Source organism: Lagenorhynchus albirostris, chromosome 5 (genome assembly GCF_949774975.1).
Source record: "Lagenorhynchus albirostris chromosome 5, mLagAlb1.1, whole genome shotgun sequence".
Classification (NCBI taxonomy): Eukaryota; Metazoa; Chordata; class Mammalia; order Artiodactyla; family Delphinidae; genus Lagenorhynchus; species Lagenorhynchus albirostris.
Genome location: NC_083099.1, coordinates 17,234,373 through 17,376,464, shown reverse-complemented (window position 1 = coordinate 17,376,464; position 142,092 = coordinate 17,234,373). Strand labels below are relative to the sequence as shown.

General features: G+C 42.8%; 2 long non-coding RNA genes across 4 annotated transcripts; one reads left to right on the top strand and one right to left on the bottom strand.

The window, feature by feature from the left end:
- Positions 1 to 32,219: 32,219 nt before the first annotated feature.
- Positions 32,220 to 70,563, bottom strand: LOC132520378 (uncharacterized). 2 transcript variants are annotated; one of them, XR_009540540.1, is made up of 5 exons: positions 70,093 to 70,563; positions 69,828 to 69,983; positions 39,063 to 39,171; positions 33,622 to 33,837; positions 32,220 to 32,665 (listed from the first exon to the last, which is right to left on the bottom strand). It is a non-coding gene; the product is annotated as an uncharacterized LOC132520378 (long non-coding RNA). The 2 variants fall into 2 exon arrangements; XR_009540539.1 differs by having other exon boundaries at positions 69,828 to 70,563.
- LOC132520377 (uncharacterized) lies at positions 69,807 to 111,246 on the top strand. Of its 2 annotated transcripts, XR_009540537.1 has the most exons (5): positions 69,807 to 70,116; positions 71,009 to 71,145; positions 84,611 to 84,665; positions 86,930 to 87,112; positions 90,511 to 91,634. It is a non-coding gene; the product is annotated as an uncharacterized LOC132520377 (long non-coding RNA). The 2 variants fall into 2 exon arrangements; XR_009540538.1 differs by lacking the exons at positions 86,930 to 87,112; positions 90,511 to 91,634 and adding an exon at positions 110,174 to 111,246.
- The last annotated feature ends 30,846 nt before the right edge of the window (positions 111,247 to 142,092 follow it).

Below are 142,092 nucleotides of genomic sequence, written 5' to 3'. Positions count from 1 at the left end.
GACCACCAGGGAATTCCCCCCTTTTCTCACTATATTTGTTTTCATCCAAATATCTCCTTCGGAAAATCCCTGCATTGATGCTCACCTATAATAACACGGGTGTGTACAAAGATTACCCAAGGACTCAATGCAAAGGAAGGAAATTTATTTTTTAGGCCCTTCTAAAGTCTCGAACATCTTTTGTGCAAAGTAGAACCATGGGGATCAGATCACGAGCCAGCCTTATACTCTCTAGTGCCGGGCACCACAGAGCAATGAGATGCAGTGAAAAATATAAAGCCGGATTTTCAAACATGTTAATGATCAGAGGAAAGAATAGTACTTGCACATTAAACATTAAAAGGGAGGGGCGAAATATTTTTCTTCAGCAATTTTGGGATGGGAATATAGGAGAAGACAGTAGAGTGTGAAATTTTAATGAAATATTCTGGCTTTTAGGAGGAAAAGCAAATGAGGAGGGCTGGAAGGAAAGCAGGATATACTGAACGGAGCTAGAGGTCAATCTAAGAGGAGTGGTTTTAGGATTAGAATAGACAGGAGGCTGGTTTAGGGAATTTCATGGGCCAGAATCCTGGGGTACCACTGTGCCTGGGGAAGCTGCATACGCTTCAAAGTCAAGGAGTGGGGCTTCCCTGGTGGCGCAGTGGTTAAGAATCCTCCTGCCAATGAACACGGGTTCAAGCCCTGGTCCGGGAAGATCCCACGTGCCGCAGAGCAACTAAGCCTGTGTGCCACAACTACTGAGCCTGTGCCCTAGAGCCTGAGAGCTACAACTACTGAGCCCACGTGCCACAACTACTGAAGCCTGAGCGCCTAGAGCCCGTGCTCCGCAACAAGAGAAGCCACCACAATGAGAAGCCCGCGCACCGCAACGAAGAGTAGCCCCTGCTCACCGCAACTAGAGAAAGCCCGCGGGCAGCAACGAAGACCCAACACAGCCAAAAAAATAAATAAATAAAATAAATTTTTAAAAAAGTCAAGGAGTGGACTCATGTGTGCCGATTGAGATTTTCCAGCGACAGAGCTGGGGAGGACGGGCAGATTTTCAGGCAGGTACGTGGAGCACCTGCACCTTGATTGACCCATCAGTCATGCAGCTCACAGAAGTAGCACAAACATGGGAGCTGTTCCCAGGGTTGGCTGAGCTGTTACTGAGGGTCAGAGGAAGCCTTAGTTGTGGGCTTGTCAGGCTGAGCTCTGATGTGGCCTACGAGTGAAGTGGGGTGAGATGGTGCCCAGACTAGGGTACATCACACAGGGATGGGCAGTGGGCCCCAAGGGGACATGAAGAGGCTCATGAATCCAGATGCCTACAAAGAAGGAAGGGAGTCCACATGAGCGTCTGGGGAACTTGAACAGGAAAACAGGTCTTTGCCCTGCTTTCAGGGGCTTATTCTCATCCTATCCTGGTTAGAGCTCGTCTCTGCATGGGCTGCCTAGAGAGAAATGCAAAGAGGTGACTTGCTTGGAGAAGCCCTCAGTGGAAAAGCAGATATCACGTTCATTACCAGTGTTTCCCTTCGTTACGGGCTGGAGCTGGAAGCCAGGCAGCTAACTGGAAGGGACCAAAGGGGGATGGTCTGGAACAGACTGGGATGGTTTATGTTTATGCTAAGTTATTAGAGTAACTGAGGCTGTGCACCCATTCCTCGCCTTGGCTGTATCCATGGGGTGGAGGGTATGGGACCAGGTGGGCTGCAGCTCGTGTCATGTGGAGCCCATGTTGTGAGAAGGCAAGAGTGATGACTTTAGTGGCATTGTCTTAGCAGCTGGATCAAACCTGACCTGCAACACCAATTACTACTGGATTTCAGATACATGAAAAATACATTTATTATTATTATTGTTATTATTGCCAAACTGAATGGGATTTTCTGCTTTTATTTTTTGACATGGTTTTAATTGATGCCTTAGGGAAGGGTGAAGGGAGCAAAGCCTACAGGAGGAGTTATGATGGGCTACACAGGCCTCTCATTTCAGGAACTGGGTCTTCTAGAAAATAAATCCTACTGGCTTCTCTAGGGATGGTGGTTTTGAATATTACTTAAGAGCAGTCCCCTGGAGTGAGGGCTTCCCTTTGGAAGCAGCAGCTCATACCAAAAACCGAACATAAGTTATGCAAGGCCAGTAACCATGTCCGGAAGGTGAATGGTAAGAATGCCATTACTTTATGTTTGATTTGTTTTTTGAGCTTCCCTAAAAAAGATGGGAGGTGGGTCAGAATTTCTTGTACTCTGCTAAAGGTTTTGTTGAATTCATCTGTGAGGTTGGAGAAAACTCACAAAATTGGCCCTTCCAGATTGTTCTCTAGCTTCTGAGAAAGTAAGACAGCTGGCTAAGCGTGGGTGGTGCCAGGAGAAGGCACAGAAGTGTTCCTGGTAGAAGGCCCCCCAGCGTGATCTTTCGGAAGAAATGTGCTCCTGGGACCAGGACCCACCCTGCAGCCTCAGGCTCTCAGTCCCCGGGGGCACTGAGGCTGCTCTTCCAAAGAACTCTTTGGTTAGGGTTCAAAAAAGCACTCACTCATCCCAGGGAAAAAGTCACCTGCAAAGGAAAACTGCACAGGTAAGCAGTCTCCTTCAGTGGCCTGACGTTACCAAGAGACGGAAGCTCCCCAGTATTTCTATTCCTCTTTCATGGCTTGTATTTTCTCCAATGTTAAAATGCAAATGCTGCCAGGGTAAAGGTATTTTACCTGGGAAAGGAATGTCTTTGTGACCTGCCCTGATTTGAAGCCACACCCCCTTGTAGGACTGACCTTGGGAAGATCCTAAGGGAGTTCATTGTTTCTTGGGCGGAGATTGCTCCCTGGAAAAGGAAGTAGTCTGGGCAGCTGCAAAATGCTGAAGGGTGTTCAGCAGGCCCTCATCCTGGAGGTCCTTTACAAAGGCCTTCATTACATTGTTAACCTCCGCAAAAATGGAAAGAACTATATTCATTTTTCGAAGAATGGTAGATAGGGGTCACATCGTAAAAGCCTGGAGATGTCACGCTAGGGAATTCAGACCGGATACTGCAGAGAACTGTTCCAGAAGGGGAGTGATTGGCTCAAATATACCTTAAGAGAGTCCCTTCAGACATCAGGATGAATGGGAGGAAGGTGGGAGGATTTTACAATAGTCTAGGAGGGAGCTGAGGGGGACCTGATGTTAAGCTGGGACTGCAGGGGAGGGAAAGGAGAGGGTGGGCTCAAAAGAGAGGAGCTAAGGCTGACTTGTATTGCTATTTAAATTGGAGGTTGAAGTAAACATATTGAAAATCAGCAAAGTTGATTTGAGAGTATAATGCTAACACCGAACAAGGCTTTCCTTGCGGGGAGTGGGATAAGATTGGGGATCCTGATGCAATGAAGGATTAAGCTAAGCAGGACGGCTGGGGGGATGGGGATCGTAGTTAGGACTAAAGTCTCCACTCGCTCTTTGATACGGACAACTGAGGTTTGCTCGGTACTGTGAAAGGAGCCATGAAGATGCAGCTTCCGGACTCCAAACGTACTGGCCCCCTGGCCCCCTTCTGTCTGGAAATTCTGGAGTCGCCTTAGCACTAAGCATTCTGTAAACTGCTGCACGGTTTTTGCAACCATGCAAACAAGCATGCAACAAACATGCAACAAGCATGAAGATTAATGGCCCTGGCTTCTTGCTTACCTATACATTAAATACGTATATTCTGCTTTACAATCATTACCATGGAGTCATATCCAGGTGGGTGACTTCTTGAGGCAAAGAACAGAAAAGTGTCTTTTACGACGTAGAGTGTCAACTACAGAGGAACATCATCAAGAAGCACTCACAGCTTAGCTGTGTCATAGGTCGGTGCCACCCACCGCCCAGGGGCTGAGGGCTGCTGGTAATTGTTGCAACTTCACCCATTGTCTCCCAGGCGTATCAGGCCTTGGCAGGAGGTGGTGGGCGCCACTCTCTGCTTTCTTTGAACGCTCTCTCTTTCCGCTCCGGCCAGTTCATTAGCTGGCAGCAGGCTGCGGCCTCCTCTCCCACTGCAGCCACCTGACACCGCTTTGGGCTTTGTTCCCGCCCTACTGGAACTCGGTGGCAAAATCAGATCCAAGTCAGCGTTATCATGGGGACTGCAGAAGCAGCCTGTTCTCGGGGTTTAGATGTTCCTCCGCATTTGGCTTTTTTTTCTCTGCTGCCATCCTAGCAATCTCCCCGACCTCTCTCTCGGGCTCTGACTCTAACCTATCCATTGGAGGTCTACCATAAACTGCACTCTATTTGGGGGGTCTCAAAAGGGGCCGGCACGTAGGGACGAGGCAAATCAGCTGGAGAGAGAGGAATATGCACTTAACCCCCTCTTAAGGCACACAATTCTCTGTCCCCTAGTCTCACTGAGAGGCCTTCTCCTCTTGCCTGTGTGGACGTAAGTGCCAATTCAGAGGTACGATTCAGGAAAATAAAATATCGCTTCTTGTGGGGCTCATAGAGAGCCTTCTGTTCACATTTTTGGGAAAAGTGTAGACCAATGTAGGTAATGTACACATGACCTGGGTGTATAGGGTATAGGAAAGCCTCATCTACTGGGACAGAGTACCTTTCATTATGGTTGGTCTGATTCATTTTTATGTCATACAAATGTTAGCCGAGTTTTTTGTTTTTAATTTTCAAATTTTGGGGTAGCTAGATCCTAGGATTATAAATGGAACCTTCAGGAAACTAGATAAATGCAGGTGAGGGGTGGAACAGATGTCTAATTTCAACGTAAACCTGAACAATGTGGTCCCAACAAAACCTATTGATTTTTAGTTTCTCGTCCCTCCTCTGCAGCACAGGAGAGAAACCAGCAGAAAAGATGAACAAAATTCCCAAGGGAGTTTCTAGTTCTTTTGTTTTTCTTCATCCACTCATCTCTCCACCTTGAAGAAATTATATTTAGGACCCTGGTGAAATTCCGCCGCAAAGCATTCCTTTCAGACCTTTTGTCCTGTAAGAGAGACAAAAAGCCGTTCCAAAGAGCTGATCTCACCTTTTTGTTGGAGGCTTCCGTGCTCTGTCAGTCCAAAGAATATTCTGCTAATTAGTCAGACAGCCGGTGAGTTAGGGCTGCTTGGTTTTTAAGGGAATAGGAATCGTACAAAGTGTAAGCATCTCTGACAGCTGGGATTTCTGCTTTCAGTTCCTTTGAAAGCAGAAATCCCAACTGAGTTCCTCTCCGGTGTGATCAAAAAAGTCCAGCCCTTCTGTGGTTCTGCGTAGCACTGAGGATTTGAACACAGGCCTGTGTGTGGGATGGAAGAGGAAACTTGCTAGGAGACAGGTCTGGGCTAAACTGCAGGGCTGGGTCGTGGGAGAACGGGGCTTACCCTTTTAGGCACTGAAGAGTGAATCGGAATTTCTTGGCTCATTTACTCCCATCATCTGGACTGGGTTGGCTTATTGCCCTTGGTCGTCTTTAACTTTTTCCTCTGTTCTCGTGTGACTTGTCATATACCAGTGAATCACAGCATAGGGCTTTAGAATCAGACAGACGTGAGCTCCAATCCTAAATCTCCCTGCCTACTTTGGGTGAGATTCCTAATCTCTATAAGCCTCAGTGTTTTCATCTGTAAAATGGGATAATAATAGCAACCAGGGTTACTGTGAAGATTAACCACAATAAAGCATAATGAGTAGCTGGCCTATCGCCTAATCCATTGTAGGTGCTCAAGAGATTATTTCCCTTCCTGGTCCTGGCTTTACAGTTGAATAGCTGGGAGACTTTTAGCAAGTCATTTAAATGTTTCTGGCATCAGTCTTCCTTATCTTTAAATTGGGTAGAAGGAGAACACAACAATAATGCTTGCTCACTGAGATGGTCTGAGGTGTCCGGACACATGTACCTGTGGTTATGGGCGATGGCCACCCCGTGAGACCTGACCAGGGGCTCAGGGGCTGACCTCACAGCCATTGCCCTTATGGGATGCAAGAGTGTCTGGCTTATGTTTGAAAGGGGTCAGAGCGTGCGTCTCCCCAGAGGTGGGACAAGCCTGAGGGCATACTCCTTGCAGGCGGACCTCCTAAAGGCAAATAGTAAATTGCTTTTCCTTTGTAAAGCGTGATGGTTAATTTTTATGTGTCAACTTGGTTGAACCACAGGATGCCCAGACATTATTCTAAGATGTCTGTCAGGTTGTTTCTACATGAGATTAACATTTGAATGGGGGTAGGTAGAGTGAGTAAAGCAGATCGCCCCGCCCAAGTGTGATGGGCTGCGTTCCATCCAAGGAAGGTCTGAACAGAAATAAAAGGCCAAACCTCAAGGGAGTAAGAGGGGATTCCTCCTGCCTGAGTGTCTCTGAGCTGGGACATTGGTCTTTTCCTGCCTTTGGACTTGAGCGGACACATCAGTTCTTTCTGGGTCTTGATTCCTACCGGCCTTCAGGCTGGAACGTACTCCATCTGCTCTCCTGGGTCTCCAGTTTGCCTCCATAACCACATGAGCCAATTCTTTATAATAAGTCCTTCACCTCTCTCTCTCTCTCTCTCTCTCTCTCTCTCTTTCTCTCTCCTACTGGCTCTGTTTCTCTGGAGAACCCTGACTAGTACAGAAAGTCTCTCATTTGTCACTCTTTCCTCTCTCACTGCTTCTGTCTTAATCCAGAGGCTTCTCATCCCAGAATATGAACAGTAGCAAAACTGATCTTTCTGCTTTCAGCCCTCAGATGAGTCTTCCTAAAATTCCAATTACCTCTTGTCTTTTTGCTACTCAAAAACTCAATGGCCCCATCACCTAGATAAACTGAAGACCCCTCGGTCTGATATACAAGACCCTCCTATCTGGCCCACTTTATCTTACTTCCCATCATTCCCCTCACAAACTCTTCACTCATCCACCAAGTTCTCACCACTATTTTCCAAAGACGATGTGCATATTCTCAACTCCTAGCCTTGGTCCATGTCCTTCCTCCTGCCCAGCACACCTTTCCCTTCAGCCCATCCTAAACACACTCTCATTTTTGCCATGCGGTTGTTACAGCCGTTGCATCTCATTGGTCTGGGAAACAAGTGCCTGAATTTCTGAGCTTAAGAATGGTTACAATAAGTGAAGCTGGGAGGGGAAGCAGGTTTGATGGGGGAATGATTTGGTAAACCTTGGAGATGTCAAATCTGTGGCAATGGCATTTTGGGGGTATTCTTTCAAAATCACATTGGATTTCAATGAGAGAAATGTTGTTCAGGGGAAATGTTTCTTAAAACTGACAATCTTCTTTTACTCTAATTTTAAAAGTAGAAATAGTTTGATTGTTTTTTTTCTAGTTAGAAAAGAATAAAAGGATAAAGTTTAAAAAGACTAGAAAAAAAGAGGAACTTTCCTGGCGGTCCAGTGGTTAAGACCCCAAGCTTCTACTGCAAGGGGCACGGGTTCGATCCCTGGTCTGGGAACTAAGATTCCACCTGCTGCACAGGCGCAGCCCCCCCCAAAAAAAAAATTAAAAGAGCATTTTAAATGTTTTAAAAAGAAATGATGTCACACATACTCTTTTCAGACATTTTTATACATTATATTCAACAATATATTGTGAATGTCTTCCACAGCAATGAACATAGCTCTAAATAATAATTTTTAATGACCACGTAAGGGTAAACTAAAATGTATGTAATCAATCCTATACTGATGAATATTTAGCTTATTTCAACTTTTCAGTTCTGTAAACGACCTCATCATATACCTCTAATTATTCTCTTCAAAGAAATTCCTCAATGTGGGACATAATAGTTTGTATAGTTGAGTTTGGAAAATTGTATTGATTTTTAGAGACAAAATTTGCAGGTGTTCATTGTGAAAATAGAAGAAAATAGAGAGATTAGCAAAACAAAGATAAAATAACTCACAATTCCATCCGCTAGCGATAAACTATAGCTAGGTTTCCATAGCACTCCATCCTGGAGATGATGGAACACTTACTGTATTATTCTGATCATTTCCTTCTATTTTCCTGTTTGCCCAAGTGGTTGAAATTTTATCTGGATAGTCATTGATGTCTTTACACTTTACACATTATTACTGTTTTTCTTTCGAGCTTATACGTTAGGTGTCTCAGCAAAATCAAGATTAATTCTGGGGGCTTCCCTGGTGGTGCAGTGGTTGAGAATCTGCCTGCCAATGCAGGGGACACGGGTTCGAGCCCTGGTCTGGGAAGATCCCACGTGCCGCAGAGCAACTAAGCCCGTGCGCCACAACTAATGAGCGTGCGCGTCTGGAGCCTGTGCTCCGCAACAAGAGAGGCCGCGACAGTGAGAGGCCCGCGTACCGCGATGAAGAGTGGCCCCCGCTCGCCGCAACTAGAGAAAGCCCTCGCACAGAAACGAAGACCCAACACAGCCAAAAATAAAAAATAAATAAATTTATTAAAAAAAAAGATTAATTCTGACATGATACGTTACAAATGTATCAAGAGGGAAAGTTATACCTCTACTGCTGTGTCTTATCAACTATATATTTAAATTTTTTTTTTTTTTTTTTTTTTTAGTTTCTGGCTCCTGCCTTGGAAACTGGATACGGTGCCACAATGCTGTGTCACCTTCCTCCAGACACACAGAGTTCAGCCTGCTCGGATCATGTGGTAGGAACTTCCCACTCATCCACATCATCAGCTTTTTGAGGAAACAGTACTTCTCTCTGGGTTATTCCATCGTTTTATTCTTCTCCTCCTATGCCTCTCCGTCACCCAGGACTGTGCCTGGTGAGAACCTTGAGTTCAAAGAGCCTCTCTCCCTCTTCTTTAGACTTCACTCTGCATAACACTGTATCTGCCTTATAGTAGCTGCTTAAATAATCAAGTTTTGAAGCAAATTATCCACCGGATTAGTAAGAGTAGGATGACGAGAGAAATAGGAACAGATGACTTTCCTGGCCATTAGGCATTTTTGCCTTCCTGGGGCCTTCCTCCACTTTAAAGAAAAGACTTAAAACTATATTTTACAAACTGCATTGATATAAAAATTAATTTAATCCAGGCTGGATTTATTATTACATATTCATCATTATTTTATTACTTTCCCCTCTGATTTTAAAAGAAATAAAATCTTTTTGTAGGAACTGTGCCTGACGGATAAGGTGCCCATCTGAGTTTTGAAAGTTAAAAGAAATGTGATGCTAGAGGGAAATTCCCCTTCTGGAATTGGCCAGGTTTTTACTTTTGTGCTATTCATTGAGAGTTTGCTATAGTCCGAGGAATCCGCTTATGTGAATTACTCTTATGTAATCACCACACCAGCCCTCTGTGTTAATTACTACAATTATTTCTCATTTTACAGAAAAAGTAACCCAGGCATCCTGGGACAAAATTAAAGCCAAACTCATACGGTTAATAAATGGTGGGACTGGGATTTCATTCATTGCACAAATACTTCTTGAGCATCTGCTGTGTGCCAGGCGCTGTCCTGGACACTAGGAAACGGCAATGAGCAAACCAAAGTCCCTGCCCTTGTGAAGCTTCATACTCAGCCTGATTCCAAAGCCTGTGCACTTGACTCCTGTGCCCCAAGTCAAGCTTGTAGGCTTCTCCTATTCTGTGGGCTGAGGTTTTACAAGCGGTGAGGGGCTCTATGTTTTATGAATGGACGGTCAAGACCCTGGCCAGAATTTCACCTACCTCTCTGCCTCTGCATATGAAATTAAGGCACAGCTACTCATTCCCATGGACTCAAAGGCTCTTCCATTGGGGATCCCTCTTCCATTCACCCTACCCTGTCTCGGCAAAGACCGGCATGCCTCCTGTCCCCAGTGTTGTCATCTTAGTCTTCCACGATTGTCTAACTCACGGGTGCTGCCGGAGATGCCCATCTGGTCTGGTCTTCACCCCTGTTTAAGACCCTCCATGGCTCCCAATTGCCCTCAGGATAAAGCCCATATTCTCCAACCTGGCCTGTCAGGCCTGTTCTCATGTGGCTCTGGCTTGCCTCCATCCTCACCTCATTTACCTTCTCTTTTCGCTCCCTTGTTCACCACTTTCCATTCCTAGTGAATGAACTAACTGTCATTCTTCATTAGTCAACAAGCATTAATTGAGCACCTACTATATGCCGTGCTCTGTGTAACATGCCAGAGTATGAAGAAGATGACCCAGTCCCTGATCTTTAGATGCCTACAGCTTGAGACAGAAGAGCAAAAGGAACATTGTGCATTCTGTGAGTAGGACGAAAATACAGAAAAGCATGCAGTACTATGGGAGCCCAGGACACGGCAATGATACCTAACCCCACAGGGAGGAGAGCTCGTCCCTGAGGGCAGGTGGGTAAAGCCAGAGGCTTCCCTTGGGATAAGGACAGTGAGCCTAGAGAACAAATGGGGGGAGGTGGAGTGGTGAAGGCAGAGGGTGCTCCGCCCCGGGGGCCAAGGCAGCAGGATCAGTCTGGCTGGGGCAGGTGACAGGTAGGCAGGGACCAGATCCTCGAGGAGGGGCCGGGGTCCCTGTCCAGGGGTTTGCCTTTACCCAGAAGGCTGTGAGGAGGGTTGTTAGCAGGCATATGAGAATGATGCCAAAGCTGGTATAGTAATGGAGGTCGTGGAGATGGAGAGAAGCGGGCAGGTTGGAGAGATGGTGAGGAAGTAGAAAGTGCAGGACTTGGTGTCCAAGTGGATGTCAGCATGAAGGGAGAAGAGTGCAGTGATCATTCCCTGGCTTCTGGAACACTGTGATCTCACTTCCTTCCGTGTCTTTGCACTGGTTGCTTGTTGCTTCTGATTGGACCTTTTCTCCCTTTTCACCCAAATGATTCTGCTCACCATTGCCACTGAACTCAGGCATCACCTCTTTCTGGAAACCCTCCATATCTGTCAGGATCTAGCTGGAAGGAGAGAGCACGTTATCACTAGCACTTAGGGAGATTAGTAAAGGGCCTAGTTATAAAGGTGTGAGGGGGGTTTAAGGAAAACAGAAATTGATGGTGCAGTACCCCGTGGCTAGTAGTACTGTTACCATCCCAGAGGCTAGAAAGGACCAGGGAAGAGATGGTTTCTAGAACCCCAAGGAAAGAGTTGTGTGGCAAGGGCTACCTGTCAGGAGCTGCATCTTTCAGGAACAGAGGCAGCCAGTCTGCAATGATCCTGAGAGGAGAAATCCCAGAGAGAATTGGCACCCCAGACTTTCCTCCTTTCCACTCATCTTTTGCTTTATCTCTTCATTGGCTGAAGCCAAGCGGACACAGCAGGCGTGGGGGCCTACTGACGCAGTCCCGACGAGCCAGCCCCCGGGCACAGAGCAGGGTGGAGCGTGGGCCCGGAAGACACCCTGACCAGCCCCAGCCCCAGTCTCTAGCAGCAGCCTCTCCCATTAGGTCCCGCAACACCCTGTGAGTCTCACCGTCACAGCATTGCTCAGGCTCCCACATCCCCACACACACTAGCCTGTGAGCTCCTTGGGGGGCATCGGCCACGTCTTATGCGTCTTGGTATCTTCCATGCCTAGCACGTGCTAAGGGCTCCATCAATATTGAGCGAATGAGGAGCCCCCTGATCAAATGCCGATTTCACATAGAGAGTAATTTCTCAATCTATTATCAGCTGATGCCTCAGGGTGGCTAATGGCAAGAAAGAACAAGTTTCAGCATTATGAGTTTGAAGTTACTGTCTCCAGAGGACACGTACTTCCTTGCTCTATTCTTTTCTTGCTGGATCAGTGTGTCATCAGTCAACAAGCCTGCTGCAGCTTCCCCTGTGGGGCGGGGTGGGGGAGGGAGGTGCAGAATTCCCACTCGAAATTAACACGCGTCTGCAATTGGTTTCCTTTTGTCACAAAGCTAATGCAAAGCGACCGAAGGCAATGATGCGTTATTTCATGCAAGTGGTATAGGACGGATCAAACAGAAAGGTGTGTTGGGAAATTGAAAGTACCAGATAAAGGCAGCAGCACAGAGCTCACAGCTGTTTTGCCACTCGTTGTGTTCACACAACAGTGCAACCCTCAGGCATAAGCAGGATGACCGAGTCGCAGTCTTTCCTGTTTGCCCCTGCTTCTCTATTTTTGCAACCATCCCAGGTCACCTCCTCTTTCCATCTGTCCTACACTGAGGAAACGGGGAAATCTATTTCGGCAGCAGTTTTCATCCCATCATACCATTCTCTAGCTTAATGTTTAAACCCTTTGGACAAGCATCTCCCACTCCACCCTTAGTGATGGAATATGTCCTCTTGTAATTGGGTCTCAATCATGTACCTACAGCTCCTCTTGCTGTTTGTTGTTAAAGGCAAACTCTCTTTCTTCACTTCGTTGCAAATTCTTGCCCTGTCCCATACCTAGTAGGCACTCGAGGGGGATTTCTGATTAAAACCCACTTAGATATACCTACTCCCCACATGTCACAGCAGTGGCTCCCCACCTTGCCAAAAGTTGATGGCAGCAGTGTGTAGTGACTTGGCTTTGTCCCCATTCAGCCACTAATCCTGTAGATGGATGATTTTGTTCCTACCCCCCACCAAGCCTGTGAAAAATCAGAAATGTTGCCAGCTTGCTACCTGATTCCTCTCTGCCTCCAAACGCAATACAAAAGAAGCTCCCGTTTCCATGCTGCACATAAATAGATATTGTTCTCCAACTTCAGAAATGTTGTTGGCACGGAATGTCCGAGCCTACCAGTCACAGGAATTCTCTCTCTCCGTCTTACAGGGCCATGGCTGAGAACTTGGTAATTGTGCTCAGGAAGCCCAAGACGCACTGATTCTTTCCCTGTCCTGATGGCCCTGTGTGATGGAGGGATTAAACATTCCCTGTTCAGTCCCCCGGAACCTAGAGCCAAACCCATGGGAATTCATGGATGCATTCCATGTCTCCTGCTCAGAGATGCTACCGCCAGGCAGGGCTGCCACATTGCACCAGGTAAACGGTGCTCCCTGGGGCCGTGAAATGTGGTAGGCCTGATACCAAGCCCTGTCTTGCACCCAGCAAGGCCACTGGCTGTGCTGCACGTCTTTGCTCCTTCAGAGGCCCTCTCTGAGCTTCCCACCCTGCTCTGTGACCCAGGAAACAGACCCGCATGCATGGCTTCAACACCTCTGCCCTCCAGCTTCCCACTGGCAGGAGATTGGGAGGAGGGAAGTACCAGCAAACCCGCTTCGCTGCCAGGTTGCTGTGGGTTTGCAACCAAGGGCTGCAGCTCCTGTCAGGCAGCCCAGCCCTCTCCACTCAGTCACCTTCCTTCTCAGAGTTCTGGCGAGCACTCTGATTACCCCGGTGTCACAAGCCCCAGGGGATTGCGCTATCCCTTGTCACCCTCATCTTTCTAAATGGTTCCTCTACGAAACTCTCTTAATGGTGACTCAGTTCGAGTGTGTCATCATTGATTTCTCGCTGGAATCCTGACCGACGCAGCGGTAAATAAGGCAGAACTAACACTAGCATGGAGAAGAGACAGGCGGCAAGCACATCTGCAAATATACGTTATATGATTTTAGATAGCGATAAAGCTAAAAAAATAAAATGGGGTAACGGGATGGAGTCATCACCTGACTCTGTGCCACTCCCTGCGCTTAACAGCTGTATTCAGCAGAGCACCTCCTTCCTCCTGTCTTTTGTTTTTTTTTTAGATCATGTATCCATATTGTTACTTTCATGTCAATTCCCTGGTTTTAAAATGAATAAATTATTTTCTTCAAAAAACAAAAAGGAGCACGACCTGACCGACATCTAGGGGAGAAAGGCTGTATCCTAGAGAGGTCTGGAAAGGCCTTTCTGAAGAGGGGAACCTGATGAACCCCATAATGATGAGAATGAGGCAGCCACACCAACATATGGAGGAAGAACATTCCAGAACTGCAGATGCAAAGGGCCCCAAATGGAGAAGTGTTTGAATAGCATGGAACCTAGCGGACCAGAGGAGAGTAGTAGTAGAAGGGGTCAGGGAGAGAGGGCACGAGGGGGTTTGGGTTTTATCCTAAGGCCACTGAGAAGTCATCATGGAATTTGGGACAGGGAGTTGTAAGCGCCACAGTCCTAATAGAAATCAGATTAAACCACGAAAGGGTTTAGCTGAAGAGAACGTGATGAAAGGACTATTCACGTAGGTGTGGTCAGGGCTAGGGAACTAATAAAGGGGTGAAGCTTGTGGGAACTGGCATTAGAGAGAAGCTGTTAGCAGCCCTACACCTTGAGGGGACAAGGAAGGGGAGCCGTCACTGGCATGGCATCTGGGGAGAGAAGGAGCCGTGAAAGAGGGGCCGCTGATGGGAGCTGCCTCAGCTGGTGACTCCCCCAGGCTGTTAGGAAGGTTTGGAGGGTGGAGATGAAGTCGGATTAGGGCACATCCTGAGCCCTGGGGGCTGAGTCCTGGGGAGGGTGGGTGACACAGGAGGTCTGGACTTCAAAGACCACTGGGCACCCAGCCGCCTGCACCTGTGACGTGAAGTAGAGAGGCTGGGAAGAAGGAATTTCATCTTCCGATGATTACCCTTAGTCCCAGAATGTCTCAGAAAATCCTAACAGTTTACTTAAACATGAACACCTTCAGGGCTGGGTCAGGGAACTGGGAGTTTCGGGGGAAGCCAAGAACAAGATGTGGGGACTGAGGTAAGGGGGGATGCCAGCCCACGGAAGGGCTTTCCCACTGAGGAGTTATGGAGGTGAACGCACGAGAGCCGTCTGGTACCTGGAGCCAAACCCCAGCTTCAGGGATGGTTTGTTCAGCCAGCTTCCCAGGCTCGACAAACTTTCCAAAGTCCTTTTACTGCTGTGTTCCCATCACCCGATGAAAGCCCGTCGGGTGCTGATTTGGGCTGAACAGAGGCCTCACTCCCTTGCACCTGCTCACACCAAGGGGCACTTGTCAACTGGCTGGTCCAGGCTGGCAAAGACAGATGGCTTCCAACCCTCTACTCCTTAATGCAGAGAAGCACAGAGTTCTTAGTGAGACTCGATTCCAGGGAAAGAAAACACTCTGGGGGTTTTGTCGGAGAAAGTAAGTATATATAGCCTTTTCTCCCCCCTCTCCTGGTTTCTGTCTTGTAGTAAGATACATCTGAAAAAAACAACAGGGCATTGCTTTCTTAGGAAGCCTCAGCCGCCCCCACTGACATTAATCTCATCCAGTGGTTTCTAAATGTTCTTAGCAGCACCACTCTTTTTATGAACAAAATCTGCCACAACATCATAATGTATAACACAGGCGACATCCCAGTGGCCACTTCCTAGACACCCCGGTAGCCCTGATTCTAGCCAGCTGATCGGAGTCTTCCTGTGTGTGCATATGTGTAAGTGAGGCTTACTGGGGTTTAATTTGCATTCAAATTGTTTGAATTTGCATTCAAAAATTCACCCTTTTTAGGTATACAGTTAGATGAGTTTTGACACAGTCTTGTAATAACACCACAGTCCAGACCCAGAACAGCTCCATCGCTCCCCAGATTCCCTCCCGTTCTTTCGGAGTCAGTCCCTTCCCCCCACCTCCATTCCCAGAAACCACTGATCTGATTTCTGGCCCTGAAGTTCTGCCTCTTCCAGAACATCATATGAATGGAGTCATGCTGTATGTAACCTTTGGTGTCTGGCTTCTCCCATTCAGCCTGATGCTTTGGAGAGTCAGCCATGGTTTTGCACACATCAGTAACTTGTTCCTTTTTATTGCTGAGTAGAAGTCTCTTGTTCTTGTGTGGTTTTCAGAGTTGCCCTTCAGCTTCTGATTCTTTTCTGCATAGCACATGAAGCCTTCCATTCAGATAATTTTCCTTCTTCCTTGAAATACTGAGATTGAAACCCTGGTAATGCCAGTGAAGGAGCACACGTGGAGGGAGGCTGTTTGACCCCAGAAGTGTTATCAGTGTGCCACACTGCTACATCGGAGCTGTCACTCACTGAACTGGCTCCCCTCACCTCAAAGTACCTCCGACTCATCCCAGGACTAGAATTCCTTGGAATTTTTTTTTTTTTTTTTGCGGTACGCGGGCCTCTCACTGTTGTGGCCTCTCCCGTTGCGGAGCACAGGCTCCGGACGCGCAGGCTCAGAGGCCATGGCTCACGCGCCCAGCCGCTCTGTGGCATGTGGGATCTTACCGGACCGGGGCACAAACCCGCATCCCCTGCATCGGCAGGCGGACTCTCAACCACTGCGCCACCAGGAAAGCCCCCTTGGAATTTTTTAATCAAAGCAAGGGAATACTGCTTGCTTTTTCTTTTAAATTATAATTAGCAGACACATTCTTAAGCTGGGGGAAGAATACAAGGGAATGTACCGTGTTCAGAAAGAAACCTTGGCTGCTAAAGGTCTTCGAAGGACAATGATATGTAGTCCAAACACAAATCCGTACAAAAACTGCAACCCCAAACTTCAGCTTTGGCCAGTGCTCATTGGACCACACAGTTGCAAGAATCTTTTGGATTCTCGATCCTGCCATCTGACAAATAGATTTTGTTCCTCTCTCAAAGGCCATGCTACCTGCCAATCATCTCACTAAGTTGGAACCTGTGTGCAGAGAATGAGGTGAGGGAGGAGGCAGAATAGGGGGAGCCACACAGCCAGATCTCGGGGACTTGGGCGCTCTGCTCTGGAGTCTGGACCTTACGCTACAGCCAACAGGAACGAGCAAAGGACGGTCAGTATGCATTCTGGAGATCTCTCTATTGTCCAAGGTAGGGAAACCTGTTAGGGGACCCTGCCATGGTTCAGGAGAGAGAGAATGCGTCAGTAAGATGATGGAGAGGAGAGAATCCATCTCAGAGGCACGTGGGATGCAGAGTGAATAGTCTGGAAGGTGAGAGAAAGGAAGGGGCAAACAACTTCTTCTGGCTATACCCCAATAACACAGCGATGTATGTGCTGTGGTGTCCATTTCACAGATGGCAAAACTGAGCCTAATGAGGTTAAATTAACTCACACGAGCTTCCTAGTTAATATGCTGGAAATCATACCATGGTAGTGAGGCACCACGCTCGGCGATTACTCAGACATGTAAGATAGTGAGAAACACATTTAAGGGATTATCGGAAACTACCTTTAAAAAGTCGAAAAGTTGCTTTGGGAAGAGAGTATCCCTGAGTCCTCGGAGAGCAGTATTTGCGCAGTTACCGCCAGTGACCTAAATGGAATGAGCAGATTTTAAGAGGGTTTGCCCTGGTCTCATCTTCCTCACTTATCCTCTTTTACTTTGTCCTTCCTCTTGCAGCTGGGAAAGAGAGATTTGTATAATAACGTGTTAGCATTTGAGAGCATTTCAGCAAAGCCGGCTGCCAGCTGCCTCTTCTGACAGAGACACATCCCCCAACATCATTTTATTCCTTTTGGGTAAGTGGCCTCCTCCCCATTTCCCAACTGCTTTGGAGATAAAAGAAGGCAGTGAGGGATTTATCCTTTTTCCCATAATATTGTGGCTGTAATTTAAAGCTGCCATAACTCATGTGAAGAACTGTGACCATAATACCATGGAAAAAGTCATCATTCAAACCCCGAGGGAAGAAATGTGGAGTCCTGTTTCTTCCAGCTGTAAATTGCCTCAAAACCTGCAGACAGCTGTGGGCATAGCCAGACAATGGAAACTAAGGTTTGGAAAGTTACCCGTGATGAACTGTGTTTTCTTTCTCCCCTTTTCCACATCTTCACTAGAGTCAAAATAGTTTTCTGTATTGGAAGGTGACCAGGACTAGATCATTGATCTGTACTCAGCTAGTACCTGACTCTGCAAATTTGGGGGATGCCCCCAAAGATTCTTAGAACCGGATTAAATTTGCAGATCATAGAGCCTGGTCAAGTTGGGTTGGATCCGTTAGACTCGTTCTGTGAGGATACCAGCCATGAGTCTTCTGGGGAGTGTGGCGTCTATTTTTCTTTTGTTTCTGGGCTGGGATGTTCAGACCTGTAATTTCTCCCACTCTGTTTTGGTCCATGCCTCCCAGCTGTGGGTGAGCGTAACAGCCTATGCTATGGTTAAAACTCACCGCCCTAATTACTCTCCAGTGAGCCCATGTAGGAGAGCATGAATCCCCTAAAATCTGCTCCCCATGTGTCCCATCACACTTAGCTCTGTCCAGTATGCGTACTTATACATAGGTATGAACACCTTCTATACATCAAGAACATTCTAGGTACTTTGTGCTCACTATATTATCTCATTTAATCCTCACCACAACTCTGCAAGTTAGAGATTAGCATTCCCAATTAATAGCTGAAGAAATTAAGTCATCAAGTGACTCAGTGAATAAGGAGAAGAAAATTTCTAACCCAGGTCAATGGAACTCATCAAGCCAGTGCTCTTACCTCTCCTGGTTCACAGTTCTTTTAGGAGATAAGATGCATATGACCTCTGTTAGAAAAAGGAGGACAGGGCTTCCCTGGTGGCGCAGTGGTTGAGAGTCCACCTGCTGATGCAGGGGACACGGGTTCGTGCCCCGGTCCGGGAAGATCCCACGTGCCGCGGAGCGGCTGGGCCCGTGAGCCATGGCCGCTGAGCCTGCGCGTCCGGAGCCTGTGCTCCGCAACGGAAGAGGCCACAACAGTGAGAGACCTGCGTACCGCAAAAAAAAAAAAAAAGGAGGACAAAATTCTCATACATGCTACTGAATGTATAAACTTCTAAATCAAATATTACCTAAATATTTCTGAGATATTATTTACTTTTGGAAGTTAATAATTTCCTATTCTTGTGCTTCTGCTTTAAGACTTGTGAGTTCAGGTTTTGGGGTTAGATGGCTTGAATTCAATGCCAGCTCTGTCAGTTCTCACCAGTGTGACTTTGGGTAATGAAGTCAATAACCTCTGTGTGCCTTTGTTTTCTCATCTTAGAATGAAGATTATAAGTAGTATCCACTTTATAGGGTATTTTATTTTTTAAAGAGGATAAATTAATGTAAAATGTCCAACACAGGTATGGCACGTGGGTTGTGTGGTTGACTTACACTGGTGGCCTCAAGTGAACCACGCCTCCCAGTACTAAGCCTGTGTGTAATGCCCTCCCACACTGACTCTGGACGTGGCTGGATAACTTGCTTTGTCCAATGGGTTACTAGCAAGTGGTATGGAAGCAGAGTCTTAATTAGTGCTTGCACATAGGGGTTTGTCCCCTTGAGACATTTGCTCTTGGAGCCCTGAGCCACCATATGAAGAAGTTAGGCGATCCTGTTGGAGAGACCCCCCCCCCCCCACCCCCGGAGAGAAAGATAAATGCCCACTGAAACCCTAGCTGTTCCATTCCAGCCATCCCGGCCAAGGCTCCAGATAGCCATCTTGGACATTCCAGCCCCAAAAGACACCGTGTGGAGCAGAAGTACACCCAGCTGAGCCCAATCAACCCATAGACTCCTAAGAAATAATAAAATAGTCTTTTAAGCCACTACATTTCGTAGCGGTTTTTAACACAACAATAGGTAACTGAGATAAAGTGCATTCGATAAATGTCAGCTAATTTTTTAAAGTTGTCATCATTATCCATTGACTTTATTTCCTCCAAAATAATAAACATTAAGACATGAAAAGCTGTGCTCCTTAATAGCTCATTCACGCAACAAAAATGTGTTTTGTTCCTACTATGGGGGGGATCAACAATGACTTGTCTCCCCCCTTTAAAAAATGGCATTTCCCCCCTCAGGTATTCCTTCATAGGAATTTTGAACTCTTAGATTTGCAAAACAGACACATTTAAATTTCTCATCTTGTTGAAATTATGATTTATCAACGGACTCTAATATTTATCCATTTATAAAACCTTTTAAAAATGCATGAGGGAATGAGTGTAGAGCCCGACATTATTTTTCATATGATCTCTGACTCTTCTTGATAGGAAGTTGAAATATACTCAGCACCACATCAAAAGCAGGCGCTCAAGGATAAAAGGGCCTTTGAAAGGTCAGCCAGTCTGCTCCAGTCTAGGTAGGCTTTCATCTCAGCTGCCCAGAGAGCTGCCAAGGCTCCTGTTTTTAAAGATCTGCAAGCAACATTCCCTGGGTAGCAGCCGCAAAGCCCTTCACGCACTGGTGTTTCCAGGGGAAACCGTGGGGCGGGGTTCACTTTGCGTCCCCCTCAGGCTCCTACTTTGTGGGCTGCTGTAATTTAGAGTCATGTTGTAGCCCTGAAGTACCGTTTGGTTGAAAATCGTCCACTCCTCGCTAGTCTTACACACAGCTTCTGCTGGGCACACAAACAAGATGAGTTATAACAAAATTGTGCGGTCGAGAGAGCTTGCCTTTCCTCCCACAGTTCTCTTGTGGCCGGGACCTGTGGGCCTTCACCTCCTCAAAGACTGGTCTGACTTCAGTTGTTTATAGGACATATGAGTTTTAGCCTTGCATAATTTCTCCCTCTACGTTTGCATCTTAAGATATATATATATATCTCCCAATTATAGAATATAATAGAATATATCTCTTCGTACCCTGTTAATCTAATTTTGAAATCAGAGAGCTAGGAAGTGGAGTCTAATCCAACTCCCACACTTATCTGCTGTAGTCATTTTAAGATATGAATGGGAGTGGCAATGGGGGTCACAGAGGGACAAGGAAAAGCGTTTGGCCTGGAGACAAACATTCACAAAGGATCTCAAATTTAGATTTATGACATTATCTCCAGATGAGGCTTACTATAGAGTCAAGGACACAGATGTTTCTCATTCACCTCTAATCTGTGTCCCATGATGTGCCCACACCACCTCTCAGGTGCTGCGAATTAATTAAAGAAAAACAAACGAAATTGTAATTACCTGAGAATAGCACAGTTATATACCATTGTGGTTTTTGAGTTAAAATCATAACTTGTTAGTGTAAACATTAATATATGCCACAATTTTGTGATCCTGTTTCGACAATACTTTAAAGTAACAATAACGAAGCACTTGTGGAGTCCTTATATGCTAGGCACTTTGCAGGTGACATCACGACAAGCTGGTGAAGTGGGAAGTATTCCCGTTCCATTTATCCCATTTACAACTGAGGAAACTGAGGCCTGATGAGAAGTAGGCCCAGGGCCCATGTAACCGAGCAGGACCCTACGAGGCCTTCTCAGAATAGATCCCCACCCATGTCCTCTGCCTGCCTTTTGTCTGTAGAAAAACTTTAGTCAGAGAATAAATTTAATCAGAGAAGTGAGAAAATGCAGAAAGAAAGGAAAACAGTCAAGCAAGGCAAAATAATAATACTTTAGCCATTAAACAAAGTCATGGACCTTTAGTTCATCCTCAAGGACTATAGATAATATTCTGAGCCATGTCTCTTGAGCTGTTTTGCAGATACTGAAACCCCCCGGGTGGAAGAAGGTAACTGTACGCTGCCCACAAGCACGTAGACCCCAGACAGGCTTGATGATGCCAACTTCCAATGACCTCACCACCAGCCAGTCAGAAGAATGCCCACGAGATGATCACACCCTGCTCCTTGGACACTGTAAGTCTCCCCACTACCCCCTTCAGGGGGGACACACAGTTCTGAGGGCATGAGCCTGCTGTGGCCCCCTTCGCCTGGCAAAGCAATAAAAGCTACTCTTTTCTACTTCGCCCCAAACTCTGGCTCCGTGTTTCTATTCAGCCCTGGGGAACAGAGGCCGAGTTTCGGCAACACCCACAGGTGATCGAGCACAGAGTCGGGGTTTGAGCCCAGGCAGTCTGGCTCCAGAGCTAACACGTTCAGCCCCCAAATCTGCTGTGATTTTCATGTCTGAAAGTCTCCACACGTGGGGAGGACACCTCTTGTACCTCCGAGAGGAGCTGGACAAAGAAGTTGGGGAGGACAGGCGTGCGAATGATGCCGGGAAGGGTGGGCCCAGGTGAGCTGTGTGAGTGCTGAAACACAAACTGCAGTGCCTACTGGAGCCGAGGAGATGAGGCTGCCTTCTAGAATCCACCAGGAGCCGGCCTGTCCTCCCCGCAACTTCCCAGCCTCGGCCCTGCACTGTGGTCCTGCCCCCTCCACTCTCTCCCTCTCCTCCCGGCTTTGTCTCCAAGACTCCTTGCCCCAAGACTCCTGCACCTGGGGGGGCCCTGAATCCTTTTCCTCTCTCTTCCCAGCCTGCGCTCCACCCTCAGCTCCCGTCTCTGGCCTCAGGGCCTTTGAGTGGAGGCCATGCTGTCACCCCTAGTGAGCCATGGAAAATTCAAGGCCCAGAATTTCTACTACCTCAAGCTCTGAGTTGACCTTTCTACGCCCAAAGTCCAGGGAGTGGAAGAGTGTGGAGTGGAGACGAACCTGTGAGTAAGAGGAAGGTGGATGGCTCAGGAAGTCCTGTTGTAACAGGTGTGTGGGGAAACGTGTGTTGACGTCACGGGCGGGGTCCCGGAAGCCGGCTGACGCTGCAGTCTGTACTTCCGTGTGCGTGTGCAGTCACGAGGAGATAGTCACTCACCACACTGCCGGTGAGCCTGGCCAGCCAGACAGGTCAGGTCACGGCCGTTTGAATCATGAAGCTCCACGGGCACAGAGGACGTGAGCTTTGTAATGGCCCACAGAATGTTCAAGGCCTGAAAAGAAAATCGATTACGGAAAAATAAAACCAGAAATTAAAAATAAATGTCTAATGAAATGCTTACAAACCGTAAGAGCATATCACCTAGTCAGCCACAAATCAACTCACATGTAACTAATATTTAATGTGGACTGTGGGTGGATTTCCATCTGATTTAATACGTTTGCAAGGATCTTCGACCAGCACTGAGGCAAAGGGGCTTGCTCCCTCTGTGGCAGCTGGCAGTGGGGATAGGATTACAAGTGCCAGAGAGTTTGCATAGAGAGGAGGGCTCATGGGTGGGCACCACAGACCCTTAAAGGGGGGCAGAGTGAGACAAAGGGGGCCCTATCAAAGATGCCCCTACGTTCCCCAAAGTGAGGCCTTCCCTCTGGCTCCTTGAATCTTAAGTAAAATTCCCAAAGTTACAGTTTTGGTGCAATTGAATTTCTTGCAGAAGTCAGCAAGGGGAGTGGGTGGGGGATTGAGGAGGGAGGTTTGCCTCTCTCTCAGCATCTCTAAAACTGAATCCACCTCCATCTACAGTTGACAGTACCTAGGTTAGGGACACCCACCCTCCACGCAGCGGAAAATTCACATATAATTTGTAGTCAGCCCTCTGTATACGAGATTCTTCCACATCCATGCTTCTGCATCCACGGATTCAACTAACCGCAGATCACGTAGTACTGCAGTATTTACTTCTGAAAATAATCCACACACGAGTGAACCTGCACAGTTCAAGCCCCTGTTGTTCAAGAATCCACTGTACTTCTATCTTGGCGCCCAGTACCTCGTAGTTCCAGGGCCACTCTCTGTCCCCTGGACAATTGCAAGGGCCCCCTAATGGGTCTCCTGCTTCTCTGCAATCTTCTTTCCACAAAACAGAAACAGTGGTCTTTAAAAACCATAAAGCAGATGCCTTCCGACCCCGACTAAGAATAAACGCTCGTCTCCCTTTGTCTTTCACAAAGCCTGTCGTGACCTGGCCCCAGCTGGCCACGCATCTTCATCACCAGCCCCTCTCCCGAGTGCAGCGAACCTAAGCTACACAGCCTCCCTGCATCTGCCTCAACACGTCCAGCTCGGCCCGACCTCAGAGCCTTGGGCTTGGTGGTTGTCTTTGCCCGCAATTCCTCCCCAAGATCTGCAGGCCATCCAGCTAGCCATTTGGGTCCCAGTCAGAGGTCACCTTTCAGGGAGGACTTACCTGACCTCCCAGGGGAAATTCACTGCCTCACAGGGCCTCACAATGCCCTGTCTCATTTTCTTCATCAAACTTTTTCACTCCCTGAAACTATCTTTTCTTGCACGTTATTCTTTTATTTTTGTTTACTTCTTTGGCTGCCTCTCACCTACTAGGATGTAAGTTCCTCTGGGACAGGGGCTTGCCTGTGGCTGTGATGCTATTGCCTGCAATAATGCCTGGGATGTAGTAGATGGTCAGTAAAATGCTTGTTGAAAGAATGAGTAGAAAAGTGAATAAGTGGGCCTGAATTGATGTGGGCCACAAGAGTGTGGAAATCATGGGAATTCTTTGAGGTCCTCCAATCGGGGATAAACTAATTTTAACTAACCCTCCAAGGGGTCTTCAAGTAACATCTGGTTTATGTATGTATTTAATTATACCTTACCTCATTGCAAAAGAATTTGTGGGCATTTTCAAAGATACATAGAGTGCAGTAAAATTGTTTAAAGGGAAATAGTGAATATGGAGAGGAAATTAGCATTGAAAAACTACGATAAAATGATGGCAAGATTAGCAATTAGAATACATATCACAAAGTTCTTTCTTCCTCGACAGAAGTAGACTGCAAATTTGAACTTCTTATTAGCTAGTGACAGCTTATCTACACTAACGTTCTTAAAAGTGAGAAAAAGGGTAAAACTTTACTTGTTGAATTTTCACCTGTTAGCCATGAGTCATAACAACTATGGTAACATTAAAAGTGTTTCCAATTAATCTTACTAACCTTAGTTGTAGCGTTAACTATGATTTGTTACCAATATTTATCGAACATCTGTACTCAAAGGGCTCACGCATTCCAATAAACTCATGTACCCTCCTCATGTGCTGCCCTAATAACCTGGCAGGATTCTAACTACTCAAGACATTTATGGGGAGCAGAACCTGCAGGAAGGTTCGTTGACAAGCCCCCTACGTGATGCAGGTCTGATGTGGCTTAGAAAATTCTTACTTGAATTTAATTTGTAGGCTCCTTAATAATACTGAGTTTCATTTTCTTCATCTGCCTTCTCGGCTCACTTTTCCAGAATAAAACCCCTCTATTGGTTTAATTTTTTTCTAAAATTTATAAATTTTCCAAAAATTTTCTCATCTCTGTTTGTCTGGAAGCTTCCTGTGTTCTCCCTCTCCCTCTCCCTTTCCCCCTCTCTCTGCTATATGCCCACCTTTTTGAAAGGCAGTATAGCACAGTGTTGAAAGCATGGGCCATGGACTATCGGCCAGGTTGCTTAATATTTTTTGATTCAGTTGTCTGTTTGCAAAACTGGGGATGACACATTCACATACCTCCCAGGGTGGGTGTGAGGATTAAATGTGTTTGTACATGTAAAGCGCGTAGAAGCCTGGCACGTGGCAAGCACAATGCGAACTTTATGATTACATGCTATTCTGCTTTAAAGTGCCCCTGTGTCTGTCAGCAGAAACTGTATTTACTCCTGTTGTCTTCTATGTCTCTGAACATTACTGGAATGCCTTTCCCCTCTTTTCTGCTTGGAGAACTCCTATTCATCCTTCAAAACTAATCTTAGATGTTTCCTTCTGCAGAAAATCTTTCTTAATTGACACACCCAACCCCTCCCCTAGCTGCCTGTGTGTACCTCTCTATCACAGCATTCAGAGTACTGTGGGGTATTACCTGTTTGTTTGTCTGTCTCCACAAAGGACTATCGAGACAAAGGCTGGAATTTAACCCTTTGTGTCTTCAATGTCTAGCACATTGCTTGCTACATAGCGGTTGCCCAGTTCTAGGTTGGTTGAACTAAAATGAGTACAGGACTGATCCCATGGGAAAAAAATCAGTCAACAAAATGACAGCATCACATTTCTTATATGTTCCATACTTAAGCATTCCAGTATTATGCTTGCTTTTCTGACTGGGACTTAAAGAAACTATGTATTCTTACTCTTTATCATTTACATAAATTCAGATTTAACTCATCATAATAGGAGACAAAGTCCTATTTCCCTTGCAAAACACATTTCAGGAAAGTGGCATAAGTGTTGGACCCTTTACTGAGCCCTGGATTCAAACCCTACTTCTGCCCCTCCTAGTAGCTGGGAAATGTGGGGCAAAGTAGTTCACTTTCCTGGACTTTGGTGTTTGTATCTGTAAAATGGGCATTGTGATGCCTGTCTCCCTCTCACACTTCTTGTGCAGATCAGTCGTGACGGTAGATGTGAATGTGCTTTTAGAACAGAATCTCATCCCTCTGCGGATGTTAAATCGTATGTTATTTGGGGAGAAATCTTGGTGTCTAGATTTAGGCACCTATCTAAGCAAGGGGTGGGAAACTATTCTGGTTGAAAGGTTAACTGGAGATAATATTCCTTTTGAATCAAGGTTCAGCTGTGAAGCAATTTGCACATTTATATTTTCAGTCACACCATTTCATTAGCTGTTAAGAGAGGCAGGGTGTTAGTGCGACCCAAACCCTTAGTAGCTCTTCAGGGCATGCTGAGTATTCCTAAGGCAGAGGATGACTGCATAAAGGAAGGTGGGGACAGGGCCGAACAGTCAGGACAAAGACCAGTTTGCACACTCCAGACACAGGGCTGTGTGAATTATGACTATTTTTACATGGCAACTGAACCATGAAAACTTACGCATAGCGGTTTGTCGGCTAGAAGATGTCTACATGCCAGTCCTTTAATTTTTCTTTGCTGCTTTCTAATTTTACTGTGATGATAACAAACGAAACCACAGCACTTCCATCAGAAACCAGAGCATGTCCATGAATAACTAACAGGCTGCATACAGTTTTCCCAGTGAATCTGCAAAGCCAAACGTGGGTTGGCTTTTGTGTATAAATTGCCAATGCTTCTTTTCCATTCTGGCGGGAGCTTTCTGAAGGGAACATTACAGCTGTGATGAATAACAGTCCTTCTAAAGAAGCTGGCGTGAGGCACACATTTCATCCCGCTGAGTGGAACACCATGCCTGTCGCCAAATGTGCCGGGTCTCCCACCATTAAATAAATATATACATATGTCACTTGGCTTTGTTTCCAAGTCCTGGGTTCTATAGAAGCCAAGCACTTTATTACTATTAATAATACTACAGTTAACAATAGATGCAAAACCAAAGAATGGCGCTTTGTCCTTAGATGGTGACTTTGATTACGTTTCCCATTGTTCATTACTTAATTGTTACTTACAACATCCTTTAACTCTTCGTTTACCACCACAATAAATGACGATATTCTTTCTAATATAAATTAGCTCTAATCAGCCAATATGCTAATGAGTCTATAAACATAACACTTACCTCACAGGATAATAACAGTTAACATTGATTATGCGACAGATATTTTTCTAATCATCATTATCCCCATTTTACAGATAAAGAAACTGAGGTTTAGGAAGGTTAAATGACTTCTCTAACATGGCATAGGTAGAATTTGAACCCAGACTACTATGTTCTAATGCTTCTCTATGTAAGTAAAGCATAAAAGTGCTGTTTAAATTTTTTCCCAAACAGTGGCAGAATCATAACCATTCCTGTGTAGAGAGGAGTTTTTTCTAGAGACAACACTCATCAGTGATCTCGCAATAATTATTGTCATGATGCTTTTTTTTTGAAATGCTATTTAAAAAATTAACTCAGGGGCTTCCCTGGTGGCGCAGTGGTTGCGAGTCCGCCTGCCCATGCAGGGGACACGGGTTCGCGCCTCGGTCCGGGAAGATCCCACATGCCGCGGAGCGGCTGGGCCCGTGAGCCATGGCCGCTGAGCCTGCGTGTCTGGAGCCTGTGCTCCTCAACGGGAGAGGCCGCAACAGTGAGAGGCCCACGTACCAGAAAAAAAAAAGAAAAAAAAAATTAACTCAGGGTATTAGTGAGAATCAAACAAGAGACTATGGAGGCAAATACCCAGTTTTCTGTTTCTTTTAAGAATTGTATTAGATGTAAATTTTTATTTTAAGATAACATCACTTAGCTTTTGGATGTTTCCTATAAACTTTAAGCTATCTTTCTGACTTCTCTCTCTCTACCCCCTCACTAAACTGAAGAAGCCTATGGAAGCTGCATTTCGATAGCCCAGCTCCCAACCTCACATCCACCCCATCTCCTCACTCCCAGCTACAGTGTACCTATTGCCTATGGAACCAAATCCAAAATCCCCATGTCAAAGCCCTCATCAGTGTGGCTTCATCTTACTTATCCATTCTTATTTCCCACAACTGGTCGACATTTATCTTTACTCTCAGTCTAATCTCAGAGTGACTTTTCTGTCCTTGAGACACACCGCTTATTCCTGATTCCACACCTTTGATTATACAGTCCCTGCACTATGGAATGCTCACCCCTAACATGTAAAGAAGCTTTAAGACCCATTTCTTCCTCGAAGCCAACCATTCTAGCCCATGTTTCTTTCCCCTGGTCTTCTTCCTTTTTTCCAGGTTTGATTTTTTTTTTTTTTATGTGTGCAATAGCTCCTCTCTTCTCCTAGAGGCTGTGAATTCTAATTGTTTCAACATTTTCTTCTGCTCTCTTCATCATCTCTCATTGATCTACATTCCTTTAGGCTGTATATTTGTTTTGGGGTCACTTTCCTTCATACTGGATGATTTGTTCAATGTTGGTTATCCTTGGCCTCTGTTTATCTTTTAGAGGGAAGAATTAAGACGTGTGAAGGTTCTGTGTGTATGAGCAGTGTGTGTCACCTAGTGGCCTTCTCTGTAGAAGAAAAATGGCAAATTTTAATAAAAACAATGTCCTGAAATGATTTCCAAGGAAAAAGTAACCCATTCAATACCAAAAATTCATGAATAATGAAAATTTTGCTCATGAAAAAAATAACTGGGTAGATGCAGAAGGAAATTATTTAATTCTAGAGCCTAGTTTAACTGTATATTGCAGAGACAAAGTTGAAGTAATAAATCCCCAGTAAATCAGCTCCACAGTTTATAAAATGTATAACGGCTCTCTTAGTTCTGAACAGATAAACAGAGTTCCCTTTAAAGCAACTGTTAAGAAAATTCATCTGACAGGATATTTAAAAACTTATTGATGCCTGATGGAAATTTTTGAAAAACATAACTTAGAGACAGTTCCGTTAATATAGTGTACACTGCCTCACAGTTTCCGTTTTTTCTTTTTTTTAACCATCTTACAAAAATATTCATTTTAAATCACGTTGGCCCCTTAAGAGTTCTGTGGATTATACCTTTGTTTTCTTTTCACCTCATTGTTTCATTTTACCAGTAATTAAAACTGCAGTAAACCAGGAAGAAGTGAATGAGCAAAATATTTCTCTGGGCTGTTTTTCCTGTCTTGTTAGCAGAAAGTCTTCAAAATAGAATATTCTTTTTTTTTTTTTTTTTTTTTTTGCGGTACACGGACCTCTCACTGTTGTGGCCTTTCCCGTTGTGGAGCACAGGCTCTGGACGCGCAGGCTCAGCGGCCATGGCTCACGGGCCCAGCCGCTCCGCGGCATGTGGGATCTTCCCGGACCGGAGCACGAACCCGTGTCCCCTGCATCGGCAGGCGGACTCTCAACCACTGCGCCACCAGGGAAACCCAAAATAGAATATTCTTAAAAGTTTTTCAGGAGGTATTGAATTCACTGAGATACTCAAGGGAAATGAAACTTGTAAATGCCATCAAAGCCTCATTAATTCACTTTCACGTATTTGCCAGTAAATCATTTTGTCATAATAGCCTCATTAATTCATCATTCTTGTTTTTTCCCTCTTTACCTATTCTTTTATCACTACTTATTGGTGACCCCCCCAATAGGTAAAAGTACCTTCGGTCTTTGTTGATTGCTAGCTCTCCTGTCTGGTTTGTTTGGGGGAAGGAAGCAGAATGTTACAAATGGTGACCTCCTGGCTTCACACAGGTGCTTGGAGGACAGCTCACTGATTAATGAAAGTCTCAGTTTGAAGAAATTACTCGGCTGGATTTTTACAGCTTGACTCTCTGCCCAATGAGGTAATGGCAGAAAGTTTTCACTTGCCTTAAAGATGACTCCTTGTATATTATATCAAAAAGGAGCTGAGGGTTGCAATTTAACTTGTAAGATATAATTTGAAATATTAAAACGGAGAAAGTGCAGCCAGCAGACAAATTGAAGTGGCAGGGGAAGTAAGTACAGCTGAGGACAAACTCATCCTTGTTCACACAGTGCTCTGAGCTGCACCTTAGTTAAACTCACTGGGGGAGGGTTTTTCTTTCTTTCTTTCTTTCTTTTTTTTTTTTTTTTTTGGCTGCACTGTGTCTTTGTTGCTGCGGGAGGGCTTTCTCTAGTTGTGGCGAGCGGGGGCTACTCTTCGTTGCGGTGCGCGGTCTTCTCACTGCGGTGGCTTCTCTTGTTGCGGAGTACAAGCTCTAGGCGTGTGGGCTTCAGTAGTTGTAGCACGTGGGCTCAGTAGTTGTGGCTCGAGGGCTCTAGAGCGCAGGATCAGTAGTTGTGGCGCACGGGCTTAGTTGCTCCACGGCATGTGGGATCTTCCCGGACAAGAGCTCGAACCCGTGTCCCCTGCATTGGCAGGCGGATTCTTAACCACTGCGCCACCAGGGAAGCCCACTGGGGGAGGTTTTAAACATACATCCAAAGCTGGCTCCTTTCTAGACCTAGTGAAATGAGCCTGAGAATCTGCGTATCTTAAAGTTTCCCGGGTGATTCTAGTGCATTGTGAGGGTTGAGAACTACTGAAATAATAGGGCAAGATGCATTACACAGTGAGTAGAAATAATTAAACCCGCTCTGTCCTCTCAAATCTGGGTCAGACACACCATGCGAGAAGGTGTAAAGACACAGAAGACATGGCTCTCCAGAGTTTTCTATCCTATCTGAGAGACAAGCACAAGTGAAGATAACTGAGTGCCGCATAAGGCAAAGCATAGTTAGGTGGATGCTACGCCTATAAGGATTCTGGAAATCCCTGTGGGTGTGGATAGTAAAGAGGCTTTCTACAGGGGGTGCGTTGAGTTGGAGTCACCCTGTGGTGAGCAAGGGGAGGGTGTTCATTGCAGGTGAGACAGAAAGTAAGGGAAGGAGTGTGCTTGGGGTATGAAAATAGTGAGCAGACTGCACCAGGGCTGTGGTTGCAGGTTGCCCTGCTCTGCCCTCATCACCACCCTCCACCGATGCTTTACATCAGTCTTCACTGGAACCCCTCGGTGAAGTATCATTACAGGTGAAGAAACTGCACCTCAGAGATTTTAGGAAGCTGCTCAGTGTGTAGTCCCCCCTCCCGCCAGAGCATTCAGGCTGGGCATCCAGGTGACCTGGTCTTGAGGGCCCGAGGAGGAAGGAGGGAACCCCTGTTAATCTGCAGCTGTGACACCGGTGGGGAGAGTTTGCAGGGTCGAGGTGGAGAAGCAGAGGCTAACTGACCTCTAATGCAAGAGCACCTGATGCCCTTGTCAGGAAGTCAGGTCAAGGTGAAGAGGCTCACAAGCCAAGGTCACCAGAACCAGAGCAGAAGGTCAGGAGTGACCCAGTGCAACACTGGAGACAGGCAGCCCTGCCTACAGCCAGGCATGTCCGTGCTCCTAGAGGCATGCTTGTGTGTGAGGCAGGAAGTTCTGACATGGTCTTCTGGATGCGACAGATAGTCTGTAACCTAAAATAAATTAGCATTCAAGGTTTTCTTAATATGGTTATATAAAAATGTTATACAGTATTATTTTCAGCAACATGCACCTCAACCTGCCTCACCCCATACCTGACCCCCAGAGCTATAAGGAGACATTTTGTCACCTGGGACAAACAGATGGGCATTATTAACAGTGCACACCATCTGGCGGCTTTCCACTTTAAACCATTACTCTTGCTAACTAGATGTTACGCTTTCAAAATCATTATTTACGATTGTTGTGCCCTCTAAGTCGCAGTGCCTTAGGTCCAAGCCTTTTCGCATGCTTGACCCCTGGGCCACCCCTCCTCCAGCCAGTAGGGCTGTGACTTGGGCATGGGGTAAGGGTACGCTGTGTACATGTATGGGAATGAAGACAGCTAAGGGTTTAATGTTCAGCTTCTCAGGTTCATGAGAGAATGTAAAAGTATTAATGTTTATGGCATCCAGGAGGCCATGTCCAAACAGTACAGACCCTTTGAGTGATGTGATGAGTCCCCTTTAGGGACCTAGGAGGGACAGGAGACTCATGGAATCAAAACAACCAAGTAGCATAGATGTGATATGAATTTAGCGCATGTGATTCCCAAGCTAAAAGTTTCTTGCAACCGTATTATACCCTGGCTACTCAGATACCATGCGCATTGCAACGAGACGTCAGCTGCAGTCCCTGTCCAGTATAGCTTTCAGCTTAGCTATACTGACAGGGCTGGAATGTATAAGAATATAAAAAATAGGGCTTCCCTGGTGGCACAGTGGTTGAGAGTCCGCCTGCCGATGCAGGGGACGTGGGTTCATGCCCCGGTCCGGGAAGATCCCACATGCCGTGGAGCGGCTGGGCCCGTGAGCCATGGCCGCTGAGCCTGTGCGTCCGGAGCCTGTGCTCCGCAACGGGAGAGGCCACAATGGTGAGAGGCCTGCGTACCGCAAAAAAACAAAAGAAAAAAAAGATGAGAGAACATTAGGCACTGAGGTAGACCAATTCTTCTGTGGTTCTCTTTGGAACCTACTGATCTAGGTTATTCAAGATTGAATTTTCATTTCTATGATTTATTCTTTTAATATTTGTATTTTTTGAACAGATATTATAGGCACGTGGCAAAATATTTAAAGGATAGAAAAAGATACCCAGTAACTAGTAAGTTTCCCATTTTTCGGAGTCAGGAAACAAAATTTACCTTCAGAAGACTCAAATTCAGAGACGTTAATAAAGGGGCCGCTCACAGAGGTGTGGGTAGGGTTAAGGGGATTCAAAAAGGGACGTGCAGACTAGCCACAGCCTAAGAAGGAAACGTAGTTAGTGGAGCCCAGTGAGAGCTCGACCAGTTGTGTTCCAGACACCGCAACAAAGTGGGGAGAGAGCATGGAGGAAATCGCTCTGTCTTTCTCTCTTCCCGGCCTCAGATCTCCTGCTGGTGCCTCCCACTGGCCAAATCCAAGAGGAAGTCAACCATCAAGGGGAACTGGATGATGGCGGCTGTGGAGGACAGGCTCTCTGAAAGGAACAGAGTAGAGAAAGGAAAATGAGCTGAGGTGTTCTTGGGGTTGGGGACAGACCCAGAGAACAATCAACATAACACCCCTGACCCTCAGTGCCCTGCCCCCCGACCCCTGGCAACAATTGTTCGTGGCATTTTATAACCATCCAGAAATAGTCTATGTACATGCCAGCTCATTTTCTACATAACTAGTAGTGAACCCTTCCCCTGCTTCCCCTTGCCTTTTAGTCTTAGATTGGACCCCTTCTAGCATCCATGGAACTATCTTGTTCTCGGAGACCAGAAGTTCTAAAAGTGCGGTCCCCTGACAGGCAGCGCAAGCATCACCTGGGAACTTGTTAGAAATGCAAATAAGTTACAAACTCTGGGAATGAGGCCCAGCAATATGCGTCTTAACAAGCTCTCTGGAGCATTCCGATGCACACTACAGTTGGAGAACCAGCGTTCTAGCCTTTCTGAATGAGGCTGGCCTCACCCAATCAAGGCTGCTGGCTGCCCCCAGGTCCATGTACCTGAGAAATCAGTGAACAGAGAACCACCTTATCAGCCTCTCAAGGCTGTGTCTTTCCACTGTACCTACCAGTAAGAAAAACAAAAAGCATGAAGTACTGATTCAGTACCTGATCTCAACTCTCAGTACAAACCAGAGCTCCAAACCAGCATGGAAAGAAGAGACTCACTCTTCCTCCCGACACATTCCCTTTTCTCTCTGTCTTTTTGTGTATTTAGTTCTTTGGATGCAGGTAGTGTTTTCATATGTTTGGTTGAGTATGTGACGCAATACAAGCTAAATATAATCATGGAGACGTACAGTCACCACATGCTTAGGGTTGGCGTCCGCTCGGAATCCACAATGAGACTCACTACCTGTCCTAGTCCCTCAGGGCACTGACTCTGTCAGGTGGGCCCTGCCAGGCATTGCTCAGCTGTTTAATGTGGCTCAAACACTTACAGCATATAAGGCAATGGCCCGCACAGAAGATGGACACCTTGTCCTTTGGAAGCTTGCAAACCAGCCTGAGGCTTGGGAGGCACTTCTTAGCACTGCGATTCTAAGACCCTCAGTGTGCCTTGGTTCCCTATCTGTAGAATGGCAGTGATAGAAGCCGCTGGCTTGCACAACTCCCAGGAGCATCATTCAGGCAGAGTACGATGTGAGTAGCACCACCTGGAGGGTGAGGGATGAATGAATGAATAAATAAGAACCCCTCTGGTACCTGCTACTGGGCTGAGAAATTCCACTGTGTGGCAAAGAGCTGTAGTGGAAAGTGCACTTTGAGTCAGGCAGTCTGGGGTTAAGTCCGGGCTTCCTTTCTTTCTTAAAATGTTGTGACTCAGGCAAGCTCATTCAACTAGAGGTATCCCTTTGATGTATCACCTAGAGGCAGTGGCTGACACATAATTACGGCATGCAATAAATATTTGTTGAAGAAAATGAATGTACATTCATGACTCAGTTTCTTACTCTGTATAATGGGGACAATAATATAACTTATAGAGATAAATTAAGATTAGTTGAAATTTAAATATGTTAACAAATGTTTTAAAATGTTAGACACACTGGAAGGAATGCAACATGTGCAGTTATAGTAACCATGTACCAGGGAATAATTTAAATACGTCACAAAGACTGTGAACCTGGGGTACCATGTCCTGAGTCAGACTCCAGAAATAGAACTGTTCTAGATTATTCATGATTAAATTTTCACTTCTATAAGGAACTGAAGAAGCAAGGAAGAGAGAGAGAAACATTTATAATAGTGGGTGCATGAGCCTGGCTGTATATTAGATTCACATGGGGAGCTTCTAAAAATTGACAATTAAGTCAAATCCTGGGTCATGGGTCTTGAGCATGGGTATTTTTAAAAACTGCTCCCTGTGATTCCAAAGTGTAACCAAGAGGGAGAACTCTGACTTATGGACACCTATTACATGCCAAGTATTGTGTTCGACGTTAGACAAATACCATCTCCTTCAGTCCTCACAACAACTCTACATATTAGGTATTTTACCCCTATTTCACAGGTAAGGAAATCAAGGATCAGAGGCTAAAGAAACATCTCCAAGGTCACCAACCAGTGTGATGGATCCTAGCGTGGAAACCTAACCTGGGACCATCTGACTTCGAGGCCAGCGCTCTTTTCGCTGCTTTGCACTACATCTGGAAGTATCCTGTAAGAAGGGCATCAGAAGAGGGCATTGGGCCAAGAAGAAGGAGACAAGGGAAGGCGCCAGGGACCATCTGAAGTTTGGTCACTGGGGCAAGGCATAGCAGTATTACCAGAACAGAAAGGTGAAGTCCAGAATGCCCCACCTTATCTCCAACTGGTCCCCCATTGGGCTGAGCCTGGGCTTGCAGTGGGCTCACTGGCCCCCGTGGTACACACGGAGCCCAACAGCATTGGACAGCGTAGGCATGTGCTTCCTCGTGTGGCAAAGGGTCATTTATAATGGAAAATATGCGAGTTGTTTTCCTTTCCAAGTAAGTGATATTTCTTGGCAAAATGCCAAGAAAATTCCTGAAAGTGTCAGACATGGAGTTTCTAAGTGTATTTCTAGTTAAGAAAGATTGGTTTTATGGCAGTAATTGACAGCTTCTCATGTGAACCAAATCCAAAATGCTTACAAAATGTCAGAGTGTGCGTCCAAGACAAACTAGCCCTCTTGAACATCTGTAATTGTGACATGGATGCAATTCTCTTTGGGTCTAGAAAATAAATTTTCATTGTGTATACCACCATCCCATAACTAACTATAAAATGTGAAACCCAAAGCTTGGATGGAGACAAACCCAATGTTTCTGTTCTTCTATGAAAGAATTATATGTGTCCCCTTTAAAACTATCTCCCAAAGCAATTGGGCAGGAGTGGGGGGAATAGCACATTTTTGGGTTATAAATTCAGTTTGTTTGTTTCTCCTGGGCTCAAGCCACACATTTGAGTTGGTCATCCAGGGCATATTTCAACAACTGGATAGTCAAATAAGAGACCTTGGGGAAGAAAATCTCTGCACAGTTAACTTCGTAATCATATAAGCAGTAGGGACTACCCATAGTTTTTTACAAATTGCCCTTAAACTATTGGGAAGTGATCTAATCTTTCTGAGAGTTTCCTCATCTGTAAATGAAGGGGTATGGGGGTAGGACTTGATGATACCCAGAGACCTTTCCAGTCCAGAAATTCCATGCTTCTCTGAAACTCTACTGATTGAATTGACTCTTTAGGTCAGAATTTAAAATAATATTTCTTTTTTTTTTCAGAAAAATAAGTTATTTTTATTTATTAAAAGACTGGTTCAATAGAACCATTTCCCCCAATTTTTTTGGCTTTTTATATGACAGTGATTTTGTAATGTAACTTTCTATATGGGGAACATAAAGATATTTAGTCTCCACTCTAGCATGGGTGATAGAAATTTTTTTTTTTTTAAAGAAGCAAGTAGCAGCAAAAAAGTTTTTAGATTATACCAAGAGCAGTAAATGATTAAGAGAAAGACATAAATTTCAGATAAAAGTAGAAATGGATTCTTGGACAGCTTGAACATGAAATTAATAAAAACTAAAATATCTGACCACGTTGAAAAAGATTTAAATTTCTTGCCAGTTTCATACAAAATACTGACATCAACTAAGATAACAAAAACTAATAATATGCCACTACATCCTGGGCATCAGTAACAAACTAGTTAATAGGGGTCATTAATTTAAAGAGTATTTAAGACTAGTCACTACCCAAGAAAACTTGAAATGTTCTGAAATTTTATAGCTTATATATGAAAGAAACTTGGGAGAGAACTTCCCAAATTTGATAACGATCCTAAAAATGTACTTCACCTTACCATTAACAAGGTATAAAACTTAAAGAAAAATTTCCAAGCCATCTAAAATAATGCTTCTTAAATTAAGGACTGGGCTCCAAAGCAGGGCTTACAATGTAATATTGTATATTAGAGACAACAGAGACTTGAGAGCCAGCCAGACATGCACACAAACCATAGGATGTTCTGCCACTTCCCATGTGAACCATCGCTTTGAGCCTCAGGTTCCTCCTCAATAAAATGAAAATAAGTGATAGTTATATCCGAGAGTTACTGTGAGGATTAAAGGAGAGACTCTAAATATAAATAGTACGGTAGTGCTAGTAGGTGTCATTATCGTTATTATGATTAATGAGATGGTCTGACTTCCTCAGCCACCTAGATTCTCCCTCTACTGTGCACTACTTAGATTTTGAAGATAAGGAATTATGTTGAGAAAGTGAGACCAGAATTAGGAGGTACCACCGGTTTCTTATATAGGTGATGGCATGGGGAAGTGATAGCTCGGAAGATGTTGAGGACGACTGAGGAAGAAAAACTAATTTAGAATAACATAGCGATGTTGAGTGTATGCTTCGTGCTGAGGTTTCGGAGGCTGATAACACCCCTTCCTTCCTGTTCCAAATTTGGAACCCACTGAGAGGTAGACACAAAGTCACATACATGGAGATCAAAGTGAGACTTTGCTACTCATAAAGCTGGCTTGGAGGGCAGAGATTAAGCACACGGCACATGGCACCTAACATGGCACCTAATTTAAGACTCCGCACAGCTCCCTCAGAAGGGCTGCACCACCGTGGGCCATCCCCACAAGGACCCGCTTTTCTAAGCTCACTTGTGGAGTTGCAGAGTCAGCCTCTTCCCCTGTAGTGGGGGCACTGGGCTGAGTTCCTTCTCCCAAATGTACCATTCAGGTAAGTCTGGTAGCCCAGGGAAGAGAGAGTGAGGGACAAAAGAAGCTCCTGGAAGGGAAACTCTCAAACTTTTTTTCCCCTCCTCTCTCCTCCTGGGAAATGGAGTGGTTAATCCTTTCCTTCTATGGAAACCTAAGGGGAGGTGGGGAGGAAGTGGGCCCCCCAGCTAACATTTCTTATCTTGGATCTTCATGCTTTATGCTTGCCTGGAACTGTTGGAATGTTTTACCAAATGAGGGTGAAAGAGAATTTTATTCTCTGCTTTTTATTCCTTTCAATTGATCTTAGATATGAGAAATTTGTAGGTAAAGCCTATACACACAGAAAGATATATAGATAGATGACAGATAGGTAGATATAGATGTATAGATACTTGACTACTACAGTGGATGTATTTTTTTTAACAGGCTTTTTTTTCTCCCAAATTTTTATTTTAAATAATTTATAGGATCTCAATACTGAAGAAAATTGCTTTGAAATGCTGACCTAAAATAAATAGATGGCCAGGTAGTTTTCCAGCAAAAATGGGTTTATTTGGGATCGGCAGAGAATTTTAATTTGGGGCCTGTAACCATGGTGAGTCACATGCAAGTGCCGGCACAGAGAAGAAAGGAGAACTCTTAGCAAGGGGAAAGGGAGTGGGGGGGCTGGAGTAAATAAAGAGCCATGGGTTTTCACTGGTTGAGTTATTGCCAAGGACGAAGAGGGGTTTTTTTCCTGTTGGGCTCTACTATCATGGCAGGATATGAGGGTCTCTCTTCCCGTCTCTCAATTCAATTTTTTTTCTTTTTTTATTAGTTATCTATTTTATACATATTAGTGTATATATGTCAATCCCAATCTCCCAATTCATCCCCCCTGCCCCCGCTTTGCCCCCTTGGTGTCCATTCATTTGTTCTCTACATCTGTGTCTCTATTTCTGCCCTGCAAACCAGTTCATCTGTACCATTTTTCTAGATTCCACATATATGCGTTAATATACGATATTTGTTTTTCTCTTTCTGACTTACTTCACTCTGTATGAGAGTCTCTAGATCCATCCACATCTCTACAAATGACCCAATTTCGTTCCTTTTTATGGCTGAGTAATGTTCCATTGCATATATATATATACCACACATTCTTTATCCATTCGTCATCAGAAAATCTACAAACAACAAATGCTGGAGAGGGTGTGGAGAAAAGGGAACCCTCTTGCATTTTTGGTGGGAAGGTAAATTGATACAGCCACTATGGTGAAACAGTATGGAGGTTCCTTAAAAAACTAAAAATAGAATTACTATACGACCCAGCAATTCCACTACTGGGCATATACCCAGAGAAAACCATAATTCAAAAAGACACATGCACCCCAATGTTCACTGCAGCACTATTTACAATAGCCAGGTCATGGAAGCAACCTAAATGCCCATCGACAGACATATAGTGGATGTATTGGTTATCTATTCTTGCATAACACGTTACTCTGAATGCAGTGACTTAAAACAGCAATAAATATTATCTCACATAGTTTCTGCAGGTCAAGAATTTGGGAGTAGCCTAGGTCGGTGGTTCTGGCTCAGGATCTCTCATGAGATTGTCATTAAAATGCTGCCTGGGGCTGCAGGGCTGTAGTCTTTTGAAGCCTGACTAGAGCTGGAAATCCACTTCTGAGATGACTCACTCAAGTGGCTGCAGGGAGGAGGCCTCAGTTCCTTGCCACGTGGGTCTCTCCTTAGGGCTGCTTGAGTATCCGCATGACATGGCAGCTGGCTTACTCCAGGATGAGTGATCTAGCAGAAAGCAAAGCAGAAGCTGCAATGTCTTTTATGACCTACCTTTGGAAGCTGCACTTTGTCATTTCTGCAATGTCTTATTAGTTAAACAGTCAGGCCTTTTCAAGTGCGAGGAGACATACAGGTGCATGAAGACTGGGAGATAATTAGGGGCTAATTAGGGCCATCTTAGAGGCTGACTACCAAAGTGGTTGACTCGCCAAAGACTGAATTTTGTTTTCTTCACTTCTGGAGAGAAAATGGTCAGTGAATCCCATTGGTGGTCTTTGAGATGTACCAAAGCTACCGCTTGCTCTCACCCCCAGATAAAGTATTATATTATTAATCAGCCTTTTGTGAATTTAGGCTGAAAACAGAAGATGCCAGGAAGGTTGGGACCACCTTTAGTACACAAATGTGGCAGTGCAGGCTATCTGTGGGGGGAATGCCACATGACTCTCAGACATTTTCTGAGCACTTACTTTGTGCTAGGTATTATGGCTTATGTACAGGACCACACTGCCTCCTTGACTGTGAGGTGGGACCTACTTTTCTGTTTTACAGAGCAACAACTCAGGCTCAGAAGAGTGAAGTAACTTGCCTGTAAGTGGTGGAGCTGGGTTGTGATCTCGGATCTGTTGAACTTTAGATCAGTGCTTCCCAAACTAAGACACACACAAATCACCCGGCAGGCGGTGGGATCGGCGGGGGTGGGGGGTTGTCCAATTAAAGTGCAGAGTTGGTTTCAGTAGACTTTGACCAGGGCTGGGGTTCTGCCTATCTGAGAAGCCCCCAGGCGATGCTGACACGGCTGAGGCAGGGACCTCTGTCTGGTAAGGAGGCTGCAGAGTTGTCTCTGAATGACTACACCAAGGGTGAGGACTTCCAAGCAGCACGGTACCCGGCACAACTAGCTGTCAAACAAAAGGCAAAACTCTGCAGAGGAGAGCTGAAACCCACCACACTCAGTCCACTATGGAAGCACCTTGCGACTGTGAAATCAGCAGGTGGGCTTATGCCACTCACCTGAGGAAAGGATGAGGGTTGGTTTGAGGGGCTCCCCTGGGAGGCGAGGATTTCCAACCATGCCCTTTGTGAGGCCTCTTCCTTTTTCTGGGGCTACATGCTCCCAGGTAGCCATTACCTGGAGGTCCCTGAAGGCCATCTGCTTTGCGGAGTGCATTTGGCACCGGGCAGGAAGCTGTGTTTCCCAACCTCACCACGCTGGGCATTCTCAGTGAAACTTCCAAGCTGAGGAAGAGAGCTGGGGTGACGAGCTCTATGTGTGTGTGTGTGTGGGGTGTGTGTGTGTGTGTGTGTGTGTGTGTGTGTGTGTGTGTGTGTGTGTGTGTGTGAGTGGGGCGGTAGGGGGGACTGAAGTGGCACCCTCAGCTGGGCTGGGGAGCTCTAGCTCTCCGCTCTTTTTTTTGTCCCCTACAATTGTGGCAAGAAGATCAATCCTCTAAGAATGTGTAGTATTTCCCTGAGAGACAAGACAATGAGTATTTTTCTTAGCTCATCCAGGAAGTTAACATACAATACATTCTTAATTGCATTTAGGAGCATTTATTCAATTGTAACTAGTGTAACTAGTAATTCAGAAAGTGCCCAGTAATACTAATGTTATAGCACACTTGGAGCGCTTCCCTCCGAAAGCTCCAAGCGTTTCCTCAGTTAGGCTTTGAGGATGATGCTGGCATTTGGCTCCAGAAGCAAATCTGAACTCTTGTGGACTCTGTGTCCAGCGTTCATTACCCTTTGGTTTTCTAGGGCGAGGACCCAGTGGTTCACTTTCTTTCATCTTCAGATCATTTCAGTCACCCTCCAGCGTGATTCCTATAAGCCCTGGTAGGAACTTCAGAATCAGGAGGGAGTCACTCTCCATTTCATGGCAAACCTCCCTTCCCTCCACCCTCACCAAGCCCAGAGCCAGGGAGACACTCCTGTTTGGCATTTAGACTGGTCAGAGAAACCCTGTCTGGCTTTGCCACTTTATCAGCCATATAACCGTGGGTAAATGACATGACTTTCTACACTTTAGATTGCTCATAGTTTGCAGTCGATCCTTCTCAAACTCTTCCAAATAATTGCAGAGGGAGAAACACTCCCAAATTCACTCTATGAAGCCACCATCACCCTGATACCAAAACCAGAAAAAGATATCACAGAAAAAGAAAATCATACTGAGGGCTTCCCTGGTGGCGCAGTGGTTGACAGTCCGCCTGTCGATGCAGGGGACACGGGTTCGTGCCCCGGTTCGGGAAGATCCCACAAGCCGCAGAGCGGCTGGGCCCGTGAGCCATGGTCACTGAGCCTGCGCGTCCGGAGCCTGTGCTCCGCAACGGGAGAGACCACATCAGTGAGAGGCCTGCGTACCGCCAAAAAAAAAAAAACAAAAACAAAATTATAGACCAATATCACTGATGAACATAGAAGCAAAAATCCTGAACGAAATACTAGCAAACAGAATCCAACAACACATTAATAAGATCATACACCATGGTCAAGTGGGATTTATCCCAGAGATGCAAGGATTCTTCAATATATGCAAATCAATCAATGTGATACACCACATTAACAAATTAAGGAATAAAAACCATACGATTATCTCAATAGATGCAGGAAAGGCTTTTGACAAAATTCAACACCACAAAAACTCTCCAGAAAGTGGGCATAGAGGGAACCTACCTCAACATAATAAAGGTCATATATGACAAACCCACAGCAAACATCGTTACTCAATGGTGAAAAACTGAAAGCATTTCCTCTAAGATCAGGAAAAAGATAAGGATGTCCATACTCTTCACTCTTATTCAATGTAGTTTTGGAAGTCCTAGCCACAGCAATCAGAGAAGAAAAAGAAATAAAAGGAATACAAATTGGAAAAGAAGAAGTAAAACTGTCACTGTTTGCAGATGACATGACACTATACATAGAAAATCCTAAGGATGCCACCAGAAAACTACTAGAACTAATCAGTGAATTTGGTAAGATTGCAGAATAGAAAATTAATGCACAGAAATCTCTTGCATTCCTGTACACTAATGATGAAAAATCTGAAAGAGAAATTAAGGAAACAATCCCACTTACCATTGTAATGAAAAGAATAAAATACCTAGGAATAAACCTGCCTAAGGAGGGGAAACACCTGTACTCAGAAAACTATAAAACACTGATGAAAGAAATCAAAGATGCCATAAACAGATGGAGAAATATACCATGTCCTTGGATTGGAAGAATCAATATTGTGAAAATGACTGTACTATCCAAAGCAATTTACAGATTCAATGCAATTCCTATCAAACTACCAATGGCATTCTTCACAGAATTAGAACAAAAAGTTTTACAGTTCGTTGGAAACACAAAAGACCCCAAATAGCCAAAGCAATCTTGAGAAAGAAAAACAGAGCTGGAGGAATCAGGCTCCCCGACTTCAAACTAAATCTAAGCTTTTAAAAACATGTGTATCTACTATATTCCTAGCAGTGGGTAGAACTCAGCAGGGAACCCAGTGTTCAACAATTCATTGCTCCTGTCTTTGACAGTACGAAGGTATAAACGTAGCTATGAAACAGGACAGAAGACAAGTGCAGATTGAGAAAGAACACATTGTACCTATGGAGAAAAGGCTGAAAAGGGGGTGGTACAGAAAGAACCATGTTGGAGAACTTGCATTTGATAACCCCATTAATAGCTAATAGCTAGTATTTAATGTGCATTTGTTACATGCCAAGCACCCTCACAAATCCTTCATATGCATCTCATTTAACTCTCTTCATTTTTTTATTGTGTTAAAAAAATAAGACTTACCATCTTAACCTTTTTTTTTTTTTTTTGCGGTACACGGGCCTCTCACTGTTGTGGCCTCTCCCGTTGCGGAGCACAGACTCCGGATGCGCAGGCTCAGCGGCCATGGCTCACGGGCCTAGCCGCTCCACGGCTTGTGGGATCTTCCCGAACCGGGGCACGAACCTGCGTCCCCTGCATCGGCAGGTGGACTCTCAACCACTGTGCTACCAGGGAAGCCCCACCTTAATCATTTTTAAGTGTATAGTTCAGCAATGTATTTTCATTGTTGTGAAACAGATATCCAGAACTTTTTCATCTTGCAAATCTGAAACTATACCCAATTATATAACAACTCCTTTTTTCCCACTTCCCCCAGGCAGTAATAACCAGCATTTTACTTTGTTTCTATTAATTTCACTATTTTAAGATACCTTATATAAGTGGAATTATGTTTGTGACTGGCTTGTTTCACTTAGCATAATGTCCTCAAGCTTCATCCATTTTGCAGCATATGACAGGATTTTCTTCCTTTTTAAGGTTTAATAATATGCCATTATGTGTATATAGTACATTTTGTTTATGTATTTATCTGTCGATGGACCTTTGGTTTGCTTCCACCTCTTGGTTATTATGAATAGTGCTTCTATGAACATGGGTGTGAAAATATTTCTTCAAGACCCCATTTTCTGTTCTTTTTGATGTATAACCAGAAGTAGGATTGCTAGATCATATGGTAGTTTTATTTTTAATTTTTTGAAGCCTCTAAACTGTTTTCCATAGTGGTTGCACCATTTTACAATCCTCCCAACAGCGCACAAGGGTTCCAATTTGTCCACATGAAGATCAAAACTTCTTTTCTTTTTTCCTTTCTTTCTTTCTTTCTTTTCTTTCTCTCTCTCTCTCTCTCTCTCTGTCTCTCTTTCTTTCTTTCTCTCTCTCTTTCTCTCTTTCTCTCTTTCTCTCTTTCTTTCTTTCTTTCTTTTTCTTTCTTTCTTTCTTTCTTTCTTTCTTTCTTTCTTTCTGTACCCATCCTAATGGGCTTGAGGTAATATCTCATTGTGGCTTTGATTTGTGTTTCTCTGATGATTAGTCATCATTATGCATCATTCCATATGCTTGCTGACCATTTACATTTCATCTTTGGAGAAACAACTATTCAAGTTCTTTGCACATTTAAAATCAGGTTATCTGATGTTTTGTTGCTGAGCTGTAGGAGGTCTTTATATATTCTGGATACTAACTCCTTATCAGATATATGACTTGCAAATATTTTCTTCTGTTCTGCTGGTTGCCGTTTCACTCTGTTGACTGTGTCTTTTGATACATAAACGTTTTAAAATTTGATGTAGCCCCATTTGTCTATTTTTGCTTTTGTTACCTGTGCTTTTTGTGTCATATTCAAGAAATCACTGCCAACCCAATGTCATGAAAATTTCCCCCTTTGGTTTTTCCTCAGTTTTATTGTTTTAGGTCTTATATTAGGTCTTATATTTTGAGTTAATTTTTGTGTATAGTGTAAGATAAGGATCCAACTTCATTGTTTTACATGTAGTTTTCCAGTTTTTCCAACACCATTTGCTGAAGAGGCTGTCTTTTCCCCATTGGGAAGAGGACACCTCTTGGCACTATTGTCAAAGGTCATTTGACCATTTACGCAAAGGTTTATATCTTGGCTCTCTGTTCTATTCCATTCGTCTATTTGTCTGTCTTTATGACTGTACAAAACTGTTTGATTACTGTAGCTCCATAATATATTTTGAAATCAGGAAGTGTGAGTCCTTCAACTTTGTTCTTCTTCCTCACAATTGTTTTGACTATCCAGGATCCCTTGAGATTACATATGAATTTTAGGATGAATTTATCTATTTCTGCAAAATACACTGTTAGAATTTTGACAGGGATTGTGTTGAATCTGTAGATTGCTTTGGGTGGTGTGGCCATCTTAAAATATTAAGTTTTCTAATCAATGAACATGGGATGTCTTTCCATTTGTTTGTGTCTTCTTTAATTTTTTCAGAAATATTTTGTGGTTTTCAGTGTACAAGTCTTTCACCTTCTTGGTTAGGTTTATTCCTAAGTATTTTATTCTTCCTGATGCTATTATAAACAGAATTGTTTCTTTACTTCCTCTTTATGTTGTTCATTGTTAGTGTACAGACACACAACTGATTTTTGTGTCTTGATTTCGTGTCCTTCAACTTTGACAAATTTGCTTATTAGTTCTAACAGGGGGTTTTTTTGTGTGGAATTTTTAGGGCTTTGTACATATAAGATCATGTCATCTGTGAAGAGATTCTTTTTTTCTTCCTTTTCAATTTAGATGTGTTTTCTTTCTTTCCCTTGCCTTAGTGCTCTGGCTTTAATGCTCTTCAGTTTGTGGATTAAAACATTAAGGTGTTAGGAAATGTCTTACTACTGCAAACATTTAAGACCTTCATTTCCCAAGATTCTTGTTTTTCATGTTTTATGCACACACTTAATCTCGATGGAATCAGCAGGAAAGCTGTCTTTTACCCAGGGGTCAGAGTCCTCCCTGGTCCTAAGTCCTCTTTGGTGGAGGACTTAGGGCAAGAAAATAGTAAAGCTCTGCAGAGAACCAAGTTTGTTCATTCTGAAAAACAAATTATTTCTACCATTTTCTGAGGACTTATGTCCTTACCTCCTCTAAAAAGAGCTGCTCTTTTAAAATAATCTCTAAAATTAGACTCTCCCATATTTCTGCACATATCCCCCCTCACCAGTTATGATACTTTAAAAATTGTCTTAAATATTTCATAATTGTTAGAATGCACAGCCAATGCTAAGAATTTTTTATGGATTCCAATACAGTCATTTCAACCATATATATGATATATGACGTTATACAGCACTGTATGCTGTCATTATTTTTCAGATGAGGAAATGGAGGCCCAGAAAATTTTTATATCTTATCCAAAGTCATAGAGCTTGTGAGTAATGGTGTCAGATTTAGAACCCCGGCAGCCCAAGTCCTGAGTGCCTGCTTATCGCAAATGGCCCAATATCTAGCCTAAGCCTTACTTTTGTGTTTTAAGTGATCCTAAAAATGAATTCTCAGAGAACGTACCGTCAGGATGTGGACGTGGATGTTTAAGTTGCTGGAATTTCCTTCTATCTGGTGGTTCCTCAGAGAGGCATGTTCAGATGTCTGGGAGTCAATTGGTTTTTGAAACAAGAACAAACCCCTTGATATCCATATGGAGACTTGCAATCCTGCCTACACTTTAAATTAACCTTATTGACGGATTTCCTGCCAAGCTTAGTTTCATTTATTATGCATGTTCCTTTTAGTAGGTGGAAGAAAAAAATACATGAGAATTATCCTCTAAATAAAGCAATATATAAACCAGGCTCATAAATTTTCTAAAGTTTATTTTTATTTGCCAAGCTTTTCTGTATTTTGGGGGGGATAAGTGTTTATTTAATAAAAAGAAAAGTGATATCTTGAAATAAGGATATCTTAGTAGTAAGCAGCCAGGAGTGGATCTTTTTTCTCTTTCATTCATCACTGTCAGCTGAAGACATTCTCAGCCTGCAGCTAGGGGTGAAATTGATGGCGTCTAGATGGGTGAGCCACTTCACTGTTTCTTCTTGAGCTTAAAGAAATTTCAGCCTGAAATTCCACCCTTTCTGGATTCTAAAATGTGACACCAGATACATGTATTACAATAGTTGGGCCTAAGACTTACTGCAGGGCTGCAAGTCAGAATCAGAATTCCCTGGAGGTGATGTGGGGAAAGCACTCATGGGGTGTTCCCATTTTGGGATGAAAAAATACAAATCAAGGAAGGGTGAATAAGGGAAAGTGCCTTTATTTAATATTTTTTGATATTACCTAAGATAGCCAGACAATGCAGTTTGTCGGGAATACTCTTGGTTTTTCATGATCTGGGGAAAAATATTGAAAAAAGAAACTTCGGTCATTGGTACCCATAAATGGCTACTTTATAACTGTTCTATCTCTCCAAACCAAGCTGGAGTTTGGGGGAAGGAGAGTGGTTCCCAAAACAATTTACAGCTTACTGCTTTCTCTAAATAGCTTGGAGCTCTAGAACTTTCTGTCTGACTGGGAAAAATAATGACCCAGTTGATCAGTTACATATGGGCTTGTTCAGAGAATTTCTGATGGAATCTGTGACTGCAATCCTTTCAGACCCCATGCTCCCTTTTATAACACATATTTGAATGCTCTTTTTATTATCCTGAAATGAAATTTAAATATTACACATTAAAAAATAAAACACTTTGTTATAAAAGGAGAACTAAGGAAAGTAATTTTCAATAAGAGATGTTTCTCAATTCACAAATACTCAGACAAGGCAACTGTTAAAAGATAATTTAAAAAACCAAACAGATAAAATCATGACCCTCACCCAGATAAAAAATGTATTTATGGTAATTAACTCATAAAGAGGAACCAGGCAAATGTTATAACCCATTCAAGAGAGAAAGAATGGATATATTTATAAATTTATAAATTGGGAATATTGAAATGATGTATAAATGGAGGAAAAACTAGTTTCGTCAGCAGTGGGGAAGAGAGGTTAACTGAACCTCTACCAGACAGGGCAGAACACAGATGTCTACAGACAAAAATTATCTTGCATTGTTATCACTTATCTACATTTTACAGAGTTGTAGAATTGTTCCCATGGAATCAGATAACTCAGAGCGATGTGCTATAAATAGCACACAGTTTTTCATCAAAGTACAAATTTTTGCCTACACTATCCTTAATGAAGTAATCAGACATTCACCACTATAGGTAAAAACACCCTGAATAAAGCATCTATACCCACAGAGTGACTCAGTTGGTTGAATTGTCACCTCAAACACATTGAACAGTGATGCTTTCAGATAGTTTCTGAAATGGAGACCAATACTTGGTAAATTTCTGAACAAAGAAAGTACACTGTTCCCTCAATTTGTATGGTACCTGAACTCCTAGAAAAGGAGGTGCTTATTAAAATCATTTGAGAACACTTTGTATTAGTGTGTATAATGGAGGTGGGTTCTAGGTTAAGATCATTATGTTTTTCACCTATACGAATATCTGGCAGAACACTCCAAAGCTGTGGGAGATATAGCAAATCCTTTACTGTGGGGCATTTTCCTGTACATTACAGGGCATCTACTACCCTCGCCCTGTCCTCTGAAGGCAAGTGGTACCCTCCAATCATGTGACAACCAAAATAAAAAGTCTCACAAGTTACCAACACACTCCCTAAGGATGGAGTTGCCCTGTTGGAGAAGCAGTGTCAGAGCTGAAATATGCCCAGGGACCCATCGCTTCATCCCCATCTCCAGCAACACCATTTGCTCAGCCGGGCAGCTATGGAGAAAAGCAGAGGGCCTGCTTGAACAGGGTTAGGCCAAAGGTAACTTTTTAATTTTTTTTTTGCGGCACGCGGGCCTCTCACTGCTGTGGCCTCTCCCGTTGCGGAGCACAGGCTCCGGACGCGCAGGATCAGCGTCCATGGCTCACGGGCCCAGCCGCTCCGCAGCATGTGGGATCTTCCCGGACCGGGGCACGAACCCGTATCCCCTGCATCGGCAGGCGGACTCTCAACCACTGCGCCACCAGGGAAGCCCCAGAGGTAACTTTTAACTTAAAGAATTGACTCATCTCCTCCGAATCCCTCTCTTCTAAGTTTAACTAACGAAGTTGAGAGCCCAAGGAGGTCCATCACTGAAAGTAAATACCCATCCCCGCTCTATTTAAGCTGGAGTCTGCTTCTGCCTTTCTGAAGAATTCTTGCCCCAGGACCTGTGGTAGGGGGCGGGGGGGTGGCAGGCACCGATAGAAAATGGCACCGTCAAATGACCAAAGAGCTGGTGACAGAGGAAGGGGCGTGGCCCAGGAAGTGGGGGGACTGTGTGTACTTGCCACGGCTCAGGGAGTCGTTCCCACTTACCCAATGTTGCCGGATTTTCTGATTTTACTTTCAAAAGAAACAGGAAATCTGCACTTTTTGTATGCAATTTTTCAGTTCTTAAACGTTGGCTCATGTATATGTATAGATAAACAGATGAGAGATAGAGAGATAGATAGATAATGTACTTAACAAATGTATACACATATAGAAACACAGATAACTCCATTCATACATACGGCTCCTTCGAGTTAGACTCATAAATAATAGTCACTTAGGTACTGACTAGGACCCTCCTTTGAATCAGAATGAAAACTATGAGCTGGGTATTTTACTCCCATTGCAGAGATGAGGGAAAGTGGCTTTGAGAAGGTGAGTGATTTGCCTAGAGTCACAAAATAAGTAGCTGGGCTGTTCTGATCCTGATACCAGGTTGCTGCCCAGTTTATGAAGAGACCACAAGATGAATGAACATTGTTCTGACCAAAACAAGCCACAGGAATAATTTCTGTTGAAAACTGCATTTATGCACTTATTTAAGTGAAATCAACATTTCTTAAAGCTTCTTGACCTATGTCCCTAGCAGAAGCGTGGGGAGATTTCTAGAGAAGTCAGAGTATCCGAGTTTGATGGTATTTGCAAGTGACCTGGGTGAGCCATTTGCTGTGTTAGCCTGCCATCCATCAAAGCTGGTGATGAGAGTGACTGAATCCCCAGAGGTTGCTTGTGAAAAATGTTAAAAGCTTTAATTGAAAGGATCTCAAACACAGACCCCAAGTAACTTTCTCATTGTGAATTCCTGTCTTGCCCCCAGATACCCTGAGGCCCTGCCAAATACCAGGGCCAGGTCATTCTCATGTACTTAAGGCATAAACCCCTGGCAGGACCTTTGATGGTGCTCAGCTTGGAGTCCTGTGCAACTCCAACTGGGAGGGACGCACTTGGAGCAATGTCATCTGTCAGGGTCTAACCTCTTTTCTGTGAATGTCTGCAAATTAAACCAGCCTTATTGAAAATGGGGATGTTTCATATTTAAAATGTCTTGATTGGAATGTACATATGATGAAAAAGATAAGCTTGGCTTCCTAAAAAAACATTTGTTGTAACAAAGCAGCAGGGATTCCATCAGAAGCTTTTCATGAGCTTCAGGAAAATCCTTTACCAGCTTCCTTTCTCTTGTTTGTGATTCATTCATTCATTCATTGCCTGACTTGGCTTAGGGTATGATCCCAGGCTTACATTCTATTCAAATCAGTAAACATTTCTTCTTCCAGTTCTAACTCTGGGAAGGTGTCCATAACCTTCCCCAGACTGCCTAGGGGCAGCATGGAGCAAAAGTTGTTAAGAATTCCTGAGTGAAATCTCTCATTCATAAGCTCTTCAAACAAACAAATAAAAATTCTGCCCCTTTAAAAATGTTTTTATTACATCCTTAATGCATGCTCATCAGAGACAAAGTAATGAGAGAAAAGATAAACAAAAACAAAAGTCTTGGTGATCTCACTTAAAAACGTGTGTGTTATTCAGGGTAAATCATCAGACCTAATGAAATGTTCTCTGAATCTAAGGGAAAATTAGGCAAGAGCTGGCCCCCAAGTTCGCTGCATTCTTTTATTTTTGCAAAGTCTGACACAAGATGATCATTCAGTTGCCTAATCTCCCTGTGGATAAAATTTCTTTGTTGATAGATAAGACTGGTAAAACAGTTATCATCTGTATTTAGAATAATATATAATAGTTTAACAATTACCCACCAATATATACTCTGAGCTGACTATCCAAAGCAATTTAGGACCATTCTCTAAATGTATATTTCAAATCACGTCCCATTATGTGGAGCCCTTATGCTTATGAAGAGAGGCAGAGAATACAAATGTGGGAATGAGATGCAGGGAAGCACAAATTGTGTAAATGAAATCTGGACTGTTTCTGGGAACATAATTTCATGAATAAAGATGATCTAGCATCTCTGAACTATGTATTTTAAGATTAATATTTCTCAATAGTACTTGTCAAAGTGAGTGGCAGTAGAATCCATAATAAGTACTTTATTGAATTATATTTAGTTTAAATATAAATGTAAAAAGGCACCATGAATTCTCATGTCAAATTATGTCACCCAGAAGTTAATTAGTTGTACCATGATTCAAAAAAAGAATTCTTTTTAATTTGGTGGAATACAGGTTTGTATTTCTAACAATTCAATCATTTTTTAATTAATAAAATTTAATTTTTAGGTTCACAGCAAAATTGAGCAGAAGGTACAGAGAGTTCCCATATACTCCGTATCCCCACACATGCACAACCTCCCCACGATCAACATCCCAAACCACCATGGTACATTTGTTGCAATCAGTGAACCTACACTAAAACATCATTTCACCTAATGTCCATAGCTTGCATTAGGGTTCGCTCATGGTGCTGTATGTTCTACGGGTTTTGACAAATTTATAAGGACATGTATCTAATTCCGCCACTGTAGTATCATACAGAATAGTTTTACTGCCCTAAAAGTCCTCTGTGCTCTTCCTATTCATCTCTCCCTCCCTTACAACCCCTGGAAACCAGTGGTTTTTTTTTTTTTTTTTTTTTTTTACTGTCTCCATAGTTTTACCTTTTCCAGAAAATCATTTAGTTCAAATCATACAGTATAAAGCTTTTTCAGATCAGCTTCTTTCACTTAGCAATATGCATTTGTTTCCTCTGTGTCGTTTTATTGACTTGATAGCTTATTTTATTTTAGCCTGAATAATATTCCATCATCTGGACGTACCACAGTTCTGTATCCATTCACCTACTGAAAGACATCTTGGCTGCTTCTAAGTTTGGGCAGTTATGAATAAAACTGCTATAAATATCTGTGCACAGGTTTCTGTGTGGACATAAGTTTTCATTTCATCTGGGTAAACACCAAGGCCCTTACATACCAGGCTGGAAACTGGAAGTCCTCAAAGGCATTATTTTTTAAATTTCTAGAAAACTACAATACTATGGTCAAAAGTTCTGTTGGTTATATTGTTCAGCCTCCTCATCTCAAATTGAAATCAGAACAGATAAGCCCACTTTGGGGGACACTTTTTCCTTCCTTTTCTGAGCTTCTTTTCAGCATTCACTGAGTATTATTTATCAGGCAAGGCAAGAAAATAACCTTTTTCTTCTGGTTTCTTGAATCAAGAATCTACTTTGCTATTTTAACAGATCACTTTTCAAGTAAAAAATGGAAAGGAATCAGGAATTTGTATTTCTACATTTCCATTTATCATGTCCTTTTATGTCTATTTCAAATCCAAGTCCAAGTCCATCAACCCAGAATGTGGAATCACATCGAAAAAGCTCTATCAAAATTAGTCTCTGTTCCTACTCTCTATCTGAAAAATAAACTTAGAAGATAAAAATCTAATCTGCTGAGACTCAAATGATAGGCTTTGTACCAATGGGTGATAGAGGGGGTACCAAGGAGTGATAAGTACACTGATGATGTCAGTCAATATACTCATCACCCTCACGGTAACTATTTGTTGCCTGTCTTTTCTGTGAGAGTGTCAGCTCCCCAAAGGCAGGGACAAGGCCTGACTGATTACTCTCTGGCACATGGTCAGTATTTCAATATATATTGGTTGAATGTATCATTGGTTCATCAGATATGTTAAATATTAATTAACTTCATTTGTTTAACAGTGATTAAGCACCTACTAGGTACAAGGCTGCATATTGGGTATTTGGGGTGTATGAAGATGAGTGTAGTTCATTCCCTGCCTTCCAAGAGCTTACACAACTGTCAGTCATTGTAGCAGCCTGTCTTTGTCAAGTCCATATCCCCTCGGGCTCCCCCTCCTCCCACTCTGGATAGTTCCACCAGGAATTATGGCTTCCAGCATCACTTCACATGAAGGCATTCTTTAGCCTTGGAGTAGCTCAGCACCTAGAGGCAGGCTGGAATGATCAGAGAAATAACATCTCCAGAACAACTCACATCAAATGAAGGTGGCAGTTCCTTGCCCTTCAGTAGAACACTTTTGAGCACATGCCACTCAGACTCTCAGGGGGTCCCCAATGGAGCTGAGCCCAGATGCTCACAGTAGTAACCTGCTCATTAAGATACTCTTTATTAGCTTTTCTCCTTTCTTGGTCTCACTTCCTACTCTGTCACAGTGCTTCCTGGGATCTCTTCCCAAATAAATTATTCTCCCCAAATCCATCACTCTGGGTCTGATTTTAGAAGAAGCATGGACACTGGAGTGTGGTAAGTACGAGAGGTATGAACAGAGAGCTATGAGAATGCAGAGGGGGAGGGGATTAATTCTAGCTGGAGAAGACTTGGCATCGTTTGAATGCGGTCTAGGTGGGGGCAATGAGTGCACCTGTGGGAAGAGATGCTTCAGGCAGAGCAAACAAGGGCACGATGGTGTTGAAGAACACAATGCGCTCAGGGAATTGTAGGCAATTGGGTCCAGAGGGAATGTGGGTAGAAGAGTATCTCAGACTTTCCCGGAAAGTACTCCAGAGCCCCACACATTCCAGCAAGGAGGCAGTTCTCTCTGGCCACTTTCATCCTAAACTTCAGCTCCAGTTCCTGACCCTTCGTACACTGGTACTTTGAAATGGCCAGACATTCTTCTTCTCGTAGGAATCCGAATATAGAAACAGACATAGCCACACATTATCTATAAAAGCAGCCATATGGTAACCACTGACCAACCCACTGTCTTTTTCAAGCATGGTACTTTCTTTCTGCCTGTAGATTTGAATTCATATTTTCTGAGTTCCCATGACATGCTGAGCATTAATATTTTGCTCCTTCTGAGAGCTCACAGTCTAAACATCGTGTCCATGCCACAACCCAGACAGGGAAATTTTCCTCCCTTCTGTTAGAGGGTAATCTTAAATTTTAAAACAAACCAACAAAAAAAGGAAGTGTGTCATGGAGTCAAAGAACATGACCCTGACATGTACACACTGCTCTAGTTAAGATGGATACAACAAGGACCTAATGTATAGCACAGGGAGCTCTGCTCAGTGTTACGTGGCAGCCTGATGGGAGGGGAGTTTGGGGGAGAATGGATACCTGTATATGTATGGTTGAGTCTCTTTGCTGTGCACCTGAAACTATCACAACATCTTTAATTGGCTATACCCCAATATAAAATTAAAAGTTTAAAAAAAACCCAAAAAACAAAGAACATGACCCAAGCTAACTTTACTTTGCAATCTACTCTGTTACTTCCTAAGCAAGTACAATGCATATGGATGGTCCTGACAAGTTATTCAATCTCCAGTGCTGACTCAATTATAGCCTCTTACCATGATCAACAACTGCTAAATTGATTATAAACCCAGAATGAGAGCTGAAAACCAAAAAATAGAGACGTGGCAGCAGGACGGGAGCAGAATAATTTGGTCGTTTTCCCAGCAGGGGAAAGCCAGTTTAGGAAAGCCAAAATGAGTACTTCTGGAACAGGTATACACTATTGGAAAATAACAGAGAAATTAAAGAAGTTATTAAAGCTCGCAAGAGAATCTGGGGAGAGAACACTACTCATTTCAGCTCAGCAGGAACCACTCTGCATTATTATGTCTTGCTCTATACTTAGCTTTGAAGAAAGCCACAAATTACGATGGTTAAATAGAGCTTTAGAAAATGGAAAATAGCAACATTGCAAGTACAGAAGAGTACTGGGGTAGAACACCCTCCATACCATTCCCAAACTGGGCTGGATCTAGAGAATTCCTGAAATTCCTCCTTCCCTCGAGAAGTTTAGCCATGTGTCCTTTATGAATCCCCATTATTATAATATTGCTTATGTAATAAGTACAGCTTTGTTTTGTTTTTAAACCAAAGGATCAAACAAAGGTTGGGAGAGAAAGAAAGCTGCTGGAGTACTTCGACCAGGCTGAGTACTTGGGGAAGATACTAACTTAGTACATACCTGGATTGAGAAGGGAATGACAGTGATCACATTTTTGAGCTCTTTGTACATTTGAGACATTGCTCTATATCATATCACATGTGTTAGCTAAGTTATCCTCATAACAATCTTATGAAATTGATACGGTACCTAATCCATTTTATAGATGAGGAGACTGGAGCACAGAAATGCTAACTGACTTGCTCAAGGACATATAGCTGGTATAAGCGGCAGAACCAGGATTCAGTCTGACCCCAAAGCTTGTGTTCTTGATGACCACACTCAGAGACCATGTTAGGAACTGAATGTTTGTTTCCCCCCAATATTCATATGTGGAAGTCCTAACTCCCCTATGTGATGGTATTTGAAGGTGGGATTTTTAGGAGGTATAGATGAGGTCATGAGGGTGGAGCCCCACGCTGAAATTACTGCCCTTATCAAAAGAGAAAGGGACACCACACCTCCCTCTCTCCACCATGTGAGGACACAGTGAGGGGCGGAATGGTGAGAAAATAAATTTTCTTTTTTAATTCTTTTCTCTTGAGTTGCGGGATCTTTGTTCCCCGACCAGGGATCGAACCCACAGCCTTGCAGTGAAAGCACAGAGTCCTAATCACTGAGCCACCAGGGAATTCCTTAAATTTCTATTGTTTAAGTCAGCCAGTCTCTGGTATCGTGTTACAGCAGCCCAAGAAGAGTAAGTCCGCAAAGCTATTACAACCAAGCTGTTACCCACGGAGTCAAGGAATTGTAGGAAGGAGAGTTTCAGCTGAGACCCAGGGATTTATTTCAGGGGCTTCGCTGTGAGTACCTTGCTTCCTGCAGGATAGGTCACAGAGAATCGCTTGGCCCAAGGGTGATGTAAGGTTGATCCAAGACCAGAAGTTAGACTTTTGTGGGGAGCTGCGTAAACTAAAGCTCGGTACCTTCCCAGCTCTCAGTGGTCACTTCATTCCTGAGTGCAGCTGCTGTTATGAGAAAAATATTCAGTGATTTGGAGCTGGACAGGGCTGTTGAAGAAAAACGGGCGAGTCAGTGGAACTAAGAAAAAACCTTCCTCCTCTCCTTCCTCGGAAGATGGTATGAATCAAGAGTTGTGTGAAATACGAGGAGGTTACTATTTGAGGTGCCCTAGCGTGTCCCTCTCAGCCTTTCATAGAATCCCAGTCCCAGGGGGTTTAGCTCTAACTCACTTTGTTACAAAATTTTTGCCACTAAGAATAGCAAAACATTTTGTTCCTATAATATCCTTATGCATATATTCGCTATGTATGGGGAATTTTACTTCTATGGAATAGATTCTCAGAAGTGGGGTTTGTAAGAGGAAGACTATTTTTAATTTGAAAGATATTTTCAGGTTTGCTTTTAAATAGGCTCTAACAAATCCCTTTCCACTGGTACTGTAGGGCATATTTGTCTTTCTTTCTTAAACATCCTTCTTAAGTTAATGGCTTTCTCCTCAGGGAGAAGCCAGATACTCACTTTCCCAGCATCCCTTGTAGTTTGAATGCAGACATGTGATCTAGGCTCTGCCAATCAGACACCACAAAGACTTCACATTAGTGAGACAAAGATACAGGTCCTCATAGAGTCCAATCGATATTTCCAGCTTCTAGACATAGCACTGGCAGGCATGCCTCATTCTGGAAGCTTTGCTGCTCCATGACAGAGGTATCCTGTCAACCCCTCAGTAGCGGGAACTGGTTTATCTTCTCTTAAATGCACTCGCAGCTGTCAATCCCATTGCCTCTACACCAGTTGAGGCCACCATGATTTCTTGCTGGGACAGCAGCAGCAAACTTCCACCTACTCTCCCAGTCCCTAGCATGATTAGAATCCATTTTCCACTCTGCAGCCTGAATGATCTTCCTAAAACTCAAATGTAATCATGTCATCCCCTTGCATTTAAAACCTTTCATTTTCTCCCCTCTGCCCCAGGCTGAAGTTGCTATTCCTTAGCCTGGCCCACAGAATCCTCCAAGAGCTGACCAGGGGTTCCCTCCCCAGGCATGCCTCTTTCTTCCCATCGAATTCTATACTCTAGTCATACTGAACATTTCTCAGGTTTTTGATGGTCCCATGCATTTTCTCACTTCTGGGCTTTTGCAAACACTGTACCCACTACTTTCTTCCCTTCTCTTTTGCCTACCTAACTTCTTCTTCTCCAGTTGTCAGCTTACATGTCACATCTCTGATTGCCCAGGACTAGATTATGTGTCCCTTCTCTAGATTACCAGAGCACCTCATAATTCTTATCTCTGTTTTCCACTAAGTTATATAAAGGTAGGGACAGTGACCATTTTGTGCCTTTCTGCATATTCAGTGTCTAATACAGTGCCTGGCACATAGTGGGTAATAAATTCAAGTTTGTTGGATTAATAAATAAATAAACAGATGAGACAGATACTATTATCATCATTCAGTCATAGGGTAACTGAGGTTTACAGAGTCTATTTTCATAAAGTTAGGCTAGTTAACAGTGGACCTGGGACCAGAACACAGATCTTCTGACGCTTAGTGTATTTTCAACTATCCCTCATTGCCCCCTTTAAATGCAATTTATCACTCTTTTAAGCTTAATAAACATCATTGTGATGCACAAAACCCCTGTAAGGCAGGTATCTCAACCTTAGCACTATTGGCATTTGGGGCCAGATAATTCTTTGTCGTGGGGCTGTCCTACACATTGGAAGATGTTCAGCAGTGTCCCACCCACTAGATGCTAGTAGTATCCCCCTCCTGCTTGTCTCCAGACATTGCCAAATGTCCCGTGGGGGCCAAAATAGCCTTCAGATAAAAAACAGTGTTCTAAGGATACCAGGCACAATCTGTTAAATCTCTACAGCTTTGGGTTGAGAATATAAGTCGCAGCACAGACATACCCCCGCCCCGGTGGAAAGATGCAAGTCAAGTGCAGATTCATGTCCAAACCTCGATCTTGCATCTTTTAAGCCACAGGTCACTGAGCCTCATTTTTCTCCTGTGCAAAACTGAGACCATAACGCTCAAAATTGCAGGGAGGATTAGGGAGAAGGTACATAAAGAACTCAATAAGTTACATTAATTTAACTAAACCACTGCTTTCTTTGGGCCAATAGCTAGTGCGTCAATTCACCCAAACATGCATAAAAAAACATGACGAAAGAGAGGAGTTAGAAATTCAGGGTGAACTGGGATGGGTTTGATGGCAGAAGGCTTTTGCATTCTGGGAGGCCAAGAAAAAACCCAAGTTTCAGGAATGAAAACAAGAATGACATTTGAACAAGCTTATGGGCCTGCTGCCTGTTACTTATTCTCTCATAATTTCATGGTTTTATGGAGAAAACAAATTAAAAAATCATACTTAATGGTATGTTACCATTTTTTAATATGATTACACACCCCAGATTGGATTGGTGTTGGACTTGGGGAGGCTGCAAGTTTCAAGATCTATCAGAAGGGGAATGAGGTGCTCAGCAGCTGCTCACATTCTCCCTCTCCTTTATGAATTTTAACGCATTTTTATTTAGTATTTGACATACTGTGTTTGTTTACAGATTCCTTCCATTTTGAATAGCAAGTCTAGAAAAAATATTTTTCTTCTAAGCATCTACCGTTTTTTTGCTGACTTCCTACTTTGACACAACAATGCTGCTCCGGAAAATGCTTTTTAGGGAATTCCACATGGTGTCACTGCCTGAGGGTTCAAAGGATTAAACTAAAGGGATCTAGCATTCCTGCTGGGAACAGCAGAACTCAATCTTCTAACTCCACAGAACTTCCACCCCCTCCCTCTCTCCCTTCTCCTACCTGGGACTCCAGAATTGCTTACTCCCCTCTATTCCTAGTGAGATGCTCCAAAATGCAGTCTTCTGCAACAGAGCTAGACCCTCTTACTTAGGTCTAAGGATGTCTACCTCCTGAACCCTAAGCTTGAAGATATAAGGAAATAATATCCACCAAAAGCCACGCATTAGAATGTCCACTATTAATACCTAGAGTCTGTCATACAGAATGAAGTAAGTCAGAAAGAGAAAGACAAATACCGTATGCTAACACATATATATGGAATCTAAGAAAAAAAAATGTCATGAAGAACCTAGGGGCAAGATGGGAATAAAGACACAGACCTGCTACAGAATGGACTTGAGGATATGGGGAGGGGGAAGGGTAAGCTGTGACAAAGTGAGAGAGTGGCATGGACATATATACACTACCAAACGTAAGGTAGATAGCTAGTGGGAAGCAGCCGCATAGCACAGGGAGATCAGCTCGGTGCTTTGTGACCACCTAGAGGGGTGGGATAGGGAGGGTGGGAGGGAGGGAGATGCAAGCGGGAAGAGATATGGGAACATATGTATATGTATAACTGATTCACTTTGTTATAAAGCAGAAACTAACACACCATTGTAAAGCAATTATACTCCAATAAAGATGTTAAAAAAAAAAATACTGGCCCAAACCTGGAAACATCCCAAGTGTCCATCACAGTGGAATGGACGGACTGCAGTAAATCCACACAGTAGAACACTATAGAGCAATGAGCATGAACAGAGTACAACTTCATGCAAAGACACCGATGAATCTACCATTAACTAAGGAGGGGAGGCACAAAAGAGTGCATGTGGTGCTCTTCGGTGATGTTAAAAAGCAGCAAGACTAATCTCTGCTGTTAGAAGTCAGCCTAGTGAAAGTCAGGAAGCTGGTAACCCTGTGTCGGGGTAGTGACAGGGAGGGCTTCTGGGGGCTGGTTACAAGAGTGTGTTCACTTTGTGGAGAACAGTTTCTCTTTTGTTTTGAATTTTATTTATTTTTTTATACAGCAGGTTCTTAGTAGTTATTTATTTTATACATATTAGTGTATACATGTCAATCCCAATCTCCCAATTCATCCCACCACACCACTCCCCGCCACTTTTCCCCCTTGGTGTCCGTGCATTTGTTCTCTACATCTGTGTCTCTGTTTCTGCCCTGCAAACCAGTTCATCTGTACCATTTTTCTAGGTTCCACATATATGCGTTAATATACGATATTTGTTTTTCTCTTTCTGACTTACTTTACTCTGTATGACAGTCTCTAGATCCATCCACATCTCTACAAATGACCCAATTTCGTTCCTTTTTATGGCTGAGTAATGTTCCATTGTATATATGTACCACATCTTCTTTATCCATTCGTCATCAGAAAATCTACAAACAACAAATGCTGGAGAGGGTGTGGAGAAAAGGGAACCCTCTTGCACTGTTGGTGGGAATGTAAATTGATACAGCCACTATGGAGAAACAGTATGGAGGTTCCTTAAAAAACTAAAAATAGAATTACCATATGACCCAGCAATCTCACTACTGGGCATATACCCAGAGAAAACCATAATTCAAAAAGACACATGCACCCCAATGTTCATTGCAGCACTATTTACAACAGCCAGGACATGGAAGCAACCTAAGTGTCCATCGACAGATGAATGGATAAAGAAGATGTGGTACATATATACAATGGAATATTACTCAGCCATAAAAAGAATGAAATAATGCCAATTACAGCAACATGGATGGACCTAGAAATTATCATACTCAGTGAAGTTAGACAGAGAAAGACAAATATCATATGATATCACTTATATGTAGAATCTTAAAAATTATACAAATGAACTTATTTACAAAACAGATTTCGAAAACAAATTTATGGTTACCAAAGAGGAAAGATGTGTGGTGGGGGATAAATTAGGAATTTGGGATTAACAGATACACACTACTATATATAAAATAGATAAACAACAAGAACCTACTGTATAGCACAGGGAACTGTACTCAGTATGTTGTAGTAACCTATAATGGAAAAGAATACATACATACATATGTATGTATGTATGTGTAACTGAATCACTTTGCTGTATACTTGAAATTAACACAACATTGTAAATTAACTACACTGCAATGAAAAGAAAAAGAGCATGTTCACTTTGTGAAAATTCACCAAGCTCTTCATTTACGACTTGTGCATTTTTCCGGATGTAGATTATATGTAAACATTCACTGAAAAAAAATCAAACAAAAAATAAAACGTTTAAAAAAAAAACCCAGAAATTTCCAACATTTTTATTTCTTTGAAAATCCTCTTTCTTTCACTTTAGGCCTCTCTCTCATAAAAGGATATAGTCTCATAGCAAAATTATTTTAAGCTTTAATAACACTTTTCAGAAACTAGAAGAAGAGCTGAAAGATCTGAGTTCTAGTTTCCACTTAATTTTCCTATTGATTTCTGTGAACTGTGCATTAAGCACAGAATGTTACTGCCGCAAGATACCTCAGGGATCATCCAGTAAGTCTCCTCCAACACCTTCCTTCTCCATAATAGGGAAACCGAGGTCTAGAAAAATGAAGTGACTTACTCAGGGACATGTGTTCTTTAGTAATAAAATGGCATGGAAAAAAATTTCAAAATGAAAGTGGCAATGACAGTTTGTGGCCCAAAATCTTCCCTGATTTCTCCTTCTATTTAAGAATGAAAAGATGACTGATAGGGAGAAGCAACTGGGTCATTATATAAATACAGAACTTTATTTAATTTGCTCAATTTAGATAAGAGCTAATGCTCTCATTTGGTTATTGTGAAACAAAATTGCCTTTTAATTGGCACTTACAAGATAGTTTCTCTTTGAGACTTAAAAAACAAAGATGAAATAGGAGAGTGTGGGTTATGCTCCCATAACAAACAGCCCCCAAATCTCGGTAGTTTGAAACAGCTCAGGTTTATAATTATGCCACGTGTCTATCAAATGTCAGCAGGAGCTTTGTCAGAGGGGCCTTTTCATGGTCCTCTGTCTGGGACTCAGGCTGAAAAGTAAGCCAGTCTCTGGATTGAGACTGGTTGTGATGGCAGTGGGGAGAGAGAATGTATAAAGGCACACACTGGCTTTTAAACCTTCTGTCTGGAAGTGACACACACAACTTCCACATCCATCTGTGCATCAGAGCAAGTCTCCTGACCACTCCCAACCACCCATTGCAGGGAAGTACAGTCCTATGGTGAGTCGGGAAGGAGGGAGGCTGGAATATTTGGGAACAGCTCTAATAACTACCTCAAAAAGCAAGTGAAATTTTCCCCCATGGGAGTCCCACATTTCCTCGTGAGTTTTACCGTAATCACTGAGACCTATGCTATTTAAATATATGATGGAGTGAAGATAGATAAACTCTGCAGAAAGTAGAACATAGACATAAAAGGCAGCATTGGCGGGTGTAAAAAAAACTCTTTCAACTGTCATTGAAATGATTTTTATGAAAGACACAAAGTGGTTTCATCTACCTTTCTGCAAATAATTTAGCGGCTGAATGATCAATACTCCTCTAAAGTGCCCAGGAACCATTTTGACCAGAGGCAACCAAATAAATGAATTGCCCTCCAGGGCTGTAACATTAAACTTAAATGAAGGCCGCTTACATGGATGCAAACAAAGGTGTCCCTTGCGGTCACTGTAAGCATTAAACATCAAGGGGAGAGTGCTTTAAAGCAGAAAGGAAAACAAAATTCATTTTGGGGGGGCTCTGATCTCTAATGTTAAATTTTTTAAAAAAAGAAAGAAAGAATTTGACAGGTAATAGTTTGTTTTGCATGACTTTCTCCTGTTTTTTTTCTCTGCCCACAAACCTAACCATAAAGTCATCAGTACTGACAACTTACTCACTTCTCAGCCTCTCTGTCACTTTCCATGCTGAGTTTCAAGGGATACTGTCTTTGCTGAATAGCAAATAAATATTGTATTAAAAAACATCTAGTTAAGACATGCATTTAAATGCACACTGGTCAAAAAGTAAAACTGGAATATAAGTAACAGTTTATTAAACACACACCACAATTTGGCTAGTTAGGTGCCAATGCATGCTTTTTCTCTGGAATTAAATATCCTGTTTATGTGCTATCACACTTCAAATGATGCTGAGTTCAAATACTTTCTTTACAACTTGAAAAAAATGTTAATACATATAATACATCCTTCTGGTACCTCTGCAGTAGGAATACTCGATGCTCTACAGTCATATTATTTGTTAGTTTCAATGTCCAAGTATTTGTGTGTATCATGGTATAAGACCAAACATGGACTTACAGTTGCATCAAGGAATACAACTGATCTAGGTTATAAATGATCTTCCAGTTTTTTAATTCTTAAAGAAAATTTTTTGGTGAAAATTTTTTTCAATGTGTATTATGAGTGAAAAAGTGATATTCAGATATGATTCTGGAATATTAAATAACATTTCAATGTTAACGGCTTCTAATAAAGATATAAATTTTGAGGACCAACCACACCAAGGGTATGGGCTCCTGGAACAGAGGTCCAGGAAGGGCAGACAGTCAGGTGCAGATGGTAATTTAGTGAGGCCAGGCCAAGGTGGGCCAAGGTGGGCCAGCGGATGGCGTGAACAGTGGTGGTCAGGGGGGCAAGGAGAGGAAACAAAATGTGAGACAGGGTCTTGCCTGCTGGGTCAGAGGCAGTCCAGATACATGAAAGCACGCCAGGGGACAAATTTCTCTGACACCCTCTGAAGGACTTCTATCTTTCCAACCTAAGGTCTCCTTGCTTGTTACTATCTCCAATAGAAGTTTAGTCCTTCTGGGACTGAATGTCAGGTCAGCCTCATTCTTCTAAGAACTCTCTAGCTGGGGACAAAGGTCTTGCCTACCAGCTTGACTTTGACCTCCAAGGGTGGTCTCCATATTCACATCTGTTACCTCAGTGCCCGAGCTTGGCACATATAGGTGCTTAAATATTTGTTGAATAAATGAATTTTGAATTAAAAAAACATGAGCAGAAAAATGGAATCTCAGATAACTCTCGTGTCCCTATATATGCTCCACTCAACCAGAAATGTAATATATCCAGTCAGCCAATCCCCAGACACAAAGCCAACTCTGGGCCTTCTCACCCCAGACATCAACAGACTATGTGGTGGACTGTGTGGTACCAGCCAATCAGAGAGTTTCTGTTTTTCTCTTACTTGCTCTTTATTCTTTATCCTATAAAAGCTTCCTGCTTTCTGCCTCATTTTGCAGTTCTACAAAAAAACACTGTCTGCTTCACGAAGTGTTAAATAAAGTTCGGTTTCTATCATCTAAATTGTCTTCTTTAATCATTTTCAAACAGCTCTTACATAGGAACTCAAAGCCCCTTCGTTAACATTCATTTATGCTACAAGGTAGTTAGATCAAAAATGTCAACACCCTCATGATACAGAAGGAAGACCAAAGGTACAAGTATAATTTCATGGGGAGGAAGTGTGGAAGAAGAAGATTAGTAACCTCTTAAATTACATTGATCTTACTGTTGACTAGTGAAGAGTGAGGTACCTAATTTTGCAAATGCCACAAGCAGCAGAAAAACACCCATGTATAAATATATGGCCTTTCAAATAAATTTGACAATGAGTGCATTTTGAAAACATAGTAACTCTGGCCTCTCAGGGACAACACTCATCTTCAAACACCTAACTAAAATCTGGAGCAGATAAACACCTGAAGTTTGAAGCTGAACACCCTTAGGTTAATATTTTATATCACCAAGAAAATAATAACAAAAGGGGCACTGATTTTTTTAAAAACACTTTCAAATACTCCAAGCTTTTTTTGCGGTACGCGGGCCTCTCACTGTTGTGGCCTCTCCCGTTGCGGAGCACAGGCTCCGGACGCGCAGGCTCAGCGGCCATGGCTCACGGGCGCAGCCGCTCCGCGGCATGTGGGATCTTCCCAGACCGGGGCACGAACCCGCGTCCCCTGCACCGGCAGGCGGACTCAACCACTGCGCCACCAGGGAAGCCCACTCCAAGCTTTAATGTACACTTTTTTCCAAAGCACACATTGAAAACAACACAAACTAACATTAATATCTTCCTGCATTTATAACTATCCTTGCAAATTTATTGTGAGAACACTAATTGGGAAGCAGTATTTTCAAAATGTGTTTTATCATCTCTAGAAAAGCTTTTGTCCCCTTTGCTCTCTGGCCGACAGTGCACATCTTTATGCTCCTTCTGACTGGATTAATAGTGGATACAAACATGACATTTCTGGGATGGAGACAGCAGACCAAACCAAACCAAACCAAATTCATGTTGCCCTTAAACTTCCAGTTTCAAAAGGATTCACCAAAGTTCTCAGCAGTTGTCCTTACTTTGGCTGTACATTAAAATAGTCTGTGAGGCTTTAAAAAAAATACAGATACTCAGACCCCAATAGAGACCCTCTGTAATCTTTGGAGCGTGGAGCCCAGAAATTTGCTTTATCAAAACTCCTATATGATTCTAATCCAGTGCCATGGTCTAAATATTTTGTCCCCCTCAAATACATACGTTGAAATCCTAATGTCCAATGTGATGGTATTAGGAGGCGGGACCTTTGGGAGGTGAGTAGGTGAGAATGCAAAGTTCTCATGGATGAGATTAATGCCCTTCTAACTGAGGCCCGAGACAGCTGCCCTGCCCTTTCCACCACATAAGTATACAGAGAGAAGTCTGCAACCTGGAAGAGAGTCCTCACCCAACCTTCATCTTAGACTGCCAGCCTCCAGAACTGTGAGAAATAAATATCTGTTGTTTGTAAGCCACCTGGTCTGTGGTATTTTGTTACAGCAGCCCGCACAGACTAAGCCATCCAGCTGGGGTTGAGAACCCAGCAGGCTACAACCATAGGAACTGAGAAGCTGATCCGATAATGCCTGTTACATCTAACTTTCTTTATTTAGAAGGCCCAAACATCTGTTAGCCTGGAAGTAATAGCTTGATGATGTTCCTCAAAGTTCTCATTTTCTTATCACCTTCATAATTTTTACCACATTCATGGATCTATCACGTGTCCTAGTCTTTAATTAAACTTTTTCTCTAAATTAAATCACATTTTATTTTTTTGAAGCTCCATAAACATTTAATAAGTTAACTAAAGAAATGTCATCAAAATCCACACGAATAGACAAGTTCTGTTGCAACTTAAAAGGGACTTTCCAAAGTCTTTAGTGGCAGTGGAATTTTGTACTGAACATCATTGAAGTAAGTAGTCCACTGGGCTGGGCCTTTGTTTTAGGGGACCATTGACAGAAACCACCCACCTTGGCCAGGCACAATAATAACTGCTTGCACCTGTTGTCTCACAACAGGAGGTCCCGATAAGGAACACGGTGCTGCCTCGGAAAACTAACTGGGAGAATTCAGGAGGGGTCAAAAGGAGGGAGGAGACACCAGCCCAACCTCCCAGAAACCCTCACCCTGGAATCCATCTTGGCTGGGAGATGCACAGGCGCCACCAGGAAGGACCGTGAGTTAGACCAAATATGGGCACAAGCAAGATGACTGGCCAGAGACAGCCTGGAAGCTAACCCCCTTACCCTAAAACCTGAGACTGCGAGCCACGGGGCAGAGCAGTTCTCCTGGGTTCCCTTACCCTGCTGCTCTAACCTCGAGCACCTCTTTCCAATAAAGTCTTTCGCTTTGTCAGTATGTGTGTCTCCTCGGGCAATTCACTTCCAAGAGTTAAAGAGACCACTCTTGGGCCCTAGAAGCAGGTCCCCCCTTTCCGGTAACGTGTGGACTTTTTGGTTATATGGCCTCTAATGTAAAGGTACTTTGCTATAACTGGATTTGACCTCTTCCATGTAAGAAGATCTAAATTTTAACGCAAAGTACTTTTGGGCTATGTTCTTCATGGCCGTTAGCACTGCTCAACTTGTTCTCATCTTTCTGACAGTTCACACTGGCATCAAAGGTGAATTCACGAGAGTAGAGGTGAGATATTGTTAGGCAAGTCTTCTTCTGACGAGCCTCAAGCATTGCTTCACAATCAATATCGTCTGCCATTTTCTCTACATACCTGGGCAGGCTTTTGGGTCCCTGCGGCGCTTGTACTCAGAAAGAGGAGGGCGGCCACTGGCTGTTGCTACTGTTCGGTCTCTAGGCCCCAGGCCTTGGAACCGCCCACCCCAAATTTTGGGCTCTGAGAGCGGACAGGCCCCAGTGAATCTACAAGAAACAATGAGATCAGAGGAGCCCGCAGGGGAGTTCAGGACGGCAGCCTCGGCAGCTCAGGATACAGCAGCAGAAAGCTCTCTGAAACGGCAGCGGCTGCTACCCCACGCTCACATTCACCAACACACACGGGGCCCGCACAGAGCCCTCAGCACTGGCTCTCGCGAGAAGCTGCCTCCACTTCTAGTCTGGAGCTGCCGAAACATCACGAGATCTAAGCATGGCCCCAGCAACCCTGGCCCGTTCTCCCGCAGTGACTGAGCCACGGACATTCCAATCCCCCACTCAGAGAGGTACTTTTTACTCCACGCTCCAGATAGGCATCCACATCTCCTAAACTACATTTTAAAACCGAATGATAATTAAAAACAAAATTTTTATTACAACCGTAAATAAGAAATCAGTAGTATTTGCCATCAAGAGAAGGCAATGGGGGAGAAAAAAGAAAAGCAAAAACAAACACCCTTGTATTATTCAAAGTAAGCCAGACTCTGTTGTTTGCCTAAAGGTATCCAGACAGAGGACTGCTCTCTGTTAACAAGGGATTGGAGAGTCTTGTTTAGTCACCTAGCACACTTACCCCTTGCCTCAGACCTAGGTCTAAGGCTTAGGGCTACTCTTGGCCATTAGGATTGTTCAGAAAAGGCAGTGTGAGCCAGTTTGTCCTGATGAAACATGAGGAGGAAATTTCCTGGAGGCTTTTGGGAAAAAAAATTTTTTTCTCTCTTTTGAGAGACCCTGAAAGATAATGCATCTCTTCCTCTAGATGCCAACTGGGGCCAATGTTGAGTACAAATGCCCTCCCTGGAGCAGCCTCAGCCATGGGAAGAGCTGCTGCCAGCCCGAGAGTGAGGCCAGATACTAGAGGCCCCAGATCCAGCTCAGCAGACCAGCCAGGACTCCTCCCTCCTGCCCTCTAGGCTATTTCAGTCCTTGAGAACATCCTGAGTTGGGTTTTCTGTTTTTAGCAACCAATCACATCCTAATACAGGGGGAAAAGCAAGTGTTTAAAGATATACTAGCACCTGACAGAGACTTGAGGATTGGGAAAGAAACGGTAAAGGAGTGATATCCGTATTGATTCGAGGTCGTCTAATGGCATGTATATCCATCAAATAAGGTTATCTTAATGGCATACAACCCTCACTTGGGGAGTATTTGTCCTAGGTCGGGAGAGATTGATGGCTTAACAGAAACAAAGCTTCAATAGGCTATGCTTGACTTACGTTTACTTCTTGATAACTTTTCTCAATAAGAAAATCCGAAGTGCACGTTGCCACCTGCACTTCAACTCCCATAGGAGTCTTTGAAAGTGTGGACTGGGGATGGGGGAAGAATAACTTATCAAAATAGTGTCTGTGCCTCTGGCGTTAAGCATGGAGCTCTCTGAGCATTTCCTATGTCATATCCTTTAATATAATCATTTTATTTGGGGGAATCTAATCTTAAAAGTACAAAACAACTATGCAGAAATATTTTAAATTTCTATATATTTTATAATAATGAAGTGACCTAAATGCCCAGCCGTAGGAGAAGATTAGGTAAGTTATAGTACATTCACTTGTTGGCATATTAGACTACTAATTACAATGATGTCTCCACTGACAATGCAATGACATATAACCACTTCTCTATTAAATTGGTCGGTGGAACATGCAGAAAGAAATATCGTACAGTATTTTTTAAACCTTTTGACCACAACCCAGAGTAAACAGTTAACTGAAAAAAAAAATGCCCAATCTAAAAGTGGCTAGCTATGTTTTATTGAGGGACCTTACTGAGGACAGTAATTGGGGAGGCAGCCTCTCAGATAGCTCTGAGGAACTGTTCCAAAGAGGTAAGGGAGGAGCCGGGATATATAGGAGGTTTTGCGTGGGGGTGGGGGTGGGAGGGGAGAACAGTAGTGGCACATCAAAAGATCCCTGATAATCACAAAACACAGACATCTCAAGTTAATGATTTTAGTGCTTTTCTACCTATGGGAAGATGAAAGAGACTGGGCTCATTGAAACTATTCCTTTGATATGCATCTTAACTATCTAGGGTCAGTATCCTCTTTTTCCTCCATCTTGAGTCCTGAACTCCCAGCAGGGCACACCCACCGTGGTTGGCGGTAGTGCCGTAGTGGATGGCTTGATGGCAACCAACTTTTGTTGTTTACTGGAATGACAGGCAACCCTCTATCTCCACACAGTTCATTTTGCCTCTTGACCCAGGACATCTTATACATACTTTTATTACTAACACAACGGCTGCAGGAAGCAACGCTTGCCAATGCTGGGTGTCATGCATTTTGGTATTTTATATGAGCTTCCATTGGGTCTTTTCCAGTTCTTAGTTAGGCCCACCACATGGGTTTCATCACCAATGACGGCTCGTGACCCTTCACGGATTGAGCATGATCCCAAAGATGGAAAAAGAACGAATGACAAAAACGTATGCCAAGAAAACATGCTTGGGGAGAACGTGCCAAACTGTCAACAGGCTTGCAACTCCAAGGGATTTATTTATACTTTCCAATTTGTCTCTAATAAACTTTACTACTTTTTATAATAGAGATAATAGTGCCATAGTAATTCTTAAGTGGTTCCCAAGGCTTCTCCTCTCCAAGCTAAGTAATCTCAGTTCCTCGCAATCCAATAAATTCACTTTATACCTCCTGATAAACTCCTGAGACCAAAGACAGGCGTGGCAGCGAGAGCCACAGGCAGCTTGTGAGCCTGAGCGCCACCCTGAACAGCTCTGGGCTTTAGCACTTCCTGACTCAGTGCCCCACGTGACCACTGCTGAATTATGTACACTTTAATGAGGAGATTGACGTCACAGTTATCTGAATCCTTGACTTCTCCCTTCCTTCCTTTCTTCCCACACAATTTTATTGAGTGCCTGTTATGTTCCAAATACTATTCTAAAGCTATATAAAAATATCTTTTTGTATTTTTCAGTTTTTCTATAATGAGCATGGATTTCTTCCATAGTTAGGAGAAAATACACATTGTTTTAAAGGAAGACCTTAAGACATAGATCTTGCCTTCAAGGTGCCCACAGCCCAGGAAAGAAGGAGTCAGGCAAACAACTATGTCAGTATGGGACTTACCTCAGTCCCTTGCACACCTGCTGCTCCAGCCAGAAAGCGGCTCCTCCTTTTAATTATTAGGGGCAAAGGGGTTTGTCTTTCTCCTTGCCCAGGACACCGTGAAATTCGTCTGACTCCCGTCTCTGCCCCCACTCCTTAAATCTCCATTTCCATTTGCTGGTTGAGAGAGAGAGAAAGAGCAAAAGCGGAGAGAAGAAAGAGAGAGAGGAGGGAGAGAGAGGCGTCTAGTCCAGCCAGAGCTGTTTGGATCCGAGGTGGATTGTACCTTGGCCGTAAACATCTGACTGAGGTTAGTGTTGGGGGAATCCTGTGGTGCTGGGAACCCGTTGGAACTTTGCACCCTTCTGAGCTTGAACAGCATAACACAGACTAGGTGGTCCATCAGAGTTTATTTCCCTGGTTTTCCAAGTGCGTCGTGGATGGCCTGGCTGGTGACCTCTGGAGGAAAGAGACAGCGGCTCCATATTGGTCTGGCATCAACGACTGCAGCCAGATCTTTCTGGTTATTTTCAGGTTTTCTCAGTTAATGAGTAATGTTCTGATGGTAGCTTCTTTTCAGGACATTAACTTCTGATTCTGCTATTTCCCCAAAGAGGTTCAAACAAGTTCGCAGACAGCAAGCTGGATAAGTCACTAGAGAAAACTGCATAATACTCTTAAATCTATGCTCCAGTGGCCGCTGTTCCTGTAGAATAATTGATTTATCACCATCTTGTTGAAGGAAGTGTCTGTTTGTTTTCCAACATGGGCGGCCTGTCAAAATGGAATATAATGCCAGGGGCAACTCCAGTCAGTCAGGGATATTTTAACTCAGCAATTCCTTAACCTTTTGGACTCTTGCTGTAATCAGAAAAATTTCCCCTCAGCATATTCTTTTAATAATCCCTTGGAAACAGTCGTGGCAGATTCTGACACGTCTAACCATCACAGACTGCCCGGCCTGAGTGTTCACACAGCGTGTGTGCGCCTTCCAGGGCCACGGATCTGCTGAATTGTGTTCTTCTGATATTTGTGGGGCTGCTCAGGGAAACAAGAGGTGTCCGGGAGGCTGGGAGGCAGGTTTCAGGGTCTGGAAAACCTGGCGAAAAACATTTCTCTCCAGTGCCTCTTTTGTTTGCACGTCATGATAAATATTCCTTTGGCCGTTTTATAAACAGACTGCTAAAATGTCACCTTTTTAGAAGTGCGAGCGGCTTGTTGCGGAGGACTGCTGGCAGTCAGGCACACCAGGGGCAGGAGGTGCCTTGGCCTGAGTTGGCGATTTGACAACAAGCAGGCTGTTTGTCTGAAGAGCTGGCCAGCACTGGAAAATGTCAAGGTACCATCTTTCACGCAGACAGAAAAAACAAAACAGAACAAAAGCAAAAAACCCTGCTGATCCTCTGAAAGTCAAACAGGGGTTTCTGTGTGCACTTCCGTCTCCATGAACGTCTCTCAGTCCTGTGTGTGAGAAGCATGGAGGGTGGAGCAGCAAAGGTAGTCTTAGAACCTGGGACAGGAGGGCCCAGCTGGTCTAGAAAGGGGTAACCCCACTCTCCTCCCCCAGCCTTGTCTCTCTTAGGAGCAATAAACAATAGCTCATGGAATGAAGCAGACAGATAAAATGGGGTATTTACCAACCCAAACAGCCGGTCTGTAGAGTGCGAATGAATTAGGTCATCTTGATAATACATTTGGGATCCCCAGAAGCTTAATATATTGTGAGGCAAAGGAGCATATTATTTGCATTCACGCTTATTCAATTAATGCAGAAATTAATTGTAACTGGGTTCAGGCCCATCCACCCCAGACAGAAGATAGAGTCTGTTCTGCTTCGCTCATTAGCACACCATTGATGGAATTCCATCTGAATTCCAGAAATTCCCAAGAGACTCATAAAATATACCTTAGTTGCTACCAGGACACGCTGGAAAATGGGAAAATAAAAGTCTTAATTTGTAAACTGAGGAAAAATACTGGACGCCTCAGGAAAGGAAAATGCCCAGGACTTCCTAAGCTAATGGGAGCTGGTCCTCCAGACAGAAAGCCTGTTTCCATTCAGTGGCTCCCAAGACCTTATGTTCAGCAGGCCCAGAATTTTCTCAGCTCAACGGAGCAATGCTTGTTGACAGACACACCTGCTTTACATTTGAATGGTTCTGATGCAGCAATTTTTCACCGGAAGCTTACAGATTATAGTCACAACCCATTGCCTCCCATTGGTAATGAATGATTTAAGAGCGGTGCTGTCCCATACAGTGACCAGTGGCCACGTTAAGGACTTGAAATGTGACTAAGTCCCAGCTGCCATGTGCTGGAGGAATACAATACACACACCGGGTTTCAAAGACTCAGGACACACCTGAAAATGTTGCATAACTCAATGATGTTTTATATCAATTAGAAGTTGGAAGTGATAATGTTTTGGAAAGAGTGAATTAGATCAAGTATATTATTAAAATTAGTTTCACCTGTTTCTTTTAATCCATTTTAATGAGGCTCATAAAAATTTAAAGTCACTTATGTGCATTATAATGGATAGCACATTGTTAATGGTTTCATTTCAAGTGTGTAAAGAGTCATCAGCTCCATTTCCCACACCCCGTCAAAAATCTTCTTTTGGGATGATTTTGAAGTCCTTTTAGTGAAATACCAAGCTTTTTTTGTTGCCAGAATTAGTGACAACTTTCAAAATCCAGTGACTTTTTTTTTTTCTTTTTTGCGGTACGCGGGCCTCTCACTGTTGCGGCCTCTCCCGTTGCGGAGCACAGGCTCCGGACGCACAGGCTCAGCGGCCATGGCTCACGGGCCCAGCCGCTCCGCGGCACGTGGGATCTTCCCGGACCGGGGCACGAACCCGTGTCCCCTGCATCGGCAGGCGGACTCTCAACCACTGCGCCACCAGGGAAGCCTTCCAGTGACTTTTAAAATGGGCTATGACTACTCAGCAGATTTGCGCTAGGAAACCAAGAAAGAAACATTGGTCAAAGGGACAGTCCCACAAAGATGTTTTCAGTCAAACATTACATTTTCTTCACCAACCTCTTTCCACTTCTCCACCTGCCATCACCCCAACAATGCACAAAATGGAGGTTTGTCTGAGCCCCACTGCACAGGTCTGACACACATAAATAATTGTCTAAGAGTTATACCAAAATTTTACATACCAATAGGGCTGGATTCCTTTCAGACATAAAATACTATGGGCAAAAGGAACACAGGAATTAGTAAAGAGAGTCTAAACCTGGAGGCAATGGAAGGACATGATATCCATGAAATCCTGCAAGTATCCAGCCATTCACAGCCATCTCTCTCTGAGGAGATGGTGTCAGTACCTAAGAAAGGTCAGATTCCAAAATTCTGATTCCAAAATTTCTGCCTAGATAAATTCATTTTAATGCTCTTTACATATTATCACTCCGTCAAGCTCAGAGGTCCATGAGAAAGAGCCTATGAAGAAATTGAACCAGAAGGATTCAGGAACCAAGACGCAGATTTGGGGAAAGTGAGGGATTAAGTGAAAGTCAGCTAACTGAAAAGTGAGACCTTGGAAGTTCCCAGCAAGCTGAAGATCAGAGGATCTTCTCTGGAGAAACTGAACCACCATAGAATAAAGATATCCAGAAACTGACATTTTAGGGTCGCTGTGAAAAAGCCAGATGGCCATACAATTGCCCCACAGTAAAGCCCACCAACCAACAAGCTTCATTCAAACACACAGTGTAGCTTAAGCTGAATTACAATATCCAAGGATGACAGCCTTTTAAGGAAAGCCTCTGGTATGAAAGGGAAAAATCAAAACTAAATATGAAGCCAAAAGTTAGAGGATAAAGAGATGATACAAAACCATAATTCAAAAAGAGTCATGTACCAAAATGTTCATTGCAGCTCTATTTACAATAGCCCAGAGATGGAAACAACCTAAGTGTCCATCATCGGATGAATGGATAAAGAAGATGTGGCACATATATACAATGGAATATTACTCAGCCATAAAAAGAGACGAAATTGAGCTATTTGTAATGAGGTGGATAGACCTAGAGTCTGTCAGAAAGTAAGTCAGAAGTGAAGTAAGTCAGAAAGAGAAGTAAGTCAGAAAGAGAGAGACAAATACCGTATGCTAACACATATATATGGAATTAAAAAAAAATGTCATGAAAAACCTAGGGGTGAAACAGGAATAAAGACACAGACGTACTAGAGAATGGACTTGAGGCTATGGGGAGGGGGAAGGGTAAACGGTGACAAAGCGATAAAGAGGCATGGACATATATACACTACCAAAAGTAAGGTAGTTAGCTAGTGGGAAGCAGCCGCATAGCACAGGGAGATCAGCTCGGTGCTTTGTGACCGCCTGGAGGGGTGGGATAGGGAGGGTGGGAGGGAGGGAGACGCAAGCGGGAAGAGATATGGGAATATATGTATATATATAACTGAATCATTTTGTTGTGAAGCTGAAACTAACATACCATTGTAAAGCAATTATACTCCAATAAAGATGTTAAAAAAAAAACAGAATAAAACTTTAAATCCAGAAAGAGAGAATAGAAAAAGAAAATACTGGAAAGGAAATTATATATTAAAAACTAATAATAATATAAGAAAACTTATCAGAACTGAAGGACATGAGTTTTCAGATTGTAAAGTTCTAAGGAATGAATGAAAAAGAGCTATGTATCAAAGCCCATCACAAAATTAAGGGTCTCCAATGCTAAACAGAGGCATCTAAATCTTCCAGAGAGAAAGCATGTCACATATAAGAATTGGAGGTCAGAATGACATCAGATGTCTCAACGACAGCATTTAAAAATAAAGGACAATAAAACAAGTTCAAAATTTTGATGGAAAATTATCGTCAACCTGGAATTCTATACTCACGCAAATTAGTATCTTAATATGAGGATAAGCTAAGGACATTTCAGACATGTTGTCTCAAAAATTTACTTTTGATGCTTCTCAGAAGCTACTAAAGGAAATGCTTCATTAGAATGAGAGAGTCAACCAAGAAAAGAAGAAGACATGGGGTCCAGGAAACAGGGGAACAGGGAGAGAAGAGAAAGAGAGAAGAGAGGACTCTGAAAGAAATATCCCTGGGAGGAAAATGGATTGGATGCACTAAGGATCAAGTTTGACAAAGTGGGGCATTGAACGGAGAAATGTCTTACAGAGCTATTTGAGGTATGGGAAGAGGTGAGGGAAGATCTAGCTAGTAAACAAATGAAATGAACAAACAGAAAAAGAGACACTTAGTAACTCCAGATAAAGCAAGTTTGTAAAGAAAAGTTGTGTGTGTGTACTATAACTGGGATTTACCTGCATCTAGTAGATAAGGGGAAAAAAGAAGGAGGGGCCTAAGAGAGACAGAATCCCATTTATTATAACAATGTCTAAAATCATTATCCTTGATTCTGGGGAGGAGAATTAAGGGAGAAGGAAGCATGAGTAACTAGGCAGAAGGTGATGTCCCTTGCTGAGACAGAGCAATGGAAAATAAGCAGATATGGGGAAACACTAGTTTGTCTGCTTAATTCTGGACATGTTGCATTTGAGGCGCTTATAGTTCACGCAGGTGGAGATGTTGAGCAGGAAGGGATATACTGGATATACTGGTCTGGAGCTCAGAAGAGAGGACCAGGCTGAGGACATCTAAGTGAAGGTGGTATGGGTATGAAGATGGTAAATGACACTGCTGACGTTACATGGGGAGGGGATGTAAGGTGAGAAGAAAATAGGGTCTAGGAACAATTCCCGAAGAATGACACAACATCAGGGTGAGAGAAGGGGAATGCATCTGGCAGAGGAGATTGGGAAGGGAGGTAGGAGAGGTAGAGAGTGTGAGAGTGTGGCTTCATGGAAACCAGAAGACTTCCAGACCTAATATGAGGGTAGACCCCACTCCCCATAATATGTTCTTTCCTAGTTGTACTTTCCTTCCTGTACTATAATGAGATGACAGTTTATGCAATCGATTCATTTGTTCATTGAATAAATATTAAATGAGCACCTACTATGTGCCCAAACTGTTCTAGGATGTAGATACAGCAGGTACAAAACAGACAAGCCTGTGTTTTCATGAAGTTTATCTTCTAGGGGGGATTAACTGGTGGAGATAGTAAGGAAGGAGGAGAGGAAGGGAGTGATCAAGGGTGTGCAATGCTTCTAAGGATTCAATAACAATGAGAACTGAAGAGCAGCCCCAGGGTTTAACCACATGGAGCCGAGTTCATAGGAAGCATTAGTGTGGGGGACAGAAACCAGACCAGAAGGGCTAAGGAACAAATGATGAACCCATCAAGAGAGGAAACGTGGACAACTCCTGTGGGAAGAATGAGCAAGAAGGGTGGGAATAGAACAGTGCCTGCATGTATCTTCTTACGGGGAAGACTTTGGTCAGGAGTGATTGGTACATGTTTAACAGATGACAGGAAGGATCCAGGTTTGAGAATAAGATTGAAAAAGTAGAAAAAAATAAGGGCAGATACTGAGTAACGTGAAATTTCTGAGAAAAGGGGTGGAGGGAGAGACCTGAATGCAATTAGAGATTTGCCTTTGCAAGCAGAAGGGACTCCTTCCATCATATTAGAGTGGCAGAGATTTGAGGAAAATGGGGAAATTCAAATAGCAGTGACAGAAAGAGTGTTTGGAGATGGGAAACATGTGCATTTTTTATTCCCTGACCTTGAAGGAGGGGCATTCATTGTCTCAGGAGGAGCAAAAGAGGGAGAGAAGGAGAAAGGCAGGTGAGGCCAACAAAGCATTCAAGCAAAGACACTGGAAGGAGAGGAGGCTGAGGGCGGGAGGTGGGATGCTTGAATTACTGATTTTAAAAGATTTGTGGGGGCTTCCCTGGTGGTGCAGTGGTTGAGAGTCCGCCTGCTGATGCAGGAGACACGAGTTCGTGCCCCGGTCCGGGAGCCATGCCCGCAGAGCCTGCGCGTCCGGAGCCTGTGCTCCGCAACAGGAGAGGCCGCGGCAGTGAGAGGCCCGCGTACCGCAAAAAAAAAAAAAAAAAAAAAGATGTGTGGGCAGGGATGGGTGAGCTTGAGTCTAGGGAAAGGTCATTGGAAATGAAGTTCAGGAAGTGCGTGGCCGAGGAACTGAATGATCCTGCAGGGTGTTGCCCATGTAGCCATGAGGATGGGAGGAGATAGAGCGGAGAGGAAGGTGGGGCCAAGGTCCTCAGTGCCAAAGCCTTTAGGTGACTGGCCTGGTTCCTGAGAAGTGAGACTCCACTCAGGGACTAAAAGGGGAACAGGTGAATCCCTGAACAAAAATCTTGGCAGTCGGAAGAAGGTGTAATGCATCCTGGGAGGAAATCCCCAAATGTTGGCCGTGGGTTATTGACTGTGGTCCTCAGTAGCGCTCTGTGTGAGACCAGCCTGCCTTATGGGACCAGCCCTGGAGTTGGGCCTTGGGACTTGTTGTTCCCTTCTACCTTAAAGCCCCACAGTTTACACTTACACGGTACTTCACAGTTTACCTAAAGCCAGAGGCCTGGGTGTTGTGTCAACAGTGGCTTCTGTCTTTAGACAAAAAGCCACAGGTCTCAAGCAGTGTTTGGGGCAGGTCAGGCTTGTGTTCCCTTAAGCTGCAGGTAGAGGGACACAGCCCTTATATTTAGAATAGTGAATCAGTGTTTCTGAATAGTGCTGTAGCTTATACTAGAATCACCCGGAGGCATGTGGCAACATGGATCGCTAGGTCCCACACCCAGAATTTCTGTTTCAGAGTCAGGGGTGGGGTAGGAGAATCTGCATGCTTAACAAGTTCCCAGATGCTGCTGCTGACCTGGGGACCATATTTCGGGAACCACTGGTGTTGAGCACTGTTTCTAAGTTCTGGCTGCACTCTGGAATCACCTGGGGAAATTAAAAAACTCATGTGGTCCGGCGTGAGACTTGAAAATCAGGAATTTTCAAAGCTCCCCAGATGATTACAAGGTACAGTGAGTGTTGAGAGCCCCCAGTTTAGAGTACGGGCCCTGCCTGAGAAAAGCACATGGGACAATTGATTTCTTCCACTCTTCAAGCAGCCATAGATAATTACTTAAGCTATTTGGACATTCACTTTCCAAGAGATAGTTCATATAATGAACTACCATATCTGGGATTTATTTCCTTATTTGACTTTGTGATTTTTTTTTTTTCAGATCATCATAGAGTGTGCTTTTCTAGTGCAGAGGGGATTGTGATATTTGTTTATCTGATTAAGACGAATCCGCAATTTAAAGGGACATTGGAACATGTGGTATATTTCATTTCATTAATGGAAGTGACATGGCTCATTAAGTCCCACCAGTAAGTTTCCACTTGAAAACTGGGTAACTTCCTGGTCAGGCTTGTGGGACTTTGTGTCCTTGAAAAACATATTTCACTATAAGAATTTATAATTTGGAACCCACAGAACTTGCTTCTAAGTCGTCTGCTTTAAGGAGCTAATAGCAACCGGGGCAAAAGTGCTATGCAGTGCTTTTTGCACTCAGGAAGCCATCTTTTTTTTTTTTTTTTTCCTGTTTCTCAGTTGATGTATACTTGGCTAAGTAGCGCTCTGCTGTTGACCATTATAGCTCCTTCTCTAGGTCCATGATCCTGGGAGTTTAGAGTTGTGGCCAAGTTATAATGAGATCCTTCCAATATTCTTATAACCAAATTACATTAAATAAACTTCAAGGGCTAACTCCAGATTCCTCAGCACTTTCTTTCTTTCTTTCTTTTTTTTTGAAGCCTCCAATGTAACATTGTAAAACCTGTTTGTGGTGCTATTGAGGAGTATGGATTTTGGAGTCTGAATAGCGGGACTTAATTCCTAGCTAAGGCACTTCACTTTTAGGATAAATTACATAACTTCCCTGAGTTTTCATTTCCTTATCTGTAAAATGGGAATATTAAATGACCTGGCTTAACTACTTCACAAGTTATTGTATCAAAAGACACCATGTGCGGGAACGCTTTCTGTAAACTGTGAAACAAAATACAAATGTTAATTGATGGATTTCTACCACAGTGATCACAGAATGTAAAATTCTGGAAAGTGGGTTTTTAGGGACAATTGAGGCTTCAGTGTAAATATTTTCATTTCAATTAGAGTGGAAACAAACACACTTTCCTCCTGTGTTCAGCGATCCTGGGGCCAGACCAAATAATTTACCTGCTTGCTCCAGGAAGTATTTGCTCCTGGAAAATAAGACTGAGGGCCAGTGAAAATGACTTACTTACTAAGCGTTAACAACTTGCCCATCAAGACTCTTTAAGACCCTGTCCTCCCTGTGCCCAACAACCCAAAGCTATTGTGTTGTAAGCTCTGCCCAATCCGTTTCCTGCCTTCCAAGGCTTTTATCCCCAAGTCATTTATCCCTCTTAAAATCCTCTAAATATCCCCCCCTTGAGTTTCCCCTTTTGAGACACAATCTTGTCTGTCAAGGTGATGTTCTCTCTTATTACAATAAAGCTAAGTAAAGCTTAGTTTTTCCTAATTAACAGGTTTTTCTGGTTAAAAATAAGGAAGTTGACACAGTATTGTTGAAAATCTATCTGTATATAAGTATGTCTATATATATGTATATGTATATCTATATATCTATATCTATATCTATCTATCTATATAGTATTCCAACTTTCTTCCATAGCAGGGATGGCTTAGTATGAACATAAAGGAATTTTATCTATTTCCAGATACTCTTCAGTGCCCTAGATGATCTTATAGACGATCGATTTTTCATCTAAATGCATTGTCCGCAAAACAATTATTCCAAACCTCTGGGTAGTTGAGCCTTGGTGAAGTGAGAGCAGAATAGAGTAGGATTCAAAGCTGGCTGACTCAGAATATCTGGGACTGGAGCCTAGAAATAAGATAATTCAAGTTCCATGGGGCTTCTGATGCTCAACCAGGGCTGAGATATTTGGTTTAATGTATTATTAATTATGCAGAGTTGAGGTTCTCAAACTCCGATGTACATAAAAAGTCTTCTGAGGAGCTTATTAAAAATGCAGATTCCAGAGCCCCAGAGATTCTAATTCAGAGGAATAGGGTGGAGCCCCAGAGTCCACATGCTGATTAAGCATCTATAGTCTTCTATAGCTAACATTTTGAGAAGTGCTGATTGAAGTAGGGGAAGTAATATTCTCAGAGCTGCAGGAAACTGGTTATGATTAAAGTCTTTAGATAATAGCAAATAATGAGATACCATTTCCTGAAATAACACTTTTTAGTTCCGGGCTTTATTTTCCTCATTTGCAAAATGGGATCGATAAGATTTATTAACCATAAGAGGTGCCCATTTTTTTCTGTGGCAGGACCCTGACTAAAATCTGCACGATGAAAGAACAATTGACAAATTTATGAATTAAGATCCTGTTTTGAACTATATTGTGTTAACATTGCTAAACTTCTTTAAATTCAATGTGTTGCCTTGAATAAAATACCCATTCTCTAGGAATACGTCAAAGTACGTATAGGTTTCTCAAATATATTTGATTTTTGTTCATCTTGGAATTTGAACTTAACCAGTGCTTTCATAAGTTCACAAATAGCATACAAATTCTTAAGTTAACAAACAATTGAGCTACTAAAAATGCCAAGTACTGTAGGATATGGGTAGAAGGGATGTGACAGGGGTGTAATAATTATAAAATAAGGTCAACCATAACAAATAAACAACAAAAAAGTTATGGGTCCAAAGGAGAGGGAACAATTACAGGAGAAGATGCACCTTTAAAAAGTGAAAATTATGGTATGTGAATTATATCTCAATAAATCTCTTATTAAAATGTATATTTGGACCCCAATACCACTTCTGGGTATATATCCAGAGGAGTTGAAATCGAGATCTCAAAGAGGTATATGCACTCCCATGTCCATTGCAGCAGTATTCACAATAGCTGAGATACAGAAATAACCGAAATGTCCATCAACAAATGAATGGATAAAGAAACTATGGTATATTCATGCAATGGAATATTATTCAGCCTTGAAAAACAAAAGAAGGAAATCCTATTGTATGTGACAACATAAATGAACCTGGAGGATATTATGCTAAGTGGTAAAAGCCAGGACAAACACTATATGATTCCACTTATAAGAGGTATCTAAAATCATCAAATTCATAGAAGTAGAGAATAAAATGGTGGTTGCCAGGGATTGGGGAAGGGGAAAATGGGGAGTTGTTCAATTAGTATAAAGTTTCAGTTATGCAAGGTGAATAAGTTATAGCAATCTATGAAAAGCATTGTGCCTATAGTTAAGAATACTGTATTGTGCACTTAAAAATGTGTTGAGGATGGATTTCATGTTGTGTTCTTACAATGACAACAACAATAATAGCAACAAAGAGGTAAAAGGAAACTGTTGGGGATGATGACATGTCTATTACCTTGACTGTAGCGAGTGTTTCACAAGTGTATGCATATTAAATTGTATACAATTTATTAAATTGTATACATTAAATTCATTAAGTTGTATACATTAAATATGTGCAGTTTTTGTATACCAATTATACCAAAATAAAACTGCTAAAAATGAATATTTGGGAAAATATAATAAAATACAACAACCAAGATAGAAGTTTATTTCTCTCCTATAGAAAACAAGCCCCAAGATAGTCAATTCAGGACTGATGTGGTGCTCCAAGGGGTCAGGGAACCAGGCTCTGTCATCCTCAGCATACAGCTTCCATCCATGGTTTAAGATGGCTTCTTGAGTTTCAGCCACCACATCTGCATCCCAGCCAGCAGGAAGGAGGAAGGGGAGGGCAAAAAGGTATGGGTCTTTTCCCTAAGGTACTTCCCAGAGGTTGCACACATCACATCTCACATCTCATTGGCAGAATTAAGTCACATGGCTCCCTAACTAAAAGGGAGGCTGGGAAATGTAGTCCTTATTCAGAACAGCCCTATGCTGGCTAATATTCAGTAGGAAAAGATTGTCTCTTATTAAGAAGGAGGGAGAGGACAAATTGACAATCTCTGACACATGGACATTCTGTAGAGGGCCTCGAATATCATGTTAGAATAGTTTGTACTTAATTTTTCAAGCAATTTGGAGACAGTAGCTTATTTTGAGGCAGAAAGGAACATTATTTTAGGGATATAATCAATCTCTGGCAGTGATGTGTAAGATGGATTGAAATGAGGAAAAACTAGAAGTAGGGAGGCCAGTTAGATGATCACATTAGACAAGCAAGAGGTAATGTAATGTGGACAGTTTAGGACAGCAGTGGGAGGACTAGGGCAGAGACACTCAACTGAAAGAATAGGACCAGAGAATTTGACAACTGAATTTATCATGCATATGGGCAAGGAGGTGAGAGAGATTGCCAAAGTTTGATCATCACTTCTCAGAATGGGGGTTCACAAACTCAAATGTCTACAGGGATCCCAAGGGTCCAATAGATAAGTAATTGAGCAAAATGCACTCCCACCTCCCCAAAAGAAGGCAAGGAAGTAGGTGGGGGTCTTCTGGGTGCCGAGCATCAGGAAAGCAGTTTAGGCCCATGGAGGCATGTAGCTCAGATTCTGAACACAACTGGGCAAAAAGGAGGAGAAAATACCACTCCTTCTTTTGAATCTTCTATAGCAGAAGACATAAACCATTTACCGATATCTCCCATTTTAAAAATCTCAAACTATACTTCCTGTTAAGGAAGTATAAAATACCAGACTGTGGCTATGTAATCACTTCTACCTTCAGCCCCTAAAATGGGTATTAATTATATAATAAAGCCAGCATTTTTTTTTTTTTTTTTTGGCCACACTGTAGGGCATGCAGGATCTTAGTTCCCCAACCTGGGATCGAACCCATGCCCCTTGTAGTGGAAGCACAGAGTCTTAACCACTGGACCACCAGGGAAGTCCCCAAAGCCAGCATTTCTAAATGCCCTAACAATACATAAGAGATAACATTTATGTACAGTTTTGTGGTTTTTAAAGTACTTTTTTTAAAAAATCCATTTAATTACTCCCTTAAATGTAATTCCCATTTCACGTGTGAGAAGACTGGGAAATAGTCACGTTGGATAACAGTCAACTTGGTGGGAAGGGTTGAGGCCAAGATCCTAATCAAGGTCTTCCTACCTCCTAATCCCAAGGTCTCCCACCTTTGCTACGTGAATGAGCAGAAAAGATGGACATTTCTAGACTGTGTGTGTGTGTGTGTGTGTATGTGCGTGTGCGCGCGCACACACACTGTGCACTGTGGTTATTGTAAAGAACTGAGAATTCCCCCAAGTGATCTGGGAATCATGATTAACGTGTCATGTTAGAAAAACTGTTCCAGTGTAGATGGGTAGCCAGTGTTCACTGTGATATGAGATCTGTCTCTCCAGCTGGGACACTGAGCCCTGGTGATGTCTCTAACCTTCCTAAATCACTTGTACATATTCTCTTGGTTGACGTGACAACTCTCTCCTCTTGTTGCTACTGATTTTTCATGGTGTTCACTGAACTGGCTGAGACTCTGGATTGGCTCATGGCCCATCTACGTTTTCTTAAACTCTTCTTACCTAAACTCACAAAGATATAAACCATGCTTTGAGTTTCGTTAAGAGAATTAAAACTCTGCTAACCTAGAATAAAATATATCTGGTAAGTATAGAAAAGATGAAGTGTACTACAGTTGTTGATAACATGAGGAATTTGGAAACAGCCCAAATATCTCACAGTAGGGCCTTATACGTCCTATTTGTTTATCATCATGAGCAAATAATGATAGATCTACGCAATGAAATGTTATTTATTCATTGAAAAATGGTAGTTATAAAGACTACATAGCCACAACAAACAATATATTATATAATGAGGGGGGACGAAGCAGTTAAGAAATTGAATGTGCCCTGCAGTTTTTATTACGTGAAGAGGATCAGAATATGCCACCCCAAAATATGCCACTTTGGCATAGTATTGCTATGAGCTGAAGGCAATAAAAAAGCAGCAAATACAGAAAGAGCTCTCTGCCCTTCCTTTATTTGCCTAAAAGCAGGATATAAATTTTGCTTTGAGAAGATGTTCCCCCTCCTCGCTCCTGGACCGGGAGGAAAACCACCATTATCACGGGAGACAGAAAGCCGGCCCTGAGATGAGTCTGCACAAACAAATCTTACTGAAATAACTTATCTTCCATTAGTTTCCCCATATATTTACTTTCCTACAATTTACCACTGCCAGGAGCCCAACCCCGTTTTCCTTTGTCTTGCGCTTCCCTACAAATTTATCACCCTTTGTTAAAATGGTATATTTGCCCCAAATTCTAACCACCCCTCAGAATTACTCACTACTGGGTTCTCCAGTGTGTATGAGCACTGCACACATAAACAAACTCTCTTTTATTTTCCTGTTAATCTGTCCTTTTAATTTGCAGAGCCCCAGACACTAAACATAAGAGGGTCGAGGAGAAACTTTTTCCTCCTCCACACACGTTAAATAAAAAGGAAAATGGCAGAAAGGAAATATACCAGCATGCTAATATTGGTTATGTAACATATAGCACATTCAAACAGAAAAAAGTCTTGTCAAAGCAACATTTTGTAAGGACTGCAAATTAACTGAACACCAGCATCTCTACTGTTGCAAACAGATTTGGTTTAGGTGTTGATCAGGAATAATAACCTGGAGGGGTACTTTCATTTAGAACTTGATAAGGAGAACAGAACTGGATGAGAATGACTGAACCCAGGCTGTGAAGCAAGAAATATGCACAGTTTTACGAGAGAGTTGACAAAAGCATGATGATGAGTCAGGTTCTGAAGTCAGATTATTTACTATTTGCAAGCTGCTTAACTTTTCTGTGCCTCAATTTCCTCTTTTTTAAAATAGGGATAACAATAACTTCCTGCTGTTGCTGAGGATTAAGGAATACTGCCTGTTTATGGTAAATACTCAGTAGAAGCTACTAGAAACATTTTGATAATGATTCTTTTTCATTTCTTGCTAAGGAAATGATGATAATCCTTAGCTTTGTGTAGCCAAAGAATGGCTGTATCAAGTGTTTGGCAACTTGATTGCCCCCCCCACCCTGTTTGATAACCTGGGTGACATAGCCCTGGAAGTTTCTCTCTCTGGTCTGGGAGATCTGTGGTCTCTCCTTTGGGTGGAAAATTAACTCTATGTGTGGGGTCCAAAATGAAGATGATTTCCACAAGTGGGCAGAAAAACAGACGCCATGATATTTCCTATGAGACTCTGTCATATGCTCTTTCCCACTCTGCAGCACACAAGGGGATTACAGCTTCAACACGCACCCTGCCTCATGTTAGGCATGAATAGTGGGTGGGATGGAAGGGCTACGGGTGAGTCAGATGCAGGAGGCAGAAAGTGTCAGGGGACAAAATAGAATGCTGGACAAGCAGTCATGCCTTGTGACCTTGGGCAAATGGATTCACTCTGACCCTTAGTTCCTCTCCAGGTAAAATGAGGGGACACGGCTGGGTAGATTCCTTCTACCACTAACATTCTATGAGTCATTGCACCCCTCCCGGCAACCAATTCTGAAAAGACAGAGGAAACACTGCAGGTCCTGATAGCCCTCCATTGACTCATGTTATCCCAGGCAGATTGCAATGTCCCTCAAACCTTTTCTTTACCAGTTAGTCTGACTAATACTCAAGGCTGAATTTAGGCTGGAGTTGGGAGCAGAGGACCTGAGCTCCCACTTGTACAGACTGGGATTTTGTTGTCTTCGTTGTCCTGGGCAGTTGCTGCCTCATCTCTGAGAGACTTGCATGCTGTTAACGCTGCCTCTTTCTCCCAGCACCCTGCGGAACTGTGCTGGCTGATTTCTCCATTTACTTTTCATAAGTTCAGTTTGCTTTTGGCTTTAACTTGGAGCTTTGGTGCTGAAAGAAAGGAGACAATATTTCCTCCACCCAGAGCTATTTTCAGGGCACAGCTGCCTAGACCCATGAGAAATAAGAGGGGGGGGGAATTCCCTGGCGGTCCAGTTCTTAGGGCTCCACGCTTCCAGTGCAGGGGGTCTGGGTTCTCTCCCTGGTCGATTCCGCAAGCTACACAGCCGAAAAAATCCAAGAGGTAGGTATCCATGAGATTGAGATCATGGGCAAATCCCACCCTGCTCCCTCCTGGTGGGAGAAGAACCCAGCGAGAATTTAATCTCTGGAAGGTGGAGTCCAAAGAGTTTTGTGGGTGCTTACTGTGTGCTGGTGTCTTATCAGCGATGGGTTGAAGGGAGAGCTCTTTTCTGGGTGATGGGTGGAGCTGCCCATCAGCTGCCTTTGCTCAACTCCCAAGTTTCTGTGACTGACTGCCTGAGGTCTGGAAGAGGCCTTAATCTCTGACTGATGGGATGTTGGAACGAGAGGGTCCCCGAGAGCTGTTGGGCAGTGTGACCCTGAAGCCCTGTTTGGTGCTACCTTGGAAAACTGTAACACCAATGCTGATGCGGAACTCACTGTGGGAAGCCTTCTAGGTGGATTAGGGACCTTGTCATTTCATATTCACGTTGTGTGATCAGTACACATACACCCACAGACTCATGTGCAAAGCAGGTGACTGGAGAACGGATGGCCTTTTCACCAAGGCATTTGCAATATTCTCTTCAGGACAGCAAATAGCAGTCTGGAAATAATAGCTATGTGTACACAGTATTTACTGAGCTCCTAGGATGTGCCGAGCACTTAATAAGGATTATATCATTTAACGTTCACTGTAATCTCATCACTATGGGGCCACTTTTATCCACATTTTGTGGATGGGAAAACAGAGGCCTAGAAAATTTAAATAAGTTTTCCAAACTCACCAAGCTACTAAATAGCGAAAACAGAATTTTTTTTTTTTTTTTTTGGCGGTAAGTGGGTCTCTCACTGTTGTGGCCTCTCCTGTTGCGGAGCACAGGCTCCGGACGCACAGGCTCAGCGGCCATGGCTCACGGGCCCAGCCGCTCCATGGCATGTGGGATCTTCCCGGACGGGGGCACGAACCCATGTACGCTGCATTTGCAGACGGACTCTTAACCACTGCGCCACCAGGGAAGCCCCGAAAACAGAATTTTAATAGAAGTCATTAGTCTGTGGAACCCCTGCACCTATCAAGAAAACTGAACGGCTTCCCCACATGTGATCTCGGTCCCAGTGACATGGTTAACACCATTCATTCTACAATAAATTTCATTCATTGTAGATGAAGAACCAGGACTTTTGGAACCTTACTGCCTGGATTCAAATCCTGTTTTGCCATCTATTGATTGCTGTAATGTTGGACGAGTTTCTTAATCTCTGTGCCTTCATTTCCTCACCTGTGAAATGGAGATAATAAGAGTGCCAAGCCGATGGGCTGTTGTGAGGATTAAGTGAGATAACACAGGTAAAGCTCTTGGAACATAATAAGTGCTAGCCCTTCTTATCATACGTTAGCTATTTATTTTATGACAAACTGATTTACTGATATATTTACGGATTTTCTACTGTATACCAGGTACTAGGTTCTTAGATGTAGGCAGAGGAGAGGGACAGGATCTTGTGGTTAAAGAGATAAGTTATGCGAACGGGGAGACAGATATTTAAACCACTTATGATATAAAGTGTTATAATCCACAGTGGTTCACTAAGAAAGGAGTGACAGGCAGGAGATAAAGCTACAGAGGAAGGTTTGGGGCCATATACGGCAGGACAAGGAAATCTTCTGTGCTAAGGGGTTGGAACTTCATCCTGTGTAGGCAATCAGGGAGCTGGGGCATCTTAAAAACAGGGGATGGGGGCTTCCCTGGTGGCGCAGTAGTTGAGAGTCCACCTGCCGATGCAGGGGACACGGGTTCGTGCCCCGGTCCAGGAGGATCCCACATGCCACGGAGCGGCTGGGCCCGTGAGCCATGGCCGCTGAGCCTGCACGTCCGGAGCCTGTGCTCCGCGACGGGAGAGGCCACGACAGTGAGAGGCCCGTGTACTGCCAAAAAAAACAAAAAAAAACCCCCAAAAAACAACAGGGGATGGCACAATCATTTAGGAGCTTTACTAACCTCTGTCTGAGCCCTGTTTAACCAGAGATGAGCATAAAACAAGATCCAACAGAAGAGGAGTAGTTCTTATGAAACTTCTCTGCCAGATATTTAAAAATTCTGTTTGGAAGCTGATCTGTAGATTTTATGTAAGAAGATTCATTGTACAAAACAAGGACTCCAAATCATTTTATATCCTGATCCCATTTGCAGCGTGCAAATGACTCTCATTGACTTAATATATTTGGTACCCACTAGCACGTATAAAGCAATGCTGTATAAATAGGAACGTAGGCCATGCTGCCAGGGGCTCCTCTTGTCAGGCAAGGATGACAGTGTATTCTCTTAAGAATATTAGATAATGCATGAGGCAGTTCCCTCACTCGGTATGCCAGAGGATGTTTGAGTTGGGGACATAATCTCCAGGGAACAGGAATAATTTTAAGAGTCAAAACTAGGGTTGACTGGTTTTTACAGCAGTACACCCAACCTGTTTCACCAGTTCCAATCTGCATGGCTGATTGACTAGCATGACCAGCCAGGTTTTCTTTGCCGTGTATGCCCGGCTCCAACACAAGGAGCTAAAGGAAGTGGAAAAACCCCAGGTTAACAATGAAATAGCCAAGGAAGTGAGCAAGGATTCAGCATAAAATTGTTCATTACAGTGTTGATTATAGTAGTAAGAATGCCCACCAATTAGTAAAGTGTTTAAAAAATATTATAGAACACCTGTAACACTCACTACTACGATTATTGAAAATGATGACGAGGAAGAATTTTAGGGAAGCCCCTAAAATCTTATTTTTGTAAAAGAAAATAAAAGGTTCATATAATAATAACTATTATCTCTAGGTAGTGAGATTATAGGCGATCTATGTTTTACTTTTTTGCTTATGTGTACTATAGTTTTCTAGAATGAACATTGATTAATTTTGTATCTAAAGTTATTTTTTAAAAAAACAAACAAAAAAATCACCTTCCTATCTCTCCCTGGCTCCTACCGACAGAGGTGGCAGCCATCTCCTATTTGCCTGTCTGGTGGCAGAAACTTAATCTCAGTCAATTTGAGGTTCCCCATTCTCACTGAGATTGAGTCTGGGCTCCAGGAGGCTATGTTACATCACAGCTTTGGGAAGGGCCATCTGGCTCTTGATAACCATCTACTAGGCTGGCCCCCTGCTTGGATGTGCAGCATTCCCTCTCCTGGTCCTCATGTGTGAGGTTATCTCATCCCCATTGCAGACCTCTGGGCCTCTCCAAGTGTGGCTCGTTTTGATTCTCTCAGCCCACTCTGGAGTCCACTTTTTGGTGCGTCTCCCTTTTCCGCTTGGGAGCATGAGGGAATTCTAGGAGGCTGCTGTGGGCCACTGACCTAGACATACCACATAACCATTTCCCCTCCTTACCTCTGCTCTGACCAGTGCAGGATAAGTTGGGGTGGCTTATCACCCCTCAGGTTCCAGCTAGAAGGTAAGAAGAGACACCTTCTGCACCCGAATCCCTCTAAACTTTCTGGGGTATCTATCATTCCCTTGGCTTCCACTCCCAGGATGCAGCCCAGGGAAGACAAGGCATAGGGTACCTCTTCAGGGTCCCAGCTTTTTTTTTTTTTTTTTTGAGGTACACGGGCCTCTCACTGTTGTGGCCTCTCCCGTTGCGGAGCACAGGCTCCAGATGCGCAGGCTCAGCGGCCATGGCTCACGGGCCCAGCCGCTCCGCGGCATGTGGGATCTTCCCGGACCAGGGCACGAACCCGTGTCCCCTGCATCAGCAGGCGGACTCTCAACCACTGCACCACCAGGGAAGCCCCAGATTCATTCTTTAATCAGTATTGGACAATTTATTTTTCCTATTTCCTTTGTGTCAGTTTAATTTTGTGTTTCTCAAGAAATTTTTCCATTTCAACTATATCGTCAAATTTTTTGGTGTAAAGTTGTTACATTACCATCTTAAATTTTTAAAAAATATTTAGGATCTGTAATTATGCCCCCTTTTTTATTCCTGGAATTGGTAATTTGTGGTTTTTGTTTCTTGATCTATGCTTAGGGTTTATCAATTTTATTGATCTTTTCAAAAAAACAATTTTTAACTTTATTTCTGTTTTATTTCTATCTCTATTTTTATTTCTTTAATTTTTGTTCCTGTCTTTATTTCCTGTCTTTTTTAAAATTTGCTTTTCTTTTTCTAGCTTCTTGGGATGGAAGCTTAGATCATTAATTGTCAAACTAAAGCTAAAAATTTCCCTCTAGGCACTGCTTCAGCTCTGTCTCAAATTTTGATGTGTAATATTGTTATTTCTTTGATTTTTAAAAGCTTGTTTTTATTTTTTGAATAGGTAATGCAAGCACATAGAAACATGTACAAAAGTATATGCAGTGAAAAGTTTCCATCTGTTTCACTTGGCATCTGGCAAGAAACAAACATTTCACCCACTTAGATGGTTCATATGAAGATAATTTAATAAGAAATTATTACAAAAGTATCAATAAAGCTGAGGGATCAAACAAGGGATTTAAATTATTGTTGATTCATCATCAACAGGATGTCATTATCACTTTTAGGCCTGAAGGAACAAAATTAGGAAATGGTGTTCACAGAAGCTGGTAAAAGTTAGAACCATGAAGGTAGGGCCCTCTGCAGGTACCACAGTTACAGAGAGGTGAGGATACTGCCAGAACTATTTCACCAAGAAAATAGGGAGTGGGATGAGATATCTACTGGCTACTCTCCTCCTGTGCTTCCATCTTCTGCTATTGCTTCTTTTTAGCTGAATCCAAGCCAGTCTTTAGGTGGTGATCTCCAGGACAGAGAACTGGTCAAAGAAGTGTGGAGAATGAGGGGCTAGGGGAAATGATCGGAGAACAACAAGCACAGGAGATGTTCAGTGGCTATGACATAACTCTGCCCTGAATTGCTAGGGTTGTTGCATATTGGACATTTGTAAAGAAAGGCACTCTGGTAACTGGGGAAATCAGAGATCAAACGCTCTTTAACTCCATTCCAAAGAAAAGTAGGATTTGAATGATCACAGAAGGTATTACTAAGACAGTGTATTACACACTGTTAAACACTGACCTCGGTGTGGGAAGTGTACCCACAGCAGTATACAAAATAGTACAAGGACTCAGTATTATAGGACGTTGAATCACACACTGAGAAATTAATTCTCGTTTTAATTATCCCTCAGTGCTTCTGATTAAATCAAGAAGAAAGTTTCCACTTGAATATCTTAACAACTCTCTAATAAGAACAGACCTCTCCCACTCCCCCACCCCTACGTTGCCCCTCCCCCCCTCAACTATTGGGTATAAGATAGACTCAAGGATGGATTGTACAACACAGGAAATATAGCCAATGTTTTGTAATAACTGTAAATGGAAAGTGACCTTTAAAAGTTGTATAAAAATAAAAAGTTGAAAAAAAGAGAAAAAGCCCAAGTTCAGAGCTTTTGTCAAAGAAAAAGATCGAGCTAGAAGTTAATAACACTGTTTGGTTTTCATGGCTCTTATTTTTGAAGTAGCTGTCAGTTTACGGCAAATAATATTGGTTTTCCATGTATGGAAATAATGTAAGGTTTCTTTTGAAAAAATATATATTTAGGTAAGAACCAAGTCAGTTTAAAGAAAAATGTATAAGAGCACAGGAGGTAATCAGCTGTGGCAAGCATAGTGAAAGGATACTTAAAAGACTAAGTTTGGGAAACACAGCTCAATATTATTGTGAGGTGTTTATAGTTATCTACCAAAAAGTTTCTGTTCCAGTTTATAGTGTTCCAGAACCTTCTCCTTCTTTGATACAGAAACCATTGTTGGGCAGACAATGCTTTACTTCGTTTTAAGATAGTGTTTTTCCTTGCACATTTCTTCAGGTGCAGAGCATACAGTTTAAACCAATATTCAGGGCTGTTTAATTTTTTTTTGTAGTTTTTGGTTTTATTTCAGGACTTTTAATAATAGACAAGTCTTTCTCTTTTCTTTTTTCTTAAATATTTATTTACATATCTGTGTATTTATTTATTTATTTTGGCTGCACCGGGTCTTGGTTGCAGCACGCAGGATCTTCGTTGCGGCATGAGGGATCTTCAGTTGTGGCATGCGGGATCTTTTAGTTGCAGCATGTGGACTTGTTAGTTGAGGTATGCAGACTCCTTAGTTGCAACATGTGAACTCAGTTGCAGCATGCATGCCGATCTAGTTCCCCAACCAAGGATCAAACCCAGGTCCCCTGCATAGCGAGCATGAAGTCTTACCCACTGGACCACCAGGGAAGTCCCCAAGTCTTTCTCTTTTCTTTTCCTTTTTTCCTGAAAAAATACATCCTCCCTCTCTGTTCACATCAATGACACTTACAACAAAAACAAAGGGACTTCCCTGGTGGCACAGTGGTTAAGAATCCACCTGCCAGACGTAGACAATGGACTTGAGGACACGGGGAAGGGGAAGGGGAAGCTGGGACGAAGTGAGAGAGTGGCATGGACATATATACACTACCAAATGTTAAATAGATAGCTAGTGGGAAGCAGCCACGTAGCACAGGAAGATCAGCTCGGTGCTTCGTGACCACCTAGAGGGGTGGGAGGGAGACGCAAGAGGGAGGAGATATGGGGATATATGTATATGTATAGATGATTTACTTTGTTATAAAGCAGAAACTAACACACCATTGTAAAGCAATTACACTCCAATAAAGATATTAAAAAAAAATAAAATATAGAAAAAAAAGAAAGAATCCGCCTGCCAATGCAGGGGACACAGGTTCGAGCCCTTGTCCAGGAAGATTCCACATGCCACGGAGCAACTAAGCCCGCGTGCCACAACTACTGAAGCCCGCCTGCCTAGAGCCCATGCTCTGCAACAAGAGAAGCCACTGCAATGAGAAGCCCGCGCACTGCAATGAAAAGTAGCCCCAGTTTGTCACAACTAGAGAAAGCCTGAGCCCAGCAACAAAGACCAAACACAGCCAAAAATAAATAAATAAATTTATTAAAAAAAAAATCCTTTTGTTTCCTTCCTTTGTGTTCTTGCCCAAATATAAAGACCTTCATAGTTTACCTAGGATGGACGATGGGAACCATTAAGATATTACTGGTTTTACCAAATCTATCTTTCCTGTATTTTTTTTTTTTTTGGAAAGGAATAAGAGGATTTGGCAGTTGAGGCTCTTAGACATAACAGCTCCGAGTGGGATGCCAAAAAAAAAGCTTTATTTGGTTCCCCCTTGGTACGTGTTGGTTGCCAGATAAATTATCCTAATAAGTGACATGCAAGGCAAACCCAATTTTAAAGATAATTCTGAAAAAATGGAGAAATGTGGGATAAAGCAAATATAGTACAATGTTAATTATAGAATCTAGGTGGTGGGTATATGTGGGCTCACTCTAAATTTCTTACAACTTTTACATAGGATTGAAAATTTTCTTAGCAAGATATTAGGGAAAAAGATCTTTAAAAGATCTATTTAGTGTTTTCCACTGGAAGTATGTAGGAAATAGGACCTTCCAGGTCTGTGTGCAATTTGGTGATCTGTTTGGGCCCCTCAGCACTGTCCAGCACAGAGCGCGGGGTGCATCAGGTGCTGCCTGGACTGCACATTTGCAAAGGTTGGTTTAGTGGTTACAAATGCCTTTGCCTTTCACAACCGCATTGACCCCAGCACTGAGCTGTGAGGCTGGCGGGCAGATGTCATTACCACCATTAGTCTCTTTTTATAAATAAGGAAACTAAGGCTTAGAAGTAAGTAACTGTTGATCCCAGGAGCTCAGCCAGACCTTCTGACACCCAGCCCTTTGCTCTTTATTCTGTGTTTCTTTATTCCCAGTCAGAATTCCCACCCTCCTTTTTCTTTCTGGGCGCTGCTCTGTATTATCAGGGAGACAAAAGGGATCTGATAGACCAATTCAGGGAATCTAGCTGGCCAAGGTGTCCGTGATTCTAAAGTGCTAAATACGCTTCTCGTCCCGAGGGTGTTTGTATTTTAAAGAAAAAGAAATAGAGCAATCATTTAACCTTTCTTTAAATTTTTTTAGACATTTATTTATTATTTATTTGTCTATTTTGGCTGCTCTGGGCCTTAGTTGTGCTATGCGTGAACTTTTAATTGTAGCATGCAGACTTAGTTGCTGCATGTGGGCTTTTTAGTTGTGGCATGTGACCTCTTAGTTGCAGCCTGCATGTGGGATCTACTTCCCTGACTAGGTATCGAACCTGGGCCCCCTGCATTTGGAGCATGGCCTTTTACCCACTGGACCACAGGTAAAGTCCCAATAACCTAAACTTTAACTATGTAACACAGACACAGCTGATGGAGACTGAGTCGGGGAAGGGCCAGGAGTAGAGGGTTGAGAGGGCAGAGCTGGCCAGGTGCAAATCATTCCTTGTAAGTAATCAGTGTCTCTGTCCACACAGAAAGCCAGCTTTGGTGAAACAAATCCGTTAGCTAGGACTTTTCACATTGTGGTAGAGCAATTTAATGGCAGGCACACACTGTTAATTCTTTTTACATTTAAAATTTTGTGTTTGGGACAGAATATTCATCTTTTTAAGGATACTGATAGCCATCTAGACCTGACATGGACTTTAGTCTTATTTAGCAGCAAATTATAACTGTCAGCTCTTTGTGAATAGATACAGAGAAGTAGGTGCCCATTTTTATTAAATGAAAGAAAGCCCTCATTCTCTAGAAGGAAAGTTTGTGTGAACCTCTTTCTGGTTTGGCTTCGCAGAGGTCCATGGACTCTAAGTGAGAATTGAACTGTTCAAAAGCAGAATGGAAAATGCCAATTGACCTGAGCTCGTATAACTTCTTTAACTCAAATCTAGCAGGCTTGTCGTCACACTACAGACACTACACAGAGCACTCTCTCACAGCATCAGATGGAAAGCTCATTTAATCAGATTTGGTCTGGAAATTTTTCTAGGGTTTCACAACCTATGAAAAAACTCAATATATCAGCACACTCAAAAATCTGCAGTGAGATGGCTTTAAATATAGACATATTACCAAGACCTGAGAGAGCACATAATGGAGGGTAAGTTTTCCAGCAAAGAGAAGAGGAAGCACAACCCCCTTGTGGGAGCAGAGTACCACCCCTGGATGGAGGTAGTGGATGTAGGGCTTTCTCAAGATGTGCTCCCCAAGCCTCCACCCCTATGAGATTTTTATCAACTTTATTGAGATATAACTCATCTATGATAAAATTCACCCTTTATAGTGTACATGTCAGTGGTTTTTAGTAAATTCACAGAGTTGTACAACCATCACTACAATCTAATTTTAGAACATGTTCATCACCCTCCAAAGAACCCCTGGACGGTAGCAGTCACTCCCCATCTCCCTCTCCCCAGCTCCTGGCAACATGCTAATCTGTTTTCTGTCTCTATAGATTTGCTTGTTTGGGGTATTTCATATAAACGAAATCATACAATATGTGGCCTTTTGTGACTGACTTCCTTCAGTTAGTATAACATTCTCAAGGTTCATCCATGTTGTGACCTGTATCAGTTTTTCATTCCTTTTTACTGCCAAATTATATTCCTGCCATGGAATGAATATTTCTGTCCCCCCCCCCACAAATTCATTTGTTGAAATCCTAACCCTCAATGTGATGGTACTAAGAGGTGGAGCCTTTGAGAGGTAAATAGTTCATGAGAATGAAGCCCTCACGAATGGAATTAGTGCCCTTATAAAAGAGACCCCAGAGAGCTTCCTTGCCCCTCTTCCATGTGAGGACACAGCAAGATGATAGCCATCTGTGAAGCAGAAAGTGGGCTTTCACCAGACACTGAATTTGCCAGTGCTTTAATCTTGGGCTTCCCAGCCTCCAGAACTGTGGGAAATAAAAGTCTGTTGTTGAAGCCACCTAGTCTATAGTACTTTGTAATAGCAGCTTGAATGGGCTAAAACAATTCTCTTGTATGAATATTCCATATTTTTATCCATTCATTGGTTTGTGGACATTTGGATTGCTCCTACTTTTTGACTGTTATGAATAATAATACAGCTATAAGCATTTGTGTACAGGCTTATTTGTGGACATATGTTTTCATTTCTCTTGGGTATATATCTAGGAGTAGAATTTCTGGGTTAAATGGTAACTCTATGTTTGACATTCTAAGGAACCGCCAGACTGTTTTTCAGAGTGGCTGCATGATTTTACATTATGCAATGTATGAAGGTTACAATTTCTCTACATCCTTGCCAACACTTGATATTCTCTCTTTTATTATAGCCACCTTAGTGGGTATGACGTAGTGTCTCACTGTGGTTTTGATTCATATTTCCCTGAAAAACCAATGGTGTTGAGAATGTTTTAATTTTATTGTTGAATTGTAAGAGTTCTTTATATACATTGGATACTAGGCTATCCCTTCCCTTCCCTCCAGAGGGTAGCCCTTACCACCTAAATTAGCAATTACAAGAAAGAGCAAGAAGTAGGTGTGAATGCTATCTTACTTAAGGATTACCTTGCCTTGTAAGATCTGGAGGTGGCCTACGTATGTGGGGGCAGGCTGGGACAAGGCTGTTCTCAAGAAGCATTTTGGGGCCTGTGCAAATGCTTGGAAGGGAACTGAGTTTAAGCCTCAGATATCTACACCAGCAAGACCGGAAGAGATGACATTGACCAGGAAGATTCTGTGTCCAGAGATTTCCAGTTACCAGCTGCTGCCATAAAAGTCCTATACATCTTTGCTTTACAAAGTGTGGACCTTGAACCAGAAGCACCTACATCACCTGAGAGCTTATTAAAAATACAAAATCTCACCCCAGACCTCCTGAATCATTTTAATAAGAATTCCAGTGATCTGTATGCACTTATGATGATGTATAAGAGAATTTTCTTCTCCTGTCCTCAAATTTCCAGGTAAGGGCAGACAGACCCAAACAAACAAACCCTCAGTGAGTTGATGTCCTCTAACGTGAGCATCTTGGATCAGCACAGGAGTAAACCAAAGAGAGTATCTCAGGCCGGGCCTGGGACCGAGAACCACACTAACACACCTACAAGCGGTTAACTAAGTCCTGAAAGGTTTATGCCCTAGATAGGTGGCCACATGGATTGGGCCAGTCTTGTGAACTACATTTTTTTCCCTTCCTCTTTTTTCTTCTTCAACTATTATCCTACTAGAGAAAAATTTCAGGTGTCTTAACTTGGATCCAACTGTGTCAAAAGATTTATTCTCTTTTATCTAACAGGGGATCCTGTCTTTACTTCCTTGGTTCAGATGCTCTTGGGAGTGACAGGGACCTTGGCAATCATCTAGGTTATTCTCCAATTATCACCAAGCCAAAAAGCCCTGGAAATTGGCTGCTTCCATGGAACAGTCACTGCGCCCTTTGCCAATGGAAAAGTGCTGATGTCACTCTGATACTAGCAGTTGGCTGCCAAGTGGTCATGATAAAAGGGGGCAGGCTAGTTGAAAGCATGTGGATAGGTGGAAGGGAGGGCCAAGGTGATTTATATGCAAGTATAACAGAAAGGGTGCTAAGCTGGTGTTAGCTGTGTGACTTTGGGCATGGCTTTAACCTCCCTGGGTTTTCCCTACCTGTAATAAACAATCAAAGCAGTTAACACTCACTAGGTCCTTAATAGTTTATGTGAACTATTCATGTAGTAGAATTTTCACTACAGTTTATGATAGATCCTGTCATTTCCTCCATTTTATGGATGAGGAACCTGAGGCACAAAGAGGGTTACTCGCTCAAGGTCACTCAAGTAAACCCAGGCAGTCTGACTCCGGAGTCCGAGCTCTGTCAACGGAGAGGGTCGGATTAGACGAATGTTAAAGATCTTCCCATCCCTGCTATTAATTTTCTCTCTTGTTAAACTGGGATAATAATAGAGTTGTGAAGATCATGAGATAACACAGATTAAGTGCTTAGCACAGTGCCTGGATCGTAAGTGCCAGTAAATGTCAGCTATTACTATCATTCATACTTTTACTCTTACCACTGCCATTTTATGGAACGAATCACTCTTGCCATCTCCTCAACAGCTGCCGGAGTGCACAGTTAGCACAACTGAACCTATTAATAAATTCAAACAATGGGTCAATTCAGTCATAAAATCAAACAAGTCTGAACTGATGCTGAAGTGAATTGCCTAAATAGTCTTAAGCAGTGCTATCCAATAGAACGTTCTGTGATGATGGAAACGCTCTATATCTGTGCTGTCCAATAAGGTAGCCACTAGCGGCATGTACCCATTGAGCACTGGAAATATGATTAGTGTGACTGAGGGACTATTTCACTGTATTTAATTTTACTTACTTTAGTTTTCTAACTTAATAGCCACATGTGGCTGGTGGCTACCATATTGGATCACTCAGGCTAAGGCCTATCTGGTAGCCAAGAACACTTGGTAAGAGAACTCGAAAGTGCCAGGAACAAGAAAGGGAGTTGGAAGCTCCTGTGGCCACAACTCTGTTTTGTTACAGGTGCCTTAAAGAATCATGGGTATTAGAATGCTCAGACTTCAAAGGATTCCCTTCATCTATTAAGTGGGGATGTGGAATTTTTAAGGGTGAGGGGCAAGGTGGTGGGAAGAAAGAAGACAATTCCACTTTCCTCACTGGGATACCCCCAATTGATTCTGGGTAGAACTAGATTCCTTATTACTGTTAAAAATTATATGGTGGTAGGGGCTTCCCTGGTGGCGCAGTGGTTAAGAATCCACTTGCCGATGCAGGAGACACAGGTTCAAACCCTGGTCCTGGAAGATCCCACATGCGTGGAGCAACTAAGCCTGTGCACCACAACTACTGAGCCCATGTGCCACAACTACGGAAGCCCACACGCCTAAAGCCTGTGCTCTGCAACAAGAGATGCCGCCATAGTGAGAAGCCTGTGCACCACATTTTTAACCAAAAATAAATGAATAAATAAATAAATAAATTGATTTTAAAAAATTATTTGGGTAGGGATAGTTTATACCCACACTATGTAAAGCGCCATGACATTCCATCTTTCCAATGCTCTGTTTTACTATATGCAGAAACTAAAAAGTGATTTCAAGTTGTGACTTGAATGATTAATTAAGAAAAAGATCATCAAAATGGATGATCAAAGTATCATAGACTTGGAAGGGGCTGTCTCATAAGCATGTCCATTACAAACTGGCAGCTACACACACATCCCTGGGACACAAGTGTGACACTGTGCCTTGCTTTTTGGACTGACTGGCTTTGGATCCGGAGAGGAGCGGTCAGCCAGGTGGTGATAGCACTGCCCTCAGCTCTCAGCCTAGTCCTCTGGGGATCTTACCCATTTTTTTTTTTAATAAATAATTTTCTGATGATATAAGGATAGCAGTGAGCGCATTTCCATCTAAGTCTGTAAACACGTGACTGCTTCCCTGGTACAAATTACTAGACCTTGTATCATGTTCTGATTCTAAATATTTTGAGCAGAAGAAGTCCCCCACCCCTGCTCACTCCCCCCCTACCACCAATGAATAATTCACCGGCTGCCAAAATTGCAGAAGGCCAAACTGAAACCGAATGAGGCTAGCTTGTGTTAAACCAATTTTTAAATGATAGTAATTAAGAGAGTTTTTATATAGGGAAGGCTTTGTTTAGATTGAAAAGTTAAAAGCCACCGCCAGAAACACAAGGGTCTTGTGCATAAAGGCTTCCCTTTTTGCTGCCCAGCAGTCACTCCGGCCAGTGTTTGAGCAGTGAATGCTAACGCAGCGGTCCGCCCTGGCGTTTTCCCTACTTCACCACTGTCTTGTGGAGTCCACCTCGGAGAATGCCTTGCACCAGGGCTGCAGTCTCTCAGGCTGTCTGCAAACAGACACCAGGCCATCTGTCCTCTCGCCTTCCACCCAAACACAGCTGCTGGGCTCTATCCCAGCTCCAGCCATCTGGAGGAGGAACAAAGGCCCCTCTCCTCACCCTCTCCCCGGCTGCCGAGGGGAGACTGGGGAGTCTTGGCACCCTCTTGGCCTCGGTGAGGAAAGGAAAATGGAAGAAGCAGCCATGTTCCCTCCTAGTGGTCAGCAGCTCCTCCCCCTGGTTCTTGGGGTCGATGAAACCCTTCATTCATTCCCCAGACATATGTCAAGATACTCTGGCAAGTGTCAAGCCTTGGACCAGGCTCTGGGGACTCGAGAATGAGACCCAGCTTCTGGCCTCTAGGAGCTCACAGTCTGGTGAGGTTGATGGACGTGTACACAGTCAAGTCCTCCGTACGCAGAAGTGAAAGGTTGGAGGAGCTAGCAGAGGGATGCTTGACCCAGGCGAAGGGAGCCAGAGAAGGGTTCCCATGGCGGGGCATTGGACTTGATGTCTAAAAATGAGTTCGCACTGGGAACCGGCAAATCAGAATGGGGAAAGGCTGGCCCAAGCAGGAAGTGTATGAAACTCTACATGGTGGGAGGAGGAAGGTGTTGAAGGGAGAGGACAGACAGGGAGAGCCAGACTGTAGTGGTCCTTGATGTCCATCAGAGGATAAGGGGAGACAGTGAAGGGCTGTGAGCATGGGAGGCTCACGGTCAGATGTGTGATTTGAGAAGATTCTTTAGATGGTGGGGAAGAGGACAGACACGAGGGAGCGAGCCTCATTAAGACCAGTCACGGTAATCCAGGGGAGAAATCGTGGTGGCCAAACGAAGTGAAAAAGGAGACGAAGAAATTAATTTGAGGGAGAAATCATCACTAAAAATGCTAGCTCGAAACCCTCCAAAACAGTTCCCAAATAATTTTTAAGTTCAGAGTAAGCTCTGCAAAGGAGGGACATAAAACTACTCTTCAGTGTTACTGAACTCAGAACTACGTCAGTCCCATCTGAGAAGAGTGACCTCTTCTCAGATAGGAAAGAGCTTGACGGTACAGGGATAGCTATTGCCCCAAAGGGCCCACGAGCCACCTGGCAGCCACAGACGGTATAAGCTGGCGTGTCAGGCTACTCTCAGAAAGGATATTTACCAAGAGGTATCAGACTTGCTGAAATGCCTCCAATCCCAGCTCAAGCATTTACCTAAGATCTTCGTGCCAGTTAGGTCCTCAAAGCCACCAGGAGAGACTCCCTTTCTGAAAGCAGGCTGTTTTGGTGGTTGCGCTCAGCTCTGGGGTGCTTTGGGCCTCATTTGGGGAAATCTCAGGGCAGCGGAGGGCAGCCTCTCAGAAGAGCGGTGTGTCAGTCACTGCCCCTTCCCCCTCTTGCCTGCTGCATGAATCTGCCCACAAGATTCTGCATGTCAGAGGTCCATGGGCTGTTCAGTTTTTTAATTAAAGGAAAAGAAAGTGAAGGCCCTTTCTGTTCTGATGCCCTTCATTCCTGGTCTCCTTACAGCACGTGGGGTCATAATTTCACAGGAAGAATCAGGAGCCAGAAAACAGGGATAGAAATTGGTTCCTCTTAGAAAGGCAGGGACCAAATGTTAGTGACAATCTGATTTAAGATAGAAGAGGAAACAAAGGATGCCACAGCTCCATCCCTTAGGTCTATGCAATGGGCTTAATACTGGCTCCAGGAGAAAGAGCCTGAGGCCTGGCTTACTGCTCAGAACCCCAGTTTCTAATCATAAAAAATACTTCCAAGGCACTTTATTATGTGCATAGTTTTCCATTTTTTTAAAAAACGTGAGGCATGGAGAACTGTAGTAGGTCATAGGTCTGGCAGCTAGATTAAAACACTCTTTAAGACAGTGAAAACTCACACCATTATTTTTCCTTCTCGGTGATGAATCTTAATTTCCATTCTGAGGAATTCTTTTTCACTTTTAACACATAAAATTTTAAAATTACAACTGCTAAAAATAACCATGGGTAGATTTTCCATTCCTTTTCTTCTGTTTCTCGAGCCCTTGTATCACAGCTGCTTTCCTGTAAGGAGGATTGTTTGGTAAGTTTTAAAAGAATATATTTTCTCTTGCTTTCATTGTTGCATTTTGAGCATCTTCTGTTATTAATGTTACCCTAAATGAGACATTATAGAAACAGTAGATAAGCTTGTTCATTCAGCTGATTCATAATTTCTTACCTAAAAAAAAGCGTATCAGTAGTTTTAGAAGACATGATAAATTAATACTACAATATAACCTTCAAAACAGATTGCTGAAGGGCCCAAGGATTACCACTTAGTGCCTTCGTTGAGAAAGGTTGTTTTTGTTTGTTTTGTTTTTTTCCTTCTTGGTGTTATTCCCATATTTTAAGAGAGTAAAAGAGAATATTTTCTGTCCATCTTGTTTCTAAAATTCATGCTCTTTTTAATCCTCCATGCATCGATTTCGAGAGCGGCCATCTTTGTAAAGTCCGTTCACTTCCCTGGGTCTCAGTGTCTGTATCCTGAGAGGAAGTAGGAGAGGTAAAAGATGTATAAGGTCTCAAGAGTTTTAATGTTCTGTAGTTTCCCCATTTAAATGCTCCTTCTTTATTCTGATAGAATCCATACTCTTTCTCCTATCACAGTTCCCGAGTGCCTGAATGCCTGCACTCCCCGCTTCCGCCTTCCCCCTGCTGCGGGCTCTGTTATCGTGGGCCTTGAATCACATTCTTTCAGCCAGAGAACACTCGACACAGTTTGCCCTCCAAGAACCTGCATACTTTTGTGGGACCAGAAGGGCAAGTCACATGACTTCCCTTGCTTGTCTGGAAATTGCTCCGTCAAAAGATTTCTCAGCATTTCTTTCACTTCATTTATTCCAGATCCTTCAAATCCCACATTGTTCTCATGCTCACAGCTTCAACAGATGGTCTTCTAAAAGGAAAAATATGTTGCGGTGTTCAGTTCCCCTCTTACATCCCTCACTTACCTACCCTTGAAGTCTTTTTCACATCCTACTCTCTTCTAAGCTTACATGTATACGGATATTTTTCTTTTGATGTGGTGACCCCCCTCAACCATAATTTCTTATTCTTTTTTTGCTTGAAGTATAAACTGGTCACTCCCAAGACAAACTCTGCAGGCAACACAGCTCCACACCTTCAGACGAATGCTGAGACTTTCATTAAAATAGTCTTGTTTTCTGTTTAAAAAAAGATGGTTTAGGAGTTCCAAATCCAGCTTTCTAGGAACAAAACATAGAAGCACGAAACCAGGGTATTTTAGAAGAAGCAGAATCCTTTGAGATGATGCCATGGGGTGGCCCCGTTTTACAGAGGAGAAACTGACAGTCTGAAACCGGCAGACTCGAGGTCTTGTTACGAGTAGTGGCAGAGTTCAAACCGGAAGCAGAGACAGCCGCGTCTCAGACCAGCGTCATCTCTACCTTGGTTTCTTCACCTGTGAAGTGCAAAGTGTTACACAACCATGAAGTGAAGTACAGGGCTCACAACAGGATTGAGAAAGATAAGTGAGTTAATATGGTAAGTGCTTAGAACAGTGTCTGGCACAAAGTAGCATTCCATAAGTGTTAGTTTATTGTTAGCAGAAGCACTGAAGACCCATATTGTAGGGAAAGGATGCCTTATACTGTCATTGTGTGAATTTTGTGGAAACGTTTACATTTCTTTATTCTATGGAGTTTCTGTTAGAAATTTGAAGGATAGGATTAGGCCCCAAATCATGACACTGATAAATTCACATAAAATATAATAATAATAATAATTTAAAAATTTTTAAATGTCACAGCATTAAATATGTTTTATAAGGTAGATGGCATTACCAAGGGCATAGAGAAACCCTTGATAATCTGTTTTGTTTTGTTTTACCGTATCTATCAACTTTCGGCTTTATAATGCTTTTCTCCAAAAACATATACAATATTCTTGAATATAATAACTTCCTCTATTTTTTTTCTCTTCTTTTCCATCCTGATTATTCCCCACTGAAAACAAATTTAGGGGCTTCTAAGGTTTTATAAGAGCAGCAGTCTGTCCTTTCTACAACCCAACAATGCAATCTGTTTGTCAAACATGCACCTAACTCTGTTTTTAGTTATAATATTTGTTCCCTTATCCCTCTGATATTTTCATTCTTAAGACGGAGTAGACAGGAGATGGTGGCGAGAAATCTTCGAAGAGGAACGGCTTAAAATGAAAGCACTTTAAAATGTCAGTGTGTCAAGACTTTACAATGTGATGTTCATGGGATATAAGTAGAAGGAGCCAGAAAGACCTGAAAAAAGAACTAAGTTATTTGCAAAGTGGTTGAAATGTGGTATCCATTTAGAATTCCCTTTCAAATGTCAAGTTTGTGAGAATATTTTTGAATGCATGGCTATTTTACATATGCATAATAATTGATAAAGATACCTTGAGGAACAGCAGATAAATTCTGTGGTGTTAAGTTGGGGCCTGATTGAAGTCATATAACCTCATCATGTCTTAAAAATGGAGCAGGGGCTTCCCTGGTGGCGCAGTGGTTGAGAGTCCGCCTGCCGATGCAGGGGACACAGGTTCGTGCCCTGGTCCGGGAAGATCCCACGTGCCGCGGAGCGGCTGGGCCCGTGAGCCATGGCCGCTGAGCCTGCGTGGCCGGAGCCTGGCAGGCGTTATGAATGAACCCCTCCTTTGTTGAGAGGAGGTGTATGGACAGGGATAGGACAGTGGTTGAAGGAGAAGTGAATCAGCATTGAAGGACTGGATGAGGAGACTGACTTCCTGTTAGGAAGTGCACTATGGCTAAAGCCCTCACAGCACAATCCCATTCGGTCTTCACCACACCCTGTGAGGTAGGAACCATGACCTCATTTCTACATGAGGACACTGAGAGCTATCCGAGGTCATTCAGCTAGCATATGAGACCCAGTGAGATGGGAAAGGCACAAGAAAAGGAAGAAGTATTGTCCAGGGTGGGTGGAGGATGGGGGGTGTGATGGTCCTTGACTCACAGTCGGGCTTGTTGAAGGCAAGACAGGTAAGGGGTGAGGCAGGGGCAGCTAAGAAGCCAGGAAAGAGTCTGGAGCTGAGATGGCACAAAGGGGCGACCACGGCCTCAGCCAACGGAGTGTCCAACAGCATCTAGAAGTGCAATTTCGAAACCATGAAGGGGGTGGGGATGGGGAAAATATGAAGAGATACAGCATTTTTTTCTGATGTGTGATAGATCGCTCTGGCTTTAACTGGGGTGACTATAGGTTGGTTTTCTGGGGCCGCTGTCAGTAGGTGAGGTGGAAAACTGCAGGGGTCCTAGTGGTTCTATTCCTGTGATCTTTGCTTTCTCAACCAGTCCCTCATTGGCTGCTAGGACGTGAGGTCAGTATGAGACAATCTTGCACACGCTAAGCCAGGCCACGCCAATGCCAGACCATTACTCATTTAGACCAGATGATTACCATCTCTCCAGAGAGGCGAAAGCCCGACAGCGCATGATGAAAAAAATTAGGAGGTGTTTCTCCACCCCCAAACTGGATACGTTTTTAGAAAATGAGGAGACATTGGATGCATACAGACATGTATCCGTACGTGCATATACGCATGTTTACACTCAGGGACACACACACACGCATGCTCACACACGTACTTCTAAAATGGACATTTTAGCAGGAACCAGCTTTTATTTGAAACACAATTTTTATTTTAGGTCTTATTCAAGGTTGTGTTCTCTTGGAAGCACTCTCTGAAATGAAGGTTAGCGTGCTGGATGTTCATTCAGTAGTGGTTTTAGGATCAACATTTGTGAAAAGGGGGAAGGAAAGCGTTGGGAGAAACTAGCCCCACTGGCGGCCTGACAGCCTCAGCCAACCCTCCAGGGAGCTCTGGAGCTAAAATGGCCCTTCAAGGTGTCCCATTGTTAGGTCAAAAGGCTGGGCTTTTCTACTTCCACCTCAGTCAGTCACTGGATATAAGCCGCCCTAGGAAGGGTCTGTCCCCGGGAGAGGCGGCTCTTTGCAGCCGAGGTTCACCCTACAGAGGCTGACTGCCAACTGCCCTCCGAGCAGCAGACGCAACATATCCTTCCTTTAAGAGAGATGGGGGAGCCCATCAGTGACATCGCTATGAAGCTGGTTCTAACTGACTGTGTGCACTTGGGCAGCTTACTTTTTCCCTCTGGGTTTCAACTTTATCTCCTACAAAAGGTTGGGTTGGGTTTCCTTCAGCTCTAAAATTCTGAATTTTTCAAATCAAAATCAATTTTTCAGAGCCAGACTTCTACCTTGTCTTTAGCAAATGGAGAGATGGAGAAAATGATTTTCATTACCTAAGTTATAGATACACAGGTAATGAAAAGGTATACACATATATACATATAGGTGGAACGTCTTCTTATTCCTTTTGTCACAAGAGGGATTTGGCCAGAAAGTACAAGCAAGAGAAAAAGTGGAATTGATTAGATAAGAGTTCCATTCTTGGCAGCACTGAAGAGCTACCAGGGTGGCCATATAATGTGCCTCTAGAATACAGAACACAAAATGCAGGTTGTTTCTTAAGCCTTAGATACTCCAGATTCTCTACCTAATGTGATTACAGTTTCCTCTCTCTCTCACATTATGGTGATTAGGATCAATCGTAGGAACATTAAGGAAAAAAAGTAACCTTCTCATCTCTTCCTTTATCAGCCAGCCCACAGGATCTTCCACCTCCCCCCGAGCTAGGTTTTTCAAGGCTCGTGTGGGCATCTGCCATGTGGAAACCAGATGGCGGTTTTCTTGAATCTGCCTGTTCTACTTTAATAGCCTCTTTGCAAAAAGTTAACCCAAAGAGTATGCTGCAGGTAGGGTCAGCATGAGAAAACCGTGGATTCGGGTCATCTGAGAACACGGGATCCCCAAATACCAAGATGATGTGAAAAGAATTTAAAGGCCAAACTCACTGCGGACACTTTCAAGGGTCTATTGCTGGGTGAAATAGGCAACATGGTAAAACACATGCAGGAAATGTGGCTCTGGTGTTTTCTTTGGGGGGGAGGGGGTTGTAGAAATGGTCACCCGTTTGTAGGTAGGAGCTGATTGATAGGGGAAAGTTTTGATGTCTAGTAGAGCTTACCATTTTCTAGACTTCAGGGCATATCTCTGTCTCATGGTGAGACTCTCAGGATGGACCAACTTGATTGCTGGTGTTTGTCTGTTAAGAGAAAATGGTTAGGGCAGCATGGATGGTGGGGGGAAGGGGCGATATTATAGGATTCCAGGGTGAAGAAAGATAGAATGCTCCGTGGGTTTTCAAATGCCAGTCTACAGGCTGGGATCAAGCTGGCTGCTTCAGAATCACTTGGGGAACTTGTTAAAAATAGACATTTCGGAAACCCATCCTCAGAAATGTTGATATAGTAACAAATTCTCCCGTTTGAGTCTGATACACAGTTAGGTTTGGGAACTACAGGAGTAGTTGGAATGTAACGCTTAAATCACTGGAATTCATCCATTATTCAAAAATGTGGCTATTAAGCATCTTCTATGAAAAAGTTGCTCAGTTAAGTTCTGTGGGATTTATAAATATGTATAAGACATAGGCTGCCTCAAATCCCTTTGAACATGAGCAGAGGACTAGGTAGGTAGGCAGGTAGGTGACAGACAGGGATGTTCTCAAACATGAGTTTACAGTCCAGAGGGATGCGAAGAATAGAATAGAACTATCATGCCAGGGGAAAATGAGCAGATGTTTTAAACCAATTTAGGAAAGAAGAAGGAGACAGCTTGGCAGATTTCCCAGAAATGGTCCCTAGTTTAGATGTCCAAGATGTCTTGGAGAAGACAAATATGAATTTCAACCTCACAAGTTTGCAGAAAAAATTCAGTGAAAGCACGTATATAGTCCTTAGCACAGCATGTGATAATCATTAATAAATGATGGATATTAATAATTGTAGGAGATTTAAAGGGCTGTGGGCAAGTTCCGTTTTCAAAAGTATCATTCCCTCTCTGCCTATAACAGTGCCTATAATTCCTTAACTGAGTTTTGAAGTCTTATTGGGAAAGACTTTTATTGAAGAAACTATTTTGAAAGGCACATGTCTTAAGCTTTTAATAGTCTAGGAAGAAGGAGAAGAAAAATAGGGGACAGTGACCCCATGGAAGGACAGAAGTCAGACAGGAGTTGAGGTGGAGTCAGAGGCCAATTCTCATATATCCAACATGATTACTGTAGAAGCTGTCCTCCTGAAAGTGGGCCAGTGGCCCAAGGCAGCTGGTATGGCCTATCTACGTGATCATTCAGAGCCCAGTCCTCCTCTCCCTTAACTACACCTGTTCCTCTCAACAGTTGGCAGATGGTGAAAGAGACTATGGGGAAGGTTCCTCTGTTTCTTGACCACCTGGCTCTTTACCGAACTCTGGTGCTCAAACTTCTTTGGTGAGAATCAGTCCCTTGGCCCCTCTAGACATAAGTCGGTAGGTGGGGAAGGCTGAGAAATATAACCCCCAGCTGGATAAGGGGACTCAAGACTCTGAGTCTTGAGGGCTCCTGAAAATGTGACAGCACATTCACAAAGAGGAGTCAGAAACAGAGACATGGGCTTAGCCAGCGAGAGAATGCGCTAAAGTCAAGAAACAGGTCAACGTACAGATGCCCCAAATAAATGAGCTTTTTCAGGGACAAGGAAGTTGATACGCTAGGGTACCAGTCTGAGAGAAGAGGAGAGGGAAAGCAGTTGGGGAGCTTAGAAGGGACTGAGCGCAGAGATGAGGAATTTGGCTAGAAGTTAAGGAGACCAAGTATATGTGACTAACCCCCGATGGAAATTGGAGCTTCCATTTGGTGTAACAAGCATGGATGGTTGACCACAAAAGATCCACGTTCCTCCTGACCAGCCGGAGGCTACGTTTCGTAACCTCCCTACCTCTTACACAGAGATGGGCTCCGTGTTTGGTGCTCACCAATGGAGGGCAAGCAGAAGACTTTTGTAAAAGGTCAGATGGGCCAGAGGGCCAAGATGCACATGGATCTCCATACAGTCTGTTTTCTCCATTTGCCAGCTGCTAAGAGGATGAAGAGGAAGAAGGAGCCACAAGGTGAAAGGGCCTCTGAAGGATGCCCTGGAAGCCATACAACCTGCGTTGGACCGCAATGGGAATGGGAAAGAAACTCTGTGGTCTGAAGTCTCTGAGATTTCAGAATTGATCTATTGCAGCAGCTAGTTTTACTTAACACATATAAAAGGTCAGAGGAGGTGTATGGGGATCAGAGGCAACTCAAGAATCAAGGTGATGACCCCTTTGAACTCTTCTCCTCGATAAATAAAAGACCGAAGGCTGATAAATACAGCTGCCCCCCATGTCTCTTTAGGCAGTCACCAAGGTCAAGTAAAGGGAAGCTTCCCTCTCCTCCTTACTGCTACCCTAGGTTTCAGGCTCAGACTTTTAGAGGATTTATTTATCTTCCTTAAGGGTTCCTTTTTTTTTTTTTTTCTTTTGGCCTGCCGCGGGGCTTGCCATATCTTAGTTCCCCAAGCAGGGATTGAACCCACATTCTCCACAGTGAAAGTGCAGAGTCATAACCATGGGATCGCCAGGGAATTCCCTCCGTCATCTTTTAAACCACTTTTATTCTAGACAAAAATGTTGGAGGGTAGGAAGGACATGGTGTGTTTTAACCTAACTTTTTGTGGGGAAAGAGGGGATAAAGGAACAGAATCAGATAAACAGGGGAAAATCTTAGTTGTAAAGAAAAGGGCAGTGCTATGCTAAGAAAACATTGTCGAATCTCAGACCTTCATGTTTGCTAAGTGAGGTAGTTCTTTAATTAGGCTAATATGTCGATGGGTCTTAGGTGGGTAAAGCTGGGCTTAGAGTTCAGTTTGGGACAAGTCGCTAGGGAAGAGCTGAGTTGAGTTATTCTGCATGAAAGTGTGAAAAAGAGAGTTGAAAACAGTAAGAGAGGTGAGAAAGAGAAGAGAGACAGCAAAATCCTGAGACGTCAGGAAGGTTTGTGGGGCGAGAGTGTTAGGGATGTTCTATTATGGGAGGGAGATGGAAGGCTACACCCATGAAACACTACTATTCAGTGTTAAATGATCTGGTCACGTCTATGTAAGTCCCTCTCTCTTCTCATATTTTTAGTGGACCTTCACACCAAAGACACCTTCTGCGGGAGGTTTTTCAGGGGTGCCCAGGGAAGGGCTAGAGTTCCACAAATGAGCTGGCAAACTGAGGATCGGGGACAACATTGTGCAGGGTGGGAGATGACCTGTAGACAAAACTGATCCAGTCGAGTTTGGAATCCTAGGTGGCCATCCATTCTACATCGACTGAGCACCTAACATGGGCCGGGCACTATTCTAGGACAGGAGGACAATGCCTTGAACAAAATAGATAAGATCTCTGAGAACTCACAGTCTAGTGGAGTGACAGACAATACATAACTGACCAAATAAACAAATGAGAAAACAAAGCGTGGGGGTGGGGGGTGTGGTGGTGAATGGAGGCCCTCCTTGAGAATGGACCATCACCTTGCAGAGGCGATGTTGAAACAGACTGTTCCCATCAGGATTTGCGAACATCTTAGGCGGTGGAGATCCGGGTCTCCCAGGAGCAGAGTGACCCCAGTACACATGGGTTACAGACCAATCCCTTACTCATTTCTCTTGCTTAATCCTCTCCCTCCTCTCCTCAGGGAGGTATGTTCTTTTTCAACGGACAATAAACATGTCTTGAGCCCTTCTTCGTATGCCACGGAGAGACGTTTGCTTCTCAGAGGATGAAATCAAGGTTGTCACTGAAGGAGGGTTTCATGGATCCCGCTTCCCTCAGGTCCCTAAGGAAAAGGCGGTGAACTGCCAGTTTGAAATGATTTGATCCCACGCTTGCCTAGAGTCAGAAGAATAAAGCTAACTAGAAGACCCCTTAAGCTCCTCAGCTGTTCCGAGGGAAAGATGCACTCCACCCTCCCCCAGAGGGCAGACTTCCCGGTAGGCGGAGAATGACATCCTTGCGAAGCAGGCAGCGCAAGGGCACCAGCTGTGGTTCGGAGAAACTGCTGAGCCCACGCTGGCTGCCGAGCTGCCTGCCAGAGTCTCGGCAACGAAAAGAAGGGGCTCCATCTAGTGTTGTTACAAAACAAGACCAAAGACATTCTGACCGGTTTATCAGGTGAACAAACACATCCTGTCTTCTGAAAAGAAAAGAGTACCCCAAAAAAGCCAGAGCCGCTAGGTTGTGGGAGCTTAGTGTAAAGCAGAAGCCGGACTACACCACTGGCTGGGGATGGACCCGGCAATGGAAAGAAAACTAAATTGTCTTACCCTCTTGCTTATCAGTGTTTCCCCCTAGAAGGGCAGACCCCACTGCTACATGCAAACTCATCTGTTATAAAATCAAGATCTGGGGACTCGACAACGTCCAGAGGAATCTGGGGAACCACACAAACTGGGTCCCGTACTTAACGATTTTTGGAGCCTTTGTACAAGTATTTGTAATTGATGGGTCATAGGGTTTGCATATCTTCAACTTTAGCTAATAATGACAAACTGCTTTCCAAAGTGGAATATAACAATTTATTTACGATCTCCAAAACGTGATATTGTCAATCATTCTCATTTTTGTCATTCTGATGGGTATGGTCATGATACCTCAATGGTGTTTGAATTTGCATTTTCCTAATTAGTAGTGAAGCTAAGAACTTTCCATACATATTTTTTTCTATTTGGATATCCTTCTTTGTGAGTTACCTGTTCAAGTCTATTGGCCATTTTTCCACGAACTTTTTCTTTATTATTTTTACCAGTTTTTAAGATATTCTGATTAAGAGATATTTATTAGTTATATACATTGATATATATTCCCCTCTCAGGGTCTGCTTTTTCGTTCTCTTCATGGTGTCTCTGGATAAAAAAATGTTCTTAATTTTAATGGAATCTAATTTATAAATCTTTTCTTTTATGGTTTGTTTTCTGTGTCCTTTTTAAAAAATATTCCCTGGTGGCGCAGTGGTTGAGAGTTCGCCTGCCGATGCAGGGGACACGGGTTCGTGCCCTAGTCCGGGAGGATCCCACATGCCGCGGAGCGGCTGGGCCCGTGAGCCATGGCTGCTGAGCCTGCGCCTCCGGAGCCTGTGCTCCGCAACGGGAGGGGCCACAGCAGTGAGAGGCCCGCGTACCGAAAAAAAAAAAAAAAAAAAAAAATTCCCCTACCCTGATGACAAGAAGATACTGTCTTATGTTATCTTTCAAATGTTTTATTACATTGCCCTTTGCATTTAATCCTGCAATCTCCTGAAACTGAAATTTTGTTGGTAGGAGGTAGTACTCATGTTTTTTCCTTCCATATGGGTGTCCAGTTGTCTTAGGTCTATTTTTTGGAAAGACCATCCTCATCCCACTCTTCTACAGTGTTCATAAATCAAGTGTTCATTTGTGTTTATGTTTTAGAATGATCTATTCTGTTCCATTGTTCTACCTTCTCCCAATATCAAACTGTCCTAATTACTGGAACTATATTATGCCTTCATATCCTGAAGAGCTAGCTAGTCCTCTCGCCAAATCTTCAAATGTCTTGGCCATTATTAAAACTTTGTATTTTTGCATAAAATTTAGAATCACAAGATTGCATTAAGTCTGTAGGTTACTGGAGAATTGACATTTTTATAATATTAAATATGCCATCAATAAATAGGGCTATTTGTATAGGTCTTTAAAAATTTCTCTCAATGATACTTTTGAATATTCCACCTAGAAGTCTTGGACATTTTTTGTTAGATTTATTTTTGGGTGTTTGATGTTTTATCCTTCTGTAAATGTTCTTTTTTTTAAAATAGATTTTTTTTTTTTGGAGCTTTTGTTTAGCTTCACAGCAAAATTGAGCCGAAAGTACAGAGAGTTTCCATATTCCCGCCTCCCCCACTCCCAAATCCCAGTTTCCCCTTTAATTAACATCTTGCATTAGTGTGGTACCTATGTTACAATTTACAAACCAATATTGATACATAATTATTACCTAAAGTCCATAATTGACATTAGTGTTCCCTCTTAGTGTTGTACAGTTCTTTGGGTTTTGACAGATGCATAGTTATGTATCCACCGTTACAGTATCACACAAAGTAGTTTCACTGTCCCCAAAATCCTCCTTGCTCCATCTGTTCGTCCCTCCCTCTACTCTAACCCCTGACAACCACTGATCCTTTTACTGTCTCCATAGTTTTTCCTTTTCCAATATGTAATATAGTTGGAATCATACCATAGGTAGCCTTTTCAGATTGGCTTCTTTCACTTAGTAATATGCATTTAAAGTTCCTCTATATCTTTTCATGGCTTAATAGCTCATTTCTTTTTGGCTCTGAATAATATTTTATTGTCCGGGTTTACCATAGATTATTTATCTACTCACTTACTGGAAAACATTTTGGTTGCCTCTAAGTTTTGGCAATTTTGAATAAAGCTGCTATAAACATTCGTGTGCAGGTTTTTGTGTAGGCATAAGTTTTCATCTCCTTTGGGTAAATAACAAGCAGTGTGATTGCTGAATCCATGGTAAGATTATGTTTAGTTTAGTTCTTTTCCTTTTTTTTTGAATTTTATTTAATTTATATTTTTATACAGCAGGTTCTTATTAGTCATCTATTTTATACACATCAGTGTATACATGTCAATCCCAATCGCCCAATTCATCACACCACCACCCGCTTTCCCCCCTTGGTGTCCATACGTTTGTTCTCTACATCTGTGTCTCAATTTCTGCCCTGCAAACCGGTTCCTCTGTACGATTTTTCTAGGTTCCACAAATATGCATTAACATACGATATTTGTTTTTCTCTTTCTGACTTACTTCACTCCGTATGACAGTCTCTAGATTCATCCATGTCTCTACAAATAACCCAATTTTGTTTCTTTCTATGGCTGAGTAATATTCCATTGTATATATGTACCACAACTTCTTTACCCATTCATCTGTCGATAGGCATTTAGGTTGCTTCCATAACCTGGCTATTGTAAATAGTACTGCAGTGAACATTGGGGTGCATTTGTCTTTTTGAATTATGGTTTTCTCTGGGTATATGCCCAGCGATGAGATTGCTGGATCATATGGCAATTCTATTTTTAGTTTTTTAAGGAACCTCCATACTGTTCTCTATAGTGTCTGTATCAAGTTACATTCCCACCAACTGTGCGAGAGGGTTCCCTTTTCTCCACATCCTGTCCAGCATTTGTTGTTTGTAGATTTTCTGATGATGCCCATTCTAACTGGTGTGACGTGATACCTCATTGCAGTTTTGATTTGCATTTCTCTAATAATTAGTGATGTTGAGCAGCTTTTCATGTACTTCTTGGCCATCTATATGTCTTCTTTGGAGAAATGTCTATTTAGATCTTCTGTCCAATTGTGGATTGGGTTGTTTGTTTTTTTAATATTGAGCTGCATGAGCTGTTTATATATTTTGGAGTTTAATCCTTTGTCCGTTGATTCATTTGCAAATATCTTCTCCTATTCTGAGGGTTGTCTTTTCCTCTTGTTTATGGTTTCCTTTGTTGTGCAAAGGCTTTTAACTTTCATTAGGTCCCATTTGTTTATTTTTGTTTTTATTTCCATTACTCTAGGAGGTGGGTCAAAAAAGATCTTGTTGTGATTTATATCAAAGAGTGTTCTTCCTATGTTTTCCTCTAAAAGTTTTAGAGTGTCCAGTCTTACATTTAGGTCTCTAATAGGTTTTGAGCTTGTTTTTGTATATGGTGTTAGGCTATGTTGTAATTTCATTCTTTTACATGTAGCTGTCCAGTTTTCCCAGCAGCACATATTGAAGAGACAGTCTTTTCTCCATTGTATATCCTTGCCTCCTCTATCATACATTAGTTGATCATAGGTGCATGGGTTTATCTCTGAGCTTTCTATCTTGTTCCATTGATCTATGTTTCTGTTTTTGTGCCAGCACCATATTGTCTTGATTACTGTAGCTTTGTAGTATAGTCTGAAGTCAGGGAGCCTGATTCCTCCAGCTCTGCTTTTTTCCCTCAAGACTGCTTTGACCATTTGGGATCTTTTGTGTCTCCATACAAATTTTAAGGTTTTTTGTTCTAGTTCTGTAAAAAATGCCACTGGTAATTTGATAGGGATTGCACTGAATCTGTAGATTGCTTTGGGTAGTATAGTCATTTTCACAATATTGATTCATCCAATCCAAGAACATGGTATATCTCTCCATCTGTTGGTATCATCTTTAATTTCTTTCATCACTGTCTTATAGTTTTCTGCATACAGGTCTTTTGTCTCCCTAGGTAGGTTTATTCCTAGGTATTTTTTTCTTTTTGTTGCAATGGTAAATGGGAGTGTTTCCTTAATTTTTCTTTCAGATTTTTCATCATTAGTGTATAGGAAGGAAAGATATTTCTGTGCATTAATTTTGTATCCTGCAACTTTACCAAATTCATTGATTAGCTCTAGTAGTTTTCTGGTGGCATATTTAGGATTCTTTATGTATAGTATCATGTCATCTGCAAACAGTGACAGTTTTACTTCTTCTTTTCCAATTTGTATTCCTTTTATTTCTCTTTCTTCTCTGATTGCCATGGCTAGGACTTCCAAAACTATGTTGAATAATAGTGGTGAGAGTGGACATCATTGTCTTTTTCCTGATCTTAGAGGAAATGCTTTCAGGTTTTCACCATTGAGAATGAGGTTTGCTGTGGGTTTGTCGTATATGGCCTTTATTATGTTGAGGTATGTTCCCTCTATGCCCATTTTCTGGAGAGCTTTTATCATAAATTGGTGTTGAATTTTGTCAAAAGCTTTTTCTGCATCTATTGAGATGATCATATGGTTTTTATTCTTCAAGTTGTTAATATGGTGTATCACATTGATTGATTTGCATATATTGAGGAATCCTTGCATCCCTGGGATAAATCCCACTTGATCATGGTGTATGATCCTTTTAATGTGTTGTTGGATAATGTTTGCTAGTATTTTGTTGATGATTTTTGCATCTATGTTCATCAGTGATATTGGTCTGTAATTTTCTTTCTTTGTAGTATCGTTGTCTGGTTTTGGTATCAGGGTGATGGTGGCATCATGGAATGAATTTGGGAGTGTTCCTTCCTCTGCAATTTTTTGGAAGAGTTTGAGAAGGATGGGTGTTAGCTCTTCTCTAAATGTTTGATAGAATTCACCTGTGAAGCCATCTGGTCCTGGACTTTTGTTTGTTGGAAGATTTTTAATCACAGTTTCAATTTCATTACTTGTGATTGGTCTGTTCATATTTTCTGCTTCTTCCTCGTTCAGTCTTGGAAGGTTATACCTTTCTAAGAATTCGTCTCTTTCTTCCTGGTTGTCTATTTTATTGACATAGAGTTGTTTGTAGTAGTCCCTTAGGATGCTTTGTATTTCTGCAGTGTCTGTTGTAACTTCTCCTTTTTCATTTCTAATTTTATTGATTTGAATCCTCTTCTTTTTCTTGATGAGTTTGGCTAATGGTTCATCAATTTTGTTTATCTTCTCAAAGAACCAGCTTTTAGTTTTATTGATCTTTGCTATTGTTTTCTTTGTTTCTATTTCTGCTCTGGTCTTTATGGTTTCTTTCCTTCTGCTAACTTTGGGCTTTGTTTGTTTTTCTTTCTCTAGTTCCTTTAGGTGTAAGGTTAGATTGTTTATTTGAGATTTTTCTTGTGTCTTAGGTAGGCTTGTATTGCTGTAAACTTCCCTTTTAGAACTACTTTTGCTGCATCCCATAGGGTTTGGATCATCATGTTTTCATTGTCATTTGTCTCTAGGTAATTTGTGATTTCCTCTTTGATTTCTTCAGTGATATCTTGGTTATTTAGTAACATATTGTTTAGCCTCCATGTGTTTGTGTTTTTATGGGTTTTTTCCTGTAATTCATCTCTAATCTCGTAGTGTTGTGGTCAGAAAAGATGCTTGATATGATTTCAATTTTCTTAAATTTACTGAGGCTTGATTTGTGACCCAAGATGTGATCTATCCTGGAGAATGTTCTGTGCACACTTGAGAAGAAAGTGTAATCTGCTGGTTTTGGATGGAATGTCCTATAAATATCAATTAACTCTATCTGGTCTATTGTGTCATTTAAAGCTTCTGTTTCCTTATTAATTTTCATTTTGGATGATCTGTCCATTGGTGTAAGTGAGGTGCTAAAGTCCCCCATTATTATTGTGTTACTGTCGATTTCCTCTTTTAGAGCTGTTATCAGTTGCCTTATGTACTGAGGTGCTCCTATGTTGGGTGCATATATATTTATAATTGTTATATCTTCTTCTTGGATTGATCCCTTGATCATTATGTAGTGTCCTTCCTTGTCTCTTGTAACATTCTTTATTTTAAATTCTATTTTATCTGATATGAGTATTGCTACTCCAACTTTCTTTTGATTTCCATTTGCAGGGGATATTTTATTCCATTCCCTCACTGTCAGTCTGTATGTGTCCCTAGGTCTGAAGTGGGTCTCTTGTAGACAGAATATATATGGGTCTTGTTTTTGTATCCATTAAGCGAGCCTGTGTCTTTTGGTTGGAGCATTTAATCCATTCACATTTAAGGTAATTATCAATATGTATGTTCCTATGACCATTATCTTAACTGTTTTGAGCTTGTTTTTGTAGGTCCTTTTCTTGTCTTGTGTTTCCCACTTAGAGAAGTTCCTTTAGCATTTGTTGTAGAGCTGGTTTGGTGGTGCTGAATTCTCTTAGCTTTTGCTTGTCTGCAAAGCTTTTGATTTCTCCATCGAATCTGAATGAGATCCTTGCTGGGTAGAGTAACCTTGGTTGTAGGTTCTTCCCTTTCATCACTTTACGTATATCATGCCACTTCCTTCTGGCTTGTAGAGTTTCTGCTGAGAAATCAGCTGTTAACCTTATGGGAGTTCCCTTGTATGTTATTTGTCCTTGTTCCCTTGCTGCTTTCAATAATTTTTCTTTGCCTTTTCTTTTTGCCAATTTGATTACTATGTTCCTCGGCATGTTTCTTCTTGGGTTTATCCTGTATGGGACTCTCTGCGCTTCCTGGACTTGGGTGCTATTTCCTTTCCCATGTTAGGGAAGTTTTCAACTATAAACTCTTCAAATATTTTCTTGGGTCCTTTCTCTCTCTCTTCTCCTTCTGGGACCCCTATAATGCGAATGTTGTTGTGTTTAATGTTGTCCCAGAGGTCTCTTAGGCTGTCTTCATTTCTTTTCATTCTGTTTTCTTTATTCTGTTCCATAACAGTGAATTCCACCATTCTGTCTTCCAGTTCACTTATCCGTTCTTCTGCCTCAGTTATTCTGCTATTGATTCCTTGTAGTGTAGTTTTCATTTCAGTTATTGTATTGTTCATCTCTATTTGTTTGTTCTTTAATTCTTCTAGGTCTTTTTTAAACATTTCTTGCATCTTCTAGTTCCTTGCCTCCATTGTTTTTCCGAGGTCCTGGATCATCTTCACTATCATTATTCTGAATTCTTTTTCTGGAAGGTTGCCTATCTCCACTTCATTCAGTTGTTTTTCTGGGGTTTTATCTTGTTCCTTCATCTTGTACATAGCCCTCTGCCTTTTCATCTTGTCTATCTGTCTGTAAGTGTGGTTTTTGTTCCACAGGCTGCAGGATTGTAGTTCTTCTTGCTTCTGCTGTCTGCCCTCTGGTGGATGAGGCTATCTAAGAGGCTTGTGCAAGTTTCCTGATGGGAGGGTTGGGTGATGGGTAAGAATATGTTTAGTTTTATAAGAAACTGCCAAATTGTCCTCAAAAGCAGGAATACCGTAGCTGATGTTGCTGCTCATTCACCAGCAATGAATGAGAGTTCCTGTTGCTCCACATCTTTGATAGCATTTGGTGTTGTCAGTCTTCCAGATTTTGACCATTCTAATAGGTATATAGTGATATCTCTCTGTTGTTTTAATTTGCAGTTCCCTAAAGATATATGACATTGAGCACCTTTTCATATGCTTATTTACCATCTGTATTTCATTTTTGATGAGGTGTCTGTTCAGATCTTTTGCCCACTTTAAAATCAGGTTGTTCATTTTATCATTGAGTTTTAAGTCTTCTTTGTGTGTTTTAAATAATATCCCTTTATGTGTCTTTTGCAAATATTTTCTCCTAGTCTGTGACTTGTCTTCTCATTCTCTTGAGAGTGTCTTTAGCAGAGTAATATATTTTAATTTTAATGAAGTTCGGGTTATCAGTTATTTCTCTCATGGATTATGCCTTTGTAGTTGCATCTAAAAAGTCATCAACCAACCTAAGGTCATCTAGATTTCCTCCTATGTTATCTTCTAGGAGTCATAGTTTTGTGTTTTACCTTCAAATCTATGATCCATTTTGAGTTATTTTTTGTGAAGGGCATAAGGTGTGTGTCTAGATTTTTTTTTTTTTTTTTGCATACAGATGTCCATTATTACAGCCATTTGTTGAAGGGAACTATCTTTGCTCCATTGTATTGCCTTTGCTTCTTTGTCAAAGACCACTTGACTATATTGACCACTCCTTCAAAATTGTGCAGGGTATTTTCCTCTTCATGTAAACTTTAGAATCAGTTTTCCAATATCAACATAATAACAGATTTTGATTTGGATTGCATTGTATCTATAGATCAAGTTAAAAAGAATTGACATCTTGACAATATTGAATCTTCCTATCCACAACATAGATTATCTTTCCATTCATTTAGTTCTTTGATTTCATTTATCAGAACTTTGTAGTTTTCCTCATGTAGATCTTGTACATATCTTGTTAGATTTATGCCTAAGTATTTCATTTTTGGGGGTACTAATGTAAACGATATGGCATTTTAAATTTTAAATTCCACTTGTTCATTGCTGGTACTAGAAAAGCAGTTCACTTTTGTATATTAACCTCGCATCCTGCAACCTTTCTATAATCACTTATTTTTTCCAGGAGTTCTTTTCTCAATTCTTTCTGATTTTCTACATCTATGATTATATCATAGACGATACAAGATTAACATGCAAAATTCAGTTGTAGCTCTATATACTCCAATGAGTATATGGAAATCAAAATTAAAACCACAATACCATTTATAATCACTAAAAAAATTAAATACTTAGGTAAATCTAATAAGCCATGTACTGGACTTGTATGCTAAAAATGCTGCTGAAAAATAATTAAAGACCTTACAAAAATAGAGGAATGTACCATGTTCATCTTCAACATAGTGAAGATGTCAATTCTCCCCAAATTGAACTATAGTTTTAGTTCAATTCCTAACAAAATCCCAATAAGAATTCTTGCAGATATGGGCAAACTTACTCTCAAATATATATGGAGAGGCCAAGAAACTGGAATAGCTAAAACCATTTTGAAAAAGACTAAAGTGGACTGAATTGCTCTACCTGATTTTTAGACTTAGTATATAGCTACAGTTATCAAGACAGTGTGGAATTGGCAAAGTGATACACACAAGGATTAATGGAACAAAATAGGTAATTCAGAAGTAGAACCTGTGCACAGTATGGCTGGCTGATTTTTGACAAAGGTGCAAAAGCAATTCAAAGAGAAAAGATATTCTTTTAATAAATGATGCTGGAACAATTGAATACGTATAGGCAAAATAATAAAAAAAAGAACCTTAACCTAAACCTCATACTTTGTACAAAAATATCTCAAAATACATCATATTTTAAAATATAAAACCATAAAACTTTTAGAAGAAAGCAAAGGAGAAGATCTTCAGGATCTAGGGCTAGATGAGGCGTTCTTAGACATGATACCAAAGCACGATCCATAAAAAAAAAAGGCCAATTGGAGTTCATGAAAATTAAGAACTTTGTATAGGATTCGGCTAAGAAAATAAATGCACTAGATACAAACTGGGAGAAAATATTTGCAAACCACGTATCTGACAAAGACACATCTAGAATATATGTATATATATTTAAACTCAACAGTAAAAAACAAACAAACAACTCAATTAGAAAATTGGCAAAAGTAATGAATAGACATTTCACTGAAAAGGATCTCGACGGAATTATGCTAAGTAAAAAAGGCCAATTGTAAAATGTACCATATAACTCCATTTATTCAACAGTCTCTAAATGTGAAAATTGTAGAGATAGATAACAGATTACCAAGGGTTAGAAGATGATAGGAGAGGAGGATGGGTGTGAGGCTGGCATGAGGAAACTTTGTGGTAATGAAATAGTTCTGTACCTTGATTGTGGTAGTGGATATATGAGTCTACACATGTGATAAAATTTTATAGATTGCACACACACACACACACACACACACACACAACTGATGCATGTAAAACTGGTTAAATCTGAATAGGTCTGTGCATTGTACCAATGTCCATTTCCTAGTTTTGATATTGTGCTGTATTATCATTGGGGAAAACTTGGTGAAAGGTACACAGGACCTCTAAACTACTTTTGCAACTTCCTGTGAATCTATAATGATCCAGAATGAAAAGGGTTTTTTTTTTAATTGAAATATAGTTGATTTACAATATTGTGTTAATTTCTGCTCTACAACAAAGTGATTCCGTTATACATACTTTCTTTTTTGTATTCTTTCCCATTATGGTTTATCTCAGGATATTGAATATAGTTCCCTGTACTATACAGTAGGACCTTGTTGTTTAGAAAAGGTTTTTTTTAAAACTACATTTTGGTACTGGTTTTACTCTTTCTTCAAAATCTTTACAGAGGATGCCAATAAGTGGCAAATTGGGGTGATTTACATTTGTACTATGTATTCTTCACAGCTTGATGACAGGGACCCTGAATTGAAATGAAATATCTGCATAGCCACCTGGCAGAGGAAGCGGGGAGGAAATCAAGAATTTGGGCTAGAACAGGGAAGCAGTATGTACAATCGTTCCTGAAAGGGATGTTTTTTTCAAGGTGTTGGTTTTTTTTTTTTTTTTTTTTTTTGTGGTAGGCGGGCCTCTCACTGTTGTGGCCTCTCCCGTTGCGGAGCACAGGCTCCGGACGCGCAGGCTCAGCGGCCATGGCCCACAGGCCCAGCCGCCCCGCGGCACGTGGAATCCTCCCGGACCGGGGCACGAACCCACGTTCCCTACATCGGCAGGCAGACTCCCAACCACTGCGCCACCAGGGAAGCCCCAAGGTGTTGATTTTCTTAATGATCTTGAGTAAACGGGAGTCAGGGCAAGGCAGGCAGTCTTACAGAGGGGGTGTCTACAAGTGAAAGGGCAGGAGGGGAACCCTTGGAGGCAATAAAGAGTGAGGGTAACAAGAAGAGTTTAGAAAAGAAGAACTCACCCAAAAGACAAGGTGAGTGGAGGAGGCTATAAATTCAAAACTGAAAATGATCTGAAGAGGCAGTACTTGATAAAATTATGGGGCATTTTAATTTCTCACCCACCAGACAGACATAGCGAGTCTCTGTTGTGGTTTCCATGAACCTCTGAATAGTATTTGTTGAGGTGAAAAAAACCTCCATAGGATCCAGAAATATTTGACAATGTGTATTTACCATATAAATCTTAAAGGGAAAATATCCTGTTGCAACAATGTAATTGCTGCCTGATTGTCTTGTCTTTTGTTACCAAGTGAGAAAAATACAAATTGTTTGTTTGCGATGGTTCTATGTGTTCTAAAAATATTTGCATTACCCTCAAAGGGATAATTGGATAAAAACAAAAATGGGAAAAGCTTGGGTAACAGACATGACTGGGTTAGAATTCCAGCCTCACCGCTCACCAGTCTGAAGACTCAAGCTCCCTGAACCTCAGTCTTTTCAGATGGAGACCTTCCAGGGCTGTTGTGAGGATTACAAGCAATATATGGAGAAGCGTCTAGTACAGTGCCTGGCACACTGTTGGCATATGGCCATTGATAAATATCCTGATTCTTACATTGTGATTAATAATGAGTGAGTCTTCAGTATAACACCATTCACTATAAAGTGTCCTTTTGTGTGCCAACTTTCTCGTGTGACTCTTTCTTGGGCTAATCCAAAGGAGACTAGTTACTGATAAATCACAAAGACCTCCATCCAAAACAATCTTATTTTATAAGACTGTCTCCTGCAGTGGATCCCAAGGATAGAGTTACAAGGAGGTCTTACAGCATTTATTTCCCCAAATAAATTGCAAACCTTACATAGTAGTACATTGTATTAATATCATAGAAATCATATACTGCAGATCATTTTTTTCTCCTAGAAATCTAAATAACATAGCCATAACATAATCATGAAATAGTTAATAGATTTATCCAGAATACTACAGGAAGTCAAGGCAAAAATCATACGTATTTTTGTCCCTCAGAAAAAAATCCAGGTTTCTCCACTTCTTGACAAAGATTCTTTACTTGACCAAACTTCAGTCAGTCTCCTGAGCCTTCTCCTGGGCCCATCTGTGCACCTTCTTTCAAAATCCAGTTTTAGCAAGAACTCTGCCAAGACATTTTACCAAGAGCCCCCATCCTTCACATCTGACTGCTCTGAATATCTGATCAGGTTCCTTATCCTCCACCGTCCCCCAAATGATGTCTGATCACCCTGGCTTGTCTTCAGCAACAATCCTGTTAGGTCCATTTAGCTAGAACTTCCTTTACCCCTGAGGTTTCTTCTCAGTGATTTTTTTATCCGTTCACTCCCTCTCTGCTCCTTGGCTATACATTCCCACTTGCCCATGCTACATTCAGAACTGAGCCCAGTTCAGTACTGAGGTCTCATCCCCACTCTTGTAATAGCCCTGAATAAAATCACTTTGTACTGCTCTAACTACAGTCCAGCTCTGGTTTTTCTTTGACATTCTCAAATCCCAAGAGTCCGAGTCATGTAGGTATTCCATGAATTCACTAAATATCCCCAAACTTTTGTGGGATTAAATTACATATTATTACTACAAATCTTTGAAATGGAAAAAAAAAGAATAAATTTCCTGAAAGAAGTAACTATGGTTGTTCTCCCACCACCAAGTTCAATGTTACCCTCCTAGGCATTCATCTTTCAGTCATCAGCGGGTCCCCTTTTCTTAACTGAACCCCAAATGACTCCCTCTCAGGCTCTTGTTCATTCACTTTGTTATTAAGACTTCTCAGATTCCCTCGTGGTTCAGGAACCCAGTGAACCCTGGAACATTTGGCTGTACTGAGTCTGCTGTCATGTTCCAATGGCAATGGAAACAGCTTATACTATAATTTCAAAAAGAGAACAGCGGGGAAAGTTTGGAAAGAACAAGTTCTCAGGGAAAGTCAGGGAAATCAAATTAACTGGGAAGATTTAATTTTCACAAAAATATTGCCTCTACCCCGAGCTCTCTCTGAGGTCTGCTCTATAAATGAACTAAGTCTATGGAAGAAAAGTGCAGTGGAATCTGATGACAGAAAAGGCATGTTATTTTTAAAAATTAAGGAAAGAAATCATGACTCCAGCTCTTTTCATAATCATAAACAGTCATTGCCTAGACCCATAAAATCTACAGTGGGAGAGACCTCAGAGATTATATAAAATCCATTCCCATCATTTTAGGGATGAGAATGAAATCTGAAGGTGTGACTGAATGTTCTCACAGTCACACAGATCCTTAGCACCAAGCTGAAGGTGAAAACCCAGGACACCTCATCTGTGGGCCAGGATCTTTACGGAAAGAGCAGCCACTTAGGTCGCTGTATTAGTCAGGGTTCCCCAGAGGAACAGAACCAATAGGATACATACAGATATACAGAAAGGAATTTATCATGAGGGATTGGCTCACATGATTGGAGACTGAGAAATCCCACGGTCTGCTGTGTACAGCTGGAGGCCCAGGAAGGCTTGTAGTGTGGTTCCAGTCCAAATCTGAAGGCTTAAGAACCAGGGGAGCCAATGGTATAATTCCCAGTTGGAGTCTGAAAGCCCTAGAACCAGGAGCACATCCAAGGGCAGAAGAAGACAAACATCCCAGCTCAAGCAGACAGAGCAAATTCACCCTTCCTTCATCGTTTTTGTTCTATTCGGGCCCCTCAATGGATTGGATGATGCCCACTCCCATTGACAAGGGTGATCTTCTTTACTTAGTCTTCTGATTCAAATGCTAATGTCTTCCAGAAACATCCTCACAAACACAACCAGAAATAATGTCTTATCAGCCATCTGGGCATCCCTTAGCTCAATCAAGTTGACACATAAAATTAATCATCACAGGGGCTTCCCTGGTCATGCAGTGGTTGAGAGTCCTCCTGCCGATGCAGGGGACACGGGTTCGTGCCCCGGTCCGGGAAGATCCCACATGCCGCGGAGCGGCTGGGCCCGTGAGCCATGGCCGCTGAGCCTGCGCGTCCGGAGCCTGTGCTCCGCAACGGGAGAGGCCACAATGTTGAGAGGTCCGCGTACTGCAAAAAAAAAAAAAAAAATTAGCCATCACAGTCACCATAAATATGTCTTGTTTTTAACTATGTCTTGTATCTCCTCTTGTAAATCCAATAAGAACCTCAAACTTAACAGAAGGGTGCCTTGTTTGCTGTGTTTATCATTACATCCAGTGCCTAGACTAGTTCCTGATACCCAGTAGACAATCTGTAGACCTGATAGACATCACAGAGAGTGAATATTAAGCCTACTCTCAGAGGTATACCTGCCTATTCTAGGCCTGTGGATCAAACTTTGCCAATGTCATCTTGTAGCGCATTGCCCTTTGGCAGATTAAAATGGCCACACATTCTTTGACAATATTCCAATCGGGAGGTAGGTCTAAGTCCCCTTGCTCCAGAATCTAGCTGAGCTCTGTAACTGCTTTGACCAGTATAATACATTGGAAGTGATGCAGTATCTATTTCCAGGCTCAGTTTTGAGAAACTGGAAACTTCTATTTGGAACTTTTTCTTTCTGGGTGCCCTGAACGACCATAGAATATCTGACCAACCAGAGACCATCCTGATGGAGAAACTATGTATAAGTGCTTTATCTGAGCCCCCACGGAGCCCCGCTTTACGGGCTACTCTGCCAAGGCACCAGACATGTGGGTGAAGCTGTCTTGGACCCTCCAGACCAGCCCATCCACCAGCTGAGTACCACCCAGTGACCTCAGTCAATGCCATATGGAGCAGAAACATTGTCCAGCTAACACTGCCTGAATAAGAGAGATAATAAAATCGTCATTGCTTTAAGCCATATGTTTTGGAGTAATTTGTTATACTGTAATAGGTAACCAGAAGAGGCCCTACCAAAAAAACAGAAACCCTCTCTGTGCCTTTATGGAAGGTTTAATTAAGAATATGTTTGGGGCTTCCCTGGTGGCGCAGTGGTTGAGAATCTGCCTGCTAATGCAGGGGACATGGGTTCGAGCCCTGGTCTGGGAAGATCCCACATGCCGCGGAGCAACTAGGCCCGTGAGCCACAACTACTGAGCCTGTGCATCTGGAGCCTGTGCTCGGCAACTAGAGAGGCCGCAATAGTGAGAGGCCTGCGCACCGCGATGAAGAGTGGCCCCCGCTCGCTGCAACTAGAGAAAGCCCTGGCATAGAAATGAAGACCCAACACAGCCATAAATAAATAAATAAATAAGTAAATAAATAAATAAAAAGAATATGTTTGGCTTGGGCTTCCCTGGTGGCGCAGTGGTTGGGAGTCCGCCTGCCAATGCAGGGGACATGAGTTTGTGCCCCGGTCCGGGAAGATCCCACATGCCGTGGAGCGGCTGGGCCCGTGAGCCACGGCCGCTGAGCCTGTGTGTCCGGAGCCTGTGCTCTGCAACGGGAGAGGCCACAACAGTGAGAGGCCCGCGTACCGCAAAAAAAATATAAAAAATAATATATTTGGCTGTAAATAACAGAAAACCCTGTTTAGTGGCTTAAACCAATAAGAGAAGTTCAGAGCTGGGCATCCTGGAATGGCACAGCTTCTCCAGGCTGCTAGCAGGAACCCGGGCTCCTTCTAGCTTCCTGCTCCACACAGGACGACCACTGCCTCTGCTGCCACTGCACCAGTGTTCCAAGACAGTAACAGTAGGTAAGGGAACAAAGACCTGGGAGATCAGCAGGCAAATCTGCTTCTTTTGAGGCGTTTTTCTGGAAGTCTCATTTTTAATGACTTTCCCTTACAATTCACTGGCGATAACTCGGTTCACATGGGATACCTTTAGCTGCAAGGGAGTCTGGAAGGCAAGAACTTTTAATACAGCACATTTGACCCTCATAATGACTGAGGTTAGCAAGAAAGAATAGGTACTGTAGAAGCAATCAGTGTATGTCACAAGGAATTCTTCCGGTCCTGGGGCTGCAAACTGAGAAGAGGCTGCTTGCTCCTATAGACCCTGAACTCCTACAGAGAAATGGTTTAAAGCATAAATTTCCTTAGAAATGTAGGTGAGGGGACTTGTCTTGAAGCTGAATTTTCATAGCAAGTTCACTGTTTGGTTGGTTGGTTTGTTTGGTTGGTTTCTTATAGGGTTTCTTTTTTTTTCTTTCAGTTAAATTCATCTGTACATTCATTTGGGATGGCTTAAGGAATCCTATGAATTTTTCAGAGGAGAGTGTCCCCTCCCACTGCCAACCACCTTTTGGAACTGACATTATCTTCTTGGGCGGGGAAACACCAACAGCCATGGCTGCTCCAAGGAATGATTTGAAATTTGCTCATCCCCAATATAAAAGGCCTTAATAACTAGGGCCACCCATAACAATCATTTCTGTACATCTTTGCATGACAAATGAACAAAGATGCAAATCGGCTTTCAATAGCACCCATATACACAAAAACTCATTACAGAAATGGAGGCTCGTCATGTTTGGAACAAAAATTTTTTAAAAAAAACAACCTCATCTGAAATCCAAATACCTCACAAGCGCTTGAACGTGTAACATGGCCTAAATGTTAATGAAGCAATTTGCCTCACTCAGCTGGATGGGCAACAAAAGAAACCCTTTTCAAGACACAGCTGTCAACAATTACCCTTGGTGGGGTGGAGCTGGCCGATATTCAGCATCTTAAAACTCATGGAAATGTGGAGCCTATTTGACTGAATCCATTCCAGACTCCAAGGAAGACAGTAAACCCCTATTTATTTGGCAGGCCTGAGAATGGGATATTCGGGTTAGCTGGTCATCCCCAGCTCAGAAATAAGGGACAGATTTTTGTAAAGACTCCTGGATAATACAGAAAGCCCCTAACTGAAGAAGGATATAGGATCTAACCTACCCTTCTCTTGATGTGGTGATGCAGATGGCATTTCAGGGTCTGGCAGGGCCTCAATGATTTCATATGATCAGGGAGGTACTTTTGAATTTGGACTTTCTGATTCTGTATTTTTATTAACAGAAGTTCATTTTACTATATTATGGTTACTTACAGGAGAGAGCCTTGATTCTGACTGAGAAGTGCTCCTTTGACAATTACTCTCCTAACCCCAACACACACACACACACACACACGCACGCGCACACACACACACACACACACACACACACACGTGGATCTAGCAGATGTGTTTGAATTGAGTGGCCCTCTGACCACAGATCATTGGACCAGGAGTAACCCCTGACCAAAGGGAGATAATCAGATTCTCTTTCCTGGGAAGTTGGAGGCAAATATTCAGAGAAAGCCCTGTGATCTCCATCAGTCTCCTTGAGCAAAGGACGCGGGAACTTGGGATCTAGAGAGTGACCATCTTCCGCTGTGTGCACAGAGACACAAAGAGCCAGATGGGAGAGAAAGAAAAAGTAAGAGGTAATTATGGGGAGTAAAGACCAGACTAAAAACCAATGGGCCCCAGAAAGAGACTCCCAGAGTGGCCGCCTGGGTTCCCAAATACCCTATAGTTCCTGGGTATTGCCTGCCCCTCCCCCCCCCACCATGAGACCCAACCGCACTTCCTGCCCTTGGTCCCCTGGCGCTTCCTCGGATCTTTCCATTATGACATAAGCTGGTTTGAATGGTTTGGCAGAGGCTGTCAATTGCTTCTCCAATCTTCATTCTTCCTTTCTTCCTCACTAACTGGAACCAGTTTTATTCGGAGCGACTAAAAAGACCACAATTCCTCTTAGTCCAGAGCTGGTGGATGGCATCAAGTGGGCTCGTGAAGGGGTTATTCTTCCTCCTCTTTTTCTCTTTTGCCCAGGGCGGAGCTGAGACAGTATCTTCTTTCTCTCTGGAGGAAGGGAGGGAGGGCAGATCCGTATGGCTGGTGGTAGACCAGGCCTAGGTTAACTCCCTGGAATTAACATCTTTTTTTTTTTTTTTTTCTTTTTGCGGTACGCGGGCCTCTCGCTGCCGCAGCCTCTCCCGTTGCGGAGCACAGGCTCCGGACGCGCAGGCTCAGCGGCCATGGCTCACGGGCCCAGCCACTCCGCGGCACGTGGGATCTTCCCGGACCGGGGCACGAACCCGTGTCCCCTGCACTGGCAGGCGGACCCTCAACCACTGCTCCACCAGGAAAGCCCCCAGGCACTATTTTTGTCTGCCCAGCACTTAGGCTCGACCCTTCTCCCCTTCTCCACTCCTGTGGACATGCATGCAGTCAGAACAAGCATAATTGTAGCTGGTGACCCCTGCCCACAGCTGACTGGCCCAGGGGTGGGGCAGTAGCAGTTCCTCCTTCTACCCTTAACCACCATCTGCCCCTCAGTTGTTTGTTTGGCTCAGGGGTTGGGTACCTAATGCAAGCTGTTCCAATCAAGTCCCTTTTCCAGCAATTTTAAGTTTATACTAAGAAATCACAGTTTCGGGGCTTCCCTGGTGGCACAGAGGTTGAGAGTCCGTCTGCCGATGCAGGGGACGCGGGTTCGTGCCCTGGTCCAGAAAGATCCCACATGCCGCGGAGCGGCTGGGCCCGTGAGCCATGGCCGCTGGGCCTGCGCGTCCGGAGCCTGTGCTCCGCAACAGGAGAGGCCGCGGCAGTGAGAGGCCCGCGTACCACAAAAAAAAGAAAGAAAGAAAGAAAGAAATCACAGTTTCAGTGTGACGGCTTTCTTCGATGGCCAATCCCAATCCAGAGATAACAATTTTAAGGATGATGCTTTGGGCATCTACTCTACAGATATCACGGTTGTGTTCAAGTACGACAAATCCAGAGAGCACACATCACTTCCCTCCAATCCATTGATCATTTGGAAACAGGAGCCACATGACTGTTCCAAGTTTCCTTTTTTCAAAAAATAAGATGTTCATATACTATAGAAGTCACCATTTGAAACTGTACAATTGAGTGCATTTTAGCATTTACGCAGAACTGTGAAACCATCACCACTATCTAATTCTAGGACAGTTTATCACCTGAAAAAGTAGCTCTATACCATTAGCACTCACACCCCACTGCTCCCTACTCTGAGGCTCTGGCAACCACTAATCCATTTTCAGTCTCTGTGATTTTGTCAATTCTCTACATTTTATAGAAATAGAATTACACAGTATATAGCCTTTTGCGTCTGACTTCTTTCACTTACTGTAATGTTTTCAAGGTTCATCCATGTTGTTGAACATATCAGTACTTCATTTGCCAAATAATAATCCTTCGCAAATATATACCACATTTTGTTTACCTATTCACCCATCAGTGGACACTTGGGTTGCTTCCACCTTTTGGCTATAGTGATTAATGCTGCTACAAACATGGGTGTACGAATCTCTGTTAGAGTTTCTCTTTTCAATTCTTTGGGGTATATACCTAGAAGTGGAATTGCTGGATCTTATAATAATTTTATGTTTAATTATTTTGAAGAACAGCCATACCGTTTTCTTTTATTATTTTTGCCCCTATTGTTAATGGATTTTTTTAATTGAAGTATAGTTGACGTACAATACTATATAAGTTACAAGTGAGTCATAATTTGAAAGGTTACACTGCATTTATAGTTATTATAAAATATTGGCTCTATTCCTCGTGTTGTACAATATAACTTTGTAGCTTATTTTATACCCAATAGTTTGTAGCTCTTGTTCCCCTACCCCTGTCTTACCTTTTTTGTTATAATAGAATTATTTTCTTAATTTCATTTTCAGATTGTTCATTGCTAGTGTATGGAAATATAATTGATTTTTATGTTGATTGTGTTACAAATTCCTTTTTTAAATATTGAACTTCTGATCTTGGGTGTGGGACTTGCAGAGTCATTCCTTTCCTTCTTTTTCTATACAAGCCCTGGGATGGCATTCCCTCAATCCCTGACTGATGCCTTGATCCCTCCCAAGCTAAAATCTAAGTTTTATGGGCTGAAAAAAGAACCTGAAGACATTCAATATCCCCAGCGGAAGTCATAGCATCTTAGAAGTCAGGAGTTCAGAGTTAACCCCTCAGTGAAACCCCTGAGACTCTGCAGATTTGGGGGTAGGATCAGGGGATTGGTAAGCTTTTCAGCACCCTCTGATGCAGGGTTGACCCAGAAGACTCTGCTTTGTGCTTTTAAATAAGAAAATATGACATAATGACTCACAGATTGTTAGACCTTAGAGATCTTCTGGAGCCATGAATCTTAAATTATTATATCTTGATCCTTACTCAGTCCTGCCCAAGGCCCCCATCCTCTAATCCCCCACCTCCAGTGGAAAGACCCACCTTAAACCAGACCTCAGAGTCTCAATGAACATCCCAACTGACCTTCCTCCTCCAAGATACTATTAGGCTCTTTCCAGGTATCATTCTCCCTTACCACAGCAAGTAATCAACTCAACTTTGTCTTATTGACACTTAATTCCAGTGCTGTTATGGGGTATAGCATTCAACAAGATAAAGACTTAAAGGAAATGGGCAAAAATTAAATCTATTAATGAATGACAATAATGTAATTTTCTAAAATATCAATGTGGGTACAACTGGGGAACATTGAAAGTAATGATCATATGGAATTATTCATTTTCTTAAGTGAAATAATGGCATTTGGAGATGTGAGATGAAGGATTTAGGGATGAAATATGATATCTGCAACTTTTCTTCAAATCAACAAGAATAAAAAAATATATAAATATTCTCATGCACACACATATGGAGAGAAGGAACTCAAATATGGCACATGTACATACTTAGAGAGAGGCGAGAGTGAGTGTATATATATAGCAATATGTTAACAATTATTAAGAACTAGGTGGAGTGTGTATGGTTTTTTTTTTACTAGTTCACCTTTTCCATATGTGTGAAAATGTTGAGGGAATAAAACTGTTAAGGGAATAAATGGTTAAGGAATGGAAAATTGGCTTCCTACTTCAAATGGGGACCAAGTAATTTTATTTATTTTTAGAGCCAGAAATGATTGAACTTTTCTCCAAATAGAACCCAAATAACTTTGTTATTTATTTCTCTAGGCTTTTCTCATTTGTGGAGGCATTTGCAGTTATTGAGAATACAAACTGTCCACAATAATCTTAACTTTAAGCAGAAAGCTTTTTTTTGGTTAATAACCCTTTTCGGGACTGGTATATAGTTACACAAACTGTGCCTTGCACAAGAGGGCAACTTCATGAAGATCCCCCGGAGATGTGCAAGGAGGATGACCAGTTCACCCCGGTTTGCCCTGGGTGGTCCCAGTTTTAGCACCGAAAGTCCCACCTCTGCTGTTGGTCACTTTACATGTAATGCAGAAGGCCTGGCTACTGTTTACAATATTGAACAATGATGAAGAGGGCAGAGCACATCCTTGACTCTTTACAAACCTGCATTAGCATGCTGTTCTGTCAGTGTGATGGCTCTGGCTCCATGTGCCATCCCACTAGGCCATGCCTCTCCATGTCAAAAAGTGCTTTCCACCCACAGAGTCTAGCCCAAAGGGGTGACGTCAATGTCAGGGACACTGCTCAGAAACTATGATATACACTTTGTTGGGCATAGACTGAAACCCTCCAATACAGGCAGAACAAAAGGCCAACACCACCAGCCAAACAGGTGAAACTTATCATGTAATAACTGCTACTTTACCAGAGAGAAAATGGAGATCTGGAGAAGTTAAGCAATTTGCCCAAGGTCTCAGGGCTTGTAAGTGCAGGGGCAGGATGTGAGACCAGGTTTGTCTGAGCCTAGAGTTCCTGATCCTAACCACCCTACTCCTGCTCTGCCCTGAATGTTTGTAATACAAAAAAAATTCATATGTTGAAATCCTAACCCCCACTATGATGGTGTTAGGAGGTGAAGCCTTTGGAAGGTGCTTAGAGCATGAGGGTGGAGCCCTCATGAGTGGAATTAGTGCCCTTATAAAAGAGGTTCCAGAGTGCTAGCTTGCTCTCTCTCCACCACGTGAGGATACAGCAAGAAGTAAGCCTACTGCAACAGGAATAGGGCTCTCACCAGAACCCCACCATGTTGGGGTCCTGATCTTGGACTTTCAGCCCCCAGAATCCTGAGAAATAAATTTCTGTTGTTTATAAGCTACCCGGTGTATGGTAATTTGTTATAGCAGCCTGAACAGACTAAGACAATTCCCTTCCAGCTCATCATGTTTCATGAGCATTGAATTTATCTGACTGGTTCCACTTTCCCAGGAAGAGTTTGCATTTTTTACAGGAATTCATAAAGATAGGAACCTCTGAGTAAGGAATGCACATTTGCAGGGGTGGCATTTCTAACAGCACAGAGCCATGGAACTCTCCACGCCTATCGGATGGGCATCCCCTCACAGCTGTGATCCACAGCCTCCTAGCACAGTTACTGTGGAGAAGAGGCTGAGAGACACACTTTGGAATGAGATAGACTTGGGTTCAATACCTGCCTCTGCCCCCAAAAGCAGTGACCTTGGACAAGACATTTAACCCCCCAACTGTAACACAGGGATAATTATAACCCTTAAAGCATAAAGTTACTGTGAATTTAAGCAACGTAGCTCACGTGAAGGACTGAGAGCCTGGCACATTGTGAGAGACTCTTAGGAAGAACACTCTTTCTAAAATGTCTATTACATTAAGTGAAAATCATGTGTTCCATTTTCATCATAAGATAAACTAACACATTTAATGTATGTACTCTAGTGGAGCCAAGTCACACATGGTTCAAACTGAGAAGAGAGTCATATTTTTAACATCTAAATATGAAAAAAATAGATTTAAAAAATCCAGTTAAAAATTAACACTCAAGTCTTTTGAAGGAACAAGTGATCAAATATAATCCTTAATAATCTGTCTAGTATCCCCTTGTCTCTTCTTCCTGTTATTTTTTTGTTTTTGTGTGTGTGTGTGTGTGCGGTACGCAGGCCTCTCACTGTCGTGGCCTCTCGCATTGTGGAGCACAGGCTCCGGACGCGCAGGCTCAGCGGCCATGGCTCACGGGCCCAGCCACTCCGCGGCATGTGGGATCTTCCCCAGACCGGGACACGAACCCGTGTCCCCTGCATCGGCAGGCGGACTCTCAACCACTGCGCCACAGGGAAGCCCTCTTCTTCCTGTTTTTGATGAACCTCAGAGTTTCCCAACCTTTCAGCTCGCTCCCCCCAAATCCCTCCTCCTCTCCCCACCCCTACTCCTACTTCTTTCCCTCCTCCTCCAGTTTTTTTTTTTTTTTTTTTTTTAGCTCCATCCTTCCCTGTCCATCCTCTGATTTTACAGCATAAAAGTTTTGGAATTTTATATATATATATATATATATATATATATATATATATATATATATTTTAAGAAACACACTGAAGTATGTGGGAGTGAAATAACATGATGTTTGAGATCTGTTTTAAAATTCTTCAGAAAAGAAAAAAAGGATAAAGGAAATAAATGTGGCAAAATCTTGATAATTGTTAAATCTGGTTGATGGGAACATGGGTGGTTTTTTGTTTTTAATTATTGTCTCTTCTTTGTGGAGGTGAGAAATTTTTCACAATTAAAAAAATATCTTAAGTCTTGGACCAGTGCAGCAGAAAGACTCTCCACAAAGTGGGAGGGGGGCAGAGGAGAAGCAGGAGGGAAGCATTTGACCTGGCCATTTCATGTACTCTACAAAGCCAGGAGAGGAGGACATTTGTGACCATTCTGACCTTAGTGCATTTTACCTGAGGGGTGTCTAGGAAATCTCCCCAAACCATTATCTGTGGTTACTAGGGATCAAATTGGGGTAAAGGGGAGAAACTCTGACTTTTTACTTTGTACACTAATGTAATATCCGATTTTTTTCTTTTTTTAAAGAACAACTAAAAGAAAAGCTTTCTTTGTATTCTGAAATCTACCTCTCTGTAACCCTCACACCCTTGATCTATTCCGTCTTCAATCAAGAGCTCTTCAAATAATTGAAGATTATTAAGGAACCCATATTGAATGAGGAGCCTTTAATGGACACTTGAGGTCCAAGGACTTAACTTGCAAAAGCTCCTTATCAACATGTGCTCTGTATGCTGTGCATTTTTGACAGATGCTTTAATGTAATCATTGCCTTTCTCACGGAATGTTCTTCTAGCTTGGCTGCTTCCCTCTTAAATTGTGATTCCAAAAATTGAATGTAACACTTTACATCAGTGTTCTCAACTGAGGGTGATCTTGCCTCTCAGAGGACATTTGGCCACATCTGGAGACATTTTTGATGGTCAGGACCTGGGGAGGGTTCGGAAAGGTATGTGGTTGCCATGGGCATCTAGTGGGTAGAAGCCAGAGATGCTGCTTGACACCCTCCAGTGCACAGGACAACCTCCACTACAAAGAATTATCTGGCCCAATGTGCCAACAGTGCCCAAGTTGAGAAACTGTTTTACATTAATGTGTATCCAGAGTCCAGTAGAACCATTACCTTTTAAGGTCAGGACACTTTCAGAACTGCAATTCATTTTCCTACCCATTTTCCTAACTCTATCGCACTCTTGCTTCACATCAAACTGATGCTGAAGAAAACATTCCTCCTTAAGGAATGATCCCACCTTCTCCCTCATCTTACATATATACCATTGATTCTTTGAACGCAAATGAAAACTTCCTTTGCTTTGTTAAATTCCACATTGCCGACTCCATTCGATGGGAATTATTTTCCATGCAGGATATAAGTTGTTTATCCTTCCTTTGAATAAGCAACTTTATGTTACCTTTGTTAAAACTATTGATAGAAAATCATTGACCAGCATGGGACCAAGGTTGTGTGTTTCATGGCATGTCAAAAATAACCCTCAGCTGGACACAGATATGAGTCACTACATTGAACGTGCTGTGTTCAACCAGAAATGACTTGGGCAAACAGTCAGCTAAATGGTCATGCCATCTCACTGACAACGGTATCTTCTATGGACTAAATTGTATCCTACCCCAATTTATACGCCAAAGCCCTAACACTCAGTGTGATGATACTTGGAGACGGAGCCTCTGGGAGGTACTATGGTCTGAATGTTTGTGTCTCCCCAAAATTCGTATGTTGAAATACTGATGCTCATTCTGATGGTATTAGGAGGTGGGGCTTTGGGGAGGTGATAAGGTCATGAAGGTGGAGCCCTCATGAATGTGTTTCATGCCCTTATAAAAAAGGCTGGAGAGGGACTTCTCTGGTGGCGCAGTGGTTAAGAATCCACCTGCCAATGCAGGGGACACGGATTCAAGCCCTGGTCCAGGAAGATCCCCCGTGCCGCGGAGCAACCAAGCGCGTGCACCTCAACTACTGAGCCCGCACGTCTAGAGCCCGTGCTCCACAACAAGAGAAGCCACCGCAATGAGAAGCCTGCGCACCGCAATGAAGAGTAGCCCCCGCTCACCGCAACTAGAGGAAGCCCGTGCGCAGCAACGAAGACCCAACGCAGCCAAAAATAAACAAAATTAAATCTTTAAAAAAAAAGGCTAGAGAAAGCTCCTTTGCGCTTTCCACCTTGTGGCAATAGCATAGTAAGTCGACAGTCTGCGGCCCAAAAAAGAGCTCTCACCAGAGCCTGACCTTGCTGGCACCCTGATATTGTCCTTCCAGCAGTAAATGTCCTCTGCTTATAGGCCACCCAGTTTGTGGTATTTTTATTATAGCATCTGGAACAGACTAAGATAAGAAATAATTAAGTTTATATGAGGTTGTAAGGGTGGGGTCCTCACGATGAGATTCCTGCCTTTATAAGAAGAGACCAGAGAGCCCTCTGTGTGTCTGTCTGGCTCTCTCTCCCTCCTCCCCATCCCTGTCACTACCATGTGAGGACACAGGGAGAAGGCGGCTGTCTGCAAGCCAGGAATAGAGCCCTCGCCAAGAATCAGATCTGCCGGCACCTTGATCTTGGGCTTCACGGCCTCCAGAGCTGTGAGAAATAAACGTCTGTCATGTAACCCACCCAGTCTGTAGTATTCTGCTGTGGCAGCCTGAGCTGACTAAGACAGTATCCTTTGACACAGGAAATATTTTCCTATGTCTATGTCATTTGTAATCTGATAACCCCATCAACAGGTGCAACCTGAGATTCCTTCACAGTGCATTTCCCATTGATTTGAATTTCAGGAAAGGTTCTCTATATGGCTGCCTTGTCTTTTTGTTTTATTTCATAGAATCCATGATGCCATTCATTATATAACACCCCATTGTTTTGTGTAGTATGAGAATAAAAGAAACTGCCCGATGTCAGAAAGTTGAGAGAGGTACAAGACACATCCAGTTTTAAAGGAGTGGAAAGGTTAAGAAGTGTGTTTTGTAATCGAGGACCATAGTGGCCCTGAGTACCAGGTGTGGCTCTAGGAGGGCAACAGAACCAAGCATTTTCAGACAGTGGGATGGGTCTTAGAGCTGAGAGTCCCTGTCTTACTCTGAGCTCCTTTCTCGAGGTCCACATTCAGAGAGTAGCTCTTTCCTCAGGGGTGCTAATGGAGCAGAGATCACTTCGCTATCCCCACCTGCTGGGGAAAAGATTGTCGCTCAGCCATCCAAGTGTTGACCGATGAAGGTTCAAACAGGTGCTTTTTTTGCTGCCTGGGCAAAAAGATGTCATGAGATCTGTCTGTATCTGACCAGTGACTTTAATGAAATGGGGCTCTTCCCATTCCTGGCTTGAAGCAGAAGTGTTCCCTTGTGGGTAGACTACAAAAGAACAGGTCTGGAAATCATGGAGATAAGGCGATTCATAAGGAATGGGAACCAGCCTGGGACTCGAATATATCACACACATTTTGGAACAAGTCCACACCAGAACTGAGTTCTGAAGCAGCATTTTCCCCCGGATTCTCTTGGCCAGGAACTAACACAGAAGCCCAGCACCCAGATTAACAGATCGTCAGGGGCTCTGGGTCATGGGAGGAAGTGGATACATTCTGAGGGTGATGGCAAAGCAGTGAGGGTTCCTGTGTTGTTTTCCTCTAATACCTTGTGAAAAACCAACTCAGGATTCTGAGGCCCCGAGGCACCAAGGGAGCCTCTGGGTTTGCTGGAGAGCTGTTCTATTCTCAGTCTCCCTGCAGAGGCCCTAGGCAGCTGGGGTTCGCAAGAGGAAACCCTCTGCGGCTGCGCTCCGGTCGCTGGGCTGGGAGGCTCGGAAGCAGGTGATCTTTGAGCATCTCTCCTTCTAGAGTCTCTCACAGAAAGATCCAGTTGGTGCTGTGTGGCAGTGCTCCGGCGGAGCCAAGGACCTTCCATCCCCGATGCTCTGGCCCCCTCCTTGGAGTGCGAAACGTCCCCGCCTGCAGCACCTGCAGGGACTGGGGGCAGTCAGGCTTCTCAAGCTCTCTGCTTGGGTGGCGGCGCTCTCTCCCAGTGCCTTTTGCTTTTTAATTGAGAAGCACCCCCCACTTCACCATTTCACCCTTGGGGGCAGCAGAAACGAGCATCGGTGACCCCTGCAAGCCGAGCCCCGCATGTTGTGAGCCAGCCAGAGGGACCTCGTCACCAGCGAAACTGGCAGCTACAGAGATCCGTGGGCGGGCAGTGCGTTTGCTTCCTCGTGCTTCCCCACCGGGACTCGCAGCTCTGCCTCCACACATGTCCCAGCCGGGAAGCTGCCCACGTGCGAGGCGAGGGGCCACGGTAGTGGCTTGTTTCTTGGCCATCGCCACCGGGGGTTTTGTATTTCTAATTTTAATGTTGTCATTTTGCCAAAGAAGCAAAAAAGCCTATGCCAGAAGTGTTTTAACTGTTTAGCAATGTACGTTTTCTCCACCTGACAGCCCCAAAAGAGAAATCCGGGAGAGCATGGGGTAGTGGGGGAGGAACCACACAGTAATAATAGCAGTCGGATGCTACACTGCAGCCTGCAGCAGCACCTCCGCTGGAGGTCAATTTAGAAATCTGCAAGAGAGGTTTTTTTTTTCTGTTCTGTTTTGTTTTTTTAAGATGTTGGGGGTAGGAGTTTATTAATTAATTTATTTATTTTTGCTGTGTTGCGTCTTCGTTTCTGTGCGAGGGCTTTCTCTAGTTGTGGCAAGCGGGGGCCACTCCATCGCGGTGCGCGAGCCTCTCACTATCGCGGCCTCTCTTGTTGCAGAACACAGGCTCCAGACACACAGGCTCAGTAGCTGTGGCTCACGGGCCTAGTTGCTCCGCGGCATGTGGGATCCTCCCAGACCAGGGCTCGAGCCCGTGTCCCCTGCATTAGCAGGCAGATTCTCAACCACTGCGCCACCAGGGAAGTCCTGCCAAGAGAGTTTTTTATTTTACCATGATGGGGGAAAGGGGGCTCCTGGCTTTTTTAGCGGATAGGCTCCTTTTCCAAACAAGAGATATTTTTCTGCATCCTGGATGACTGTCCCACTGGACAGGAGTGTGAATGAGAGATCTGTTTATAGTTATACGTGCATCAATCTAACTCGATCACACAGTATTTTTTGCAAGGTTTTAATATACACTGAGATTTGGGGGAATGTAACTAGAGTACAAATGGACAGAAGGATGGGCTTTGTTTTGTACAAAATTTCACCAGGATTGTTCACTATTTTGGAAAAATCACATGCAGTGTTTGAACACTGGGTCCGTCTGCATTTGCACCTGTGACGTTCTTCGTGGTTTTACGTACAGGTGCAAAGATCTGGCTCTTTCATATCTTCTGTTGTGAGTGTGGCTGGGCTCTCCCTTGTTTAAATATATATATTATTCTACTCTTAGATATTACCTTCCTTTTACTTCTCCTAATAATATAGTTAGGATCTTACACTGAAATTTTAAAATTATGCTTATAAGTAGACTATATTATCCATGAATTTTATTTCAAGATGGAAAAGGGGGTATTAGTTTTCTATTTCAGTGTAAAAATTTAAGACACATTTAGTCACTTAACACCGCACAAATTTATTCTCTCCAGTTTCCGCGGACAGAGGTCCAGCACAGCCTCAGCTGAGTCTTCTGCTCAGGACCTCACAAGACTGAAATGAAGGAGGGTGTTCGCTGGCTCTGTTCTCACCTGGAGAGTCAACTAGGACAAGATCCATTCTAAGCTCACTTGGGTTGTCAGCAAAAGTCAGTTCCCTGTGTTTGTAGGACTGAGGTCCCTGTTTCCCTGCTGGCCATCTGCCAGGGTTGCTGTTAGCATCTAGAAGCTGCGCTCAGATCCTTGCCAGGTGGTTCCTCCTGCAGACCCTCTAACAATGTGGCAATTTGTTTGAGAACATCTAATATTTCACCTTCTTTTAAAGGTCAGGCCCACTAGAGACCATCTTCTTTTCTATTAACTCACAGTCCATTGGTTAGTAACCTTATCATGGGAGTGACATTCCATTATATTCACTGGTCCAGCCCGTACTCTAGGATAGGAGATTATACAAGGTGTGTACCTTGGGGTATGAATCTTATAATTCTGCTTATAATTCCGTAGACAAACATCTGTTATTAAAAAGGGGGCATTGGGTCTCACAGAGCTGAAGAACGTTACATGCCATGAAAGGGAGTTTTTCACATACATTTATCTTACTTAAGCCTCAAAACCACCTCTTGAGGTAGACATTATTTTTCTGGCGACTCTCCCCACAGCCAGTGTGAAATACTGCTTAGGCTGCTTTAAAAATGCTTAGAGCACCAGCACAGCAGGATAGAAGAAGAAAGAGAAGAAAAGTTTAAGCTTTGATAAACTTATCTGGAATTTGCAAAGTCTAAAAATTTAGAGGGAATAAAGCTCTTAAATATAACGAGAGCAGGCAGGAATGTTTTTTCTTTTAGTATTTTACATTTTTAAATGTTTAATTAAAAAATCTCTTTGCTAACGAACTGTAAGTAATTCCACCCTGGTTCCATTTTACAGCTAATGTTTATTTAGCACTTCTTACGTGGCCGGCACTATTTTGAAAACCTTGGCACAAATTAACTTATCAAATTCGAACAAAAACCCAGTGAGGTAAGTTGTACTGTCTCCATTTTACAGGTGGGGAGAACAGAGCAAGAGGGCTCAGTAACTCATCCAAGGTCACACAGGTGTCAAAATGGGAACTGGACCCAGGCAGTCAGAGCCTATGCTCTTATGCGTTTCACTCTGCTGCCTTCTGCTGAGAAACCCAAGAGACTCTAGGAGGATTTGTCCAAGATGTCAAGTCTTGCCCACAGTCACTCTCTTAGTAAACAGCCCACAAATTTCAACCTCCAACCCTCCCACCTCCAGAGCCTTTGTTTACATACCTGTCCTTTGCAGCTCTCTTTCATTTATTTTGCTTTGAAAATTTTTTATTGTGGTAAGATATATGTAACGTAAAATGTGCCATTTGAACCATTTTTAAGTGTATAATTCAGTGACATTAATCACATTCACAGTGTTGTGCAAGCATTACCGCTATCCATTTCCAAAGCTTTTGGTATCAACCCAAGCAGAAACATTGTACCCATTAAACAGTAACTCCTCACCTCCCTCAGCCCCTAGTAACTTCTACTCTACTTTTTATCTCTATGAGTTTGTCCATTCTAGATATTTCACATATTTGAAATCATACATGTATGATAAATACAGTGCAAACACAAAAATACAATATGTGTCCTTTTGTGACTGACGTTTCTTGTAGCTTGTTTTCAAGACTCATCCATGCTGTAGCACATATCAGAATTTCATTCCTTTTATGGCTCAATAGTACTCCATTATAGGGACTTCCCTGGTGGCGCAGTGGTTAAGAATCCACCTGCCACTGCATGGGACATGGGTTCGAGCCCTGATCTGAGAAGATCCCATATGTCACGGAGCAACTAAGCCCATGCGCCACAACTACTGAGCTTGTGCTCTAGAGCCCATGAGCCACAACTGCTGAGCCCACGTGCCACAACTACTGAAACCCACGCATCTAGAGCCCGTGCTCCGCGACAAGAGAAGTCACTGCAATGAGAAGTCCGCACACTGCAGCGAAGAGTAGCCCCCGCTCGCTGCAACTAGAGAAAGCCCGCATGCAGCAATGAAGGCCCAGCACAGCCAAAAATAAATAAATAGAAGATTTTTTTTTAAATATAGTATTCCATTGTATGCGTATACCACATTTTGTTTATCCATTCATCTGCTGATGGACACAGATTGTTTCCACCTTTTGGCTATTGTGAATAGCGCTGCTATGAACATTGGCATACAAGGATCTGATGGAGTCCTGTTTTCAATTCTTTGGGGTATACACTGAGGAATGGAATTGCTAGACCTTATGGTAATTGTACGTTTAGATTTTGATAAGTTGCCAAACTATTTTCTGCAGTATCTGTACAATTTTATATCCCCACTAGCAATGTACCAGGGTTCTGATTTCTCCACATCCTTGCCTACACTTGTTATTTTTCCTTTTTCTATTATAGTCATCCTGGTAGATGTGAAGTCGTATCTCATTGTAGTTTGGATTTGCATTTCCTTAAATGACTAATGATATTGAGCATTTTTTCCCATGTTTATCGGCCATTTGTATGTATTCTTTTTTTTTTTTTTGCAGT